Source organism: Gigantopelta aegis, chromosome 6 (assembly GCF_016097555.1).
Source record: "Gigantopelta aegis isolate Gae_Host chromosome 6, Gae_host_genome, whole genome shotgun sequence".
In the NCBI taxonomy this organism is placed as follows: Eukaryota; Metazoa; Mollusca; class Gastropoda; order Neomphalida; family Peltospiridae; genus Gigantopelta; species Gigantopelta aegis.
In genome coordinates, this window is record NC_054704.1 from 12,399,205 (window position 1) to 12,543,383 (window position 144,179).

The following is a 144,179-nucleotide window of genomic DNA, read 5'->3' on the forward strand; positions in this document are numbered from 1 at the left end:
GTCTGGGAATGGCAGTCCTCTATCTGGTCTGGGAATGACAGTCCTCTATCTGGTCTGGGAATGGCAGTCCTGTATCTGGTCTGGGAATGACAGTCCTCTACCTGGTCTGGGAATGACAGTCCTCTATCTGGTCTGGGAATGACAATCCTCTATCTGATCTGGGAATGGCCGTCCTCTACCTGGTCTGGAAATGACAGTTCTCTATCTGGTCTGGGAATGACAGTCTTCTATCTGGTCTGGGAATGACAGTCTTCTACCTGGTCTGGGAATGACAGTCCTCTACCTGGTCTGGGAATGGCTGTCGTCTATCTGGTCTGGGAATGGCAGTCCTCTATCTGGTCTGGGAATGACAGTCCTCTACCTGGTCTGGAAATGGCTGTCCTCTATCTGCTCTGGGAATGACAGTCCTCTACCTGGTCTGGGAATGACAGTCCTCTAGCTGGTCTGGGAATGGCAGTCCTCTACCTGGTTTGGAAATGTCTGTCCTCTATCTGGTCTGGGAATGACAGTCCTCTATCTGGTCTGGGAATGACAGTCCTCTATCTGATCTGGGAATGGCTGTCCTCTATCTGGTCTGGAAATGACAGTCCTCTATCTGATCTGGGAATGACAGTCCTCTATCTGGTCTGGGAATGGCAGTCCTCTATCTGGTCTGGGAATGGCAGTCCTCTACCTGGTTTGGAAATGTCTGTCCTCTATCTGGTCTGGGAATGGCAGTCCTCTATCTGGTCTGGGAATGACAGTCCTCTATCTGATCTGGGAATGGCTGTCCTCTATCTGGTCTGGAAATGACAGTCCTCTATCTGATCTGGGAATGACAGTCCTCTATCTGGTCTGGGAATGGCTGTCCTCTATCTGGTCTGGGAATGGCTGTCCTCTATCTGGTCTGGGAAAGACAGTCCTCTATCTGATCTGGGAATGTCTGTCCTCTATCTGGTCTGGGAATGGCAGTCCTCTACCTGGTCTGGGAATGGCAGTCCTCTATCTGGCGGTCAAGAAGGACTCCAGTCCAGTGAAGGTTCTCCTCGGGAGTGGCTTTCCTCTAATAGATGAGACACTAGATGGAGATCCATGGAATCAAGCACTATATTGTAAACTGCCCATTCAACTTTGTATTGTTCAGATATACGGTCTTGTTCGCGGTTAACGTTTTTGTCGATCAGATTCATCCTAATACAATAGCATTAGTTTGTACCGAGCGGTAATAAGTCAAAATTAATTGTTTCAATTATTCTGGAGTAAATCGAATCTATAAATATTCTTTGATTAAATTATTAAAACTATATAGGATCGTGTGTCAACTATGTGGCAAATAACATTCACAATTATAAAATATTAAAACACATGCACATCCATTTAAAAATGAAGTTATTCAGCCTTGTTTAGATAAAATGTGTCTAATATTCCACTGTGTTTTTATTCAGAATATATTCAGGAGGTTTGTGTAGTTTGTCAAATCAACCTTTCAATCAAACTTCCATCTCTTTCAATAAAGAAAGCTAGGCGTGATACTATAACTATGTTGAAGCAGACATAGGCGTCATATTTAATATGAATATAGATAGATATAGATAGATCTATATATGTATACACATACATACATACATACATACATACATACATACATACATACATACATACATGATGCCTCAATAACTCAGAGCGCATCGTGGTTAGTCTGCAATTTGCGGACGATTCGGTGCTATAGGTTCGAGTCCCAGCAACGGCATGGGACAATATGTGAGGCCAGAAAGGATTTAATTATCCCCTGCGCCAGTGCGTTAATATCTCTATATGTAACAGTCAACCTCGACATACATACAATATATAGATATTCATACACCAATACATACATACATAATACACACATACATAATAGCCTACATACATAGATAAACAATTTCTGTCAAACCTGCTTCCTTGCACGGATAAGTCTATTACATATCGAAATAAGGGAAATCGGTGGACATGCTTTTACAAAAAAAATCAGCGTAAAACATTTAAAACAATTTTATTAATTTTTAAATCAGTGGTTTGCTGGCCCTTACAAATAACATTTCAATTCATTGCATATAATCAAACGACAATCAATCCCATCTTTTAAAACCATAGCATTTAAACTATGATATTCCAGGCTGGTATAACAAAAGAAAACAAATCAACACTAGTCCATGTTTAACACTATATTGAACGTCCACCCCAGGGGGAAACCAATCGATACTTAGGCTTGGTCGTGTGCACAGCGTTTACACAACCCCGCCTTAGAACAAAGCGACTCGGTTGTTTTCATATTGATTACTTTATAAAATGGTGACATGCTGCGCAGTTTTCAGTGTACGGCATTGCTTACTGTTCTAGTTTAATTACTGGACTAATCAACACATGCAATAGTGCACAAAGTCTGCCTATCCTTCATATACATGGCTGACCTGTGTCATCATGCATTGATTTGCATCTGTATATTAATAAGTTATTATGCATATTAATGAGACTCCTGCCAGTGGCCTGGATTCACTTTGGACCAAGTCACTGGCCATACCAGATGCAGGGTACATGGGTACATGCATGAACCTGAACAGAAGGATGCGGACATGTTAAAACAGTTTGGACGGCCTCGGTGGCGTAGTGGTTAAGCCATCGGACTACAGGCTGGTAGGTACAGGTTCGCAGCCCGGTACCGGCTCCAACCCAGAGCGAGTTCTTAAGGGCTCAATGGGTAGGTGTAAGGCCACTACACCCTCTGCTCTCTCACTAACTACTAACCAACTAACAATTAACCTACTGTCCTGGACAGACAGCCCAGATAGCTGAGGTGTGTGCCCAGGACAGCGTGCTTAATTGGATATAAGCACGAAAATAAGTTGAAGAAGAAGGACGGTGGAGTGGCCTGCTTACCTATCGCTTTGTCACGCTGAATGACCACCGATGTTAAACAACCATGTCAACATTCTCTCAATCAAAGGATATTTAATGATTTTATATTGATTTGATTGAGTATAATAGAGATAACCATCGTATGTAAACGCCAAACGTCAGTTAACAGCGACACAGATAGTTAGCGTACCTCTACTTAACTGGGAAGTATGATGCGCCTGTTGTTCTGCGTTTTGGCTTTCTGCCGATTTTCGTTATCTGCCCTGCAGCACCTACCTCACCGAGATTCACCCAGAGCACTACGCACGTTACTGTTGGATTCCTACTACAAATTCGACCAACCTTACAAGAAGAACGCGACAGACTTTCATGTCAACGCCCTCTTTACTTTGGTGTCTCTGATCGACCTGGACCAGAGGAAGGAGATATTCTCTTTCACTGGACATTTAGGATTTCAGTGGCTTGACCCCGACTTGTCCTGGAAACACACCGAGTATGCGGCTAACGTTTCCATCATGAACTTTGAAGCAGACGACGTCTGGACGCCGCAAATTCAGATCGGCAATGGAGTCGGCACGCTAGTGCTCAACCCATCATCGTTTCGAGTGAGAGTTGAGCCTTCTGGTTTAGTAACCATGACAACTTTCAACGAGTTTCAGACAAAATGCACAGTGGATATGACATCCTACCCATTCGACACTCAGCTGTGTTCTTTAGCCATCATTCTGGTACCCAAATCAGCTTAAGTAAAAATGTATGTCCACCAGAAAACCCTGATGAACTCTGTCCCATCCAACTCCGAATGGACACTGGAAGGCGTGTTTGTCACATCGATTAACATGACTACATATAGCTTCGTAATCAACTCAGTCAGTTTTTCTATGAGAAGAAAATCCACGTTTTACGTCATGAACGTCATCTTCCCAATGCTGCTGCTGTCGGTTTTGAACGCATGCGCATTCTTACTTCCAACGGAGTCTGGCGAAAAGATTTCGTTCCTGATCTCGATTCTCGTGTCGTATGCCGTGTTCCTTAACTACATCACTGAGGTGATGCCGAAGTCTGAAATGCCGTCCAGAATGGCCATCTACTTAGTCCTGGTTCTCACTCAGAGTTGTCTGGCTATTGTTGTAACACTAGGGGTCCTGAATGTCCACCATTATGGAGCACCATGTCAAAGGGTGACCCGTGTTCCAAACAAAACATCCGTTGACCCAGACAACCCAGTGAAAGACAAGACCGCTGATGACTTCACAACCCAAAAGGTCCGATCTGTCGACAGGAAAATGTTTCTGGTGTTCCTAGTGTTGGCAGTGTTGTCTGTCTCGATATTCTGGTTTTGAAACAACTATTCTGAAAACCTTTCTTTACATTCAATGTTTGTATCATTAATATTAACATTCAAGATCACACAGTAGGCTCTACACGCCAGGCCTGAACACTGCATATTGGTTTGAGCAACATGAACTTAACTGATGGACCTAACTGATGGACACGTGTAGCTTATGTATGGACGTAATTACTTGCATTCAACTGATTACGCTTTCCCCATCGAGGCTCAAACTTGTAATGACATTTTAAAATATGTTTACAATTGTTTTTTTGTACCTTCCAAAATTTGTACTACGAAATTATGCTTGTAGAATTTGCTCATCTCATATTTTACCTGTAGAAAATGCTCATCTATTTTCTAAAATGATCCGGAATAGCATAGACTGCCTCTCGACTCCCTAATTTGGTATACCCGGATGTTTCGCCATCATTCACTAAGGACTGAGTAGCCCCTGGTACATAACTATTAAGTAGGATTCACTTTGTCTCATTAGCGTAACTTTACCTGCTGATGACAGATACTCGCTCAAAGAATGGGTCCACTGAAGGGTTTCGATCCTACGACCAAAGTACTTCAGGTGAGCGCTCAGTAATAACTGCAACAGACTGCAGTCATGGATTTTGCCAATACATCGTTCCTCACTATAGTGATCGTTCGGGGCTTCTAGATTATGATAGCACCACTCCCATAGCTAGTGATATTTAATGTTGGGCTAGTAAATAACTACTATTGCTATGCCCGACGGCTAGTAAAAAAAGTTGTCAAATTCTGCATTTAAGTTTATTTTGTAAATATGATATCCTGCCCCTACCCCCATCCCTCAATCTTAGTATTTCTAAGCTCTATCTCCTTCTTTAGGTGACATTATTACTATTAGTAAAATTGTATTAACTTAAAGTAAAGTAAAGTAGGGCTTGTGAATGTTTAATTGTGGCTAGTAAATATTAAAAATTACTGATGCCATGGCTAGTGGATTTTATAAAAATCCTAGAAGCCCTGTCGTTTAACCGACTTTTGCAATTCATAAATTATGCTTGTGTAATGTAAACAAAAACAATTCAGCATGTTTGATCTTCCGAAAATTCGCGGGCGTGGCATACTCACAGACCACACTAAGAGAACTGGGGCAATTCACACCAACTTGAAGCAGAAAGTTCCATGTCAAAGTTCGGTCGTAAAATATTTACTGGGTAAAAACAGCTGCGGCTGTAATTGGTAACTTACTGATAAGTGACATTGATTATTATTTGTGCAAATACTCATTATTCATTGGCAGTAAATAAATACACTTTTAATCAGTATACAGTTGTTATACAATATGAAACCAGTGCATGTTACCCCACTGGCTCGCGTGTACTCTAGCCCTACCACGTTTATGTTTTCCTCGACAACAGGGGAGGGCTAGAGGACACTCGAGCTAGGTACCACCCAAAAATGGAACAGTAATTTTAGCAAATGTCTTAAATGGTCTGTGGCTCCCTCCCCCATCCCCATTTTCTTGACGGTAGATTAAAGGTGAGGTGCCACGTTTTTTTTATTGGTGTACTGCCTGGGTGTGTTACATTATCGGCAATTCATTTGGTACAATGCAATGTTCAGCACATTGTACTGACTGAATATGATTGCATTACCACATAGTATTCCAAACAGATTTCTATTTGTTTTCAGTTAGGGAAAAGCCCAAGCTCACAGACAAAAGTATTTAAAAGTATTTATTAAACACTTCTCATTTTAAACAGTAATAAATCGGGGAAAATTATTATTACAAACATGTTCTAAAACCATAGTTTAACTAAAATAACAAATGACAATTTTAGAAAAGCAATAAAAAAAATTCACATGTACACACAGATTAGAAATTGAACGAGGGAGGATATATTGTGCAAAATATGTAATTGTGGTGTAGAAGACGAATTACATTTTATAACTAATTAAATGTCATGCTTACGAAAAACATAGACACTTACTATATCAAAAAATAGTCAACAATGTCCATTATTTAAAACTCTTAATTCATTATGCAAATTGTTTTTCAATTCCGACTGTAGAGAGACAGTTTTGCACGGGAATATTTAATAAAATACTTAACATCAACCCTCTTACAGATGGACTTATAAAATGTCCATTCATAAAGCACAATAATCCTGATTAATATTGAAATTTATCTATATATAATTACTATGTACATGTACTCTTTGATTACAAAACATTTGCATATATAATTTCACAAATTGTGATTACTATCATTGTAATATTTTGATTGTTCGTAGCACAACTCGTTTACACTATTCGTGTATTTATGAATAAACTGATTTGATTTGATTTCATTTCATTTGTAATATAACAGTTATCAGACAAAGCGAATGAATGAATGAATGAATGAATGATTAACGACACAGCAGCACCAAAACAAATATATCGGCCAAAGCGAAGTTACAAATAACACAGAAAAAAGGATTTTTAAAAGTCTAGGTCAAGCACGAATTAAAGTCTACTCTCACGTGACGTCTGTAACATTAATTTTGTTTGGGTTTTTTTTTTAGGTGGGGTGGGGAGATGGGTCAGGGGCAACTACATAAACTAAATATTAAAATATATCAATTATACAAATATTTACTCCCCGTTATACTATTACCAAAACATTTTTGTCTTATTTTTATTGAAATTATGTGGGCAAGTTTGAGTTAGTTGTTAAATGAGTCAAGGTCCCAAAAGGGTGCGAGAACCATAGGGGGTTCGGGGGCATGATTTCCAGACATTTTAGGACGAAATGATCCGAGAAGAAGCGAATCGGGCGAACTGGTGGTACCAAGGGCAAAACGTCCCGTGCGTTACTAGGTCAGGTCAAAGGGTTATACGTGCACATTCAGAACAAACTGTTGTAGCGCACGCCTTCATGGGCACAGGTGCCAGCCTTGACCGGCTCCTCTGTCCAGGACAGGAAAGGGGTTGGGGTGGATGGGAGAGGGGACCGCCCGCACTGGCAAGTGCAAGAAAGTACCAGCTCAGTCTAACTGGCATCGGTAGCGGACGGGAGGGTAGTTTTGATGCTATGGAATTTTACAAATCCCGTAGAATTAAACCAAAGACAAAGATTGCGCAGTTTTAATGAAGGAATTGGGTTCGCCGTAAAATATAGAGGAGCTACGTATTATTTTGAACTTAGTATGCCGAGAGTAGACCTAGCTTGTTATTGGAACCTAGCTTATTGATAGCTGTTGTTGTTTGTCTCCTTAGGTTGTCCCAGTGGTGGCCCTTAAAAGAGCCTGGTCTGTTCAAATCATGGCAAGGCAACCCATGGGACACTTTTTTTTGCAATTTAACGACCCGTTACCATCTGGATCCGAGCAATGTTCATTGACCATTTCAAAAGCCTGACGAATGGATAAATTGTTCGTTGGAGTTTTGTTCGCTTGTTTTACAGCTGCTAGGATTGTTCGCTAGAAATATTTCAGTCGGGATAACTCTGTAGTGGCAGAAAAAGAAATTCGTCAGTGTTGTGATTTCAGCACTTTTTGTTGTGACAGTACATCTTAGAACAATAAAGGATACAGCAACTTGCAGTTATGACAGAGGTAACATCAGCTGTGTCTGAAGAATATCCAAACGAACATGTGTAGAGGGCTAGATGGACATTTGGACATAGGCCTATTCAGCCCTACATAAAAATAAAATATTCAAAAAGAGTCAAATTAAATTACTACTTACTTTATAAGAGTAGGCAAATATGTAGCACATAATAATACTCTTTGCCGTAGCCTGTCGATAACTCACCAAACGTATCCTTCAAATTAAAAATGGAATAAGTAATCTGTAACTGTTTTGGTTTAATTATGAAATTAAATCCAAATTCATCCAAAACAGCATTAGCCAACTCTTCCATGTTGTAACGTCGCCCCTGTAACTTTGTGTAAGGCGGAGTCGCCAAGTGGACGATCAGCGAGCTTTCTAATTCTTGCATTGGAATGTCACAAAGTTTAGCTGAATGTGGGTGCTGTCGGATTTCTTTTTGTAGTGTGTGTATTAATGATTAATATGATAATATGTAATGTGTGGATTTTTTTTAATTGAGCAACTTGAAAATGATCGATGTAAAGGTATTTGACGTCAAACATAGGATTGTTGTGGTATTAGAATTGGAATCTTTGATTACCATGTGATGGGCAGCGATTGCCCGATAGCTTGGTTTCTGACTGTAGGGTTGAATATGTCCAAATGTCCATCTAGCCCTCTACAGTCAGAGTACTCGGGCTAGTTTTAATAGCTTGAGTCACCTCCATACCAAACCCTTATTGATATTGATATGTGGGGTAAGGCAAGAGGAAAGTCTATGTAATGCTTTGGCAATTGTCGACAACCAAATGGTTGCAAGCTAATGTGTCTAAAATACACATTGTTTCTTAAATCTGATGCCACTGAGCTTTAGTTTGATTATTCTCAAGTCTAGTCATGACATTAAACTTACATGTTGTTAACCAGTACCAACGCTATAGATACAAAGAAACCATTGATATCAGTAATTTTAAGGAATAAACAAAAGCAACTCAGTAAAAGTAATGGTTTTGGGGGTTTGTAAAGTTTGGTATTTATATACATGCTTGTTTGAACTTCATTTTTGATGGAAATGTTCTTGAACTGTGAAAAAACCCTCACAAATGAACGACAAGCAGGTGACAACAAATCGGATATAGATTGCTCAAACAGTGCACAAGAAAACAAACCCAGCAGAGTGTGAAGCATTATCACGTAAGAGATAAGAGATACAAACATTTGTTGGTCCCGGTAGGGGACTTGTATTGCTTCTGCAAATTTGCAGTGCTCTCAGAATGCTTGTTTTTTTAAATTTTAAATTACACTCCAACAGGTCTCAGTCTGGTATGTGTTATTTACAATGTATTTAACAGTGTAATTATGTTTTTAGGAAGTTCAGAAGCATTCTGTGCACACACTTGTGTTCCGATCTCTGAAGAGAACTCATGACATGTTTATATCAGAGCAAGGAAACCCTCCAATTCGAGATGACAAGAGGTTCGTAGATATTTCATAACTCACCATGTCTTTTTATTTCCAGTGCATAATCATTGCAATTTGTTTATAATTTCCAAATATTTTGCTTCTTATACAAATATCAGTATCTCGACTTTTGTCATTATCTCATTAGCGAAGTCCTATTAGCCCAGGATATTTCGAGGTAAAAAAGTGTAGTTTTACCTAAAACTACTATGTCTTTGTCGAACTGTTATCTCAAGCTGTTTTGTTCAGGGGCCAATTTCAGAAAACAACGTAAATTTACATCTACGACCAGCAGTTATTAAGTGGTTGAGTTATACTGGTCATACGTTTACATGTGTTTGACATCTATTTGATGCAGAAAATTACATCATTACGGAAGATATTGCTTCTATGCATTTTAAGGGCAAAAGGAAATGAACTATGTGTACTTCTAGCTATATTTGTTGTACTGTAATAGTAATAAGAATTGTAGATTAGTCGTAGATTTATGTTTACGTGCAAAACTAGGCTTACAATGTTTTGTGAAATTCAATAAACAATAACAATGACTATTTATTACATACATGCAAAATACATTTACATGTATGCATATTGAAATTATAAGTACATCTAAAAGGATGATATTCTAATGTGTATGAATTAGACTTCCCAGTTAAAGGCTATTTCCAGTAATTTCTACTATTTTGTCTACATCCATTTTTACAGCTAGCTTTACATACATGTAATTGTGAATCCATAATTGTTTAAGCTGGTTGCATTCTCTGCCATTCCATATTCTCTAACATTTCACATTCCAATGGGCCTGTCAGTGGGGATCGATCCTATACAGACTGCTATTCAACAGCTTTACCACAGGGCTACATCCCACCCCTGGCTACTGACAAATGCTAACTTATATGTACTACTCTGTCTGGCTAGTGCTTAAATGAAATTAAAACAAAACTTTCAGAGCTTCGCTATTAATTCATGTACACACCAGTGCAATTTTGTTGAACTTGAAGTCTAATTTAAACAATTGAACATGTTTTTGTTTCTTTTACCAAAACAACCATGTGCAAAGTGCCTCCACTTAACTGGTACCCAACTGATTCCTTATTGTAAGTTATACATGTACAGTATAAGCATAATGAAACCAGTCACCAGTCTGTTACGGTTTCACACCATGAGCTTATTTTGTTTAATCTAGATACTCTATTGTTTTTATACATAGGCATTTAGCTAGTAGAATTTTAGAAAATATCAAACACTGAGATTTTAATTTAGATTTTGTCTACACCAAATTACTTCCATACACATAGACAGTATTATGTGTTTGTACTAAATATTTGGGGTTTGTGTTTTGATTTCAGTGATACCCTTTGGAGGAAGTTGAAGTTAATTGATGAGTATGGGCCTGTGAAAGATTTACCCAAGGATGATGGAGTGAAGAAACAACAGACGAATGATGTTATCAGACCGTATGGTGAAAGCACATGGCCGGGTATGATGTTTTGTTAAAAATCATAGTGATAAATGTTCTGATGTTAATAATGAAGTCATAGTTTTTTGTTTGTTTTCTAAAACGCCACAGTCATTTAATGTTCACCGAGACAAAGACATTATTTTTTTTGGACATTACAAACAGGGTGAGGTGAATGGTGAAGCCGCAGTATTTTCATTTCGGTATAAGACTACTTGACAGGTCCACGCTTGCTGTCAGTTGAGCTATCTCGGTATCACCCGAGCTCGGGATACACGGAACGTGCTGTGCATGCCGGGTAATCATCCCCCATACACTTGGGAGACACGCCATAATCTGCTGAGAAAAAATATTACCTACTAAAAATAAGACGTGGTGAAGGAAAGGTTTGGGATAGTGTGTGGAAAACCTCCAAAATGTATTTTAGAGCATTACAGAATTACAAGCTAAGTAGCAGATGAGATAATCCTACATACATGTTCATCTGTCTCTTGAAAAAATGACCTGTGATTTTTTTGGGGTATTTTTTTATATTTCACCTGGTAGGTCTAAAAAATTAAATGCTTTTTGCTTTTCACAGGCTGCTATTTCGAGCCCTGAGGTGGGAGTTTCATGTGGATAGGATATACTCTACATGTATTCAGTGTACTAGTTTAATCAACACAATAAACTTAAATTGGTGAAAACATTTTAAAACAATTTTACTTGGATAATTATTGCATTTTGTAAATGCTTGATCATTACTGTTGTTTTATACAAATTTTTATCATGTCTAATTTAATTTAAAAAACCCCAAACTTTACTTTTTTAATTTTCAGAGAATCCAGAAATCTCAGTTCAAGGGACACATCCATTCCCAAGTGGCCCAGGTAAGCATAGGGAATTACGGTAGGTAACAAAATATAAGCTCTGTTTTTGTTGAGATACAATTATTATACGTTTTTGTTTTTTAAAGAATTGTAAGTTTATGTCGCTAAAAAACCAACTGATTGTTATCTTTTAATAAAATACAGAAAATGATGTAATTATGGTATGGAAAGGATTAAAGAATAATAAAAATATCTGTATAATTAATTTTAAAATAAATGTTCATGTATTTGGCAAAATGTCTGGGTCATTCCATTTAATTTAGTAGCCCTTGGCACAAAACTCAACCAATAATGGAACTGGGTTGTAAATTTTTTCTCAAAGTTGAGTCCGTTTGTAAATGTTTTAAAAGTGCTGAGTGTAATTCCCCCACAAACACCAACGAGAGTGGTCAGTTTATTCTTAGAGTTGGAGTCCCATCTTTAAATGTTTTAAAAGTGTTGTCTTATTTTTGTTTCCAGGTGTTCAGCTGACCGATACGACAGGCAAACAGGCTGATCCCAGCTCATCAGGCAGCATGGAGATGATGCTGTACGAACAGAACAGGTAAACATCCCAGATCTTTCTGTTATTAGTGGAATACTTGACATGGATCACTATCTTTTATTATTACCCATATGGTTAAAAATATCTTGATACATATCAAAGAGTTAGGTCCCACTAGAACGTCAAGTTAGACGTCACACAATGATGTCGTACGACTGGCACACTTCGACCTTACTGGAACGTTAATCAAACAAGTTTGCTGATATAAATTGAAATTGATTAATGGGTAATAAATAGGATATTAAACTCACTACCATTTCATATCATGTGTATTTTCCTCGTAAAATAATTTTCATTATCACTCATGACAATTGAAAATTATTTCACTCGGGACATAAACATGATATGGAATCTTGTATATAGTGGTATATGAACAGAATAGGTAGAGATACCATCTCTTTCTGTTATTAGTCAAATACTGAAATGCATCAGTAAGCTGGGTAGTGAAGTGTGTTTTGGGTCAGTATTTACCTCCGTCGGTAGAGTGCTCGCCTGTGATGCTTGGGTAGGAGAATTAAAATCCCTCAGTGGACCCATTCTGTGATTGGGTTTTTCCCATACCAACCAGTGCTCCATAGCAGCTATATCAAAGGTATGTGCTGTCCTATCTCGGAAAGTGCATGTAATGGAAGAATGCAGCAGGTTTCCTCTGAAGACAACGTGAGAATTACCACTTGTTTGACATCTTATAGCCGATGATTCATTAATCAATGTGCTCTAGTGGTGTTGTTAAACAGAACAAAATTTGTAGTGTGCTTGATATAGCATTACAAGTATGTGCAGGCAGGATGTAGCCCAATGGTAAAGCGCCTGCCTGATGTGCTGTCGATTTGGGATTGATACCCATCGATGGGCACATTGGGCTATTTCTCATTCAAGTCAGTGCACCACGACTGGTATACCAAAGGCTGTTGGATGGTGAGTATAAAACATCCCTTGCTACTAATGGAAAAATGTAGCAAATTTCTTCTCTTAGACTTGGCCAAAATTACCAAGTGTTTGACATTCAATGGCCAATGATTAATAAATCAGTGTGCTCTAGTTGTGTCATGAAACAAAAAAAACTTTTTTTTTTTTTTTTACAAGTATGTGTTTCGTTTAGTTTTTATAGTTCAAAGTTTTAGGTTCTGTTTATTGTTTAGCACAGTAATGGTCCTCAGAGCTTGTGTTTGGTGAATACTCATTACTGGACATGGATCTCATTTTATTTCTTTGTGGACACGTCTGTCTTCTCACAGAGTTACAGGGCTCAAACTTAATGATGGCAGCGATGGCAATTGCCGTCATTGAGATATAAATTGCCGTAGGTACAGAGCACCACCGACGTCACTTTTGTCCCATCGGTAAAGCTCTTCAACAATAGTAAAATGTATACACCTGGTGTACATTATCTGCCATTATTTAAAAATTTTACGTTTCAATTATGTCTACATACAGCAGAATAACTTTTCGGTCATGTTTATTTGCTACAAATGTCACTTTAAAAAAATTGCCGTATGTGGACCGTTTCAAAAAATTGCTGTAGAAGACAAATTATTAAGTTAAGAGCACAGAGTTATTGCTCTTTTATATGATTTACATATGGCTAAATTAATGTCATATTTTTTATGTATAGACTTAATCTTAGAACTGGTGAATGGTCATTAAACTACAAGTATTATTTGAAGAAAGTTACTGTTTTGTTTAATTGTTTATTATTCAGACAGACAAATATTCCTTCTGGCGCCAGTGTCCACGAGATCAGACAAAATGCTGGGCACACCGAGAGGACTGACCCAGTGTCTAAAGTGAGTGTTTGGTGATTTAATTTCTTTTGTTATCATTTGAATAATCAGTAATGTATCTTTTCTTTTTAATAATGCGTTTTAATGTTTTGTATTTGTGTTGTTTTTATTTTTATACCTTAAATAGAGGACATAATCATTCTATAATATGTGAAGCCTGGGTTTGCATTAAAACAAAGTTTGTTTTTCCCAAAAATCAGAAACTCCACAATTTCCTTAATTTTCCCATTTTTGAGAATAACTGTTCATTCTTGTTAACAATACAGTAATCTTAGTTCAAAACTGCTTTCTGTTGTGCGCTAAGGATGTTATTTTTCTTGAAAACCAGAACATTTATATTGATAAGATTCTTTTCACTGCAAGAAATATATATTGTTTGTTTCTTAATACATAACCTTTATTTAAATGTACAAGTAAATGTTCTAGCTTATTACAATAGGATCATGGATATATGATTAATTTTATATCTTGCTTTTTTAAAGAGTGAGATTAGAGGAACATATTTTCTGGACATGGGTGTGGCTTTCCCTATGGTTACAGTTCAGGGCCCCATTTTACAAAGTGATCTTAGTGCTAAAATCACTTTAAGTACACTACTACATTATGCACTTACGGTCATTTTAGCACTACGGTCACTTTGAAAAATGGGGCCCAGGACAAAAATGGAATTGGAACTGTAGTAACTTGACTTCAAAATTATTGTGAGGCTAGACAGTTTGCATGGTCATTCTCTTGTTTTTGTGTTTCTAGTCGATGGTATCTGTAACTGTGGGTCAGCAGCAGATGCTGGTTCCAAGAAAAGCTCCAACAATGCCAAAGCCACAGTGGCATCCTCCATGGAAATTATACAGGGTAAGTTTCATCTACAAGACTGAAAACATTCTCATATGATCAATACAACACCTGCCTAACTGTGATCAACACCGGCCTAACTATGATGAACTGTTATACAACAGATAGCTGCTTTTAAGCAGATAAAAATGACAATATTTCATAATTTGAGTAAGATACATGAAGATCAAATACCTGAATGTGTCAATTATAACATTGTCTCATAATTTTGGTATGCACTATTGAATCTTGAAGCCTTTAGCTGTTATAAGGGATGTGATTTTTCTGCTTTTTATCTTATGTTAGCTTTTGTTTGTTTTGCAAAAGATCATATCGGCCTTTATTGTTGAATGAGCATCCATCCCAGTGTTATTTATGAACTGTTATTAACGTATATGTTTTCTGTAACACAGATTCTATTACTGATGTGTGGTATAGGAACTATAGTTAACTAATATTGACATTACAGGTTATTAGTGGTCATCTTGGCTGGGTGCGGTGTATTGCGGTGGAACCAGGAAATGAGTGGTTCGTCACAGGAGCTGGAGACCGAGTCATAAAGGTAACGGACTCTTATTATTGCCATCATATTTATAGGGCGGGACTTAGCCCAGTGATAAAGTGCTCGCTTGATGCGCGGTCAGTCTGGGATCCATCCCTGTTGGTGGGCCCATTGGGCTATTTCTTGTTCAAGCTAGTGCACCATGACTGGTATATCAAAGACTGGTGTGTGCTATCCTGTCAGTGGGATGGTGCATATAAAAGATCTATTGCTACTAATGGAAAAATGTAGCAGGTTTCCTCTCAAATACTGCATGTCAAAATTACCAAATGCTTGACATCCAGTAGCTGATGATTAACAAATCGACATGCTCTAGTGGTGTTGTTAAACAAAAGAAACTTTCACTTTCATATTTACATCTCTGTACAAGAGAGAGAACAAGGGATATTTGCCAAGCTTGTATTGCTCCTGTAATATCCAGTTCAGGTCAAGTAAAATATACTAAACTTGTACCCAGTGTCTGTGTGTGTTTGTATGTTTCTCCCTATGTGTGTCTACACACCTCCAATAAGAAAACCCCCCAGAATGTTTTAAAGTACTGTAATGACTTTTGCTACTGATAGTGTGCTTTTTCAAAAAGTGCATATATACTCATTTAATGCTCAACAACTCCAGTATATCAAAGGCGTCCATCTAATTCTCTACAACTCCCAGTATTTCAAGGGCTATGGTGCATGTATTTAGCACATTGTTACAAATACTATACTACTTGTGTTTACATTTTAATTGTTCAGATCTGGGACCTGGCAACGGGAACCCTGAAGCTGTCACTGACTGGTCACATCAGCACAGTTCGCGGTGTTGCGGTCAGCCCCAGACAGCCGTATTTGTTTTCCTGTGGTGAGGACAAACAAGTAAAGTGTTGGGATCTGGAGTACAACAAGGTTGGTTTAGGTTTTATACTTAACACTGTACCCATATATACCAGTCTACAATTATGTCTTTTGAATGTTTGTTTAAGAAATTGCAATTATGATGATTATTATTTTTTCCCATTATTTACAATATATGATGCATAGATAACCAAGCAGTTTTTGGGTACTATTTGTTAAAAATGGTCAGAATTTACAGGCATCGTGCATGTATTTAAGTCTTAAACCCCGAAGAATATGACTAAACACCTATTATATATTATTATATAAGTACCCCCTGTTCATTCAGATTACTCATGACTTAGGATAAATGATGAAAGAAGTAAGGGATCACAGAAAGATTGACAACAGAGAATGACTCCAAATTATACCCTCACCTACGATGTGAGGAAGTTAACCATGTCACTCACAATCCTGCATTACTGACGTTCAATCACAAAATACATCTTTATATATACAGACATTACTAAGCTGGTAGTAAATTAAATTTGCTCTACAATACCAAGTATTATCTTATACTTTTGATAAGCTGGGCCCATTATCTTTAACATGATGCCAATGAATGTTACCTGTTTATTTATTTCAGACAATCCGACATTACCATGGGCACTTGAGTGCGGTATACTCCTTAGACATTCATCCAACTATTGATGTTCTTTTGACATGTGGCAGAGATGCAACAGTCAGGGTAAGTATACATACATTTATCACCATTAACAGTCTCTAATAACATGCAACTCACATGGTTTCCATTTTGCTTCCGTTCTAGGCTTTCTGCCAGAGGGTATGGAGGGTAACATTAATTACCCTAAAATTTATGAAATTAATTGATGTATTTTTATAATTTTAAAGATAGATTATAGTAAGAGAAATGTGGTATAAAATTTGTCAAATGCATGAAATTCAGTGTCCAGTTTGATAACATTTCAAACCCATAACCACCTAATAGGGACACTTATGGTATCTTCAAATTATTATGTGGCAGAAAGCCTGGGTTCATGTATTCATTACCTTTAAGTTAACAGTTTCTAGAAACACATTTAACTCTTCATATTTTTGCAGTGTTGGGATATGAGGACCAAGGCCTGCGTTCATACGATGGTTGGCCATCAAAACACGGTTGCCGTGGTGAAATGTCAGGCTTCAGAGCCCCAAGTAATCTCGGGAAGTCACGACTGTACGATCAGGTTGTGGGATTTAGCGGCCGGAAGATCAAAGGTTACTCTGACCAATCACAAGAAGAGTGTCAGAGCAGTAGCATTGCATCCTACACAGTAAGTAATACAATATTTCAGTTTAAAGTAGTTTCAATGTCCTCTAGTATTATCCTCTATATATGTGAGGTGACGGCTAGAGTGCATTCTATTTAACAGGTTATCAATTTTTGACAACCACATGGTCGTCACATACTGTGACTAAAATACATACCCGTATTTGACCGGAAATAAGCCCAGGGGGCCAAGACAACTCATTGTGAGCTTGGCATGGGGTGGGCTTATTCCCAGACAAGGGGCCAGTTTTGTTGAAATTTTTTTTAATAATAATAATTAAAATAAATAACAATATTTAAATGAACTAGGAAAAAAACAAAAAACGTTCAGTAGCACATCTATTAATTAGTGTTCCATTTGTTATTAATAAATAATAATTGTTTATTAATTAAATTGGTTTTTTTTTTACTAGTATCTAATTATCAGAAACACATCTTCTATGTTACAATTACTTACCAGTGCTGTTTATTTACATCCAAAATTTAATGCTGAGAAGACTTAAAACAACAGCAATTAACAACAAACTCAATAGCCTATACACACGTTTCTGACACGGGCAGCTAGCTTACACTGCAAAGAATTGTCAATCTAAGGTCATTGTTCTTAGCCAATCAGAATACGGTATTTGCTTAATTAGCATTAACTGCGGACCCAGTGTGGTGGTAAAAATAGACACTGGTTTTTAGTTCATACTTGGCTTGGATACTTCAGAGAAATACTGCAGGCATGAAATTGAAAACATTGTTACACACTGTTATTGTTAGACTGCTAAATCTCACTGGTGGTAAAATATTGTGTTACATTTGTGTTTAATTATCTGCAGGAGGTATGACCTTTTAAATGAACTTTGAGCAAACTCGCAATTTCATGTTATTTATAAGGTGACGAAGTTGGGGGTGGGCTTATTTACGAATGAGGGCCTAATTTCTTAAATGCTATCAAAACGGAGGTGGGCTTATTCAAAGACATGGGCTTATTTCCGGTCAAATACGGTACATTTATTGAGCTCTGTGGTCTAGTGGATAAGCTGCTGGACAATCAAGCTGACGACAGTCTTGCACAAGAGACAAGCACCTGTTGCGGTAAGGAGAGACAAGGACTGGGATGTGGACAGTGAAAGAAGTTGAAAGATAGGAGTTAACAGATCAGGAAGAAATGAGATGGAATTCAAAGGAGTAAAAAGGAAAGGGGGCAGTGGAATTAAAAAAAAAAAAAATACATACACTTTTCTAAATCTCATGCCATTGATCTTTAGTTTGATCATTTACACATGTAGTAGTACAAACGTTACAAGAAGAAACCAGACACTTATCCCAAACTGTTGACTACATGTTGGATAGGAGTTTCTGGGTTTCTGCTTGTAGCATATATATACTCATCACTAACTTGTAAATTTAATATCATGAATTAACTCATAAAGTAGCAAACAATATATTTTAATTTTCAATTAAAATAATTTAGCATTTAGATCCATGTCGAGGTTTTATATTTAGGTTTGAACGTATTTGTGAGCGACACCAAATAATAGTTTTTTGAGTAGACGACATGTTTAATTCCATTGAATTCTTCTTTTTTTTTGTGTTTTAATTGATTGACAGTTGATCTTAGATCATGAATCTTAAATAACTGTAACTTATTTTATCAACTACATCTTTCTTGACAAGTTGCTAAACAAGGATGTTAACGTTTGTCTTTTCAGGTACACATTTGGTTCAGCATCACCAGACAACATAAAACAGTGGAAGTTTCCCGATGGTAACTTCATACAGAATTTGTCTGGCCACAATGCAATCATCAACTGTCTGGGTCTCAACTCTGACAACGTACTCGTTTCAGCAGGTATGCTAGTCCTAAAAGTACTTCACTCACTTTATTACACGCCAGTGTACGATAATGCTCATGTCATAAGAATCACTCAATATCTAACAAGTGTAATATTGGCGTGGCATGAATGTAACGTAGATCACTTGCTGACCCAATTCACACAAAAAACATAATGGTTAGATCTCGACATCTGCTTGCTTCTGCATTGCAGTTGGTTTGTAATAAATAAAATACTTAACTAGCTTGCCTGTCATACTATTTTTATTTAACTCATCAGATACCAAAACTCTTCACTTTTCATAAAAATGGTATGCCAGGCAAGCTCGTTTAGTATTCTATATTTATCGTATAATATCTTACATTTTCAGTGCAATCAAAGTATGTGATATTTTTAAGAATTTGATAACTTTGCAATTAGATGTAAATTAATCGAGGTCACGGCACTAGGTTTACTGATATTTAAGCAAACGTACTTGTGTGACACTCCATAACTGACGTATGCATTCATAGTCATCAAATAAAAACATTTCAATGGCAATTTGACACTGAAAGCTGTCCAGCATTCAGAAAACAAAAAAACGTTAAGCCCTAGTTTGTTTTGATGTAAGGACATCCAAAATGACGTCATTCGAGCTTGACATCATTTCCATTCAAAAATACACTGCGCCATATATTCTTACTTCATTTGAATATCTAGTAATGGCGGACTAGAATTAAAGTTGTACAGTTTACAAAAACACGCTGTATTAAGCTTGAGATTATATGATAAAGAGATACCCTTGTGTATTTCGGTATCGTCAATATCATATATTAGGAATAAAAATAATGTATTATGCTTGCATAATACAATTTTTATTCCTAATATATGATACTGACGATACCGAAAATCACTGGTAATAACCTCTATGTATTACAGGGTGAAATAAAAAAATATTTAATATTTATTATTTTTTAAATTATTCATTTTCTCAAAAAATCTTTTGTTTTTGGCTCATTTTAAATCTTTACCAATATTTTTTTTCCATTATACTTGTAGGTACCATATTTCCTGTGTTTTTTAAAAAGATGAAATATATAATAATTTGTTAGTACTATGTAACTTAATTTAACAAAAAATGTTGCAGTGACTAAAAATATTAGCATATTTCCAGTGTATAACTAGTAATGGCCTGTAATGGTATTCACAAACACAGGTGACTTTGATGTCTGTTATTGACTTGTTTCTTCTTAGCTGACAATGGCACCATGCATTTCTGGGACTGGAGAACAGGATACAATTACCAGCGACTACAGGCAGCCGCACAGCCAGGATCCATCGACTCGGAGGCAGGAATATTTGCAGTGGAGTTTGACCACAGCGGAACTCGATTGATCACGGCAGAGGCCGACAAGACGATAAAAATATACAAAGAGGACGACTCTGCAGTAAGTACATTTGTGAGGAATCTAGAAACGTTTACACAAACAATAGTGATATCTTTTTACCAACAAGTCAAATACATGTTAAGTATGACACCCACTCCCCTACCCTTGTTTTAAGGGTCGGAAGTAGCTCAGCAGTACAGCATTCATGTGATGTGCAATTAGTCACAGTATTCATATCACTCGGAGCCTCAAACAGATTTTCCCCTCATCTCAAACTAGTCTCGTGACTGATACTAAAGATTGTAGTATGGGAAGGTATATATCATGTCATGTGTTAATCAGTCTGATCCCAGAGCTAAAAAATTACACAATTTCATGTTAACTTAAATATTAACTTTATACCCGGCAACAATTTAATAAAACGTTGGTGGCAAATTGCCAACTGCCTCATATTAATAATATTCCTGGTTCCCGCACCCATATATTTTTGTGCTGGGTTATGGTGGTTGTTAAACATTAATTTATTCAAATTGAATATATATTCTAATCGACATACTGATATGTAGGGAAAAGGTTCTAATTTAGGCTTTAACCTTTTGACCTATCAGTCATAAAAAGATGAAATAAATATTGTTTAAAACAAATAGAACAGCACTAACCACATCACATTTTATTTTGCAGACCGAAGATTCGCATCCTATTAACTGGCGTCCCGATATTCTCAAGAAGAAACGATACTAAATGTGGGTTTTAATGACAGCTTTCTCGAATGTGGGACGGAGTACCATTTGGACCATCTATTTTCTATGGATCATTCGGTTTCTGAAAGTTTTGATGACACTGAAGAAACCTCATTGTGTAACATTACAAATAGATGTGGTTTAGAATATGTCATAAATCCAGTATGCTGATGCACATTTCACTACCTGTCACCAGTGTGACCAACATTTTCAGTTGTTATGGGTCACAACGGACTCAGTTTTTTAACATGACATTTTACAAAGCCTTTGATTCATGATTCATACCAAAATAAAATCATACAAAAAGCGTCCAAATGTTGACTTGATTTTTTACAAAATAAGGAACTTAGTACATTGCTAGGTTTTATTTCACTTTGCTCAAAACTAGGTATCGGTGCATTTTGATGCCATCAAGGTTGACATACATTTCTCGATAAAAGCGAATTGGTCTTATACTGGAGTATTTTCACTATAAAGTACTGGTAACAAAAAAATATTCAGATCTCTAAAATATTGGTGTGTTCCAAACAATCTCAAGATAATGTTTTGAGTTAGTATAGACATCGGCACAAAAACATCAATAGCACACTGGATGTACAGAGATTAATACTTTAACAGTAGAAACTATGTTTCAACCAGAAGTACCAGATAATGTCATTGGTTGTTTTTTGTTTTTTTCACTTTTAGAGGCCATCTACAGTACCTTTAAGCAATAATCTTGTTATATTGCAATTAATTTTTATTATTTTAATTATTGTGATAAATGTTTATTACTTTTTACTATTTCAATTATAAACCAGTCCACAGTCCTTATACAGACACAACGTTACTATTTCTTGTTTTTTTAAACGGTAAATAACTAGGTTTTGCCACAGATGCCTGCATCATGCAAGGTGCTCGTGTGAATAATCAGACATATATTCATGTATTTAAGAAAAACAAGACACATTTGTAAACAAAATGCACTCTATTTTTAATCATCATCTTACAGCTCTATAAATACCAGAATGAGTCTTCCTTATGTACAACACGGCCATTGGCATAATTTGTCCAGCTGATAAATACATCACATAGTAAATATTAGGTTCCACTACTTGAGTCTCAAAGTAAACACACATGCTGACAATGCAGGTATCTGGTCATCGTTTAGCTAGTGTTTCAATTGCTTTTGTCACCTGATCTGCCGACATATCTGATAATGACAGACTCGATTCTTTACCAAACTCTGGAAAAAACGTTAAAAATAATCAATTGCCAGAACATAAATGTTTCCAAAGTGAAAAAAATAGTTTGTTTTATTTAACAACACCACTGGAGCACATTGATTAATTAATCATCGGCTATTGGATGTCAAACATATAGTTATTCTGACTTGTAGTCATCAGGGGAAACCCACTACATTTTTCCTAATGTAGCAAGGGATCTTTTATATGCATTTTCCCACAGACAGGAAATCACATATCACAGCCTTTATCCAGTTGTGGTGCACTAGTTGGAATGAGATTTTTTTTTTAGTTGAATGGGTCCACTGAGGTGGTATGATACTGCGATGCAAGCACCTCAAGCGAGCACTCAACCGCCCCCTATTTCCAAACTGAAGTCACACAAAGAATACCATTGAGCATCAATGTCCGTGCCTGTGCACCTACAGCGTACAGCTTTCAACCAGAATGACCTCATAATGTAACTAATCACATTGTAATTCACCCCAAGACCAAAATGCTTGCCTGAATATATTTACTTTTTTGACACAATTTATGTCGTATAATGTCATGTATCTACAGGAAACAAACATTTTATGAAGTGAAAATTTTACAAGCACTTTACAAGCTTATTATGTTATAATATGATAATACAAAATGAAATGCCAAATACACATATTGGTATTTACATACATGTAGCACTAAATGCTCACCATATCTAGCATACAGTTTAGGTTGTACTCCACTGCATTCCCGGATTAGTATTGGAAACTTGGGATTGTTCTTCTTCAGATTCACATAGTGCTTCTCAATGAAATCCCTGTTTTGGAAAAAACAAATGTAAAAATTTGCTTTAATTTAAATTACATCTAGAGTTCAAAACATATCTTCAGCCTCTTGGTATACAGTAATTGCCCAAATTATTGTTAGAGAAGTTGAGAAAACCCCCACAAAACTCCCAGATTTTTTTTATACAAACAGAAAATAATTCTTTAAAAATTGTTTAACAAGAACAAGAAGACCAGATTTTGTTTGTGATGTGTTTGTTAAAATAATTTTAAAAGAATAAATTTTTGTTTGCATAAATTTTTTTTTTTTTTACATTTATCTTAGAACCTCTAAACATTGGTTGATGACAATTATGCTAAGAGACTGACAATATGAAAAATGTAAATGTACAGCCCTTGAAAAAACACAAAAGCTAAAAAAAAGAAGAAAAAAAGGGGTAAAGCTTGGTTACCATGTATTGTGTTGTGTTGATAAATTTTGTGGAAAGACCTACCACTTATTTTGCCCCTCAGTATCTTGTAAAAAGAAGTTGGTACGATGTACAAGCTGACTCATCTTTTTATTATGTGGTTTAGGTACCGTTAGTTGAGCCAGAGATATTGTCAGTCTGACATTCACGGGCATTCGTTTTGCTGAACAGATCAAAGTTTTAATATTAGTTTAATACAGATTTCAAGATCTTTTAAAAATAATAAAGATTTTTTTAAAAGTGATTCCCTAATATAGGATATAACGTGTTTCTGTTCTTTTTATTTTCATCTTCTTGAATGAATCGATCGCATTGATATCGCCAGCTGATAAAAGTAGTTTTGTTTTTTTGTAAAGGCAGTGTATATATACACTCATGTCATCTTGGTCTGTGCGGCACAAAAGTCTGCACATGTTAATGATGTTACATTATGTCTTGAAACAAGTTTTGGGGTATGTTTGTAAACAAACAACGTTAATTTAATTCATAAAACAATGCTTAAAACAACACATCTTCATTGTGAATATATGTATAAAACTGATAGATAATAATTTGATTGAAAAACCCCCACGTGGTTTTGGCCTTTTGTGGAAATGGACATAAAAGATAATTGGTTTGGGTTCTATGGATAAAAGCATAAATAAATGATTGGTTTGAATGAGACATTGTGAAATGATAGTACACATTCCCATGATGCTGACAAGGAGATTAACTAATTTTTGCGTAATTCACCATATAATGGGTTCTGGCATTAACCCCTCGATATGTACATAGATAAACTTTTTTTTTCAAATGTGCATGTTAGTCTGGCTTATGTTTTTGGTTGTGCGTGTGGGCTTGTTTTGTAGGCTATTGTTTATTTGGGGACAGATTTCTTCTTGTTACTAGGTTTTTTGTGGGTTTTTTGGAAATAACAAAATTGTTGAGGGGGGTATTTTTAAAATATTAGGTGTTTTATTTGCCTGCCACTTACACTTATAATCATGTAACATTTAACCATAAATAATCGGCACGCAAGACTAACAAATATGTTTACACAGATATTTTGATGTAAACAAAACAAGTACTGTTACTATAGGTAGATGCTTTTAGGTTAAACTATATATTTAGCTGTTATTACAGCAAAATCAATTTACAGCAAACAAAATATTTAGTCAAATAGGCGCATGTGCAGGAAATTGTGTAGAGGAAGTCTAGACTGGCTAGTGGTGTTTTTAGATAGCAGCTTTGATTCTGATGAAACAAACAAACAAAAAAATTCCATGCAAAAAAAAAAAAACAATCAGGGTGTGTGACAGCTCTCTAGATTCATCTCCTATGTTTAACACATGGTCAGTTATAACAAAACACAATTTCATCAACTTAATTTTTACCTGTATCATTCTTTATTTTTAAAGTGAGGACATTTATGATGCCAGGGATTGGCATGTATAAATCTCAGCTGAAGATTTACAAACAACTGTGGCCATCAGCTATTTCCGAAGTAACCAGAACACGCCGGAAGTGGTTAGTGGTTAGGGGACATAACTCTGCCTATTTTTTCTCGCAAATTTCTAATAGAGGTTATAACAGGATGAGTTTGTTGTTTAGAACTTACAAAAAGTCGGATCCATTATTTGTTGCTGTTTCTGTAAACATTAGTGACAGAAGTGGTTGTTTTAATCTTTTCTGCGAAGACTTATGTGCCATCATGTAGGCCAGTAAATACAGGGGGCTCCCACTAAAAACGCGCTCATTACTGACTTTAAAAAACATTATACTTAAAATAACTTTCAGTAGTAACACGTTTATTGTTCCACTGTACTGTGGCGGTGAAACAAATATTTTTAAAGAAATATTAATTTTTAACTTTAAAATAGAACACATGCTTAGGTGCGCAGACGTTGGTGCCACCGGTGTATTATTTGACACCCATTGAGATAAATGCTTGTAATAATGAACACTACCACTTCTGTTGTTTTTATAAGCAGTGATATCCCTAAGAAAATGAACTGTTTCCAATATTTTATTAGGAATTACTAACTAAACAAATGAGTAAGTAAAAATCATAATTTATGACCAATTAAATCTGCAGTTGTGAGTTGGTGGGTTTTTTAGTTGGAGGTTGCCGAAAAGATATAAAAAAAAAAATTCATTGCTCAAAGAAAATATAACTATGTATATAAAACATACAAATGGATACCAGCTATATAGAGGGGAAAGAGTTTGACCCGGACTCGTACGCCTTTCAAACACACGATATACTAATTATTAGTATTCACTATAACTTAAGAATTTCAGAGTTTAAAAGAGTATCTTTATATAAAAAAACACACAAAATAACAACCAAGACTCATTTTTATGTCTTAAAAGGTCTTCGAAAGGCGTATGAGTCCGATGTTTAGAATGTTGCCATGTGTGTCAGCTGAAATTGTCTGCCAGCATAATTGTCTGCTAGGAAGTGGCTGCCAGAATCCGCTCGGTAAAGTCGGACTTTTTTCCTTTAATTCAAAGTGAAGATTGTTTCAAAGTAAGTATTTCTTGGTCTCAGTGAGCTCGAAATAGATCACAATATACGATTAGGGTGTGGAAATGTGATGGTAATCGTTATTTTGATTCGAGCAAAATTCCTCGGAACCTTTGTCCGAAGCTGCTAATGGCGGAATGCCTAGACAAGATAAACCTCGCACGCAAGGTTTATCTTGGTGAACTAGGGGTAGGGCCTACCGGTCGAACTCATGCCGATACAATGTTAGTACTCCCAAGTAATTTATGTAAACATTATGCTCTGGATTGAATAATTTGGAGGTTATTTATCACAAATAAATATAAAACTAGGGAAATATGAGACTTGTATCTAATATATAGCAACTTTAAAACAAAATCGTGATGCCCGTCATCGTCGACCTTTAACTTTTATTAACCCCAAAAGTGCCTCTTAACATATATGAATCGGAATAGTGTTGACAACTTGTTTTTACTAGATATAACATTTTATGCTTCAAATGCATAAAGAGAATACCTAACGCCTTTACTGGGTCCAGATTTCTGGCACAAATGTATTCTAAGTTCCTTAAGATGTTGACCAAGTCGAATTGTCGCTGCCATCTTATTTTGGGTTCATTTAAAAGTTTATCACTCAAAACGAACGAAAATAGATATTTTATTCTAATAGAAAATAGTTTTAAAGTTGACATTACATAATAATATTGATTCTATATTAATGTTGATATTTATTACATTTGATTAAACTACAAGCTAAGTTTGTTTTTATGTATTTATTTAATATTCAAGCGTTTCGTTCCGTGTATTATTGTTATAAATATTTCTTTTTGTATTTCAGCATAATAATATTATCTAGTTAACTAATGCGTAATAATAAAAACAATAAAATAGTTATATTAATTAACAATAACACCTTAAATTAAAATATAACTCTTCCTTTTTTTATTGATTAATTGAAGGCATATAATATGTTTTTTTTAATAATATTCAAAAATACAAACATATTGAAAACATTATTATAACTACATTTTAGAAAGTAGTGCAACAAATAGTTTACATTGGATTCATGAGGAAGTGTTATGAGAAACTAACAATGGTTATTCAACTTATTGTGTGATATATAGGCATGATGTTAACTTTTGAAACAAACATTTTGCTCAAAGTAAAGTACACTGCATCTAAGATTGGATTTTGGCACTTGCTATTTTCAGAATTAACTACAGGTTATTGACAATAGACTGACAGTAACACTACTGGCCCTGGGATTGACTTCACTAACCCAACTTGGTTGACATCAGCTTTACAAAGAGAACCTTTTGTATCCTTAATCTTGGAAATGGATAAGTATACCACAATTAAGAAGATTGGAGAAGGGGCATTTGGCAAAGCATTATTAGTCAAGTCTAAGGACACTGGAAACCAGTTTGTAATAAAGGAAATCAACATGACCAGGGCAAGTTAATTTATAAATCCTTTGATTAAATAATTCATACCATTCTGCAATAGTAGTGCTGCAACGATAAACCGGTATAGCGCGATAATTGATCAGCTCGATACGAACCGCAGTATACTTTTGCGTATCGTAATTTTTACACACTATTTTTTCCTTGTATCATATTTGACTTGAAATAGGCAAACAAACAAACAAACAAACAAACAAAAAACCCATCATTTTATTAATTGGTGATGACAGGAAATGTAACAATCAGTCAAGTGTAGTGGGTTTACTTGTTGGCATACGAAGTGATAGGTCGGTTATACTTGGTTCTAAACTTCTAAACAAAATGTGTTAAAAGTCCGATAAAAATAACCAGTTGACGATAATTACAAATAAATGTTTTGTTACTTGCACATTATTATACATTGTTCATTTACGTTGGAATATGGCTACGGATATCATCTTCAAAGAAATAAACCAACAAGTGAGAATCGCACTTCGCTATTTTTCCCTGAACTCGGAATACTTCGGCCGATTGTTCAAAACACCTCGGCTAAATAACCTCTGGTTCTGTAAATCTGCCTAAACATTGTGACGTACTTTCCGTGTCAAGCGAGCAGCAACGGAAAAAAGCCTGATAGTAAGGATTTCCGAATGTGACTATTTATAAATAATTTGAGACCGTTACACCGGTGTTCTAGTAGACTAGTATTGTGTTAAAAAATAAATATGACCAAGAAGAACATTATGCTACTAATAAATGTTGTGGTTTATATAATCATTTAGGTCTATTTGATGGAATGAATATTACAAATATTTCAATTTATATATATATACTTAGATTATGCCTTCTCCTTTCATTAAAAAACCAACATAAATATTAAATTTAAATAATATCAACTATATTGCAATACATATTGCAATACGGTTTTTTATATTGCCGTATATCACAATACGGTTTTTACCGTATTGTTGCACCCCTATGCAGTAGGCAGGGTATATGGTTTGGTTTCATATATGGACACGTTTTCCACATTTCTCCCATTAATGGTAATATTGGAACTTTAGGTTATTGATTTAAATTACTTGCTAAAAATTACAGCTGTAAACCTTAAAAAGCTATTTAATTCAATTTATTATACAATTATCATGGGTGGACCAGTTTCGGTGAGCATAAGCATTCGATTTTAAATCATATCAATATTTATACACAGACAGTTGTTATTCAAATAGCTACCTTTTTATTAGTATTTCTACGCTTCAAATGAACATTAAACTGGCCGCTATGTAACAAAGATCACTGCACGTGCGTCAAAAACTATAACATGCTTCAGCAGTAAATATTCTTAACTACATGTACATCACCTGTTTCGGTGAGTAAAATGTTTAGTGGTATAGCTTATAGCCAAAACTTTCCAACACAAAACGTTTCAGTGTTTTACCAAAACGTGTGTTGTTCAACAAAACATGTACTTATAATAATTTATAAAAAAATATTTTAAATATTTTAAGACAAATTACAAAATGGAGTCCCCGAGAATCAATGTTAACAGGGTATGGGTTTTGAAGCGGTTTAAAAATGAAATTTGATGTTTTTCTTGTTATTATTGACAGAGACATAACCTAATGAATATATATATCATTAAAATATAAACATTTAATTCAATATATAGTGCAATTTTTATTTGTCATGAGTTCGACCTGTACCCCCTTTCAATGGTTAGGGTTAGTTTTAAGGTTAGGCTTAGGGTTAATCTTAGAGACTTTGATATAGAGGGTACGGGTCAAACTCTTTCCGTATATTTTTATTTTATTTTGTGTACATACATACTGTAATATTCTAACTTTTTGGATGCGGTATAGGTTTTGAAGTGCAACATCCAGATAACTTCTGAATGACCAATATTATTCAAGAAAAATAACTCCAAACAACGGGAAATGATGTGTGGTGGTCCATAAATTCCATAATAATAATACACATGTATCATAAATATTAAATAACTATTAAAATAAATTTTAACCCCATTTTTACATGTAAATCATATAGCCCAGTAGCAACATATTCACTATCTGGACATTGAAAGGGTGGCAGTAAATTTGACAGCCCTTTGAGTTCTTTTGTTTGTTAATTATTATTGCTATTATTTAAGAAAATGTCCACCACACATTTCATGTTGAATAGATATTTTTTTATGATGCAATATGCACTTGAACGTTGTTTAATCCTGACCCAATATAATTGTATGCAGTGCATGTAAAATAAGGACAGGTGACTCATTTGGACATCCAAATAGATTGACGTAGGGGAGGTCTAATTGACTTGTGTTGATTTCACAAATAGCAGACATGTCTTGTGCAGCAGGTGAATAAAATTCATTTAAAATATTTGGAGATACATGTTAAAAAAGTGCCTTACGGAAAATAATTTTTTTTTAGTTGCATGTTAATACTTACCGCAAATTGGGAAATTGTAAACAATGCTTTATGTTTATCAATAAAAAATATCAACAAAAAACGTCTGCATTTGACATCATACTTCATAGCTTTTCTTTGATGACGCACAATTGCTATTTAAAGATAGCGCTTTAAAATCCATACTGTGCCATAATACATATCGAGAAGATATATGTATATTGTTTTATTTTGAAAGTTACTAGTTGTTAAATGTAGGTACATGTTAGGGGCCACCCATACAGTACATATATATAGACACAATCTGGGATTTTTTAACTCTTCCCTTTATACATTACAATAATATCCCTTAAGCCAAAAATAAATGACGTCACTGTGCTGTAAAAGTTGCACATGAGAAAATCGGTCATGGTATCGCAATGTGGAAAAGTGACTGTGATATATATGCACTATATTGCTAAACTTGTCCAGTGGAAATGTGCTCTAAATCGTGTTAATGGAAAGCGGAAATTACACAAATTATTGTTATCACATATAATGAACTTTAAAAATACATGTATTTCAGTTACAAGTCTCAAACACAGAAGGGTTAAACTTGGTTGGTATTCCCTGTATCTATATATTGGAAAGCAAAATGAATGTACATTTTTTTAAAACTACCTGTTTGGCTACATGTATGTTGTGTGTAACATATTTATTATATTACGGAACCTTTAGCACTATGTATGTTCAATAGAAATCATTATATATATATTTCTTGTTTTGTCAATTATAGATGCCTGCAAAGGAAAGAGAATCATCAAGAAAAGAGGTATATAAAATAAATATATATATATATATATGTGTGTATTTACCGCATTTTGAACTACATACGTGTACATGTATATTATTCATCTATTAGAATTTAATGATAAAATATCATTGGTGGGCTGTAATACATACATATATGTAATTTGAGACTGTCTTGTTTTAACTGCTATAGTAATTTGTTCCAGATTAAAAGAACGTTTAAAATTCACCATTTTAAAATATTAATATAATTATAATAATAATTATTTAAAAAAAAAATTTAAATTTGAGCTACCGGTAGGCTACTACAAATATAGAATAACTTGAAACATACTGGGATATATTAACACTGATATGCTAAACAAAATTATGCTACATGTACATGCTTTAGCTTAAAAATGAGAAACAGGGCACCGTAAACAAATATCCCCCCACCCATCTCTGGTAAAGTGCTGACCAATGTGTGTGTGTCTGTGTGTGTATGTGGAGAGATGTGTTAGAGTTTTGAAACAACCCCTTTATCAAAACAGTTATATTTGTTTAAGTACGGTACCACATGAGAAACTGCATGTCTGTGGAAAACAAATAAATTTCTGAGGGAGCCTGCTAACTGATGAAAGATGACCTACAGACCATTAGATAAATGAGCATAAAAAAAAAAATCATAGGTGTCAAAAAGATTGGGGTGATTTGTTCTAAATTATGCTTAAATAATTATTATGAGTATAGATGGCAGGTAAGGTTGTTTAGGACCACTTAAATAGCCAGGAGTTTATATTGGAAGGGCCACCCACATTGGGGGCCCCCTCCCAGCTATGCATATGTTTAGGATGTTCTTTTGTTTACTGAACTTTGTATTACGAGTAGAGGACTTAAACTTTTAAGTACAAAGAAGCCAACATGTAATTCTATTTGACTATTGTATTGATATAATTATTTTTTAACAGGTGTTGGTTCTAGCACAGCTGAAACATCCACATATTGTTGCATACAGGGAGTCATTTGAAGGTAATGTATGTTAAATGAGCTATTTCTACTCATAGTTTTGTTTTTATATATATATATTAAAGGTACTGACTAATTATTAAGTAGTGTAATTTTAATTAATATATATTTGGCTATGACAGCTTTTCAAAAATAATTACCTGTAGAATGTAAGCATTTTCGAAACAATAATTAATAGTTTAGAATAGAAATTTTCTTAGTCTTTCTATGAAAACAAAACATTAACCTGACTGAATGAAACTTTAAGTGGAGAAAAATGTGCCCAATCTGAATCCAAATAGTATGACAAAATTTATAACATAATTTTAGAAGTGATCTAAAACATTTTATGGAGTTGATGCTATTTTGTGTTTTCATTTTTCAATATTTTCACATATTTTATATATTTTATAAAAAGGTATGTGATTATCAATAATTTATTTTAAAATATAATTCTTTTAATGTTTATAATTGTTGCCAATTTACTCACAATAAGGATAAATACATATTTTTGTACATTTATAAATATCACTGCATATGTTTACTTTTGATTTAATTTGTTTTATTTTTATTTCAGAGCATGGAACTCTATACATAGTAATGGACTATTGTTCTGGAGGTAAATTGTGATATTCATGTGGTACTACTAATTATAATAAGTTAGTATGATTTACTTGCAAGTTCCAGCAAAACTTATCTTCAATAAATAAATAAAAACTCATTTTACTTTAAACATACATTTAGATGTGACTTTGGAAACATTTTAAACAGCTAGTTTTAGCAAAGAATTAACAATGGTGTGTGGGTTATTTTTATGATTATTTAATTATAATTAAATAGCTGGTTGAATTAAGTGTGTTGGAGGATAACGACATATTTTGTAGAGCCATTTATTAGGTCAGCTGGGGTATGACCCTGACATTATCCCTTTCTAGTCTGAATTTATTTCAAGTATTTTTTTTAAATGTGCCAGTATTTTTAAAGTATATTTTTAAGCAATCTGAGAGCCCATTTAACACACTGATACTGTTACAAATAAACATTGCCAATAGTGATTGCCGTGATAACAAAAATAAACTAAATGGCCAACAAAATTTCAAAAAGAAAGGTAAAGGCAATATAAAGCTACGTTTGTGTTATATTGGGTAGAGAGATAGCCTTATAAATAGAATAGTCAACCCCCCCTCTTGAAACAAACCTTCATCTCTGGCTAATGTATTATTATGATGTTTTTTTTTTTGTTTTTTTATCCCACTACTCCATTTCCTTTTACACCTTTGAATTTCATCTCATTTCTTCCCAATCTGGCAACTCCTATTTTTCAACTTCTTTTGCTGTCCACCTCCATATCCCAGATCTTGTCTTTCCAACCATGACAAGTGCTTGTCTCTTGTGGCTATCCATGCCACACACCTGTCATTCCCCATCAGCTTTTAGCTATAGGCTTAGTCTGACCACTTCGGAGAGTATTCAGTAGTTACTTCTGGCATTGTTTAGAGGCAATTGTAACCACTTACTATGCTCCCCTACTACCAGCAGTCATTAGTTAATGCTGTGAGTCAGACCATCTTTATTAGCGACAAAGGACGAGAATGCCAGGTTGGTGCAGGGTGCAATAGCAGTGTTTTCTGACACAAACACATTTTTATACTGCCTTTAGCTTTCTGATACATAATACTGTAACTGTTGTTGTGGTTTCTCGCTCCAGCCAGTGCACCATGACTGATACATTAAAGTCTGTGGTATGTGCCATCCTGTTTATGGGATGGTGCATATAAAAGATCCCATGCTGCTAATTAAAAAGAGTAGCCCATGAAGTGGTGACCACGTTTTTCCTCCCTCAATATCTGTGTGGTCGTTAACCATATGTCTGATGCCATATAACCGTAAATAAAATGTGTTGAGTGCGTCGTTAAATAAACCATTTCCTTCCTTCCTGTTGTTGCATATCTTTGTAATGCTTTGTTTATCATGCTGCTGACATTAGCCAGTTTGTTATTTTGACACATTGCAGGTGACCTATACACAAAAATAAATTCACAGAGAGGAGCCTATTTTCAAGAGGAGCGGGTATGTTTATTATCAACCTTAAATGATATTAGCATATTTTAAACTTGTTGACCCAACAGTTATTAAAACACCAGTTGCATGTTCAAGAGGGTGTACACTCACACTCGATTCAGAATGCTTGCTTGTTTAAAACCTTGTGGATACTAAATTTAATTCACAGCATAATTTATTTGATGTGAATGGCTCTTCTGTTTTACAATTCTGAAAGGAATTGAAAGAAAACAACACTTCAATACATTTCAAACTACAGCTATATGGTGTCTAACATGATTTCAATTCTGATTAGCTGTAATATAATCATTGCTGGTTTCAAAATAGACTGAACAGCAAAAGAAACACGAGATTCAAAATCAAAATGGAATTGTGTGCAATTGCGGAGTTATAATTTTAGAATGTTATATCAACTATCAATTCACACACAGTGACAAATTACTCCATTTAGTGAATTTAAACTAACAGCCATTTAAAAGAATAAGGTTTTTTTTTTAGAATTTCATATAGGTAATTATTTGCATAGATTAAAAAAATTCATGTTTCTTTTGCTGTTCATTATATGTGTCATTCTTCATGCAAGGGATAATGAGTCTGATATATTTACTCAATTTGATAATTTGGTGTTGATGTGTTTTTCAGGTATGGACCTGGTTTGTCCAAATTTGTTTGGCAATAAAACACATCCACGACCGGAAGATCCTTCACCGGGACATCAAGTCACAGGTATTTATTGCTGTCCTTGTCTTCTCCAAGGTGAAATTTTCCATATTAAAGCTCAGGGATTAAATACGGGAAGTCGTGGGAGTGGGTAGCTTAATGGTAGAGTACTTGTCTGGATTGAGATGGGTCATAAGACTAATCAGTGGACTTGAGTTATCTCCCATCTTAAAGGTTAACTTGTTTATAATAAAGTTAACACCAGATACAAAAATGTTTTGCCAAGTTTCAGTTGTATAATTTTTTTTATTGAAAATCCTGCATTAAAATGGACCAAGAGTTATTCTCTTGGATATTGACGTAGTTCATATGATGTTTTCTTGAATAGTGGCGTAATTTGTTTGATTTATGTATAGTGTACGTACTGAAAACATTAAAATGATGTCATATATAGAGCGTCTTTGTTTTTTTGGATAAAGTTTGGAAGGTTTAGCATAGGCTGTGCAACACTTCTGTGAAAGCAAATGTTAAATAACCATTTTTACTTGTTACTGGGAATACAAGATATACAGTAAAACAAGATTTAAACCATACAGCTCACAGCTGATAACTTTATTATAAAGTTAACCTTTAACCAGTACCACACATCTGGTACATTGCTATATTTTTTACAAATTTGTTTTAACTGTTTGGGTGGTGGTGGGGGGTGGGGGGGGGGTGGATGGGTGTTTTGTTACATTCTTTGTCTAGTGTATAATTATGTGTGGAATGTTTATTTTCTTATAACTAGTTACTTACCATTTTTAATTTCAGAATATTTTTATATGTGGTAATGGCACCGTGCAGATTGGAGACTTTGGCATTGCTAAGGTTTTGAATAGGTTAGTGTTGGTCTGCATTATTATTCTTATATTTTAACTAAGTATAATTTTCAGGCTAGGTTATTTTCTTGATATTTTATTGAAGATAACAGGAAACCAATCCCAGGGTTGATTTTTGGTCAAACCAAATAGAACACATTCTAAGTTTTTGTCCCATACAAAATTATATTTCAGTTGATTCAATATTAGATGATTATCTTTGAATATAAAACAATTATTTTGAATATAAAAGATATCTTTATCGTAGCAATGTATACATGAATATATATATATATATATATATATATATATATATATAAAGGAGCATAAACTACAATTTTGCTATGCCATAATTGATTTTTGTGTCAAGAATTAAAAAAAATTACTGACTGCTTATTTCAGCACGGTGGAGTTAGCTAGAACCTGCATTGGTACACCTTACTACTTGTCTCCAGAACTTGTAGAGAACAAACCATACAACAATAAAAGGTTTGACAGTCATTATGTTACTCAGCATTTCAGTGTTTTGCAATATCATAGAAGTCTTATAATAGCTACCTGTGTCAAAGTGTTCAAATGTCAGTTGATCAAGATTTTCTGCATTTATCTGAAATTCCAGATTTTTAATCATCTGTACAGTATTTTGGCCTTTTCTTCCACTTCTTGTCAAAAAAAAATCTTATTCTCCATCTAAAACTTACAATATGGTTTCAGCTGATACTATGCGTACATTCTGAATATGGGTCACCATTTTAGACCATTGTGCAACCCTTAACCTTGGGCCAATCTCGGTACCCGACCATCGATATTAAAATTGCCTGATTTTGCTTTTCATCTCGTTAGTTAACCTAACAAGAAGTTATTATTAAATACAAATAACTTTTGGGAAAATATTTTCTTTGGCCTTTGTTTTACTGTAAACAATAAAAGTGTTGATATTTTAATGTTGCTCAATACATATTTTCATTTTGTCATTTCAGTGATATTATCCAATGGTTGTTTTACAGCATATCATATATTGTTTTACAGCATATCATATATTGTTTTACAGCATATCATATATTGTTTTACAGCATATCATATATTGTTTTACAATATTACTTTCAGTGATATTTGGTCTTTGGGGTGTGTCCTCTATGAGTTAACAACTCTCAAGCATGCTGTGAGTGTTTTCATTCAAATATCCTGACCTACAATCTTATTATAATATTAAGCACAATTTCATTACCGTATTTAATATATGGACAATGTAGATTTAAGACATGATAACAATTACACTTTTGTATGTTAGTTGTTTTATACAAGAAATAGCACTTACTCTTTAAGCCTACCTCAGGGATTAATAAATATGTGTGGTATTGATGGCTGATGTTAAAACATATCTGCTAATTAAGGAATTATTGAAGTGTTATGAAAAAAAAGTTAGTTATCATATTTAAAAAAAATGAGCTTTCGTTCACTCTAACAGTGAACATTGTGTTATGTACAGCTTCTCTATGTGAACAATTTGAATTGTTGAAATCTTATACCAGCTACAACAGCTAACATTTTAATTCTTTTTTTCCCCCCAGTTTGAAGCAGGAAACATGAAAAATTTGGTGCTAAAGATAATCAGGTAAGCACTGTAATAAAAATGCCCTTGTTGTTATGAGGAGGACATAGTCTGTGTCAGTAGCAGTGTTTGAATCAGATATAAAAATCCCCCCCACCCAAATGTTTTTTAGCATTAACTGTTCTTGTCCTTGGTCTTTGGAGAAAACCTCACAGTAACATAGCTCAGCTTTTGTTGACCCTCAAATGTGCTGCAGATTCCCACTCATTACAATGCAACCTTTAACCATGTCTCCTAAACTATTTATACAAGTCAAACAATTTCTGCTGTTTTTATTAATTGGCATTCTCATCTTTGTTACAAAAACCTCTGCAATTATTTTTATTATTTTACATCATCATGACAAACATGATGTTTTATAGTTAAAATTTGATGTCTTTAAGAATATAATTTACAGAAGCGAACTGTTAGATAAGAGGATATACATTTACATATTTAAATTCCTGTACTGATTGATTCAACCGACATTTGTTGGAGGTGGTGATTGGGATGGATGTGCTTGAACACTCGGTGGATATGGACACATAACTAGAGTTTTGGTTTGTTTGGATATTTAAATTTGAATACTGTGTGTAATGAATTAATTGTTCTTCTTCCAGGGGATCGTATCCACCCATTCCAGCACAGTACAGCTACGAGTTGCGTGGTTTGATAGCACAACTCTTCAAGAGATCTCCAAGGTGGGTACACTTTTCTCCATTAAGTAATCCTGATAATACCTGTTGTCATATGTGTTTGCTTGTATGAAGCTTTGAGGTGCCCGATTCATGTTATTTTGCAAAGTAGTGTTGGATTTAATGTGTGTTGAAAAACAATATTATAAGTTGTAGAAGCATCACGAGGGGTATATGGCTTTTTATGTACCCTCTGTGTGCTCTTTTACCCCGAGCCGAAGGCGAGGGGGTAAAAGAACACACAGAGGGTACATAAAAAGCCATATACCCCGAGAGATGCTTCTACAACGAATTTATCTTGCCGACATGTTAAACCATATAGCCAAATAATCAAAATAACGCCAGACAATAATTGTTAACAATTTATTAACGGAGCCGTACCACGCGGACGCGAACGAAACCACTTGCCAGTGACGAAAAATAGTTCCATCGATAAACGAGTTTTTAACTTCAAATGTTTTAATACGAAATTGTCTGATACAGATATTAATAAAAATTAAAAAAACAAACTTTTTTTTATATCAGAAATGTATATAGTAAAAAAAAAAATATATTAAAAACAAAAAAACAAAAAACAACTGTTGCTAATCGCGCATTAATACAATAGCACCACGACCGTAATTAGGTGGCCGAGTTCAACATTGCAGCTTTTAAAAGTATTGAAATAGTGTATTGTATACTAAAAATAAAATTAATTATGTATACTTGATTGATTATCAATGTTATTTATAATCTAATTATTGCTTTAGCATTAACTGGGGCGGCTGGAAACTGTTGGAAATTACAGACGGGGTATAAGAGAATTTGGCTCCGCCCACAGGGGGATACGGGATTTGTCCAACGGCAAACAACCAATGAGATTAAAGAATTTTACATGAAGGCGAGATAATAATTTTTGTCCTGTCATGATGAAGTCCTTGAAATACGAAGAGATGAATTTCAATTAAGTCCACTTTTGAAATATCAAGAGAAGAATTGGTGATAAAGGTTTATATTAGTTGACTTGTTGTAATTTTTACTTTCAGAGACCGTCCATCCATCAACTCCATACTAAAGAAAAACTTCATGCTGCCAAGAGTGCGAAAAGTGTTATCAGAGGAAGTAAGTTACTAAGTAAAATGTTTTATTTTTATGTGTATACATATTATAAGATGATGACACACAGATACATTTTTATCACATGGAATCCACTGCACATGCTTTAATAATTTAAAATCTTGATTTAAGACTTTTGCAAAATATCCTTATTTTAACTACATGCCGTTTTATGGGAACAAAATTTTATTTAAAGCCTTGAGTCTAGACATTACACAGTTTATATTCATTCCCTGCAGTTCATTTTAGGATTCAGCAATATCAGTGAAGAAGTTGAAATAAAATTGATTAACATCAGCATATGTTTTGTCAATGCATGTTATTGTGAGAAGACTGAATGGTATAAGCATTTAAAATAAATGGCTTTAGCAAAGTGTATATTAACTGAAGCAAACCAAGTTTACTTCAGCATTTGAAACTGTAATAACTGTATGTTTCATCGAACTGTTCTTGACAACCGAGTTGTTTTTCTATTCTGATTTAAATGTTGTTTTGCAGGAAATGGAAGCCGAGTTCAGCCACACTGTAATGCACGGACACAAAATAGGCCGGGCTCTCCCTCCAGCACCGCGACCGTCCAGTGGTAACAATTCTGTATTGTGTACACTGCTATTGTTGTACTAGTCATGGTGCAAATTGTTGAAATGAATAGTTAAAGTTTGTTTTGTTTAATGACACCACAAGAGCACATTGATTTATTCATCACTGACTATTCAATGTCAAACATTTGGTAATTTTGACATATAGTCTTAGAGAGGAAACCTGCAACATTATTCCATTTGTTGCAAGGTTTTTTTTATTATGCACTATTCCTCAGATAGGATAGCACATACCACAGTCTTTAATATACTAATCATGGTGCACTGGTTTGAACGTGAAATAGCCCAATGATCCCACTGACGGGGATCAATCCCAAACCGACCATATACCAAGCCAGTGCTATACCACTAGGCTACAGCCCTCCCAGTGTTGAAATGAATTATAGTTTCACTGTGAGCATCATTCTAGTACTCACACCTCAGTGAGTGATCTACCATCATGTTGCATCCCATTTTTCACTGATTAACAATTACAAAATATCTTATGTCTATATCCTATATTTGTTCACCATTTAGTCTTATTTATGATGCAAGCATTTTTTTTATTTAAAAAAGAAATTCTTTGAAAGGAATACATTAACATAATCATGAGCTAAATTTATTAGTTATTTCATATTAATATTTAATTAATCAACTAATATTTAAAAAAAAATTTTTTTAGCAGCAGCGAAGAGACCAGCTCCCCAGGCCAGGCCTTCATCGGCTCACGGTCGCTACAACCCAGCAGCAGTTTATGGACAGCCCGTCGTGAAGAAGTCAAAGGAATTCAGGTATGCTTCCTTATATCTGTAGGGTCATGTAGGGATGTCTGTTTTTAGCCCTTTATCTAATTACAGCAAAATCTTCATATATTAGACTGGATTTGATCGGAAATACATAAAAAAGAGTTGTGATCGGTGTTGTTTCTTCAACAAATAATTTTTATAAAATAGATTGGATATGATCTGAAAATGCATAAAAATTACCTTTATTTAAGCATGGTATAGAATTTTCAGCTATTAAAAGATGTTTTCAGGTTATATATTTAAATGGGAATTACATCCTTAAGTACATGAAATAGACAAAATGATGTCTTTTATTCAACTCATTCATTCCACATCTTTACTGTTCAGCAGAACAATTCAGATATATGTACCTGCTTTTACCATTTAAATTTTGTAATAATGCCTGATGTTTACACAAAATTGACTGTGATACATGTTTAAAATAATGTTTGACCCAAAATATTTTGATCAGAATGATCTGCTTAACCCACTGTTGGAATACACATAACAGTCTAATCTTTTAGTTATGTTAATTTGATAATCTGGTATGAAAGCCTATTACAGTGTACTCAGTAGCTAACTGGAAAATGGGTGACAGAAAATAAAGAGTATGACTATTGGTGAATGCTAATACATTGTGGTTAAACAAACTGAACATTATATACTTTTTGAATATATAACATTGTCCACATAGTATATTCAGCCATTCTGTAGTGAAGTAAAACATATTAATTTTCATTTAATGTTTAGGCCTGATGTGAAAAAGAGACCAGGAAGTGCTGGTAGAATTATACCTGGGCAGCAGGTACGTTTTACACATTGTTTTCAACAATAAAGGCAAGTGAAATCATTACTGTAACAGTTTTATTGTTATATATTTTGATATTCTATCACATCAACTGTAGATTTGAATCTAAAAGTTTGTTAGAGTTTGGTAACTCACTGGTTACACTAATATAATTCATGTAAAAATATAATCTGTTACATAGACAGACTTTTCAGTTAACCAAGATTTTCAAATATTGTCCCCTTGTGATATTACAATGGTAAATATTTTATCCCTTTGAAGTTGAGGGATTTTTGTACAGTTTTATTTTATTCTTCCAGATTAATATGACAATGCCAAAATTCTAGCATGTAACATATTGCTGGTTCGCATAAAGTTAAAATTACATAACCAAACAACAGTGTGTTTTAAAATATTGAGCTGTGTAGCATCACGTATAGAGACACACATTGGCTAGATTTCTTACATGGCCTAGTTGTTAGGTTTTGTCACTAGTAGCTCTTTATTTAGAACCATTATTTCATCATGATAATTTGATAAATACTCTGTAAAATGACACACTGTGTATAAATGTTGCCATGGAGACTCGTCAGTGTTACAAAACCCCAAACACGACAAAGGAGAGACATATTAAAACAGAAAACAAAGGGTTAATAGAAGTCTTTGCTTTTTTCACAGTAATGCAATTATTATAGTATTCTTATTGAAGTGTATATATTTATGATTTAAGAGTGTATTTTTGTGATTTATGCAGGACTGGGAAAAGAAAAAGCAAAATTTGGTATTCAAAGAAAGAAAAAGAAGGGATGAACAACAAAAGAAGGTATTTTTAAATAGTTATCTAATAAAATACATTTCCAAAGCTGCTGTCTTGATTATATGTTATGTATTTAAACATTTAGAATTAGTCGCCCAATTTGCATCTATCCCTATATGTGGAATGATGTGGGATTCTTCATTTTATTTTGGCTGTCACCTCCAGTCCTATAAAGAAAACACAATTTAACTGTGTTGGATCTTATTTACAACTTTGACATCATAGTCATTTCAAACAGCTTAGGTTTTCTGTGTTCCATTATCACATTGCAACCACAGATATAATGACTATTAAATTGACCACTATATGGGGATAATTAAAAAAACACACATGATAAAAACACAGGTTAGTCATTCTAAATATTTAAAGATTGTATTAATAATAATAATAAGACTTGCTTGTTGAATCAAGAAGGTTCATAATAGTGAGAGCTAAAATACTCAAGTTTAGTAGAATTGTTGTGTTTGCATTTTGCATTAGGAGACAAAAACACTCATAAGTTCAGTAAAACTGTAGTAACTGTTTGTATTTTGCATTGGAAAACAATGTTATACTGTACAGTAAGAAAGTTAATACAGTAAGCACAAAAACACTCGAGTTTAGTTGTGTTTGTATTTTGCATTAGCAAAGAATTTTTCATTTTAGGATCAGCAAGATTTGTTTGAAAAGCAACACAAAGAATTTATTGAAAAACAAAAGGTATAACGATAAACATGGGATGCATTTATTTATTTATATGGGATGGTTAGTAAATGTAATCTTGCAGGCAGAAAATCTTGAAAGCTTTTACACTTGTATAGATAACACCTCAGCTGAATGTGAGGAAGATATTATTTATTTCAGAGTTTATCTTAATGATAGTTTAGTTGAGTGTTAGGGTTGTTATCTATTATCTCTTAATAAAAACAACATATAATCGTTATGAATTATGGTTTTGACACATTTTAAAATGGCTGTTCTGAAAAAGGATCCACCCACATTCTTCATGTTCTGTAATATATTTGGAAAAACATGGAAACTAGCTAATTTTATGATTCAAAATGTTTTCAATGCTAACTTAATTGTGTTCACATTTTATCTTAAGCCATGAAAAATTGGAGGGTGGTGCTTGAAAAGAGCTTGCATTTAAGAATGGTATTTGAAAAGTCCTTAAATTTGGGGGGTTGTGCTTGAATTTCAGGATGGTGAATGTGAATTAATATGTATCTTACAGGTGGATTGAGTTTCTGCAAGCCATTTCTTCAGATTAGTCTAAAATATGTTTGACTGGGATTTGTAGCTTGGAACATTAAAAAAAAAAGATTCTACAGTTAAAATATTGTGTTTGCAGATTGCTCGAATAAACCATTCCCGAGAGGAAGGCTGGAAATGTGTGATGGACTCTATGAATTCTGATAGTGGCGATGTGAGTTTCTGTGCTAAAAATAATGATGTATTTTACGACTGGAAATGTGTTAATCCTAATCATTTTCAAACTAATAATAATTGACATAAAATTGTTACAGTAAATACCACATAAAACATCACTGAAAAGGTTTTTATCAATTAATCTTAGAATGTCAACTTAAAACATCAAAATCATGTTTGAAAACCCCCACCTATCCCTCTCTTGTTTGCCTCAAATTGTGGCAATAACTGTTACAGTAGTCATGATTATGTCTGTAATTGCATTAAACTGTTAAAGTAGTCATTATTATGTCTGTAATTGCATTAAACTGTTACAGTAGTCATGATGATGTCTGTAATTGCATTATAATAATGAAACCCCCAAAACTCCGACACTAAGCTTTTGTAATGAAGACGATGTCAACGTAAATAAGACCTGACACTGAAATTGTGTTTTTTACAGGACAAAGTTTCACCCAGAGAGGGAAACCAGCAAGCACTTGCTGCACCAAGGGTAAGACTGGAGTGTATGAGTTGTGTATGTTATTGATTAATAATGAAACAATAGAGTACTGACTATTCTCCCATCCCTAGCCATGCAAGACAGACTCATTCCATGAAGTCAGCCCATATGGAATAAATCTGTCTTGTATAGGCTATGATGTCATTACATTTAACAATGGGAGTAGTATGTCGTTGGTAATATATGACGTCATATTAATGCGAGTTGGTTAGTTTAGATCAGTATTTTGTTATTAAAATCTTTATAAAATATGTCTTGTTAATTTGTAGTGTTTAATTTTATTTAATACATGAAACAGATGAAGCAAATTTGGTTTGCTCGTGTAAAATAATGGTTTATTTATTGAATGAATGGAAGAAAAAGACTCCATCAGGCCTTGTCCCGGGTCAAACTTTCCATCACCTCAGGTGTACTTTTTCTATCCCACATGACCACATATGATGGAGTCTTATTATTCTCTCATCCTCGGGTATATGGGACAGAGCTGTCCCATGAAAGAAAGCTATGGAAGATATTTCTATCTTACATGGGATATCACATACTTGTGCTTGATATGACATCATTGGTAATACAAATGTATATGATGTCATATTAATGCAAGATGGTGATGTGAGGTCATCAGACAACAGTTTTAAATAAATGTTTTGTTATTAAAACCTTCATTATAAAAGCTATCTTGTTAATTTGTAGTGTTAAATTATATTTTACGCCTGAAAAAGGTAAATACAATAATGTAGTTTATTTATGATAAAATGGTCAAATAAAGAAGACTCCATCATATGCGGTCATGTGAGATAGAAAAAGTACACCCTCGGTGGTGAAAATGTCAAACTTGGGACTTGGCAAGCCTTGTCCCAAATAGAAATTTTCACCATCTCGGGTGTACTTTTTTTTAGCCCACATGACCACATATTATATTACATACTTATATTATTATAGTATAGAATTTGTGCAATATATAAGAAGTGACAAGCCTACTTATCTTTCCTCTGTTCCAGTCATCATGTGTATAGATAAATACACAGAACGTCATGTTGTTTATCCCTTCTATACCTGCAGATAGTCATTCATTGTAAATTAAAATATATAACTGCAAACATCTACGGTATCAGTGTGCTATCAATATATGTGTAGTCATTTAAAACATTAACACAGTATAAACATTCTAGAAAGGATATTTTTGGATTAAAAGGTTTTAGCGAGATGTTAATCACATAAAAATCTTTTACTTTTTAGACAAGAATTATGTTTGTCATAAAATTAGTTGTTTCTCATTCTTATATTTCAAATACATGTATAAGACTAAATATTTAGTATAGAATATGACACCAGATTTTAAATTTCTTTTCAATAATTAAGAAACCTTGCTACCAATTTTCAAAATGTGTTGACCATTCATTTCAACTACTTCCAGAAAGTTACTGCACTAAATATGTTTTGCTTCATTGCTTTTTAACTATGACTTGAGGATAGGTTCATATTACTAAAGTATATACAGGGCTCACGCGACCGGGCGAAGTGAACCAAAACTTCGCTCTGACCAGCCTGACTTCGCCGTGCCAGTCACCATAAGGCGAAATCTGTGTCACCTTTTAAAAAATAGTCGTCACTTGCAATGTACACATAACGGATGAATGGTGAAGAACTTGAGGAACACCTATTCATAGATAATAATTAAGTGTGAAGTGTCTGAGAGTTTGAAAAGAGACTGGTGCCACAAAATCATGCGACAGGCTCACAAAAACTGGTACACTGTCTAGCTCAGAAAACATCCATGTCTGGCACTAATAGTTGGCCTAAATGTGCTACTGACTGTTGAAGCGTATTGTCAGGCGAATGTGCTGGAAACTACAAGGGTGAGGATTTAGACTAAACTGGATCCCCAAGTCGCTAAAGTGCCCGTGTTAAGTGACCACTGTAAATTCTTTATTTGTGTTTTTTTATGTTAAACAACAGTGACAAGGTGCAGCAGATAAACAATGTACACACCTTCACGGATACTAGTACCCATTCCGTCTGACGACTCCACAGTGTATCAGTTAAGAAACTGTGACCATTGAACGCATTTAATTGCCTCTGGGTAATCTAAGCTTGACCTTGGTAAATTAATCTACTAGAACAATACTCTGCATGGAGTAGTTATTAAATGAAATGAGAAACGGTTAAATTAGTACTGTTCAATTACATGTCATTATTTCTAAAGAAGATGACATGTAGAAAAGTGATTTAAAAAAACAACAACTATAGAGCACATATCCATCAATTAGCAGTACATACGGTAAACAAAACAAAAAATAAAATAATAAAAATTAAAATACATATTGTAGAAGTTGCACCTGTATTAAGATAACTTCATTTTGCATATTTTATTTTTTGGATTAAAAATTCAAGTCTCCCTGTTGTTAAAAACTTTGCCCTCTCTAAAGTTTGAGAGAGAAGTGACTTCGCTCTATGATTTTGACCTCGCGTAAGGCCTGTATATAATACTGCACTGTATTTGTTGTGATTACAATCATTATGATACAATGTTTTTATTGTGTTTAGCAACCAGCTAACCAGAATAACCAGCAAGCAGGGCCGAGGGAGAAAGGCAAATATGACAAGTATCATGCCTATCTAGACAAAATACAGCAAGATCGAGGTGCAGCGAGAGTTCCGGACATACCGCAACCCGTGAACAAGAAACCAGGTGATTTTCATAGACCGCATCTTGAAATTTCTCTATATTAAAGAGAGCGTGATGAAGCTGTTGGTTAGAATGTTTGCCTGACATTGATTCGTCTTGCCAGCTCCCCCCACCCATAGTAAACCAATTATCCTATTCCAACCAGTGATCGGTTATTATAAGACTTGTTTGTATTATGTATTTCACAAAATTAGTAGAAAAGAGTAGCTTATGTGGAGATAGTGGATTTTGTCTTTTCTTTGTGACCTACTGGGGCCATAAGGTGCATCCTCCACTTTTTATGTTTACAAAATTTGTGTATATTACCTTGTGGCTGGCATTATTTAAATATTAACCATAGTACATTTTTCTAAAGTGTATAAAATATACACAGAGTAAGCTCACAACAGATAATTTAATATGAGATAGAATAGCACCAATACAAGGAGTCATCGCGGTATTTGGGGGGGCGCCAGGTGGGGGGGGGGGGGGGCGGCGCCTGGGGTGCTTATGTTGCAGGATCGAACCACATCAGTGGATCTATTCAACTGATTGGCTTTTCTTATTCCAACCAGTGCACCACAACTGGACAACGGTCGAGGTATGTGCTTTCATGTCTGTGGGAAAGTGCATATAAAAGATCTCTTGCTGCTAATGGAAAACTGTAGCAGGTTTTCTCTGATGACTATGAGTCAGAATTACCAAATGTTTGACATCCAGTAACTGATGATTAATTAATCAGTGTGCTCTAGTGGTGTCATTAAACAAATAAAAACAAACTAATGTTTTAACTCTGTGTTCCGGACAAAAATCGAGATGGCACCTTTTGGCTGTAATAGTTTGGCCACACTATTGTTTTTTTAATAACCACTGATTTAGCTTTTTTTCATTTTGTACATTATTTTCTTTTTCTCTCAGTAAGGCACCATCTTTAGTACTGAATTTAGGTACATATTATACAAGTTTAAATACTGTAGTACAGAAGTATTTTTATGTGTACCAGGTACATATTACGCAGGTATAAATACTGTATTACACAGGTATTGTAAACTGACTGCAAGTGTTTTTCCGGGATCAAATGGACAGTAACACCCGGAAAGCTAATGACGTCATTACAAAATGACGTCATTAGCAATTGGAACAGGTGAAGTTGACGATTCAAGGGTCTACAGTTAGATTGTAGCCAGGTATTTTTTTAAAGAAATACTAAATATACAGTTAGTTCCGAAGGAATACGATTCAGTTTAGAATGGACATAACCATATGGAATTTTAGATTTGCGGGTGTTACTGTCTATTTGATGACCGCAAATGTTTCATTTTTTACCTCAGGCTAATGCCTTCGGTCAAAAATGACATTTGCAGGATCAGATAGATAATAACACCTGCAAATCTAAAAACTCCACATGGTTATCTCCTAATTGAACAAGTATAAATTGATAGATTTGTTTCCAGGAGACTACATGCAGGCACCACCAGAAGCTGCCCGTGTTAATGAAGTGAAACCAGACAGAGATTTCATTAACCGGGCAATAAACCAACAACCTGCCGCAACACCTGTTGTCTTCAACCATGTTCAAGAAGCTGAAAGAAACAGGTAGAACATTTTTAGTATTGAAACACATGACTTTATTAATACTAGTCGAGATTTGAGATTTAACTAATGTATAATTGTAAATTCATGATCTGTCAGTTTAGATTGAGTTATGCAGATGTTAATTCTTAAATAATATTAAATGAATAAAAAGGTGATATTTGTTGTGTGTTGGTAATATTTAAGAAATTAATTTACAGAAGGTATGCAGCTGAAGCTGCAGAAAGGGCGAAGGTATTGGAAGACTTTATGCAGAGAAAACGAGAAGCTGCAATCAATAAACAGAGAGGGTTGAATGATGTGTATGGAGTAAGTTATTGCAATACGTGATAAAACATCTTACTTATTATATACTATAAGTATAACATAAAATAATTTAATATGCAAATTTCGGATATATGAAGTAAGTTATTGCAATACACGATAAAATCATATTAATCAAGTAATATAACAGTTAAATTTCAGATACTTGTAATAAACTACTACTAGCTTATTTAGCATCTCTCTTGAAAAATGAAAAAAGCTGAAAAATTAAAATGGATCATACAAGTTGATTTTATTGCATCTGGACATGCACATTTGTCTGTTTGCACTTGGCACACACTTTAGGGACCAAAGCGGTGAACAGTTTTTATGTTGTCACTGATTAGAGCATGTTGTAATTCCTTTTGTCTGTAAAACATGTGGTTCAGTATCTTTATTAGCAGATTCAGTGGAATTGCAGCCTAATATGATTACACGCTTGTTATATTTTTGTTTTTTCAGGCTCGACCTGGGTCTGCCCCTTCACAGCGACCACAACAACCAAGTAAGTGTATGGAGTATTCTGGTAGTGACACAGTTATAAATATTAAAACTTATTTAACCAGACCTTGCCTTTTAAGGTGTGCGTGTGCTATCGCGCTTGTACAGCGCACATAATTTCAATCTGGCGAGTGTGAAAAATAATGCACGTTACACTTAACAAATAGTGCATGTAAAATAATTTTGTATATTGATGTAGCTGATAGAAAGATCCGTTTAATAATACCAGAAAAAAAAGAGAAATGTTAGTGTCCATACAAGATTTTAATATATCACTGGTACTTATTTTTGCTATACAAATTGGAAAACTCAGGTTGAATAGACATCTTCGAAGTCGTACCAATCCGATCTTAAAAGGTCATTCCATATCGACTAACAGAGACTTTTTATTGACTAATTACATATCAAATATATTTTTCTGCATAAATTATTAGCGGTTGTATATTAAACATATTTCTGATCATTCTAATATTAGGTTAAATTTCATTTTATTTCATAAAAATGTTTTCCGTATGTACAAAATTATTTAAAGACAAAATCCAGTTTGGGCTTCTTACAAATATTAAGATGACCAGAAACACATTGAATATACAGACACTGATATTCTAAACAAGAAAATATATTTAATATGTAAGTTTAATTGTAGAAATATTTTATTAGTCGGAAACATCTTACAATATAGCAAACTCAGGAATGTCCCTTTAACTTCTTTGCCTATTTAATTTATTATTAATTAGAAACAGTCCACTTTTATAAGGTAATAGATCACAATGTCTCATAAGGATAACTCATTTATACTGTTCATATAGTTATGACAAAAAGAGAAAAGGGATTAAATTAAATAATGGCTTCTGTAGCCTACACAGATGAACTCGTTACAGAAATCAGCGAAGTCGGTCAAATTGTCTTGATTAGTTCATAACTGTTAGCCTACAAAACTTACATGAGGTCCCAAAAATGGCAATCGTGTAATTTTATACTTTTTAAAAAAAGAAGTGAAATTTAGACGGAATAATAAAAAGAAGGAAAAGAAATGATAATAGGTATGTAGGAATAAGCCAAGGTATTTTTTTTACGTCTATTATTTTTCTTTTTTATCTTTAAAAAAAAGCAAATAAAACTTTATTTAAATATTTGTATTTCAGCCAGAGGTTAATGAATGTACATGTTATTTATATATAGTAACAGTAATCAATGATCATTGCCGACTATTTAATTTTTGTTTTGTTTGTTAGAAAGTCACAGACCATGTGACTGGAACATGATATTGACCAATCAGAGCTATCGGGGTCAGATGATTTTTACTCTTGGCATTCTGCATGCACACGCTGGTCTACTTGACAACTTATTACACATTGATGATGGTGTCTAAAATTATGGGTTTTTTATTATCTTTATTATGGCATCCCACATTCAGAATAAAATCCTTTGTAATGACAGATTTTGTCAGAGTTTGTATATTTTTTTATCAACAACATTGGGGCCGTTTTAGGTCAATGAAGCGGTAGGTCAAATGACGTGTTACAAAATGCCACGTGAATGTCAATGTCCCAACCAACACTATCAATTGAAGTAATTGTAGGCCTACGTTTCACGAGTTATTTAATAATATGTTTTAATAATATGAGTCGGTAGTGCACACCTGAGATGCTTGGGTCATAGTTCATGAACCACATCCTCGGAACCAGTAGGTTTTCCCATCCCAACTATCCTAATCATGTTCGTTGTACATAATAATGAAAAAATTCAAGACATGTTGATTCCTATATACACATGTATGTTTAGTTGCACGTTCGTCAAACCATCGAACACTGAAAAGGTATATATATAATTGTTTGCATCAAATTATCTGAATAGTACATATTGTAATTAAAAAACCAAATTGTCTGCATCAGTGTATGCATGTCATAATTATATTTCTATAGTAGTACTCATGAAACTTTTTAATAAATTATAACTCCATTCCTGAAAGGGAAAAGAAGTCAGATTATACTAATGAACCAAACGACATAAAATTAGAAGAAAACATTGGTTTATTGGTTAATTTTTGCAACATATATGTCTCTGCATTTACATGTACCAATTACTTCATAAATTAATAATGATTGGTTTTCGCTCACCTTAGCATTTTGATGAGTACGACTTTTCACTCGACTAAGCGTTTTGAGTTGTGTGATTTTTCACTCGCCTTTGTTTTTCAAAAGCCAAAGACTGTTTAATGAAACAGGGAAGAAGAATCTATTAGTAAAGTCTATGTATACTTTTGGACAGTGAAAAATTAAACTATTCAGTGAAAGGGGATGTTTGGTGTTCCAAAATAAGAATAATGTTTTATTATAACTATGTTATAAAAAGTTTTATTAACTGACCTGTAATTGAATTATTAAGTGAAATATAAACAATGCTATTTTCTCTTAATTTTGAATGATTTTAAATTGATGTTATCTTAAACAGGACGTGCAGCTGGTAACAGAGCAGTAAATCAGCCAGCTACTCCAGGCAGAAACCGCGAAGAACAGGTGATCATGTTTCTTTCAGTTTTGTTGGAAATGTGCACAATAATTTGTATTTGTGGAATCGTAACAGCTACCAGTATTTAATATATGTTCATATTTCATGATCATTGGGTGAATATGATGATTTTCTTTGATGTCACATGTTTTTGTGTTGGTTGTGGATTCATACTAATCTAAATCGGCTGTGCTGTGAACTTAGTAAGACCATCTTTGGTAATCGGTTCTTACTGCATTTACTGATTTCAGTTTGTTTAACTTTTCCTGTATCATACTACCGAAATACGTCACTCTGATGTATATTTCACTCTCAATTTACCTACATCGGCATCTGAATAATTTTACCATTTAAAAGAAAAACTTCTCAATAAACAAAATCTAAAATTTAATTTGCATGAATACCTGTTCTATCTTTTGTCATTTTTGCAGTAAATACATCACAATGGCTACTCCTTGACTTTTACTCAGACAGATCATTATTCTATTTTATCGAACAAATTAAATATCTTTCAGGAGTATTTACAAAAACTTAGGCAAATCCGTGAACAAAATATGAAGGAGAGACGTATGTTACAGAACAAGATGAAGGTATGTTTGAATTTTTTTTTTTTTTTTTAAAACATTTAATTTCTGCTCCTAGTTTGTCTCTTTATCAAACTGTTTTCTGCCATTTCTTTTTGTCGCAGAATTAGAGATAACAAACTAATATCTTCGTTTTTTTTTTTTTTTTTTAACTGAATTAGAGATATAAAATATCTGTTTTGTTACCACACTTGAAATCTGTCATAGTGCTTAGACATACATTCCATTAGTATCAGGGTGCTGCCTACAAATTTATGAGTGGTGGTAATAATAAGCTGAAGGTGTGGAATTCATGATTATGCTACACTGACATAATATTATAAGTGTTGGTTGGAACTTTAAAATGCTGACCAAGCCCAGGTGGTGCCAGCCATTGTAGGCAGAACCCTGAGCATTATAAAGACAAATCATTGCTAAACATTAATTCTGACATACCTGTCTTAAATATTGTCTCTCCTTCTTTTTCTTCCTTTGTTTTTGCGCCTTTTAATGTGTTTGTGGTGATCACTTATTTATTTTATTGTCACATTTTAACCTATCTCTGATTTACTTTACTTACTGTCGTATTTGATTTTGTGTATCGTACATGTTGATGTTCTGTTAAGTTAAAATAGCTGTACACTTGCTTTTATGAAATATTAACAGCCTCAACACAATTCCAAGAAAGAAGCTGAAGAAAGGAGAAAAAAAATCCAAGCCCTTAGGGTATGTCCATGTAATCCCTGTTTACTTCTAACATGCATCCAAGCCAGTAGGGTATGTCCATGCAATCCCTGTTTACTTCTAACATGCATCCAAGCCAGTAGGGTATGTCCATGCAATCCCTGTTTACTTCTAACATGCATCCAAGCCAGTAGGGTATGTCCATGCAATCCCTGTTTACTTCTAACATGCATCCAAGCCAGTAGGGTATGTCCATGCAGTCCCGGTTTACTTCTAACATGCATCCAAGCCAGTAGGGTATGTCCATGCAGTCCCTGTTTACTTCTAACATGCATCCAAGCCAGTAGGGTATGTCCATGCAATCCCTGTTTACTTCTAACATGCATCCAAGCCAGTAGGGTATGTCCATGCAATCCCGGTTTACTTCTAACATGCATCCAAGCCAGTAGGGTATGTCCATGCAATCCCTGTTTACTTCTAACATGCATCCAAGCCAGTAGGGTATGTCCATGCAATCCCGGTTTACTTCTAACATGCATCCAAGCCAGTAGGGTATGTCCATGCAATCCCTGTTTACTTCTAACATGCATCCAAGCCAGTAGGGTATGTCCATGCAATCCCTGTTTACTTCTAACATGCATCCAAGCCAGTAGGGTATGTCCATGCAGTCCCGGTTTACTTCTAACATGCATCCAAGCCAGTAGGGTATGTCCATGCAGTCCCGGTTTACTTCTAACATGCATCCAAGCCAGTAGGGTATGTCCATGCAGTCCCGGTTTACTTCTAACATGCATCCAAGCCAGTAGGGTATGTCCATGCAGTCCCTGTTTACTTCTAACATGCATCCAAGCCAGTAGGGTATGTCCATGCAGTCCCTGTTTACTTCTAACATGCATCCAAGCCAGTAGGGTATGTCCACGCAGTCCCAGTTTACTTCTAACATGCATCCAAGCCAGTAGGGTATGTCCACGCAGTCCCAGTTTACTTCTAACATGCATCCAAGCCAGTAGGGTATGTCCACGCAGTCCCTGTTTACTTCTAACATGCATCCAAGCCAGTAGGGTATGTCCATGCAGTCCCTGTTTACTTCTAACATGCATCCAAGCCAGTAGGGTATGTCCATGCAGTCCCTGCTTACTTCTAACATGCATCCAAGCCAGTAGGGTATGTCCATGCAGTCCCTGTTTACTTCTAACATGCATCCAAGCCAGTAGGGTATGTCCATGCAGTCCCTGTTTACTTCTAACATGCATCCAAGCCAGTAGGGTATGTCCATGCAGTCCCGGTTTACTTCTAACATGCATCCAAGCCAGTAGGGTATGTCCATGCAGTCCCTGCTTACTTCTAACATGCATCCAAGCCAGTAGGGTATGTCCATGCAGTCCCTGTTTACTTCTAACATGCATCCAAGCCAGTAGGGTATGTCCATGCAATCCCTGTTTACTTCTAACATGCATCCAAGCCAATAGGGTATGTCCATGCAGTCCCTGCTTACTTAGTGTCCTCACATGCATCCAAGCCCTTGGGGTATGTCCATGAAATGCCTGTTTACTTCTAACATGCATCCAAGCCAGTAGGGTATGTCCATGCAATCCCCGTTTACTCCTAACATGCATCCAAGACAGGGTATGTCCATGCAATCCTTGTTTACTCCTAACATGCATCCAAGCCAGTAGGGTATGTCCATGCAGTCCCTGTTTACTTCTAACATGCATCCAAGCCAGTAGGGTATGTCCATGCAATCCCTGTTTACTTCTAACATGCATCCAAGCCAATAGGGTATGTCCATGCAGTCCCTGCTTACTTAGTGTCCTCACATGCATCCAAGCCCTTGGGGTATGTCCATGAAATGCCTGTTTACTTCTAACATGCATCCAAGCCAGTAGGGTATGTCCATGCAATCCCCGTTTACTCCTAACATGCATCCAAGACAGGGTATGTCCATGCAATCCTTGTTTACTCCTAACATGCATCCAAGCCAGTAGGGTATGTCCATGCAATCCCCGTTTACTCCTAACATGCATCCAAGACAGGGTATGTCCATGCAATCCTTGTTTACTACTAACATTCATCCAAGCCAGTAGGGTATGTCCATGCAGTCCTTGTTTACTTCTAACATGCATCCAAGCCAGTAGGGTATGTCCATGCAGTCCCTGTTTACTCCTAACATGCATCCAAGCCAGTAGGGTATGTCCATGCAATCCCTGTTTACGTCTAACATGCATCCAAGCCAGTAGGGTATGTCCATGCAGTCCCTGTTTACTTCTAACATGCATCCAAGCCAGTAGGGTATGTCCATGCAGTCCCTGTTTACTCCTAACATGCATCCAAGCCAGTAGGGTATGTCCATGCAGTCCCTGTTTACTCCTAACATGCATCCAAGCCAGTAGGGTATGTCCATGCAATCCTTGTTTACTTCTAACATGCATCCAAGCCAGTAGGGTATGTCCATGCAATCCCTGTTTACTTCTAACATGCATCCAAGCCAGTAGGGTATGTCCATGCAGTCCCTGTTTACTTCTAACATGCATCCAAGCCAGTAGGGTATGTCCATGTAATCCCTGTTCACTTAAAAGTTAAAGCTATTGTTTAATAAAATAAATGATCAATCTACAAAAACTGGGAAAACAAATCAGTTATCAATTTTGGGAAAACATTTATCTAATGCCTTTTAAAATAACAAAATTGCAATCATTTCAATATAAAATCATTAAATCTAATATATTTTACCAACAGCAAATTAATTGAAAACAAAATTATGTACATTTTGTTGTGAAACTAAAGAAATGATTATCATATATTTGGGAATGTTATTATGTTTGACCTATTTGGTATTGTTTTCTTGATGAATTAAAATCAAAATGTAGTATCCTGATACTTGACAGAATTGATATATTTTTCTTTACTCTTTTTGAGGATAATGCAAATATTGGTTATATTAATTTGAATTTATTTCTGACCACCAAATGTTATTTCATGCGTAGAACTTATAAGATGCTATAAACAAATTGAATCATACTCACTATTTATAACCTCAACAAAAATAAGAATTGAAAAAAATAGGAATGATTAGAAAATGCACTTTCATTCATTGTAAAATCATATTATTTAATAAACAATTTACAAACAAAATTTTATTTATGTAAAATTTAATGTGTTATATTGTGCATTTGAAAGTTTTTTTAATAAAAAAATATTAATTGAAAAAAAAAAAACTTAACTTTAATAGCCTTAAATGCAAGCAAATCTTAAGTGTATGGTATGTACATACACTCCCAGTTTACACAGTGTTTTGTCTACTTTATCGAGACTAGATGTGATTGTTCTATACCATTGGTGCTTAAATGAACTCTCCACTCCCCAATTCCCTGATCTGTAACTCTGTAATCCCATCCTATTTTTTTGTATAGGTACATGTACAGTACATATACAGAACTTCACACACGTTGTTTTCACTTCCTATTTATTGCACAAGTTTATTTTGTGCAAGAATATATACCACAAGACTGCAAAATAAACAAGTGCAATAAATAGGAAGCAAAAACAACGTATGTGAAGTTCCGTATTTACTACATACCTTCTTTTATGTTTTACAAAAATTGGTTTTTAATTTAACGTCATAACAACACTTTGTTCATCTATGATCAGAACTCCTATCATGGATTTACTTAACGTTAAGAATCTTACTCTGCGGCAGCCTTGTGTAATGTTTCAAATACGATGTGACGTAATTTGCAAATCATCTATGACGTCAGTAAATAAAGGCACTAACTGCAGTAAAAAGAAAAAGGGAATCCCCCGTTTAAAAGTTCTGGTTTATATCCCAAATATGTGCGATACAAAATAAATTTATCACACGGTTTCAAAATGTCTTTATCACTATAGTAAGTTTGAATAGGTATGTAATAAAATACAATACAAAATGTGGTATTAACATGCTTACATTGATGTATACATATAATTATTAATATTATATACATATAAATACAGTCTGGTGACCCAGCAATAATAAAGCTAATGATAAGAATAATGAACGACTAAATATATACATTACACAAATTTTTCCTCAGAAATAATAACCCACATTTTAACAACAGCTACATACAGATAAACTGATATAACATGGGCAGAATGTGAATAGGCAATTTCTGGTTTAAGTGTCAACTGAAGACTAATCTAGGAGTTAGCATTATAACTGTATGTACATGCTGCATTTGATGAAGTCTGTACACAATGTAAGTTTGAATTCAGACTTACATACAGTGTCTGTCTGTCTTCAGAAGATGGGGTATTGTTGTAAAGAGCATGGGATTTTGTTGTTTTGTTTTAACTTCATTGTATTCTTTTCAAGAATCTCACATTTTGCTTGACACGTTGTCAGTATGTCATGATCTTTTCACTTTTATGTGTTTAATGCATCCACACAATATATGTTAGTATTAAATGAAATATTTTTAATATTTATGCTGTTGGTATATACTGGTAGCTAGATTTAAATTATTAGAATTGTATTTGTTACCACAGCAACAGGCTGATGAATGGGCTCAGAAAAAGAAAGATCAGCTGGAAAAAGAGAAGAAGGAGATAATTGACAGAATGAAAGCGAGAGAACAATATGTAAGAAGTGCTGTCATGTCTTGTTGCAAACGTGTTGACTATTGTGGGGTTTTTTAATGCTCTGAAAGGCATAATGAAGAGAGAACACTGTGTTATACTTCTTGCCATTTATTTTGTAAGTTCTAAAATGCAATGGGAAAATGTATGGATAGAAAGAAAGCTAAATAAGTGTCTTACGTCTTATCTTAAACATGTTACCAATTATTTCTTCACATTGAGACACTTCTGAAGGCAATTAAGCAACTTTAGACTTGATAAGTACTTGGGTTGATAATGGTCATGGAATATTAACTTTTGATCCACAACTGATATATTAAAAACCCTAGTCTATGCTAACCTGTCTGTGGGATGTCCATATACAAATCTTTGTGCTAGTAGAATTTGTGATAAAAGCAGGTCTTAACTCATTAACCTGACAGACCATCCATGCAGCCAAATTCATGCAAAGGACAGCAATGGACTTACTTGAAATTTAGCTGAATATAAGCATGAATAAAAATGAATTAGATTTTCAAAAAAATATATTGTGGTTTAAATATGTATTTTTACATTCAGACCTGAAGCATCTGTGTATGGTCAAATGTAAGGATCCAGTATGTCATAACTTGATAAAACTTAAAATCTTAAAGCATCTCACCATTAGGAGTATTGATATAATTATAGTTTTCTTAATGCTTATTTTGTGTTTTCAGATGAAACAGAGGGAAGCAGAAGCCAAGCAACAGAAGCAGGCACAATCAAGGTGCATGTCAGCCATTTTTATTGTGTATTTCATAACTCAGTTCATGTTATATTTGTATAAATACAAAGAAAGGAAAGGAATACATGTTTAATAACGCCTCAGTAAGAGATCATTTATATGCACTTCCCCATAGTCTTTCATGTGCCAGTCATTGGGATGAGAAACATCAAGTCTTGAGCACATTAGTTAATTAATTGGATGTCAAACATTTGGTAACTGACATAGAGTCTTAGATAGGAAACCCGCTACATTTTTCCATTAGCAGCAGGAGATCTTTTATATGTACTTTCCCACAGACAGGAAAGCACATACCACGGCCTTTGACCAGTGGTGGTGCACTGGTCGGAATGAGAAAAAACCCCAGTCATATGAATGCATCCACTGAGGTGGTTTGATCCTGCATTGCAAATACCTCAGGCGAGTGCTCAACCGACTGAGCTAAATCTCGCCCCCTCCATCAAGAGCGATCGATCCTTTGATTCATACCTCAAGCAACTGAATCACACGAGTGCTCCATGACTGGCATATCAAAGGCCATGGTATGTGCTGTCCTTTCTGTGAGAAAGTGTATATAAAATATCCTTTGCTGCAAAAGGAAATATGTAGTGAGTTTCCTCTAAAGACTACATAAAGATTATATGTGAGAATTAGAAACTGACATCCAATAGCCGATGATTGAGTAATAAGTGCTCTGTTAGTGATGTTCAAGAAAACAAACGTTAACTTTTCTACTGCTGAGCTATATTCTGACCCTAAAGATGAAGAATGCACTTTGCTTATTCCATGTACAATACATCTTTGATGTATACATGCTGTAAAGCTTCACTAACAAATACTTTATTTACATAATTATGTATTTTTTGCAAAATAAAGTGCCTTCTGTTTGATACATTAGTAGGCCTATTAACCCCCTTTTCAATGTCTTTAACAGAAAAAATCTGTTCTTTTAATGCATGAATGCATGCAACAAACATACATGCAAATGTGTTTCCCTATGTACTATATGTATGTATACACAAAAACAGGCACATACATACGTGTTGCCATTAAGATTGTCAGTGTATTACTAATGATAATCAATCTTCGCCAGGAAAGGCAAATAATCACTGTTGCTCCCCTCCACACCTGCCTGGAAAGTTTTAAAAGAGCAGCAAATTGATCACCTTGCAATTTGAAACTTCATGTGATTGCTTGCCTGGCATAATTTAAAGAGATTGATTTCCAGCTTGCCTTGATTTTGCTCATGGCAAAGACTGGTAATTGTTTGGTCACTGTTTCAGACCAGAGACACCTCGACAGGTTGTCATGAAGCCTGCACCCGCTGTGCCCATCACAGGAGCATTACACGCCATCGGAGCCGGAGGAGGAAAAGAAGAAAAGTAACAAGTTTATTTCATGTGTTTTTTGTTGTTGTTGTTGTTTTTATAAACATTGATCCCAGCACAGCCTGAGCATGTCATGTTTATTTGAAATATTACATCCAGTTTGAAACTGTGTGACAACTGTAGTGTATTACATACAGTGAAAAATCACAGTTACATTACATGTATTGAAAAATCACATCTATTACATGTAGTGAGAAAATACAGTTATGTTTCATGCAGTGAGAAACCAGTTAGATTGCAGAATTCACAGTTACATTACAAACAATGAGAAATCAGTTTCATTACAAACAATGAGAAATCAGTTACATTACAAACAATGAGAAATCAGTTACATTACAAACAATGAGAATTCATAGTTACATTACAAACAATGAGAAATCAGTTACATTACAAACAATGAGAAATCAGTTACATTACAAACAATGAGAATTCACAATTACATTACAAACAATGAGAAATCGGTTACATTACAAACAATGAGAAATCAGTTACATTACAAACAATGAGAAATCAGTTTCAACATGTCAATATAGAGCATGAAATGCTCACTAGCCTAGGTTATTTGCTTTACTTTAAACCAAATAACCACATTGGGAACCAGTCAAATGGTTTGTGAATGCTGTCCTTAATTTAAGTGAAAAGTATGCTGAGTTTTAACCTAGATGATTGAATAATTCACAATTGGTCTTTGCAATAGAAAATTAGATTTACTGACTGAAAACATATTGGCAAGACAATTGAAATTTTGACACCTTATTAAATTTAATTCATTCTGTTGATAAAAATCACTAAAGGATTGTACTGAAATAACCTTTTATAAAACGTTCAACACTAAAAAGACAGCCACTTAATGCAAAATTATTAACCTATGCGACATTCTTTTCTATATATAGTTGATTATAGTCAGTGCCGACATGGTCATAGTCACTAGTTACAAAGAATTGTGTACCCAGTAACATGATATGCTACAACAATGAGTGATATTTTCTCAGTGCACTCACTTCTTATTAATGTTTCTGGTTTTTATTTTGCAGAAGTCCATTGCAACAAAAGAAGAATGAAATTCTGAAAAAGTTAAATGAAAAAGTAGGTTTTTCTATAGATTGTTTTTCTTCATTTCTAACATCCATGGTTATCAGTATTTGAAAACTTGTTTTTTAAAAATTGAATGTGAAAACCACTTTTGTATGCATGTGTGTGTGTGCAGGAAATAGAAGAAGTTAAATTCTCACACTATCCCATATATATATATATATACTCTTCAAAAAAAGTAGGGGAACCTACTTATAATATTAATGTTACTATCAACTATTAGACTGAACATACGTTTTGACTACATCCTAGTAAAGAAGGTTCAGGTCTGTTTATCAACACACCGAAACACATTCCACAGTTTGCATGTGCATCACGCAGTTGCCCCGTACGTGTGTGGGGTGTCATTCTCGATGTTGACAATTTTCAGGAAGGTCGGTTAATCACTGTGGAACATTATATCTGTTGATCATACAGTTGTTATTGTTTTGTTTTTAGTAATTTTTATTGTTTGAAATTGTTTCAAATTTCACTTCTGACTTCTGACTATAATACTGATCTACCAGTTGTAATGTTTGCCCAATTAATTCACTATTATCATATAACCATTCCCCACAGCTAATATACCTTACAATTTTGGCAATTGTAAATTCTTATTAGAGTTCCGCTACTTTTTTTGAAGAGTATATATATAGTTTGTGATACACTGTAACAGTTATAACTAAATTAAGTTTCATTTTGTTATGATTATGTCATGTGTTCAAGTTACTGTAAACAAAATGCTTTGTAATATGTAATATCAGCAACATATCAGTTTCACACAATTGAGCCACTGAGTTTTTTCCATCAGACCGAAATTTGATTTCCTGTTCAAGTAAACGTGCATATAAGAGAAACCTGTCTGACCTCTTGGTTTCTTCTCACATACACAAGACAATTCGCAGATTTTTCATACTTTTAGTGGCTGATTAAGCAATATTCTGTTGTCATTGATGATGAATAAATCAGTGTGCTCTAGTGGTATCATTAAACAGAACAAAATTTAATGTTTTTGCATGAATTCACATTGCTTCTTCTTTCCTTCCTTGTTAGCAGTCTGATGCAACAGACAATTGTTAATTGAAAGGAATAGCATATGTGACAACAGTGGGGGTTTTCTCACACAGTTTAGACAAGCAGCACATTTATTAAACTGCAGATTGAAGAGTTTTCTTGTGTGATTAAATCAAACTGTTTCTCTCTTTCCCTTGAACAGCCCCCCGGTGCTAGAGGCAAGTGGGGGTCTCCAGCAAGTCCCTTGGCACTGACTGATGAAGATGAGGACGAAACACCAGTGTCTGCCAGACCCAAGTGGGGTGAAGCTGGAGGTCAGAACCTGGCTGAACTACCCTTGGAAGCAACTGCTTCACAGATGGAAGGTAAGTACAGCAGGGAGTCAGAACCTGGCGGAACTACCCTTGGAAGCAACTGCTTCACAGATGGAAGGTAAGTAAAGAAGGGGGTCAGAACCTAGCTGAACTACCCTTGGAAGCAACTGCTTCACAGATGGAAGGTAAGAACAGCAGGGAGTCGGAACCTGGCGGAACTACTCTTGGAAGCAACTGCTTCACAGATGGAAGGTAAGTACAGCAGGGTGTCAGAACTGCTTCACAGATGGAAGGTAAGTACAGCAGGGTGTCAGAACCTGGCGGAACTACTCTTGGAAGCAACTGCTTCACAGATGGAAGGTAAGTAAAGCAGGGTGTCAGAACCTGGCTGAACTACTCTTGACAGCAACAGCTTCACAGATGGAAGGTAAGTACAGCAGGGTGTCAGAACCTGGCAGAACTACTCTTGGAAGCAACTGCTTCACAGATGGAAGGTAAGTACAGCAGGGTGTCAGAACTGCTTCACAGATGGAAGGTAAGTAAAGCAGGGTGTCAGAACCTGGCTGAACTACTCTTGACAGCAACAGCTTCACAGATGGAAGGTAAGTAAAGCAGGGTGTCAGAACCTGGCTGAACTACTCTTGACAGCAATTGCTTCACAGATGGAAGGTAAGTACAGCAGGGTGTCAGAACCTGGCTGAACTACTCTTGACAGCAACAGCTTCACAGATGGAAGGTAAGTACAGCAGGGTGTCAGAACCTGGCTGAACTACTCTTGACAGCAACAGCTTCACAGATGGAAGGTAAGTAAAGCAGGGTGTCAGAACCTGGCTGAACTACTCTTGACAGCAACAGCTTCACAGATGGAAGGTAAGTACAGCAGGGTGTCAGAACCTGGCTGAACTACTCTTGACAGCAACAGCTTCACAGATGGAAGGTAAGTACAGCAGGGTGTCAGAACCTGGCTGAACTACTCTTGAAAGCAATTGCTTCACAGATGGAAGGTCAGTAAAGCAGGGGATCAGAACCATGGGTGAAGAAAAGCCCTTTTTTCCCCGGTCTGGAAGCCAATCTCAATCTCTGAGACCAGTATTATTATTTTAAAAACGTATGTTTACCAGTCCCACTTCTGTCATTCTTGTCGGTCTGAAGCATATGTCCGTTTTTATTATTGGAAAAAATCTTACTTTTTGGCTGTGCATCTGCACATGTTTATTTGTCTACATCAATAAACTGATATACATTTTGATTCTCAGGACTTGAACCGGTCCCAAATTTAATAAAAAGCGGTCACTTGCATGACCCACTCCACTAGGCTAGACATTCGTTCAAAGCTGCCAAGTTAGTCACAAGATTAAACAGTCGTTAACAATAAGACCATTCTTGGTGAGAAAGCTATCAAGGCATTACACTTCAAATGACAATTAAAATAAAGGACCCAGAGTTTGCAACTGGTTACAATCATTGTCCTGTTTCAATGGAAGTTTGGTTGCAATTAACACCTGTGTGCAGAGCCCTGTAAGATGAACACTGCTTTAAAATAACATAAAATGTACTGAAATAATCTGTAAATGTATTTATTATGGATTGTTCAATGTAGTGTATCTAATAATTATAAAGGTCTTGAAAATTATAAATGGTTTCAACCTTTTTTTGTTGTTGTTATGAGCACCGGTTGCTACTTGAGCTACTAGAGATCAGGTGATTGGTCATCCAATCAGCGACGTCGTTAGTAATCGTTTATTTAAACATGTGCTAGCAATATCAAGCTGTCAAAAGCCCGAATGGTGTCATACCTGCTCCTTGAGTGTTTTGTACAATAAATTGAATTGAAATTACTGAATACTCTTACTTTATATACATATATGGTTAAAATTCATAACTTATATTAATTTTTATTTATTTATTCCATTGGGCTAAATGTACACAATTGGATTTTTTGTTTTCTTTGTAATGTGATCAAACGATTTTTTCTTTTCTTCATGTTTTGATGTTTTTCCATTCATGATTCAAAATAAAAACATACAAACGGCGAGAGTCCACCGTGATAATCATTTCTTTGACACTATTTGACAAATATCACCTTTTAAGTAGGTGCAATATATGTATATGTATACATATTATTTATTTAAAAACAAATTTATTCCTTTTTTAAATTTAGTTTGATTAATTTTCAGTAACCAGTGCAAGAGACCAGGTTATTAAAGGGGGAGCGACTCCACGGAACCAGTGGGGGAAACCTGGTGGAACAGTTCTCAATGTTCTTGAAGGTCTGCCTATCTGTGAGGAAACTGTCAACATGGATACCAATGTTTCAGGTACATGTCTGTACTTCATTATTTAAGAATTGACCGCAATTATTTTTTGGTTCATGCAAGTATGAACCGAAAAAATTATGTATGACTCCGCGTATTGTTATAAAAAAGTGTGCACATCGTTTTTTCGTTTCATACTTGCATGAACCAAAAAATAATTGCGGTCAAATCTTAAAATTAAATTTATATGCATACTTTAACAATACATAACTGAATTTATTTTGTTTAGCTTTAAATACGCCTGTAGTATTGTTTGTGTAAAGTTCATTGATACTTATGTCGCGTAAGAATGCAAACGTTCATTCACTATTATTTGAATCAGGTGATGTTTTGTGACGTCATTTCCTCTAGCTGCTGTGCATTTTTACGGATCAGTTAGTTAAATTGGAAGGAATGGTCCTATTCGTGTTTAGTTTATATTTTATGAAAGTGAATAAAGGGAACGTGGCTATCATTTATGCTGTTGGTGGACCCGTTTAATTTTAGCCAACAGCTGTAGAACATCGCTTACAAGTAAGTTACAGGCGTGAAGTTTCCTACATGATTTCTTTGGCCACCGACAAAGTCTCATTTCATGATTAGTGAAGGTTTTTTTGTTTTGTTTTAAATCGATGCGTATAGATCTACATGTCTACTCTGCCATAGCATTTTCCATTAATTTATTGTATACATTTTTTTATTGCTTTTGTAGCTTTCACGTGTGTTTTCTTCAAAATATCTAAATATGGTTGCCTGAATAATCCGGCTTGTTGCACAAAAGTAGTGCAAGTCAGTGGGGGGGGGGGGGGGGGGGTAGTAGGCGTGGCTTAATTTTTTTCCAGTTCATAGAGATATGAACGAAAAAAGGTAAGCATCTCTAGAACAATCAGATTGCTGTAAAGTGTATGGACGCAAAACATTTTTTAATTATAAGAAGTATAACATGAAAACGTATTGTACAACATCTATACTTCATTGTTTATAACTAAATTGTGATTGGTTTAAACGATCACTCACTAAGTTAAATCAGTTCTTTTTTCTTTAAACTGCCCCAACTCAGTTGTTTTCCAGAGATAATGTTGTGTTTTACCGAAACAGTTGGAATGTAAAATATGAATGTTACTTCACCTTTTTCATACAGATCTACATTAAGTTTTGTAATGGACTCATTTCTCATGAACTATAAGTCCTAGTTGTACCTGTGGATACGTATGTTTAAATAATTAATTAATATATAATTTTAAACTGAATAATCATGATTTTGTGTCACAAATAAAGTATAGAATGAAAATCAGTTTAATGGTGACACTAGTTGGATTCTGTCCGACACCCGGTCCCTGGCTATGCCAAAGACTGGGCAGGGATGGACGTGCCTGAACCTCTTGGATTATAGGCATGTTAATAAAGTTAAAAAGTAAAGTAAAGTAAATTTGGATTAAAATATATCAAGTTTACTTTTAAAAGTTATAGAATTTTTATTGCATAAACAAGAATGTAAACTAAAGAATGTAAAATGTTTATGGTACTAGTGTGATTACAATTAGTGAACAAAAAATACAAAAAATACACTTCATTTACAGGTGGATCTAATGAAGATAAAAAATCCCCAACCCCTATTCCTGCTGGTTCTGTTCCAGGGGTAGGGGAGACGATCACTATCTCCAAAACACCTGTCAGTAAGGGAACCATTGTAATTAAAGGGGCAGACCAGACTGAAGATGTATCAAAAACAGAAGACAAGTCAAAAACAGATGACAAGTCAAAAACAGATGATACAAAGATGGAAGGTAGGTCTCATGCCTCTGTTTTGCATGCAAACATACACAGAAATGTGTGTTTTAGAAGTTATCAGATGCACATAGACTTATCACTTAGAAGTGGATTGCATTTTCCTGAATAATGTATAAGCTATTGTTATTATTTTATTTTATAAACTTGATTTTAGAAAACATGGTTTGATTTAAACATAAAATGTGTATTATTATTAGTCCCCTACCGGTCTAACCGGAGGGGACTATAGGTTTCATCATCGTCCTTCTGTCTGTCCGTCCGTCTATCTGTCTGCCTGTCGATCTGTCTGTCGATCTGTCTGTCCCACATATAGTTTTCCAGATGGGTTTTTTTTTCACAAAACCTTGAGATATTCATCTGAAATTTTTGTGTATAGCTTTATCATGTACTGTTACAGATCAAGTTTGACTTTTATGGTGATTTTCCCACTTTTCACAGAAGTATGGCACTTGAATTTAGGAGATAAGAAAAACATTAGTTCGGTAGGGGACATGTATTGCTTTAGCAGTACTCTCATAATGCTTGTTTTATTAATAAATAAATAACATTTGGTTATAAATAAAATGCAGACATGTATACATTGTGTTTCAGTATTTATGTGTGAAGTGTCATTCTAAACTTGAAAATAGCAAGAATATTTAAATTACTATAATTATAATTGAAGTTTATTTTCGTAAATTTAATTTAGTATCACATGAACACTGCTTATTTTTTGCATTCTTGTAACTTTGCAGCAATACTTTCAGTGGCATGTAATATGAGCACTGTCTCTTTTTTTCCGTCTTTTAAAAAAAAAAAGGTTTTGTTAGTGGTGTATTTATGTCACTTGTGTGGTAGTAATATATTTCCTCTTTGTGTGGTTTGATCTGTCATTTCATTCACTCCTCTGCTATGTTTTTCCTGCCTACCAAACTGTTTTTATACTGAATTTGTTTCTCCTTCATTATCCTGTAGTCCATTTGTGTTTATTTGCTTCCTTGCTTTAGTTGCCACCATGGATGTATCTTCAAATGCAGCACTTCCTGTAGATTCACAGATACTGAAAGGAACATTTGTGATTAGTGAAGCAAAACAATTTATAGCTAATCATAAACCTGAAATGATAGCAGAATGTTGTGAAGATACGTTCTTTACTGAATCTGAAGACATTAATGAGTCTGATGTATCGGAACTAAATCAGATCCATTTAGAAGAAATGAATGAAGATAGCAAAGATCCAGAAAAGCCAGAATTACATCAGAATATGACAGATGTGAATCAACTAACTGAGAAACCAGACAAAACACAGAAGGACCAAGCCATGGATGAAAGTAATGACGTTCAGACAGAGTCTGCATATGTAGTGCCTTTGAAGTATTTGATGGCGGACCAAGAACAAACTATGCAAACAAACATCACAGACGAGAGTTCGCCGGAAAAAGATGTGCAGATTGTAACTGTTCAGGCCAAGAAACCTGCCATTCTGTTTCCGAAACCAGTCTTACTTCCTAAGCCTGACTTACCAGAGGAGTATTTTGGTTAGAATCTGTTACACACAGTCAAACTTTGTTATCTTGATCTTGAGAATCAAGGATATTTCATGACATTGTTCTATGACGTATTTTTCTCCTGCCTCTGTTATGCTTATGTTAAATGACTGATATTTTAACATCAACTGAGCCTTTATAGGCCAAATTCAAAAGCTCTTTTAAGGGTTTATACATTACTAAGATCGAACCAATCAGATCAGCTAACTAATAACATCTACCGCAGTGCGACATTTACATTTGACCGAAACATTCCAAATTCTGAGCCAAATCATCTCAAGGAAATTCTGCACACCATTTTATTTTATTCCAAATTCTGCTCGTCTGGTCCTCGGATCAGGCTGCTTATGTTCCCTTTCACTTGCTGGGTTTAATTGTGCGAACCGGCTTTATTCCCCGCTTTATTCCCTCCACAACTTTCCTCTTGTCTTCTCTGCCAGAACTTGCGCCACAAGACAGACGTGCACTACAACAGCTTGCACTGAACTTGTACGTTAAATTATTTCCACCAAGTCTTAAGTCAGTCCTCTCAATATCACAGTAACAAAGTATGACTGTATTTTGCCTGTTGGATTGATATTTTGATATATTGAACTGGATGTTGCTCTTAAGCTGTTTAGAGTCTCAACTTAAGCTCATGGTTAGTCTAGATTCCAGAATCATTCCAAGAGAGTGCAGATTAGACGTACACTCAGATTGTAAACATGTTAAAATGCCTGGTTAAAATAAGGGAGAGAAAAAAAAAAATTAACTATTGTCTAAGATACAACTAATCCATTATGGAGAATGTTACAGGCTTTTCTATTCAGGGTGTTCAAGCACATCTATTAAGAACTGTGTTTAAACAGAGTAACCCAGCTAGAATAATAGATGCCATTTTTAATGTAAGATATGCAACAAATTATCATACGCTGAAACAAAAGAATTTACTTGTGCTATCCATTCTTTTACAAACCTGAAACAAGTTTAATATATTTGATGTTTGACTTATTTTATTCTTTATTTGAATTAATTATGAAGGTGTTTTAAACATAGCGTCCAAAATATGTTAACAATGTGTCTGTTTTTGTTGTGTTATAGTAGTAGTGCTACTGCTTTTCATGTTCTATTTGTTGTGTCCACACTTCCACTTTCATATTCTCACTGCAATTTCTTTCAGTAATGCTGTGACATTAATAGGTCTAAATAGTAATGAAGCATAAGAATATATAACGATGTATTTTTGGGATATTTTTTATTGTTTTTGTACTTTTTCAAGGTGTTTTCCAAATTATTAGTTCAAAGAAAGTATCTACCATGTTTTCTTTTGGTTGATTTAGCATTATAGGAAAACCGTTTGGATAAATTATTTTTAATATAAGGGCAAAAACGCCGACATTGTTAACTTTAAAAAAAATATGATTCGACAGCATTTCTCTCGAATGCATTGACATAATGATTTATTTTTTCACGGTGATTTTACAGAAAAATTACAGACAATTCAGAAGATCTGTTGTTATCATAGGTACAATAAATATTTTCGAAGTTCTGACCCGTCAAATGTCATTTTTTGATGTCGCCAACAAAATGTTCAAATTTTGATGTGTTACTCCTACACGTGACACAATATATCAACTTTGACTGCACTAAATTGAAGCGTGGTATACCTGCTTTGCTTTGGCTATTTACATTTGTCTTCAACAATAAATGAATTTAAAAATAAAAGTATTTTCTGCATGTTGCCAGGACTTAATTTATTAATCACCTTTAAAATATTTATTAACCCTGCACTATGCATGTTTAAATGCAATATTATTAAATTTTGCCAAGTATATTCAAAAACATTCGGTATGATCTAAGCAAATTTCAAACCCAGGAATTGATTTTTAGAAAACAAAATATGTTACGCTATTTTGACCTATTTATAGAATAGAAAGACAAATGCAGATGTTTGTTATAAATATAACTGCTAGGCGGTCATCTCCAAACCAATGCAAAATAGAGTGCGGTCTGTAAACAATTATCTGAGTTATGTGAGAATATAGTTGTGTGCACAGAATCTGTTACACCAAAATCTGTTATGCAAAAAGCGTTACTATTTGTAAAAATCACTTAAATAATGAGAAGAAGGCCGTTAAAAGGAACATAGCAATGGTACCAATCTATGCCAGTATTCACAGACATTCCAAAAGCAGATGAGTGCAATTTTCTTTGTTTCGGTCCCAAAAATTCAATTTATTCATAAATGCCACATTTAAATCGACTGGAACAAGTCAAATTGAATAACAATAAACATTTTAAAAATTACCTTTTGTTAATAGTTGCTATTTAAATATTATTATTGTAATTATCACGTAAATTTATTGAAATTATTTTGAGAATTAATTTACAATTGGAAACAAAATACCTTACTTTCTACATCTGTATTTGTTTTATATACTTTTGTTTTATAACAAGGACACATCAATGAGGCTGCATGAGAAACAATTGATCACTAGATCAGTTTTAGTACGTGTGTAAACACCCAGAACCTGATTTCGCCAAGACAATGTTGATATTTATGAAATAAAATATGATCTTTATTTCTATAATGTTAGAACCAAACATGTATACCTTATTAAATATGTGTAAAAGTAGCTTTTGATACTATGTTTATTTTGCTGTGAGTTTTTAAATTCTAGCAAACACATGTATGTAATTGTTTTTAAGGTACAGTAATAAACAAAATACGTTACGCAACCAATTCTTTGAAAAAGTGTCTGCAGATGAGATGAAAATATAAACTTGAAAACAACCAAAAACAAAACACAAACAATTATGAATAATAATAACATTATTTTATTCAACTTGTTGAATATCCCAATGTAAAAACGTCAAATGTGATTAAAATATCATATTCTTGCTAAATATATTGGAAAACTGAACCTGTGATCATACATTACCAAACAATGGACATTTTATTAAAAGTAACATATTTTGCTCTAAAAAATAACCGGTTCACTAAAATAACCATAATTGTTGTTGGTATATATACTTGGTATCTCACAATGTTTGATAAAGGACCTTCAGTGTATACACAACTAAATGAACATAATTTGGAATAATTTCTGAGAAGTACATTTTTCAAAATTTCTCTTGTCAAAACTTAACAATGTTGGCATTTTTGTCCATAAGCATCTTTAATACTAATTATTAGTACCAGTATGCATACATGTAGTTAATGGAATGTCTGTTTAAAGTTAAAATATTTCTGCTTTGAATATCTTTTAGCATGTTTTATTAAAACTATTTACACTAAAATGAAATTAATTATAAATATTTTATTTAGCAATTTTTAACTACCTTAAAAATAGATATACACATGTATTTAGTTTATTGTAAAAGCTGTTTTTCTGAATATTTACATGTAGTGAGGGGTCCAGAAATTGTGAGAAGTGAGGGAGCTGGCAGCTTGTTTGATAAAGTTCAACTTGAGGAGGACGAAGATGAAGATATGAAATCTGAAAAAGAAACAAACGTTGAACAGTTAAACAAAAGGTAAAAATCAGAACTGAACAAACTGCTACTAATTTGTACTGGTTTACAATATGGTCGTCTTTAAACTAGAATAATCACTGTTAGGGAATTAAATTTGTCTTCAGATCATATACTAAATAAATACATCCTGTTTTACAAATTAGTTCATAGGGTGTTATTTATTTTCAAATTATTAAAGCCATGATTGCATTTTGATTTGCTTACCCTTATATTATAATTTCAAAGGTATGATGGTATTCAAAAACATTTTTATATCAAGTTGTGGAATATACAGTTTTTTCTCCCTTCTTTTTACAGTGTTGAAGTAGAAAAGTTTGTTTGTCAAGCTATTACTACAGGAAAGTTTGATCTGAAAGATATTCAGGTATGTTTGATAATGGACAATATGTGGAATATTTTAAAGTAACTTACTTTTATTTCTCTAATTGTGAATTTGTGCGGAGAATAAAATGTATTCATGTCATATTCATATGATACTCTACATAAAGATTGACTACAAATGTTCTAAAAATGCTACATGAACAGTAAACTACATTAACTAGATGTGCTGTTCTCTGTCTGAGAAAGTGTCCATAAAAGATCCCTTGCTGCTAATTTATAAGATTAGAAAGTGTGCAAGCTGCATGCTTCTTCTAAAACTAACTTTATTACAAGCCCAGTCAGTCATGCTGCATTCCCAATACAGTGTGCTTGAATATAAGTGAAATATAAGCTTGAAAACAAATGATTGGCAACAGCATAAGTTTATGACTAACAAAATAATGCCTTTATTATAGGTGCAGACACTAGTTTTAACACATGAAAATGGACGTTAACTTTGGTTGATCTACAAACCTGTAACACATCTGGATTAAGTTCTAACAGAGTGAACAAGAGTCTGTTCAGTTGAAATGGGGACAATAGACTAGAGCTCTTCTCTATAACTGTTACTTCTCAGAGGTACATGCATTTTTAGAATAATGAAAAATGCATTTCGTATTATTACAAGCACCAGGATGACTAGAAACACTTCTGATGTATGGAAATGGATAATCTAAACAATAAAATCTAAGTAATGTCTGATATCAATTATCAACAACAGCTGTAATAGTGAACAATTATGCCTTGATGTTTAAAACTAGGGTCTGTCACTTTTAACTCATTTTGGTTCACCTGAAAGTAATACTGAATTTATCTTTCTTTACTAAATATTTCAGTAATGTATGTTGATTTTTTTATAATTTCACATTTAGTTGATGAGAACAGCCTCTGAACCAGATCTGTCCAGGATGAATGAATCTGAAATTAAGAAGCCTTTTGCAAATCTACTGTCCAGGCACATAAGTTTGGATGAGATGAACGATGAAGTAAGTTCATGTAGACTATCATTGCCTGTTATCAGGTCGTAGATAAAATAAACCTTTTATTTGAGTATGCATTTATTTATTTTCTTCATATTTTACATAAAATATTCAAAGATTTCAAGTATTATATAAGTTGTCCTCTTTCCCATGGAGGCATATAATGGTCACACTGAGATGGACAGATGAATGGATGAATAGACGGATAGATGGAACTAAGACACTTTTCATAAGGATAAGAATAAATGAGGTACATTATTTGGAGCATACATGTATGTTTTTTGTTTTATTTTATAGGCAGTTGAAACGTCTAACCAAGATGATGAACTGTCATTGTCACCAAGGTCAAACCCATCTCCAAGGTCAGTTTCATCTACAAAGTTGGACACACAACCAGAGCCCAATGATTCACCAAGGTCAAATACATCACCTAATTCTGGGGTCTCCCCAAGATCCGATACATCTTCGAAGTCAACTGAATTGTCAAAATCAGTTGAATTGTCAAAATCAACTGAATTGTCAAAATCACCTGAATTGTCAAAATCAGCTGCATTGTCAAAACAGAAAGAGAAGGAAGGCATATCTAGCAATGATAGCAATCACAACAACTCAGAACAGTAAGTTAATGATAGAATTGGTAAAGAATTTAGGCAAACCCAATCATGAAACAATATCATTGTCCTTTTATTAAGATGGTATAATTAACACAAGCAATTTTTTAACACTTATTAGTTGTATGAGACTACGAATATGAAATAGTGAAGGAACATGATTATGATACAGGGTTTTGTTTTTAAAGGTCAAAGCAGAAAATTCAGTTAAAATAGATATTAAAATAGAGAAAAAAGAAGTAAAAGTGACATCCGGGATGTCACATAAGATGATGTCATTTTATATTGGTAGTTTGTATTATTAAGCATTATCATTCTAAAACCAAAAAATAATTCAAAACAAAATATGATTTTGTTTGTTTCATTAATGAAAAGATCTGTTTCAAATTTAATAAAAGGATTGTCTGTTATTTTGTTTTAGGTTCATCTAGGCATGAAAAAAAAAGTATGGCAAACTTTGCTGTGAATAGCTTCGCAGATTTACACAAGCTTTTTTGTTGTTGTTCACACCCCTATAAACCTAAAAGAAATAAGAGACAGTCCTTAATTGTCCATCTGGTATGCAATAAATACACCTTGAAATGAGATAAAGAACTTTGCTAACCGATGTCAATAGTTGCTGGTATCTGACTTAAACTCAGGAATTCTATAGATAACCAGTGCTCTAATTATACATCACATGTTTCTTATATACTGACTACTCTTCTGTTTTTTCAACCGGTCCTAGAACTTAAGCCTGGTGGTACTGGGTTTGGTTCTCAGTACCGGCTCAAACCCAGAGCGAGTTTAATGACTTACTGGGTATCTGTAAGGCTGCCACTAAACTGACTTCTTTCTCACTAACAACTAACCATTGTGCTGGTAGCAGGCGCTCAAACCACACCCAACTCCAAGTGAAATCACGGATATACCAGTGGATCCCCCTCTCACCATTGTTGTATTTATATATCAAGTAGACAGGGATCGAATTTTAAGCTCAGCTTATCAGTTAAAAGCTTCCTAGATAACCATTCACACAGATTTGCCAGTAATACTAAAGAAAGCCAGGGGAAAATTAGCATCTATTGTTTATAAGATGACACAAGAAAAACACATATTGATGAGAATCCGTGTAATGGATACAACAGTTGTTCTAGAAATACGATGTTAAAGTCATAGTAAATTCCTTTATAATTTAGAAAACACAGCATATTGCAGTAAGAATAAATATGAGAAATTTATTAAGAAATGGAAACTTTGGAATCATATTTTTCAGCAGACCCAAACATGATGGGCTTTCGTTTTAAATCTGAACTAGGTAAAAACAGAAAATGATTTGGTGTGTTGACATTTTTTATAAACAAGAAAAAATAATAACATTAAAAACTGAAAAGAAAATATTTTATATATAGTAACCTTTTGTATAACAAGTTTAGTTTATTGTGAAAAATTAAGTGTTTGTGGATGGTGGTGTGTATTGGCTTATATCTTTCCTACTGTGCATTGTATAAGTGTTTGTGGGTGGTGGTGTGTATTGGCTTATATCTTTCATACTGTGCATTGTATTAGTGTTTGTGGGTGGTGGTGTGTATTGGCTTATGTCTTTCATACTGTGCATTGTATAAGTGTTTGTGGGTGGTGGTGTGTATTGGCTTATGTCTTTCCTACTGTGCATTGTATTAGTGTTTGTGGGTGGTGGTGTGTATTGGCTTATATCTTTCATACTGTGCATTGTATAAGTGTTTGTGGGTGGTGGTGTGTATTGGCTTATATCTTTCCTACTGTGCATTGTATTAGTGTTTGTGGGTGGTGGTGTGTATTGGCTTATATCTTTCCTACTGTGCATTGTATTAGTGTTTGTGGGTGGTGGTGTGTATTGGCTTATATCTTTCCTACTGTGCATTGTATAAGTGTTTGTGGGTGGTGGTGTGTATTGGCTTATGTCTTTCCTACTGTGCATTGTATAAGTGTTTGTGGGTGGTGGTGTGTATTGGCTTATGTCTTTCCTACTGTGCATTGTATTAGTGTTTGTGGGTGGTGGTGTGTATTGGCTTATATCTTTCATACTGTGCATTGTATAAGTGTTTGTGGGTGGTGGTGTGTATTGGCTTATATCTTTCATACTGTGCATTGTATAAGTGTTTGTGGGTGGTGGTGTGTATTGGCTTATATCTTTCATACTGTGCATTGTATAAGTGTTTGTGGGTGGTGGTGTGTATTGGCTTATATCTTTCATACTGTGCATTGTATAAGTGTTTGTGGGTGGTGGTGTGTATTGGCTTATATCTTTCCTACTGTGCATTGTGTTTGTGGGTGGTGGTGTGTATTGGCTTATATCTTTCCTACTGTGCATTGTATAAGTGTTTGTGGGTGGTGGTGTGTATTGGCTTATATCTTTCCTACTGTGCATTGTATAAGTGTTTGTGGGTGGTGGTGTGTATTGGCTTATATCTTTCCTACTGTGCATTGTATAAGTGTTTGTGGGTGGTGGTGTGTATTGGCTTATATATTTCCTACTGTGCATTGTATAAGTGTTTGTGGGTGGTGGTGTGTATTGGCTTATATCTTTCATACTGTGCATTGTATTAGTGTTTGTGGGTGGTGGTGTGTATTGGCTTATATCTTTCATACTGTGCATTGTATTAGTGTTTGTGGGTGGTGGTGTGTATTGGCTTATATCTTTCATACTGTGCATTGTATAAGTGTTTGTGGGTGGTGGTGTGTATTGGCTTATATCTTTCATACTGTGCATTGTATAAGTGTTTGTGGGTGGTGGTGTGTATTGGCTTATATCTTTCATACTGTGCATTGTATTAGTGTTTGTGGGTGGTGGTGTGTATTGGCTTATATCTTTCCTACTGTGCATTGTATTAGTGTTTGTGGGTGGTGGTGTGTATTGGCTTATATATGTCCTACTGTGCATTGTATTAGTGTTTGTGGGTGGTGGTGTGTATTGGCTTATATCTTTCCTACTGTGCATTGTATAAGTGTTTGTGGGTGGTGGTGTGTATTGGCTTATATCTTTCCTACTGTGCATTGTATAAGTGTTTGTGGGTGGTGGTGTGTATTGGCTTATATCTTTCCTACTGTGCATTGTATAAGTGTTTGTGGGTGGTGGTGTGTATTGGCTTATATCTTTCCTACTGTGCATTGTATAAGTGTTTGTGGGTGGTGGTGTGTATTGGCTTATATCTTTCCTACTGTGCATTGTATAAGTGTTTGTGGGTGGTGGTGTGTATTGGCTTATATCTTTCCTACTGTGCATTGTATTAGTGTTTGTGGGTGGTGGTGTGTATTGGCTTATATCTTTCCTACTGTGCATTGTATAAGTGTTTGTGGGTGGTGGTGTGTATTGGCTTATATCTTTCCTACTGTGCATTGTATTAGTGTTTGTGGGTGGTGGTGTGTATTGGCTTATATATTTCATACTGTGCATTGTATAAGTGTTTGTGGGTGGTGGTGTGTATTGGCTTATATCTTTCCTACTGTGCATTGTATTAGTGTTTGTGGGTGGTGGTGTGTATTGGCTTATATCTTTCCTACTGTGCATTGTATAAGTGTTTGTGGGTGGTGGTGTGTATTGGCTTATATCTTTCCTACTGTGCATTGTATTAGTGTTTGTGGGTGGTGGTGTGTATTGGCTTATATCTTTCCTACTGTGCATTGTATTAGTGTTTGTGGGTGGTGGTGTGTATTGGCTTATATATTTCCTACTGTGCATTGTATTAGTGTTTGTGGGTGGTGGTGTGTATTGGCTTATATCTTTCCTACTGTGCATTGTATAAGTGTTTGTGGGTGGTGGTGTGTATTGGCTTATATCTTTCCTACTGTGCATTGTATTAGTGTTTGTGGGTGGTGGTGTGTATTGGCTTATATCTTTCCTACTGTGCATTGTATAAGTGTTTGTGGGTGGTGGTGTGTATTGGCTTATATCTTTCCTACTGTGCATTGTATTAGTGTTTGTGGGTGGTGGTGTGTATTGGCTTATATCTTTCCTACTGTGCATTGTATAAGTGTTTGTGGGTGGTGGTGTGTATTGGCTTATATATTTCCTACTGTGCATTGTATTAGTGTTTGTGGGTGGTGGTGTGTATTGGCTTATATCTTTCCTACTGTGCATTGTATTAGTGTTTGTGGGTGGTGGTGTGTATTGGCTTATATCTTTCCTACTGTGCATTGTATAAGTGTTTGTGGGTGGTGGTGTGTATTGGCTTATATCTTTCATACTGTGCATTGTATTAGTGTTTGTGGGTGGTGGTGTGTATTGGCTTATATATTTCCTACTGTGCATTGTATAAGTGTTTGTGGGTGGTGGTGTGTATTGGCTTATATCTTTCCTACTGTGCATTGTATTAGTGTTTGTGGGTGGTGGTGTGTATTGGCCTATATCTTTCCTACTGTGCATTGTATTAGTGTTTGTGGGTGGTGGTGTGTATTGGCCTATATCTTTCCTACTGTGCATTGTATAAGTGTTTGTGGGTGGTGGTGTGTATTGGCTTATAACTTTCATACTGTGCATTGTATTAGTGTTTCTTACACACCCATTGGTGAGAACACCATGCATTATTTATGATAACACATACTTGTTTACACACGTACATGTGTTACCAATTTCAAGTCATACGACTGGCTGCTCCTAGGTGATGTCCAGGTCACCAATGCCAGCACTGTGGAAATTGATTACACTGTGACGTATAGTTAACCTGACAATCATGTGTCTGTGAAGCGTAAGTCAGCTACAAGTTCAGTGGTTGTAAATAACTTTTAGTCGAAAAAGATGTTAACATTTGCTTTAAACCTTTTTTTTTTTTGAGGATATATAAGAATAGAATAATGCATTCGTGTCCGTTAGATACCATTTATCTCGCAACCCGTTTAAAAACGTATCAAACTCACTTTTGCTTGTTTGATACATTTTAAAACAACTCGTTTGTATATTGTGAAAATGGTGGAGAGGGGTGGGGTGGATGCAACCCCCCCCCAAAAAAAAACCCTGTCCTGGACAGAGAGCCCAGATAGCTGAGGTCTTTACCCAGGATAGCATGCTTGAACCTTAATTGGATATAAGCACGGAAATATGTATAAATAAAAAATAAATGTATTTTCAATATTCAGGAATTATACATCAGGAAAGTCGGAGGATAAGATGGAGGAGAATCGTGATGATGACGTGGAGAATGATGAAGAAGAAGAAGATGATGATGATGACCTGATAAATGTTCGAGCAACAATGCAGAGTTTGTTAATAGATGATGATGATGGTGGTGATGACAGTGGTAAATATTAAATCTTTTTGTTCACTAAAAACAACTTGGTTTGCATAAATATATTGTGACTTTCTATATTGAAATATGTTTAGACATAATGCATAACCATTATATGATTGTGTAATTGTTTCATTTTATTAGTAATTTGTTTGAAACACTAATTTTAACAGGAAAGAGTAACATGAAGAAAATACCAAGAGGTAAAATAAATGTTATAACAAATGCATTTCATAAAATTAAAAATTAAAATTAAAGGGACAAACCTTAGTTTTTAAACACTAAGGCATATTGCTTACTATTAGAGCTGTTTTTGATAACTGAAATCATACTGTACTTGGATTTTATTGTTTAGATTATTCATTTCCGTACATTCGAAGTGTTTTTGGTCATCCTGGCATTTTTAATATCACAAAATGCATTTCTCATATTTTTAAAAACGCACGTGTGTCTGAGAAGTAACAGTTATGGAGTCGAGTTTTAGTATATTTTTAGAGGGTATTTCACCATGTCAGAGTCACAGACTTATGTTTCACTCAATTGCAACTTTATACAAATGTCTTACAGGTTTGTAGATTAACTAAACTTAGTGATAATTTTCACGGGTTGAAACTAGGGTATGTCCCTTTAAACAAATGACAGTTAAAATGTTATGTTGTGTCTATATGTAAGAACTTAAACAGTTATGTTGTGTCTATATGTAAGAACTTAAACAGTTATGTTGTGTCTATATGTAAGAACTTAAACAGTTATGTTGTGTCTATATGTAAGAACTTAAACTCTCTGTACACAGTCAGTCATTTACCAGAGACATTTGAAAATTATATATAGGGCTTTAACTAATGTTTTACCCATAACAAATATTAATAGGATGTCAAAAAAGCCTCTTTTAATAATGACATTGTTTAAATAAAAGACTTTAAGAAGAGAAAGAAAGAAAGAAATGTTTTATTTAACAGTGCACTCAACACATTTTAATTACGGTTATATGGCATCAGACATATGGTTAAAGACCACACAGATATTGAGAGAGGAAATCTGCTGTCGCCACTTCATGGGCTACTCTTTCTGATTAGTAGCAAGGGATCTTTTATATGCACCATCCCACAGACAGGATAGCACATACCACGGCCTTTGATATACCAGTCGTGGTGCACTAGCTGTGACGAGAAATAGCCCAATGGGTCCACCAACGGGGATCGATCCCAAACCGACCGCACATCGAGCGAGCGCTGTACCACAGAGCTATGTTCTGCCCCACTTTAGGAAGAGAGGGTGATTGAACTCCCTGTCCAATATGTCTATGATACTGCAATAATTGTCATTACAATGGGTTGTAACACTAACTTTAATTTAATTCCAAAGTGTCTATTTACACAAATGTCATATAAATATAATCTATAGTCCATCCCGTGTTTTTTGTAAATAATTTCAGTTTTTGTTTGGAAGTTTTCCTTTGACTTTCTACTAAACCTTATTGGTGAAAATAGCATATTTTGGGATTGAATTAATTTAATGAGCTCTTCAAATATTCCCTTTCTTTCAGCTTCAGACGAGGCCAACATGGATGTTGCTGCCAGTACTGAAGACAAGTGTAGGACTGATGAGGCTTCACAGGGTGAGGAGAAACAGGAGATGTTGGAACACGGTGAGGGTGTGGGGAATGATGAGCAGAAAGGAGATGACGAAAGTGAGTCAAGGAAGGATTCCGTGTCCGAGTCTGTGGAAAGTGAAGAACCTTTTGCTGATGGAGATGACTTGTTTGGTGAGTACATCACTTGGATGATATGTTTTTTGGTGAGTGCATAATTTGGATGACTTGTTTGGTGAGTACATCACTTGGATGATATGTTGTTTGGTGAGTGCATAACTTGGATGACTTGTTTGGTGAGTACATCACTTGGATGATATGTTGTTTGGTGAGTGCATAACTTGGATGACTTGTTTGGTGAGTACATCACTTGGATGCTATGTTGTTTGGTGAGTGCATAACTTGGATGACTTGTTTGGTGAGTACATCACTTGGATGCTATGTTGTTTGGTGAGTGAATAACTTGGATGACTTGTTTGGTGAGTACATCACTTGGATGATATGTTGTTTGGTGAGTGCATAACTTGGATGACTTGTTTGGTGATTACATGACTTGGATGATTTATTTGGTAATTAAATGACTTGGATGACTTGTTTGAGTGCATAATTTGGATGACTTATTTGGAGAGTATATGACTGATGACTTGTGTGGTGAGTACATGGCATGGATGAATTATTGGCGAGTACATGGTTTGGATGATTTGTTTGGTGAGTACATGACTTGGATAATTTGTTAAGTATACAACTTGGATGACTTGTTTGGTGGGCACATGGCTTATATGACATCTTTAGTGAGTACATGACTTGGATGACTTGTTTAGCAAGTACATGACTTGGATGACTTGTTTGGTGAGTGAGTGTATGACTTGGATGATTTAGGAGATAAGCATATGGATTTTTAGATTTGTGTGTGTTATTGTCTTATTTGATGTCTGCAGATATCATTAACACATCTAAAAATTCCCTACAGTTATGTCCATTGAAAACTGAAGCGGATTTTCCACATTTCGTATTTCTTGAATGAAATACCTGGCTTCAGGCCCAACTGTAGATCCTTGAACAGTTAACTCATAATAGCATCTCCACTTTTTAATGACACCACTAGATTTATAGGTGTTATTGTCTGTTTGATGTCAGCAAAACAATGTTTATTAACCAACCTCATGCTAGGAAACATACTCATCGTCCGTTTACATATGTTTTTATTACAATGCAGTGGAAGAGACACTCGGCTCATATTTCTCTATGTTATCCTATCTGTGTTAAGGTGGAGTTTAACTGTGCTAGACAATTTGTAGTACATTGAGTGTATGCTTGTGTTTACAAAAAAATGGAAGAGAAATTAAGTTTTGAGTCGGTGAACTCACAGAAACCAGTATTGTTTAAAAATTAAGGACCATTAGTAGTGCTAAAGGTACATCCTTTTTATGTTTCATGTAAAACAATTTTTAGTTATGTGTAAGTTAATAATAAAAAACCTGTAACAACTGTTTTTTCCACTTTCTAAAAACTAGTGTGAATGGCTTTAATGATCGCTTAACACATTTTCTTTTCAGATGACAGTGATGCCGAAACTCAGTTTGGAGATGATGATGATGAAGATTATGATCTCTTTAGTCGACTTGAGCAGACGCGGATGGAGCTTGAAGAAGCTCTAGGATTTGAAAAATTCATTGAAGTCTACAAAGCAGTTGAGGTTTGTAATTTAATCAATTCTTTTCTTTTTTATATGTTACTCTTTAAAGTCCACCATTGGCATTTTTCCTTCAGTTGTAACAATTTCGACTATGGTCTACTTCCTGTCATCAAGTTTCAAATTCCAGCCCTACTCTTAACACCCATAATAAAGTGTTTGTATCTTGTGACATTACCTGATTGAGTACCAGTTGCTGGGGGTGGGGTGAGGTTATGCAAGCATTTAAATAACATGGGAAAACAAATTAGGAAACATTAGCAGGTTGTTGAAAAGATTGGGGTTTTATCTAAGAAACAGGAACAGTGTTTAAGTGTCTCCAAAACTAACAATTCGCAAAACATCCAAAGGTGTTTTAACTCTTGTTGCAAGCTACTAAGTTTTAGGGTTATATTTAGCTTCTTTGTTTGTTCACTGCTTCTAGTGGTTTATAGAATTTTTTAGTTCTCTACCAGTCCAACCAGGGGTGGGGGAATGATAGGTTTTGTTTCCTGTATGACTGTCCATACATCCATCTGTCTGTGTGTCGGGGCGGGACGTAGCCCAGTGGAAAGGCACTTGCTCGATGATTGTTCGGTGTGGGATCGATCCCTGTCAGTGGGCCTATTGGGCTGTTTCTCGTTCCAACCAGTGCACCACGACTGGTATATCAAAGGCCTGGTATGTACTACCCTCTCGGTGGGATGGTGTATATAAAAGATCCTTTGCTGCTAATCCAAAAGAGTAGCCCATGAAGTGGCTACTGCGGGTTTCCCCTCTCAATATTTGTGTGGTTCTTAACCATATGTCTGACACCATATAACCGTAAATAAAATGTGTTGAGTGCGTTGTTAAATAAAACATTTCTTTCTTTCTTTCTTTCTGTCTGTCAGTCCCACATACAGTTTTCTGGACTTTATTTTTGCAGTGCCTTATGATATTAAGCTGAAATTTTGAATATAGCTTTACAGTTACAGATCAAAGACTTACATGGTGATCTACCCATTTTTAAAAGAGATATGAAAATGTGTTGGGGCCCAGTAGGGGACACGTATTGCATTAGCAGTACTCTGGGAATGCATGTTATTACAGTGTATTATTATCCATATGGTTCAACATAACTGAGTTAATAATAATCATATGAACCAGATGTAATTTTGGGAAGCGACGTCATAACATTACATTGCTTCTCCAGTCCTAGCTGACTGTGCATTTGAAATATGACATAATTTTGTCGTCTCCTTCTAGTTGTGGCTGAAACATTTTGAGTTGGGTCTTGTTATTCATAAAGAAAACAACATTATTAATATGGATAATAAAGAAATTATTACACTCGAGTGTGAGTCGTACTGATTTTATGAAAATCGTGTCAGGATTCATGTATTACCCTTGCTCTCGCTCGGGCAATACAAAAATCCTGACACTCGTTTCGTAAAATCAGTACGACACACAAGCTCATATAATAATCTCTATTTGTATTTGAGGATTTTGTTTTTCCCTTGCAGGCACTGCAGGAAGACGAAGACGAGAATGTTCAGGAGGGAGCCCGCATTGTCATTGAGATGCTCGGGAAGGAAAAGGAGCATCTGTACCCGAAAATCTTTCAGTTGGTTATAGCGGACACTGCTTTTACTGATGGTAAGCTAGGCAGAGAACATTTTTTTCAGTATTGTATTGCGATTTGCTACACAAATTTCAGAGATCACTAACCAATTCTAAAACATTTAATAGTAGTTGCTACTCAATTTTCAACTGATCACCAACTGTAACTAATCAAAATTTTAAAAACAAAATGTTCCCTGCTAGGTAGCATTTTCATGGTCATAATACAAAAGAGGGATTTGTTTTTAGAAATAACATAGAGAACAAATTGGTTTTGGTAGTTACATTATAAACTTGCTGATGTTATTTATACAATAATAGAGAACTTACGTTTACTGAGAGGTTGGGACATAGCTCAGTGGTAAAGCACTCGCCTGATGCGTGGTTGATCTAGGATCGACCCCCGTCGGTGGGTCCATTGGGTTATTTCTTATCCCAGCCAGTGCACCACGACTGGTATATATCAAAGGCTGTGGTACATGTATGGGATGTATGTGTGGGATGGTGCATATAAAAGATTCCTTGCTACTAATGGAAAAATGTAGCAGGTTTCCTCCCTAAAACTATGTCTAAATTACCAAATGTTTGACATCCAATAGCTGATGATTAATAAATCAATGAGCTCTAGTAATGTCGTTAGCAAAACAAACTTTATACTTTTACTTTTTACTGAATTAAAGTAAACACTGTTTTGATCAAGGTGTGTGTGTGTGGGGGGGGGGGGGGGTGCATGTGTAAAATTTGAGTATTTTATATATAGATATTTGTTTATGATGTGATAATTCTGACAAGTCAAATGTAATCTTTTTATTATTTTCTTTTCTTACACACCCGTTGGTGAGAACACCATGTGTTATTTTTGTTAACACATAGTTGTTTACACACATACATGTGTTAACAATTTCAAGACATCTGACTGAATGCTCCTAGGTGATGACCAGGTCACCAATGCCATACGTCCAATAATAAAAACAATCGTGTCTGTGACGCGTAAGTCAGCTACAAGTGCAACGGCTGTAAATAAATTTTAGTCAAAAAAGATGTTAAAATTTGCTTAAAACCTGGTTTTTGAAGATATGTAAAAATAAAATAATTCATTTATGTCCGTTAGATACCATTTATCTCACAACTCGTTTAAATTTTTTAAAACAACTTGTGAGATAAATGGTATGTTAATGGCCACTCATGTATTATTCTCTATATAGTAGTGAATTTCAATAAGTTTTTTTACCTCACGACATAGACTAGTCAGATTCCTGTTAATATCTTGTAACAATGTCCAATCAAATTCAGTATTTTCACACACTTGCTTTATTTATGACTGTTTTTTATTTCAGACAATGCATGAACAAGAATACCTGCTGCTGAGCTTTGGTGATATGACTGTATTATAACATTTGAAAATCGTAAAGAGTGCAATTATGTCTTGTTTATCACTGCTTGTGCAGGGATGTGTACCGTGTTGTCATAGTTCAACCAGCCGTATGTCACGTGTTTATGTTTTCCATGTTTTGAGCAATTTCTATTAGCCTAAAGAGTTAAAAGTCTGCTATAATTTTGTGTTCCAACCATGTATTGGAAAAGAGATTATAGTTACGAGTTCTCATCCATGTTTTTGAAAATGGACTATAATTATTCCCCTCAGTTTGTTTAGGATTACATATATTTTTGACAATTGAAAAAGTTTGATTTTAGTGCAGGTATTGCTTAGACTTTACTGACCATGTGCCAGTGTGTGAAGAAGGTTCGATGACTGATTCATTGATGTTCACATTGATGACCATGACTAGGTGGTCTAGGAAGAGATCAGCTGGGCTTGTAATATTAAATTCCAATGCCATGCTCCAGAGCAGCGTCAGGGTTAGCGTCAGGGTTAAGGTTAACATTGATGAACATGACTATTATGGTGGTAGGTCAGTAATAGTCTAGGAAGAGATCAGCTGGGCTTGTAATACTAATCTCCATGTCATGCTCAGGACTTTAGCCTGCATCAAAGTGGAGGCAATATATAATGTGCCCAAAATACTAGGGCCTCCAGGAGTACAAAATATTGGACTTGAGTACTCGAGAGTCAAACTTGACCCATACCCGACACTTACACTAGATGATGATTGAAACATATTCTATTGCTTTTTAAAGAACAAATAGATCAGGCACAAATTACACAACATACCAGGCCTTCTCCATAATAGATACATGTCACAACAGTAATATATTTTAGCAATTTAAACATGAATAGAAAAAAACAATTGCCCCGGTACTGAAAAAGAGAAGAAAAAAAAAAGTATAAAGGAAAGAAAAAAGATCCAGTAAAGTTTTCTGTGTTCGACAATTAGACAGCAGCTTTGCTAAAGGAAAACAAAACACAAACAAGGCATCGCAATGATTATGTAATGTCTACAAAAATATTAATAGCATTAGTAATAATTTTTAAAATCCATACTTTAGTTACTAATTAAGGGAAACGTTTTGTTTCATTTATGTACTTATGTACATGAAAAAATATTTCTTTATTGTCTTCTTCGCTTAGAGCACTTTTACCATTTAAAACCAGTTGTAAATCTATTGGCTGAAATCTTTGCAATGAATTCCAGAGAGTGTGTCTTTGCCTTTCATATAAAATGCATTCACAGAAAAAATTATAATTGTTTTTGAAATTATATCCACAACTACACTAGGAATCATGCTAAGACGAACTCGATATAAGTCTGCTTTTTTAATGATCAGATTAAAGAATAAAGTAAAATAGAATTATGCATCTTGATTCCTGCACTAAACATGGATGCCAAATCCAGCCATTGTATTGCACTTAGAAACTGGTTGATATGTTCAGTGTTGCGACGGACAGATGGCCAGTTTAAAACGATACTTATTCTGCAACTTATATCGTTGATTATCTAGTCCTGAAATTATTGTCCTACATTGTTTTTTGTATTATAGCTGATCATTGTATTCCACCTTGTATGGGTACTCGAGTCCTGTGAATGGACTTGAGTTTTGCTAGACTCTGCCTGTGCTCGAATAATCATGGATACCCTACAGAATACATAATTATGTCCAAAATAATCATTCAAAAATTAACTACAAACATACTGACCTCAAAATATTTCACCTCAAAACCACTGAAATGTTGAGTTCAATTGTATTAAAACAACCTGAAATACATTTGTGAATACGGACAGCTTTCCAGCAGCTGTTAATGACAGTACTGAACTAAAAGAACCTTCCTGCACTCAGACAAGATAAAACGTCTGCGTTGTGCCCATAAATTAGTGAAATCTAAAGCCCTGTGCTCAGAAGAAGATTGACATGTCCATCAGACAGATTAAATATTGGATTCTTACATTTAAGCTAAGATTCCATTAACGTGGTAAGCGGATGCAGAATGCATTATGTGGCAAAAATGGAAATGCATGTAGACGCACGAGAGTGATTCCATATGTCCGGCTGTGGATGCAATTTGTCACGTGGCTGCGAATGGCTGCGATTACGGAAAACTGAATTACTCCATGTAACGATTCATGTGGCAACTGATTACAAAATCGGATGAGGTAATCCAAAATATGACATCAGGGATGGGTCAAACAGGCATCAGGGAAAGTATTGTTGGAACTTCACCCATCAAACTGTAACTCCTTCCCCAGATTATACTATGCTCCTTGTTGAATTCGGTTCCAGCGGTGTTTTCTTTTGCTGTTATTACGCTTTTTTAATTGCATAAATGTATATGCCACAGCAATTATTAACAAGTTATGTTCCTCCATTTCCAATAAAGAATGCTGCTATTCTGACTGATTAACCATGTTCTTGGCAAGAAAATCTTCAGCAAAAGAGACTGAAAATGCATGGGAAATGTTTATATAGAATCTTACAAATCGCATACGCATACTGCATAACGCATCACGCATGCTGCATCCGCTTACCGTGTTAATGGAATCTAAGCTTTAGCCAGACAGTTGCTATACATCTTGGTTTCTTCCTTTGTCTTTCTGAGTGCAGGAAGGTTGTTTTAGTTCAGTACTATCATTGAAGGGACATACCCTAGTTTTAACCTGTGAAAATTAACACTAACTTTAGTTTATATACAAACCTGTAACACATTTGGATAACGTTACAATTGAGTGAAACGTGAGTCTGTAACTTTGAAATGGTGAAATACCCTCTAAAAATAGACTAAAACTCGACTCCATAACTGTTACTTCTCAGACGCACATGCATTTTTAAAAATATGAGAAATACATTTTGTGATATTAAAAAGACCAGGATGACCAAAAACACTTCGAATGTGCGGAAATTGATAATCTAAACAACAAAATCCAAGTACAGTATGATTTCAGTTACCAAAAACAGCTCTAATAGTAAACAATATGCCTTAGTGTTTAAAAACTAAGGTTTGTCCCTTTAATTTTAATTTTTAATTTTATGAAATGCATTTGTTATAACATTTATTTTACCTCTTGATATTTTCTTCATGTTACTCTTTCCTGTAAAGTATGATTTAAGTCATCAAAAACGGTTATAAAAATATGCGTTAGTGTTTAAAAACTAGGGTATGTCCCTTTAACAGTTGCTAGAGAGTTCATGAACATCACTGCATATTTACATAATGCTAAGATTATCGGTGACAGTGCAGGTCTCGACCTGTCTGTTGCCAAATTAGCCATTGGCTTATTTTACAAAAAATGGCTAACATTTTGGCTACGCCATTTTATATCTTCTGATGTGAACAAATGGTTACATAATCTATCCGACATCTCTGACATAATAATACTACCAAATATTCAATTGGCATACACCAGCAATCTCGCGACTGGTAACGAGAAACAGCGTCATTCAGAATAGGCTACTGTGTAATGATGTTTGCTTATTTCAATAATCACGGTTATTCATTTCAACGGCATGTGTTCAACAGGTATGAAAGAAAAGTCTGAAAGATCTGTAGCTTGTTATTCTAACTTTGTAAAGTCTTTAAACAAAATTAATCAAAGAAACGGACCGATAATGTGTGTCAGTTTGAATATACATGTATGCTAGTTCAGGGCTCAATCACAAGTAGGCTATCTTTGACCGAGTTCAGCCAGACTGAGCAAAAGCAAAACAAAGCATCCGCTAGACTGGTTTATGCGCTTCACATTAAACCAAATGGCCACGTCGGGAACCAATCAAATAGCTTGTGAATGTTAGGAACATGTTCGTTGGCTGAACTTAGGGCTACTGTCAGTCAGCCGAGACTGCACATGTCAAGAGACATCATTTTGGACATTAAACAGTACGATTACACGCAAGTAAATCTTGATGTAAATTTGTTAAAAAACCCCAATAGCTGTTTGTAGGGTTTCCACAAGTACTCGGGCACGGGCCGAGTCCAGCAAGACTCGAGTCCATTTACAAGAGTCGAGTACCCGTGCAAGGAAGATCACCCGTATTTAATTATATTTATTTTACATCATTTTACCATATGCTTTCAGCCATTTAGCCTATATTATAGGACTATGAGACATGGAGGGAAAACAAAAGTCGAATGGCATGGTTTGGCATCCATGTTCAGTGCTGGAATTACGATGGATAGTGCTATTTTACTTTATTCCTTAGTCTCAATAATTATCATCAAGTATAAGTGTCGGGTTCTCGGGTCCGGGTCGATTTTGACCCTTGAGTACTCAAGTCCAATATTTTGGACTCATGGAGGAACAGCTTGTTCGCTTCAATGAATACGTTTATTTCCTTTGTTTTTTTAATTTCGCACCCATGTAATGGTCGAGACCACACATGCAGATCGCGGGAAATGAACATACAGTATTAATACAAATTGTGGTTAAACGTCCACTGATTAAAATTAGTTTACAATATTCATGACATTTGTCAGATAAAATATATAATTTTGTAAGACTGAGATGACATCTCGAAAGTTAGCTCGATTTTAAAATGCGTAAGTTTCAATTTCATTATCTTTTTTAATTAAAAACTGACTGGAATAGTAATAATGCGAAGTCGGCATTCTTAATGTATGTATTTTAACGTATGTATGTAAACAAGCATTTATCATGATGCTGAAATCAACAACATTGCGCAAATTACGAAATTGTTGGGGTGGGGATATACATGTATATAATTTTTTTTTAAAGCTAAAGATTGTTATTTTAAAGAAATAATGAGCTTTACTTGAAAAAAAAAGTATTAATTCTCAAACTTCATTTGGAAAAAAAGGAAGAAGAGAGGAAAGAAAAACAATACCCTCCATAACCCCCCCCCCCCCCCCCCCCCCCATATTTCTGTATATTTGTTGATTTAATGTCGTATACCTTAGAAGTGGGAATGGGTGCTTACAGGGGTCACTGGCTTTGTTCTCTACAGATTGTGCATATTTCCCCCACCCTGATGCTAAAAAATCAAAGTAATATATTAACTGCATGCCCCAACCCCTATTGCTGTCTTTGATTTTTATCAGGAAATAGGGTTTTGTCATACGGATTTATTCCAGTTTGTACACAATTAGCTGAAAAAGATGCATTTTCATATTCATATATAAATACTCTATACAGTACAGTACATATTTGATTACAGAAAATAATTTTCATGAGTCCACTGATTCGTAAGCCTTGTAGCATTTATTTTCATTTCAACTTATTGTTATGCTTATTTCCAATTAAAGTTCAAGCGCACTGTCCTGAGCACACACCTCTGCTAACTGTGCTAACTGTACCAGGACAGTGGGTTAGTGGTTAGTGGTTAGTGAGAGAGAAGAGGCTGTAGTGGTCTTAGACCTACCCACTGGGTTGTTAAAACCTTCTGTGGGTGGGAACCGGTACCGGGCTGTGAATGTCTCATGGTTTAACAAGGACACCACCAAGGTTGGGAACCTTGTACCAGATTTTCCCTCTCTTTATGGATGGTTTCTTGCAATTCATTAACGTCTTGCACATTTGTGTTACTTCGTGATTAATGTCGTCAAACATTAATCAAAGACAATCTTGAATCCATGATCCTTAGCAAACTTTGAGGGGTATATGTACTCCATCCTATGAAAAAGGTTTAAATGTACTTCATCCGCATAACTCTGATTCACTAAAACTTCAGCAATTTTCTGTTAATTTTCTTTCATGGATCCCTTTCTTATAATATCTGAAATAACCCAAAGGAGGTTTGAATTTGCTTTTATGGATTGTATGGTTTAAAACAAAGCCTATAAATGAATATCATTTCCCCCACTTACTCTGTTTTGTAAATGACAAGACATTTCAAATAACATTTAAGATAATAGTATTATTATGAAAAGGTCAAATTTGACATTTTGATGGAAACTTAATTTTTGAAACTTTTCAAATGTGTTATTTCCCCCATGTACTAGTATATTGAAAGCTTTGCCAAAAGTATACCATTATCAAGATTATGGAAGTATGAAAGTATGTTGTTTTTTTGTTTTTTTTAAATCGGTCATGTGGTATTAATTTTAATCAAAGCATTTATTATAAAGTCATATAATATTAATAATATTGTAGTTTAAACTGAATTTGATATAAACAGACAGACAGACATTACAACAGAATTTTAAAATGCAACATATACATACAACTTACAAAAATAACAATATATTACCTATTACGCATGTATTATAATCAGTGGTGTAGTGGTTAAGCCATCGTACATAAGACTGGTAGGTTTTGGGTTTGAATCCTGGTACCAGCTCCTGACCAGAGCAAGTTTATTGACAAAAACAAAAACGGGACAATGACGATGGATCACACTTGACAAAAGACAAAACGTACGACACGACAAAAAACTGAAAGTTACAACATGATTTAAGTGTTTGTTTTATTTTACTGTTATACTCATAAATGTGTAATGTTACAAAAATTATATAAAAATCCAGTTATAATTGATCAAGAATTTGGGCTAGTGCTTTATCTTGGTGGGCTAGTGGTTTTCACAAACCCACTAGCCCTGTGGCTAGTGACTTTTCAAAATATTTGTCATACTCTGATAGTGGCCTAATGTACAATTACGTTTTGGCCCCATTTCTGATAAGTAGGTAATGAAAACACAGTTAACTTGAGTTGCTCTATTTATGTATGAATGCATATGTGTAACAACTGAACCTAACATGATAATTTGGGTTAAGTTATTTAAAAGAGAATGGTGAAAAAAACCCCATGAACTTTATTATCTGATGTGCCAATTACCGTGATGTATGTATGTGAAGTCGTCTTTTAAACAAAATTATGTTCTGTAATCCAGTTGACAAACAAAATTAGTCCCATCTTATAATTTGTCTTCAAAATTATTTTCCTTTTTTGCCATTTATTACGACATAATATACAAAAAATACATAATAAGTAATAAAAATAAAATGCCTTTAGATTGTCTGACAGCTAAAACTATGAGGTGTTTTTTTTAAAGAATATATGTTTGTTCAACTTGTTTAAAACCATATTGAATGACTGACACCCCAGCATTCATTATTATTATTATTATTATTATTTAAATCTGACACTAGTTTTTTGTCTATTTCAACTTCTTTTTTTCTACCAAAAACTTACACATTCCTTTTGCTTAAATTATTCACTTTGGCAAAGTCAATATGTTTCTTGTTTCCTGGTGTTTGTAGAAGTATAAAAAATATTTTTATGCCAAACTAAAAAAGAATGTATGTGAGAAACTCAAGCCAGTGACTTTAATGGAGTTGATTACTCTCTATTATTATTATGATTATGATTATGATTATGATTATTATGGAAGCCTGTTTCATTTTAATTATTATTATTTTAGTGTGAATGATTAACATATTATTTCAAGTCGAATGAGATGTAAATATGTGATTTATGAAGTTGTTTTATCTTGTCAAAGTGAAAGTGCTTGAATTGTCAATATAACATGCCTGAACCTCATGAATATAGGCACGTTAATAAAGTAACAGTCAATATAAATGTGAAAACAATATTGAAATGATGATGAAAGGATGTTAATTTTTTGGTAATTTATTTAAAATTAAATGATTTCAGAAATTGAGAAATAGTATTTAAAATGTTGAATCAGCATCCACATTACATCCATCCTAACTGTCCCTGTTCCGACAAAAATTGTCTCTTGATTATAACAGTGTTTTAATTTACCTTTTGTTCACCTGATTTTCAAGTAGTCAAATATTACAGGCCTTGGTGGTGCAGTGGTTAAGCTATCGGACTACAGGCTGGTAGGTGCAGGGTTCGCAGCCCGGTACCGGCTCAAACCGAGAGCGAGTTCTTAAGGGCTCAATAGGTAGGCGTAAGGCCACTACACCCTCTTCTCTCTCACTAACCACTAACCAAGTAACAACTAACCTGTCCTGGACAGACAGCCCAGATAGCTGAGGTGTGTGCCCAGGACAGCATGCTTGAACTTTAATTGGATATAAGCACGAAAATAAATTGAAAAGAAAGAAAGTTAAATATTTAAATGCTAAAGCAAGCATGCGATTGTTACTCCCAAGTGGAAATCATTTGTTAAATCGGGTCGGGTCGGGTACACTATTTACATGCTCATATGCCACTAGAACTTCGAGCATGTCTGTCCCGGGCCGATCTCTGGATAGCCAGGAATCTGCTCCGGGACAAAAATTTGTTAAATGGGTCAGTTTGAACTCTTAACTGATGAAGGTCAAATTGAGACAATGTACGTTCAGTTTTTGCTTGTGGTTGGCAAGGGCAGTTGCCTGTCAGGAAAATATGAAAATAAAAACATTACCTTTATGTCCAGAATGCCCTTGTTTAGCTGAAATATACTTCATATTACTGAGACCCATATGTGAACTGGTAGGAACACACACCCCAGATGTGTGTGTGTGTGTGTGTGTGTGTGTGTGTGTGTGTGTGTGTACACAAGCAAAAAGCAAAAAGTCCCCATCTCAAACCAAGTTTTTAAATGGTTGAAATTTGTGATTCGTGTGGACACATCTCAATTTTGCAAATCATCTTATAATGAATAATTTCTTGAAATTTATTTAATTTTTTTTCTTCATTACCTTTAAAGGCATACTGTCACAGATTTAAGGACCTTATTTCTCTAACAATGGATAATAAATAAAAATTACAGTAATTGTTGAAAACCAAATCTAGCTATGCATCACCTTAACTGAACCATGATGGAATGAAATACATTTCATCCCTCTCAGCAATTTTAGTTTTTGAATTATGGACTATTGCCATAATTCAATTATTTTTACAAAATGTCATTAATAAATGGAGTATGGCGGTTATGAAGATGGTTGAATAAAGTACATTTAGGGACAAATCAAATTGTATTTGTTCAGATAATACTTTGTTAGACCATTAAATAGGTCAGTAGTCTGTGACAATATGCCTTTAAACCTATAACTTTTCCCACAATTTATATATATATTAGGATCACAAATTTAAAGAAAATGTGGAGGGGCACATGACTCCAACCCTCCCTTTATTCAGTTGCCACGATTCTGTTTTTCTCTGCACCTCCAAGTTATTATGGACTAAGTATGGCCCTGTTTAAGCATTGAAAGTAATCGGATATGCATATCATTCATTGAACTAGTTTCCACCTGCAGCTGCTCTTATTTGTTAATATTGCTTATGCCGTCCAATTTATTGTTTGTTATATTTACTAAGCTTGGAAGTCACTCTTCTGTGATACCGTGACATCATATTATAAAAAGACTGTTTTGAATTTGCTGCCATTTTTAATGACTAAAATAATACTATATATTAAATATAATTTCTTGTTGAGAATATCAATGTGTTTCTGGCCGTCCCAATTAATATTTGTGTAGGTGCTAAAATTTCATTTTATTTCCAAATACATGTACCTTATATTTTTTGTATGTACGGAATTATTTAGAGGTAAATTCCACTTTAGGCTACTGCAAACATTAGGGGTGACGGGAAACACATTGTATTTACATACACTGAGATTCTAAACAGGAAAGTGAATATAATATGTAATTTTAGTTGTTAAAAAGGCTCTGTCAGTCTGAAACGTATTACAATGGCAGCATGGGCTATTAGTGACAGTCTTTTAATATGAATCATAAACATAATATAATATATATATAAACACTTTAACACAAGTCATCAAGTTTTGTTATTTTATTTATTTATTTATTGTCAACCATGGTCATATATATTCATTAAAAGTTGGAATTTCTTCGAGAACGTACCAGCAAGGCGTAGTAAGATAACGAGTGTGGGGGGGGGGGGGGGGGGGGTTTATTTTCAGAGATGGGGGCAGTGATATGCCCCAGGAGCATACGTTTCATAGGCCCCATAAAATTGCTTCGGATACAAGAGATAATTTTCACTTTGTGGAACAGAATTATATATTGTTAGTTTTAATATTATATATGGTCCTGGGTTATACAGAGAATACAACATGAGTGGCCGTTAGATACCATTTGTCTTACAATGCGTTGTTTTCAAATGTATCTAACAAGCGAAAGCGAGTTGGCTACGTTTTTAAACAACAAAGATGAATATTTTTATTATGACAGCCGTAATTACCGGTAATTAAATATTATTGGTAGTAAATCTTTAAAGCAGAGATGAATTTTACTTGTAGAAAAAAGGAAATTGCATTTCATGATATCTTGTTTTCAAAGTTTTATGGGGGAGCATATCCCCCGAGCCCCCTAGAAACTTTGCTTTGTTCCTCGATCCCATTCAGACCCCCGACTATCTACTTGCTTCCGCCGTGCCTAGTATAGGTAGCATTTCTCTTAAAACATTTCCGTAAAACATTTTGAACGACCTCTTTAATTTGTATAATATATTATGCCATGGGTTGGATGTACTGTGATCTAAATCTGAATGACAAAACTGTAATACGTGATCAAGATTGTATCTCTGCACAATGCAAAGTCGAATGGAGATTTGGCAAAATAGTGGTTGATTTCCAAAATCTCTAATGCCTCGTCTATAGGAGGACAGTCACTCTAGAGGATATCATTTACTAGAGATATCCTTGCACCGCCACAAAAAGGACTGCCACTCAGACTAATTTACTAAGAATAAAGTAGAATTTAACACCTATCGGTCTTACAAATGTTTATTTACTGTAACATCGACATAGGCGTACGGGCTCCCATTTTTGTAGGCTGGTTTTTGTCCGAATTAAACGAAAATGTCCGAATTTCGATTACAATATTTTTATCATATGGTTCACTATATGCATTTTTACATGGATTGCAACTAATTTTGACGTTAGAATATTTTGCCCTAATATCACTATCGTTTTTTTTGTTACTTTTTTGCCCGAATTTCTCTGAGGCAGTTCAAGGCTAATCAGATAACATTGAAGACTTGAATTTATCTCTTTATATATCTATGATCTATCTGTGCTATGCCGCCGACTTCAGGCACGAAGCACGATGTCATATGGGGAGACCTCTGTTCTCATAACTGCTGAGGGAACGGAGTTTGGGGGCATTCTCCACTGGAACTTTGTAAAAAAAACTTGATGTCCTGAAATACAGTTTCTTGCATTCTACTAGAAAACCGGCCTCGGTGGCGTCATGGTTAGGCCATCGGTCTACAGGCTGGTAGGTACTGGGTTCGGATCCCAGTCGAGGCATGGGATTTTTAATCCAGATACCGACTCCAAACCCTGAGTGAGTGCTCCGCAAGGCTCAATGGGTAGGTGTAAACCACTTGCACCGACCAGTGATTCATAACTGGTTCAACAAAGGCCATGGTTTGTGCTATCCTGCCTGTGGGAAGCGCAAATAAAAGATCCCTTGCTGCTAATCGGAAAGAGTAGCCTATGTAGTGGCGACAGCGGGTTTCCTCTCAAAATCTGTGTGGTCCTTAACCATATGTCTGACGCCATATAACCGTAAATAAAATGTGTTGAGTGCGTCGTTAAATAAAACATTTCTTTCTTTCTTTCTTTCTTTCTACTAGCTCAAGTTATCTCTAGCCCTCCCCTCAATAAGAAGAGGGCTAGAGGTGACTCGAGCTAGCATTCTACAAATCAAGTTAAACTTTATTTTGTTTAACAACACCGCTAGAGCACACTGATTTATTAATCATCGGCTATTGGATGTCAATAATTTGGTAATTTAGACATATGTCTCAGAGACGAAACTCGCTACATTTTTCCATTAGTAGCGGTGGATCCTTTATATGCTCAAACAGAAGAGTACATTGATATACCAATCGTGGTGCACTTGCTGGGAGGAAAAATTATATAGCTCAATGGGGCTATCGACGGGGATCGATCCTTGACCGACCGCGCATCAGGCGAACGCTTTACCTGTGAGCTACATCCAGCCCCTTCTGCAAGTAAAATCCATAATGACAAAAAAAAGGTTTTATTTTCTTATTAATCATCGGCTATTGGACGTCAAACATTTGATAATTGTGACATGTAATCTTAGAAAGGAAACCCGCTACATTTCTCCATTAGTAGCTTGCGATCTTTTATATGCACCATCCCGCAGACAGGATAGCATATACGACGGCCTTTGATATACCAGTCGTGGTGCACTGGCTGGGATGATAAATAGCCAAATGGGGCCCACCGACAGGGAACGATTCAAGACCGACCGCACATCAGCAGTGCCGGATTTATAAGGGGGTAAAGGGGGCAATTGCCCCCCCCCCCCTGCCAGAGGGGCCTCCAGACTAAGACTTCCTTTATATATATAAACAAATGTAATAATCATAAAATTATTTCATTTTGTTAATATGTCATGTAATTTAATTTCTATATTGAGGGGTCCCCGAACTTGAAGTGCCCCGGGCCCCCAAGGTCTAAATCCGGCCCTGCACATCAGGCGAGCGCTTTACCAGTGAGCTACGTCCCGCCCGTTCTACAAATGAAATCCTTCACGACAAATGCTGGTTAATGCTACAGTCTAAGTGTATTTTTATATGTGATGAATAGTTCATGTTTATATGGTATCATTTCATTCAGGTCATCTAAACTAACAGAATTGATAGACTTTTAAACATAACTTTTATTAGTGACTCAAATATAATTTCCGGTTATAGATCAGACCACTGTTTCATAAGCTTAAAATTGAACTTGACAAACCAACCAAAAACAAATACATATTGGAAATTTAATAACTGCCGTTTGCGTGACATGGAATATGTTAAAGCTGTAAAAGAAGTGTTTTAAAGGTTATCCAACAATACTCTGCTAAAGGCTTTGAACCAATATCACCAGAAGATATACCTCATGAAATAAAAGTCAAGATTAATGATCAGCTTTTTATGAAATCGCTTCTTATGGAGATTCAGGGTAAAACAATTTCTTGTGCCTCATTTGAGAATAAAGAAAGCAAGAAACTAGAAGAAGTGTTAAATAGGGAAATAAATAACTTGGAAAATAACATAGACAATATTGACTTTGATCGCTTAGAAGCAAAGAAACTGGAACTAGAACACATAAGAAGAAAAAGATGGAAGGCATTCGTATTCGCTCTAGAGCTAACTGGATTAATGAGGGTGAAAAAAAAACACTTTTGTAATTTAGAAAACAGGAATTTTACTAGCAAGTCAATGACAAAAATTCAGTCGGAAGATGGTACTATTTTAACACGCATACATGATATTTATTTGGAAGCTAAGACATTTTATGAAAATCTGTTTGTATCAAAAGAACATTTAATTGCTAAATATGAACTTAATTCCATGTTTTCTCAAAATACTACAATGAATAAGTTAAATGAAGATGAGGCTAAATCTCTTGGAGGCGATGAATTACTAAACGTCTTAAAATATACACATTTTTCTGGAACGATATTGGCATTTATTTATTAAGATCAATAAACGAAGGCTTTGAAAAAGGAGAACTTTCTGTTATCCAAAAGCAAAGAATTATAACATGTATCCCTAAAGGTGACATGCCGAAACAATTTTTGAAAAACTGGTAGACTTTGAAAAGGCCTTTGACTCCGTATCTTGGTCCTTCATTGATAATACCATTTAATTTTTTGGTTTTGAAAAACAAATAAGAAGATGAGTTCCAATATTTCATTAAAATATTAAATCTTGTTTAATAATTAATGGCACTTTATCTCCATGGTTTGAAATTCAAAGAGGCTGTAGACAAGGCGACCCTACTTATCCCTATATATTTTTTATTATGCGCAGACATTTTAGCTCTTATGGTTAAACACAATCCAAATATCAAAGGCATTTACATCAGTAATGCACATCTCCTTATGACACAATACGTAGATGACAATTAGTTTCTTTTTAATGGGAGTAAAAAATATTTTGAAACTACAGTTACAGTGTTGAACGAATTTGCTGATATGTCTGGATTAAATATTAATTATGACAAATCAGAAGTGATCTGGATCGGAGCTAATAAAAATAATAAAGACACATATTTACCAAACTTAAAAACTAGAATGAAACCCCAAAATGTTCCAAATTCTTGGAATCACGTTTATACCTCTCGGCAAACTTGCAATTATTAAGTCTACTTATTTCTAAATTTAATTACTTTATCTTGACTCTTCCAAATCCACCTGGAATAATAAACCTGATAGAATCAAGAGAACAATAGTTTGTCGTCCTGTTAGTGAAGGTGATATATATGCGTATGTAAAAGCCCTTAAATGTATATGGATGAGAATTTTTTTTGATGTAACAAAGGATTATAAATGGAAGAACCAACTTTTATCGACAGTTCTTTTTATCTATACAAATATTAGAGTTATAAAATATCGGTTTTGTCAAAAATTCATCAAAAGTTGATGGCAAAATGCATTGAAGGCATTCCAACAATCTTTCCAAAATATGTTATTTACTTTGCTTGCCAAGACTTTTGAGTAGGAATTTTCCAAACAAGCTATATTGTTAAAAATCTGGAACTATCTCTCGATGCCAAATTAATTATACTAGGAGAAAATAATATTACAACAGCTGACGAAATTTGTGATTTGTTTCTATTACTTGCTAAATTCTTTATCTATAAATGTAAAGTAACAGACATCTTACCAAATATGAACTATTTTAAACATATTCTGAAATATAGATATCTAACAGAAAGAAGTATTTATCATAGTAAAACTTTACACAACAAATTTCAAACTGAATAAGGTATATATCATAATCTGTTTAAAACAGGGATGAGTGTATAAGTAGATACAATATAATCGAAACTGTCTCGCAGAACCCATTTTGTATTGTTAATTTGTATTTAATTAAGTTACATGTCTAGTCCAAAATTATAAGTTATGAGAACTTAGGTTACACAATATACACTCGTGTTTCTATCTGTATCATTAATATTCATACATACATGTATAACTTCTTGATAATAACTATTGTAATTACTGAATGAAAATTTCGATCTGTATACCAAAATGGTAATGTATAATTTTGTATTGTAACTCTGTCACAAATGTAAACAGGGGTTCTGTGAATAAATAGTTAAAAAAAAAAAATATTATTATTAAACCCCCCCCCCCAAAAAAAAAACCCAACAAAACAAAACACATAAAAAAAACCCAAGTGAAAGGGCTGTAAATAACTAGTAAAAAAAAGATGTTAAATGTTTTGCTTTAAACCTGGTCTTTGAGGATATGTAAGAAATATAATAATACATTCGTATCCATTTGATACCATTTATCTTACAACTCGTTGTTTAAAAACGTATCAAACTCGTTTTCGCTCGTTAAATACATTTTAAAATAACTCGTAGTAAGATAAATGGTATCTAACGGCCACTCATGTATTATTCTCTATGACATGGATCATAATAATACATTGGAAATTGACGTCAATATACTTGCTACAATAGCTGCAAGCTTGCGGTGGTCGCGGCTATGATATTGACATCATTCGTCGTCACTGAAATTGATATCGCTGAATGTTATTAACATTGTTGAATGTTATTAACATCGATTGTGAAACGATTACAATGATCCTATTTAACGTTTGTTATAAATCAGTTTGTGGATAATAAATAAATGATACCAGTCTCGTTCGGTTAATAAAACAATTCCCAAACTTGTTTCATAAATTCCGTATGGCACTCCGCTCGTGCAATGATCTATATTTATTGTAGGAAGTGTGTGTGTGTGTGGGGGGGGGGGGGGGGGGGGAGATTGTCCCCACAACTTTGAAAATAATATATCGCCCCTCCCCCCCCCCACCTCCAGTTGAAAATCAAATTAATATGCATGTATATATAGCGCCCTGTAGTGCCCTGAATTGTAATACCTGCCTTGAACTGTAATAAAAACTGCCCTGAATTGTAATAAACTAGCTGACTTGAATTGTAATAAGATACCGACTTGAACTGTAATAACACAACAATGGAAAGGAACGTGTGCTTAACGACACAGCACCGCATTTCTTCAATTTGAGGCTGTTGAGTTTATTGTATTTAAGACGATCATTACTGCCACATAGGCTTCTCCTTTCGACTATCAGCAAATAGGTTTGTGGACCCACTGGGCTATTTGTCATTCCAGCCAGTGCTCCACAACTGGCATGGTGTGTATTATCATGTCTATATGATGGTGCATATAAAAGATCCCTTGCTGTTAATCGCTCAGGGTAGCACAAGAAGTAGTATCTTTGTTGCCCTTAACTATGTCGGGGGCGGGATCTAGCTCAGTCGATAGAGCTCTCGGCTGAGGTGCGTTGGTCACAGGATCAAATCCGCTTGGTGAAACAATTCTCTCATATTGGGCTTTTTGCCGTCCCAGCCAGAGTCCCACGATTGGTATACCAAAGGCCGTGGTATGTACTGTCCTGTCTATGGATATTACATGCTACTAATGGACAAATGTAGCGGGTTTCCTCTGACTACGTGTCACAATGACCAAATGTTTAACATTTAATAGCCAATAATTAATAAATCAATGTGCTCTAGTGGTGTCGTTAAATAAAACAAACTTTCTTTCTTTCCCACACTCGCCAATTCCAAGTATGACAGCCATAATTTAGGCCTAGATACCCAGTACTATACAAAGTATAATTTATGGGTTGTTATTATGTATATGTATGGGTATGTCTGTGTGTGTGCGTGTGTGTGTGTGTGTGTATGCGTGCGTGTGTGTGTGTTTAATTATGTATAGTCAAACATGTATTAGTCAGCCACCCAAAAGAAGTAAAAATGTGTCCTTTTAAGACAAGTGGCTGCTTCATACAGGTCAGTTTGTTCTATATTAGACGATTTGGGAGTACAATGAGGTAGCCATTCAGGATTTAACAAAGGTTTAACTCTCTAGGTTGTGCTGGACAGAGAATCCCTTACCAACTATTCATCCGTTACAACTCGGCACCTTTGGACATTTTCCCCGCAACTAATTTTGTAACTACATACCATTGGTAGATCGATGGGATAGGACTATAGCACCAATCACCCACTACATATTAATTAGCCATGTTGTCTTACTCTTAAACATTGTCTTAAAATATATATATTTTAAAAATTATTTATTCAGTTAATAATAGCATAACAGAAAGTATGTTTTACACCACTAGATAACATAAAATAAAATATGCGTGTCATTTATTGTAGTGTATACAAGGGCCATTTTGAATTAAATTTGGTATCTTCCCTTATATATTAGCATGTTATCGGGATTAGTTTGTTGGAATTTATGTGTGTGTGTGTGTGTGTGTGTGTGTGTGTGTGTGTGTGTGTGTGTGTGTGCCCCATGCATATAGCCGAGTTAAAGAGCATCCTTTTATGGATGTCTCAATAGCTCAGAAGGTATCGTAGCAAGTCTGCAATTTGCGGGCGATTCAGTGCCATAGGTTTGGGTCCCAGCAACGGCATGGGACAATTTGTGAGGCTAGAAAGGATTTAATTATCCCCTGCGCCAATGCGTTAATATCTATGTTTGTAATCGTCAACCTCGATATACATACAATATATATGTCACGGGGATCCTATAATACCCGTAACTGAATGAAACACGATTATCCAAATATCTCTCCTAACTGTATATCTATTAGATCTCTCTGTAACGGGCAGTTCAAAACCCCGCGTGGCTCGTCTAGGTATGATCAGAGATAAGATCTTATATAAAGTATATATTATTATAGCACGTTTAGTTCACTAGAAAACACAACAAAAACACAATACACTTTGGAATCTGTATTAATACTACGCTGACAAATGTACTGCCGCAGTAGTTAATTAACAACAACAAATAATAACAACCCAGAACTGATTACTTAATTAGTTAATCTCTAGGTGTCTAGTTTACACAATATTGTAATCACTTCACCGTGACACAACAACCACACGTGTGATAATTGAGAAACGCTTCCAGGGGAGCTTAGTTAATAAAGGAATACAACTCTATTCCTAACTGGTTAATTAACCCTTACTACTCGTTCAATAACGTGTGATAATTGAGAAACGCTAACACACACACGTGTGATAATGGAGAAACGCTTCCAGGGGAACTTAATTAATAAAGGAATTACAACTCTATTCCTAACTGGTTAATTTTTAATTAACCCTTAACTACTCATTCAGTAACCTTGTAATACAGAATTAATACTGGTACCTATCACAATAAAGACAATAACCTACAGTTTACCTAGATCCTCTAGGATGACTGGTTAAGCTTTATATATATTAGTGAGCCTACAGTTTACTGCGTCAGATTACCGGCAGCACCGTCTAAATAATATTGGTATAATACAGTATTAAAATATTTAAAGTCACATCAATCACATCAAGGTTATACACAGAGCAGAAATAAAATATTTACCAGTCCGGACGGACAACGATCCCGTGGAGCCTTCCTTTTGTTTCTCCCTGATATCTCCAAAACCCTAGCTATTTATTATAAAACCGAATATCGCCTGGGGGTACAACGCGGTCCTCCCCTATCAAGTGATATTTCCACAGAGACCAAGCCGGCATATTTTTCTTAGAAGCCTAGACTGGTCGTCACCTAGTTCGCCAGCAATACCCCGATCGTACCGAACTAGCGGAGGTATTACGTAACTACTGGCCACATGGCCTCCGCACCTGGTCTGGGTGTGTATTAGAAAGAGCTCGACGACCGTCGCGCAGAGGTGTTACGTAACAAAGTGCCCATCTGGGCTTAAGTGCATATTGAGACTGCACACGGCCCTCTAAAACAATTAATATCGCCACAGGCGAAAAGAAATTAAGAGCATGTTCCGTCACAATATAGATATTCATGCATCAATACATACATGCACACAGTCACACATACACACACATACACACACATACGACTATAATTCAATCAGTTAATACTTTAAGAAGAAGAAAAAATGCTATATTTAAAGATGCACTTACAGTAACATGGCGTCGGACATATAATTAAGAACCGCAAAGATAATGAGAGAAGAAATCTGATGCCGCCACTTTATAGGCTACTCCTACTGAATAAGCAATAAGTGTTCTTTTATATGCACTTACTCGCAGACGGGGCACTACATACCACGCCCTTTAGTATATACCAGTCGTTTTGCACAGGTTGGAACGAAAAATGGCTAGTGGTAGCCAGCTCCATCGAGTCGGTTCGATCCTGGGACCTAAACACCTCAGGCGAGAACTCTATCAATTGAGGTTAAATCCCGCGACTGTATGTATTTTAATAATCCGATTTTCGTCAAACTATTCATTAATAAACTATTATCTGGCTTATTACACGGGTTTTTCATACATATTTACATTTTTGTCAACTGCGACATAGATATTCAGGCTTTCTGGCAGAAAATAAATTGAGGGTATATACTAAAAACATCACAGACCATAAGCTGCCGTACTAGAGGGATTGGGTTTGGAAATATTTAAAAATTAAACACTGCATTGTGTCCACTTTGACACATTTTAAATAGCAGTTTCCTTACCACGATTTATACAAAATTACAATGTCACACATACTATACATATATATTAATTGGCAAGATTTAAGGGTACGTAATGTTACCCTCAGTACCCTGTGTTAAAACCCCTGATATTGCCCCCCTCCAACCCCATTACAAAAGAGGAAAAGGCACTGCAAATATTCCAGACTTTCTGCAAGGTCAAACGACTTCAGCAGCGTCATGGCGTGTAGATATAGCGACACGAGATGTATTTCGACTTTTTAAAATTACGAGAAGCTGTCATTCTGTAATTGTTTGTTTTACAACACCTGAGCATATTTTAAATTACGGCTGTTTGGCGTCTAACATATGGTTGTGACACTTGATCTAGATAGTGAGGGAAGAAATCTGCTCCCACTGTATTAGCTATTTCTACTGGAAAACAGCAAATAATCTTTATATGCACAGACATAATATCAACTAGCACGGTATTTATATATATATATATATATATATATATATATATATATATATATATATATATATATATATATATATACATACATACATACATACATACATACATATATATATATATATATATATATATATATATATATATATATATATATATATATATATAACAAGCCTGGTTACTGGTTTGGACGAGAAAAACCCAATGAGTCCACCGAGGAGGCTCAATGACATGACCCAAAAGCACCTCGATTGATCGCTCTACGGCTAGGCTAGATATAACCCATAAAACACCTGAGGCTATTCTCAAATGGTCTATTTCGCTATTGTGTGCTCCACAGCTGGTATATCAAATGTAGTGGTATACGCTATTTATGAGTGCGAGTAACAAACCCATTTGCTGATCGTCGAAAGGAGAAGCCTATGTGGCAGTAATAATTGTTTTAAATACAATAAACACAACAGCCTCAAATTGAAGAACTGCAGTACGCTGTTTCCATTCTTGTTAATGAAAACATTCTTCAGAGTATAGTGACATTAAATACTAACTTACAAGCTGTGGCTGTAAAAGTCACGGCTCATAAAACTATTACTCTATGTTCAGTTTATTTACCTCCTCGTAATCATTTTAATTTTAATCCAAGGGATCTTCAAGATTTTATTATTATGGGAAATTTTAATGGTCACCGCACTTTGTAAACAATTGGAAGACTTAATTCTCAAGAATGACTTGCTTTTATTTAATGATAAAAGTCATACATATTTTCATTCTGCAAATGTTTCTTTCACTTCTACAGACTTAACACCTTGTAGTCCTTCACTTTTTCTTGATTTCTCCTGGAAAGTTGGTTCAGACCCTTGTGGTAGTGACCACTTTCCCATTATTTTGGAGAATGCTGGACCTCCATCGCATGAAAGAGTTCAAAGATGGAAGTTGGCGAAGGCAAATTGGGGTGAGTTTCAGCATCTATGCAACAATCGTCTGCAACAATTTGCCATTACTGATGCTGATGATCCCATGTCTTTGTTCACTTCCATCTTGAAGGATATTGCAGATGAAACTATTCCTAAGACTTCGGGAGAACCAAAGCGTTTCAATAAACCATGGTTTAATGATGCATGCAAGGATGCATTCAAAGAGCGAAACAGGTTACTTTAGCGGTTCAAACGTGAACCTATAGCGGGTAACCTGGATGCATTTCGTATTGCTACGGCTAAGGCTCTTGGATGAACTCTTTTGTCTCCAAGTTAAATTCACAAACATCAGTGAAATCTGTCTGGAATAGGATCCGTAAAATCAAAGGTAAAGAATCCAATAATACAGTTCATCATTTGTCTGTCAATGATTCATGTTGCTTCTCATCGTGACATTGCCAATGCATTGGCAGACAATTGTTCTCATAATCCATCTTCTGCTTTCAGTACAGATGCTTTTACATGTGTCAGAACTAAAGCTCAAAAGCAGAGCATTAATGTTTCATCCGAAAATGCTGAAGTATACAATAGGCATTTCTCTATGGAGGAATTGCAAGATGCTGTTCGTAGAGCCCATGATACTTCAGTAGGACTGGATGAAATTCATTATCAGTTATTGAAACATTTACCTTCTGATTGTAGGAAAGCAATTATTATTCCTATTCCCAAGCCTGGTAAGGATCCAACTAATCCTACTAGTTATCGCCCTATCACTTTGACAAGTTGCATTTGTAAAACCATGGAACGAATGATCAATCGTAGACTTGTCTGGTATCTTGAATCTCACAAATTGCTTACTAAGGTGCAATGTGGGTTCAGATCTAGATGTAGCACAATTGATCATCTTGTTAGATTTGAAACGTTTTGTAGGGAAGCTTTCATCCATAATCAGCACTTGTTTTTTGATTTGGAGAAAGCTTACGATACCACGTGGAAGTGTGGGATTTTAAACGACCTCCATGGCATGGGCCTTAGAGGTCGACTTCCTGTTTTTAGTTCTCAATTTTTAAAAGATAGACCTTTTAAAGTTCGGGTGGGGTCGACTTTGTTCGACATTCACCCACAGGAGATGGGTGTGCCTCAAGGTAGTATCCTGTCTGTAACTTTATTTTCTGTGAAAATTAACAGTATCACCCAGTGTTTAACACCTGGTGTGGATTGCTCGTTATATGTCAATGATTTTCACATTTGCTATAGATCGTCCAATATGAGTATCATGGAACGTACGTTGCAGCTTTGTTTGAATAAACTTCATCAATGGGTAACTTACAATGGCTTTAGATTCTCAAAGGCTGTGACAGTACATGCTCTTAATTTTGTTTTCGCCTGTGATATTAATTGTTTTAGAGGGCCGTGTGCAGTTCCAAATGCACTTAGCCCAGATGGGCAACTTGTTACGTGATACCTTTGCGCGACGGTCATCGAGCTGTACTTCTAATACACACCCATCCCAGGTGCGGAGCCATGTGGTCAGTAGTTACCTAATACCTCCGCGAGTGCGGTTTTTACAACCGTGATTTGGCGACTTGGCGTCATTGAGTCTGACGATCATAGAAAAATATACCGACTCTGGGAGAGGTAGAATATCACATGATACGTGAGGTGCCGCGATGTACCCCCAGGCGATATTCGCTGTCTCTGAGAGTTTTGAATAAATAGCTAGGGTTTTAGAGATATCGAGGAGAACCAAAAAGGAAGGCTTCCCGGGAACGTTAGTCCGTTTGGACTTTGGTAAATATATATTTTCTGCTCTGTGTATAACCTTGATGTGATTGATGTGACTTTAAATATTTTAATACTGTATTATACCAATATTATTTAGACGGTGCTGCCGGTCATCTGACGCAGTATTCTGTAGGCTCACTGTTCTGATATATATATATATATATAGCTTAGCCAGTCATCCTAGAGGACCTAGGTAAACTGTAGGTTATTGGCTTTATTGTGATAGGTACCAGTATTAATTCTGTATTACAAGGTTATTGAATGAGTAGTTAGGGTTAATAAAAAATTAACCAGTTAGGAATAGAGTTGTAATTCCTTTATTAATTAAGTTCCCCTGGAAGCGTTTCTCCATTATCACACGTGTGTGTGTTAGCGTTTCTCAATTATCACACGTTATTGAACGAGTAGTAAGGGTTAATTAAAAATTAACCAGTTAGGAATAGAGTTGTATTCCTTTATTAACTAAGCTCCCCTGGAAGCGTTTCTCCATTATCGCACGTGTTTGTGTTAGCGTTTCTCAATTATTACACGTGTGGGTGTTGTGTCACGGTGAAGTGATTAACATATTGTGTAAACTAGACACCTAGAGATTAACTAATTAAGTGATCAGTTCTGGGTTGTTATTATTGTTGTTATTAATTAACTACTGCGGCAGTACATTTGTCAGCGTAGGTTAATACAGATTCCAAAGTGTATTGTGTTTTTGTTGTGTTTTCTAGTGAACTAAACGTGCTATAATAATATATACTTTATATAAGATCTTATCTCTGATCATACCTAGACGAGCCACAGCGGGTATAACTGCTCGATACAGAGAGATCTAATAGATATACAGTTAGGAGAGATATCTGGACAATCGTGTTTTATTCAGTTACGGGTATTATAGAATCCCCGTGACAAAGGCAAAAACGGTTTGTATGCATATCTTTCAGAAAAGAGGTTTCCACTTAGATCCACAGTTGTTTTTGGATAAAAATCCTATTCCTGTTGTGGAAGAGACCACATTTCTGGGGATTATATATGACAGGAAGCTATCTTAAATATGTTAAAAAGAAGGGCTTAAAAGCTCTCAATATTTTAAAAGTTACTGGTAATACTGACCGTCTGTATCGATCTCTCGTGAGGTCAAAACTTGACTATGGATGCATTGTGTATGGGTTGGCACGCAAGTCTTACTTGCAGATGCTAGATCCTATACAGAACCAGGGACTTAGGCTTTGTCTTGGTTGTAAAAATCTAAATATTTAAAATAGTAGAAGAATATATATTTTAAAATATTATAGAACTAATCATAGCGTGTTTAAAATGTTGGTTTTGTTTTGTGTAATGTACTGTCATTGAAAAACCTTACCTTATTTATTTTTTAAAAGCCCCACATCTTGATGTTTCTCCTTCGCACATTTGAACTATTTTGATTACATACTCGGTGTTCATTGCTAACTATAGATATTCTGTGTTGAAGAGTGTTCTTGTCAAGTCTTTATATTGTCTTTTTGTTACATATTGTAATGTTAAAGTTATAGTTTGTTTTGTTTTGTGTCCGAAGCATATTAAATAAATCCACCGGAATCAGCAGTTTAAAGTCGGCAGTTTAAAGTTTGTTTGTTTTATTTAACGACACCACTAGAGCACATTGCTTTATTAATCATCGGCTATTGAATGTCAAACATTTGGTAATTTTTACTTATAGTCTTAGAGAGGAAATCCGCTACATTTTAAAATTAGTAGCAAGAGATATTTTATATGCACTATCCCACAGACAGGATAGCACATACCACGCCCTTTGACATATCATTCGTAGTGTACTGGCTGGAACGATTTATAGCTCAATGGGCTACGTCCCTCCCTCGGCAGTTTAATACGCGTCTCGAAATCGTTCAGAGCTGAAGCTGCTGAGAAGTCAGAATGTTATATTTTCTAGCGAAAAAAAACAAAAAAACGCCCACCACCCCAAAAACCCATTGACCAAAATAACAAAAGAAACCTACAAAAACATGCGGTTTCTACGGTGGCTGGGAAAGGACATCACATCAAATTATTTTTCTCGATCGATCGATTTAATGTCTCGATTGATCGACTTACTATCGGATCAATCGACTTACTATCTCAATCGATCAGCTTACTATCTCGATCGATCAACTTACTATGTCGATCCATCTACTTAATATCTCGATCGATCGACTTTCGAACTCGAGGCTTTCCATCAAGATAGGCGACTGGGATACCGTAATAGGTTATACTATGCCATATAAAATCCCATAAGCAACAAAGTTAATGTTTGTGGTTAAAAACATGCAATATATTAACAAAACTATAACATTCATCTATCACATAAAGGGGCGGGACGTAGCCCAGTGGTAAAACGTTCGCTTGGTGTGCAGTCGGTCTGGGATCGATCCCCTTCGGTGGGCCCATTGGGCTATTTCTCGCTCCAGCCAGTGCACCACGACTGGTATATCAAAGGCTGTGGGACATCTTGGGCCAAGAGATGCCATATACTTTTGTTACATTTGCTTAAATTATTCAAATTGTTTTTTGTTTAACGACACCTCTAGAGCACACCAATGAATTAATAATCGGCTATTGGATGTCAAACAATTGGCAATTCTGACATGTAGTCTTGAGAGGAAACCTGTCACATTTTGCCATTAGCAGTAAAGGGTCTTTTATATGCACTTTCCCAAAGAAAGGACGGCACATACAACATATTTTGATATACCAGACGTGGGTCTCTGGTTACACCATTTAAAGGCATGTGGACATTTTGAAGCTGTGCCTGCCCAAAGAAGTGGGATTTTCGCTCGATTGCAATCTGTTCGTTTGAAATGGACTACGATGAAGGGTCGATTATCTGGGTAAAGCTATTGAGTTTTCCTCTTCCAACCAGTGATTCATGAACGGCATATCATAGGAAATAGTATGAAATATGCTGTATAACATGTATATACTTTGTATGTACATGTATGTGTGTGCGTGTATCTATTATATGCATATGTATATGCATGTATGTATGGATGAATGGATGTAGGCAGGTAGGTGGTTGGTTGGTACGTAGTTGCGTACGTACGTATGGATGGATCGATGGATGGTTAAAAGTTTGTTTTGTTTAACGACACCACAAGAACATATTAATTGATTTATTAATCATCGGCTAGAGTTTTAGAGAGGAAACCCGCTACAATTTCCCCACAGTAGCAAGGGATCTTTTGTATGCACTATCCCACAGACTGGATAGCACATACCATGGTCTTTGATATACAACTCGTGTCGCACTGGCTGGAACGATAAATAGTCCGATGGGGATAAATCCTAGGCAGACCGCGTATCAGGCGAACTATTTACCACTGGGCTACGTCCTGTCTCGGATGGATGGATGCAACCATGCATGCATGTATGTTTGTGTGTTCATGCGTGCTTGTATATGTATCTGGTTATGTAAATGTGTTTGCGTGTGAATATTTAGCTATGTCCGAATTATGGTGATACATTATATTTATAAGTCGTACTTGTCTAGCATCACCGTGGTGCAGGGGTGTAACATTCTCTTTGAGAATACAGCACAAATCCCCTTTTGGTGCACCTTGTTGGCCGTGAAGTGCATCTCGTAATGCTGGATGATGGGATCCTGGTGGTTGAGTTGGGGGCATATCTACGGGTATGTTTTCTGGCAACACACCACTTTGGCCTGGAGTTCAGCCAGACAGGTGGTCAGGGCGGCCCGACCTGATCAATCGGCTGGTCACGCCAAGCTCGAGAGCAAAAAACCTTTGTTTTGTTTATTTTAGTCAAGAACAAACATTGTTTTATTTACCTTTTGTATTTGTTGCTCTTGGGGCGGTGGCTAGGGTCAATTGGGTGATTTATTTTTTGTTTATTGCCCAAGTATATCAACCATGTATCCCTGGAATGGATGTCTGCTGGTTATACGCAGCACCATGTCCCCTTGTTGGACTCTGTGGTGGGTGGGGGACATGGTTGATGAATTAACACTCCATACTAACATTGATATTAACAAATCTCCAACATTTGATGGGACTCTGAAGAGAGTCCGCACCGAGGTTTCGGATTCCTCGTCCTCTGATGACGAATCCACGTTGTCTAGTTTGACTGTGAAGAAATCAGAAGTTATTTCTTCTGATATTTGGCCAAGGTTCCTCGTTATAGAATCTTCAAACGATGGAGCCTTGCAAAAATTATCACCTTTTGCAGTTGAGAAGGGACTCCAAGGCTTGGCTGGTGAGCCGAAGTGTCAAAAAGTTAAAGAATGTTTCTCTGTTGGTAGAATGTTCCACGGAGAGTCATTCCAAATGTCTTCTCAAATCCAAAGTGCTATGTAATATATCCATCAAAGTCAGTGTGCACAAGTCCCTTAATTCATCAAAGGGAGTGATTCGATCACGAGATTTGGAAGGAGTGAGAGAAGATGAGATATGTGAAAATCTCTCTTCACAAGGTGTTTCGTTTGTTAAACAGATACGTGTTCGTCGGAACAATGAATTGGTTCCAACTAACACATTTATTATAACTTTTTTTTTTTTTAATTGTCCCCAGAAACATAAGTAAGGTCAAGGTTGGGGCCTTGAATCATTGCTGTACATGGTATTATTGTATATACATAAACGATACATAATTAAAGCTATACTCTCGTATATAAAGCACTTATTTAAACAATATGTGTATACATATGCATGTGCGTGTGTGTGTGTGTGAGAGAGAGAGAGAGAGAGAGAGAGAGAGAGAGAGAGAGAGAGAGAGAGAGAGAGAGAGAGAGGGGGGGGGGGGAGACAGATAGACAGACAGACACGGACGTGTGGAGTAACAGGGATGAAGCCGAAGATAGACGAAAGGGAACACAAACGGCGCGAGCCGTATGCACACATACATAGTATTCAATATTAAGATGAAACAGATAGGCTTAACATGATATTGTAAAACAGGATATTAGCAATGCAAAAGCCTTACATAACTGAAGAGCAAATATTCTGGAGACTAGGAAGAAGAGTACTAGAAATAGAAACAAAGAATGAGAGAAGAAGAAGAAGAAGAAAAAAACACAAAAAACCCCACTTTCTTGAAAGATAAATAAAATCAATGCGATCTTAAAAAGAAAAGAAATTATAGAAAGTCGAGATACGTTTTCCGAACTGGCAATATTTTGCATAAAAATATGTTTATTAGCTTATTCGTATATTTTGTTATTAATAAGTTTATACATGAATTTATACAATTTGTTTGAGGAACTGCTGCCAAGGTTCCCACTGATCATCAAAGTCTTTATACAGGCAATTTTTATAAAATATATATTTTTCAATCTGTATTTTATCAATAATGAATCTTAACATTGCGTTTTTATTTAATCTGATCTTTTGTAATTTCGTTCTATATATATAATACTTAATATTAATAATGAACCAATTAATAAAACAATGCTTTTTTTGTTATGATACCAAATAAAACCATGTTTTTATCCAACTGAAATTGTTCACCTTTTTTTAATGCCCACTCTTCTACTGCTTTCCATAGGACAGTAAACTTAGAGCACTCATAAAATAAGTGTTCCAGTGTTTCTGGCATAAGATGGCAAAAATCGCAAATATTAAAATCAACTTATTTTATTTTATTTAAAAATATATTTGTAGCTGTTATCCTGTGTAAAATTTTATACTGAAACCATAATAAAGATGGGTCTTTAATAGTTTTGAATGGTAGAACATAATACTTTCCCCATACTTGTGAAGTGAAGTCAAACCCCAATACTGAATATCTTTTTTGGGACGTAGGAACTATTGTAGTGCGATTTAATATTGCGTATATCTGTTTGTATCTTTTAAAAATAGTTTTATTTTAAACGGAAGAATCGGGTTGTAAACAGTGTTAAAACTTTGGTTGTTTGATTTTGTTGTTTTACAAATATGTAATTTAATGGCTCTGGTTAAAGAAGCATATTCTAAAAAAATGGATTGTACTTGATATTTTGTTATGAAAGTATTGTAATTCATTAATGTCCCATTTTCGTCTATTAGATCTTGAATAAATATTATGCCTTTTTGCAAATACTTCGTATGAATAAAAGGTTTGCCGGTTGTTTTTTTAATTTTGCTATTGTACCAAATGTTTAGGCTCATTACATCTTCATTATTATCAGGCGTTTCTTTCTGTTGAATGGTAAGCCAGCTTTGTAACACATCTTTCCAAAAATTATTTTTAATTGTTGTTATTTTTAGCTGATGCCTCCATTTACATAGTCTTGCATTAATACTTCTCTTTTGACTTTTTCTGGTTTGTTTTGCCAAATAAAATTAAAAAACATTTTAGTTATTTGTTTTGTTACTTGATCTGGTACATTTGGTAATGCAATTAATAAATGTGTTATTTTTGAAATTATTACGGTTTTAATAACAATGACGCGACCCAGTGGAATTAATTGTCTAGTGGACCATTGTTTTAACAGTCTTTTCATCTCCATTAACTTCGGTTCAAAGTTAGTTTGAATCATTTCTTCAATATTAACTGAAAAATATACTCCTAGTAAGAAAAAGGTTTCTGCACCCCATTCTAACTTCCATTTTGGATGATGAAAAAATATCTTTTGAATATTTTTTACTGCCTATCCAGATGATTTTTGATTTTGAGTAGTTTATGTTTAATCCAGATACATTGGCATACAGGTCTAATATTTTTAGAGTGCTATCCAGGGATTTGTGGGTTCCATCTAAAATGAAGGAGGTGTCATCAGCATACAACGATATTAAATATATTCTTGCCCGTTTACAGTTATACCTTTGATATCCTTTGAATTTCTTATTAATATAGCTAGTATCTCGGCGCAAATTATGAAAATATAGGGAGAAAGTGGATTGCCTTGTCTACAACCTCTTTCTAGTTTAAAACTTTCAGACAAAAATCCATTTTGTAAAATCCTTCATTCTGAGTTATTATAAAATGTTTTAATCCATGATTTAATTGACATTTTAAAATTGAAAAACTTAAGTGCTTGTTCAACGAACGACCAAGAGACAGAGTCAAAAGCCTTTTCAAAATCTACCAGGAACAATAAGCCTGGAATTGTATTAACTTCTGTATATTGCATTATATCGTATATTAGTCTTATATTTTCAGCTAAAAATCGACCTTTAATGAACCTAGTTTGATCTTTTGAAATTATTTTATCTAGCACTTTTTAAATTCTGTTAGCAATGCAGCCAGAGGCAATTTTGTATATACAGTTTAATAGTGTAATTGGTCGCCAGTTTTTTAAAAAGTGTTTAGGTTTATTAGGTTTAGATATGCATGTAATAATCCCTAATTTTTGTGTGTTGGACATTTCGTTTATATTGTAGCTGTAATTAATGGATCTAACAATAAAATGCCCGAGATCCTTCCAAAACATTTTTAAAAACTCCGCAGAAAATCCATCAGACCCTGCGCTTTTATCGTTTTTCATAGTTTTAAGGAACGTTAATGCTTCTGAATATGTTATAAGTTTTAAGAAACTGAAAATAGAGCATCTGGGGGTGTTTCCATTCTTGTTAATGAAAACATTCCTCAGAGTTCAGTAACTTTAACTACCAATTTACAAGCTGTGGCTGTAAAGGTTACAGCTGATAAAAAACTATTACTCTATGTTCAGTTTACTTGCCACCTCGTAATCATTTTACTTTTAATCCTAGGGACTTTCAATGTCTTATTGATCAGCTCCCTACTCCCTTTATTATTATGGGAGATTTTAATGGTCACCACACTTTGTGGGGATGCGAGGATCTTAATATTAGAGGTAAACTAGAATTAGAATTAGAAGACTTAATTCTAAAAAAATGACTTACTTTTATTCAGTGATAAAAGTCATACATATTTTCATTCTGCAAGTGGATCTTTCACTTCCATAGATTTAACTCTTTGTCCATCACTGTTTGTTGCTTTCTCATGGAAAGTTGGTTCAAACCTTTTTGGTAGTGACCACTTTCCCATTATTTTGGAGAATGATGGACCACCATCGCTTGAAAGGGTTCAGAGGTGGAAGTTGGCAAAGGCAAATTGGGGTCAGTTTCAACATCTGTGCAGCATTCGTCTGCAACAGTTTGCCATTACTGATGCTGATGATCCCATGTCTTTGTTCACTTCCATCTTGAAGGACATTGCAGATGAAACTATTCCTAAGACTTCGGCAGTGCCAAAGCGTTTCAATAAACCATGGTTTAATGATACCTGCAAGAATGCATTCAAAGAGCGAAACAGGCTACCTACTGGGGATAAGCTGGATGCATTTCGTATTGCTAGGGCTAAGGCTCGAAGAGAGATTAGACAGACTAAGAAATCATCTTGGAGAACTTTTGTCTCCAAGTTGAATTCACAAACATCAGTGAAATCTGTCTGGAATAGGATCCGTAAAATCAAAGGTAAAGAATCCAGTAATACAGTTCATCATTTGTCTGTCAATGACACGGATGTCACGTCTCACCGTGACATTGCCAATGCCTTGGCAGACAACTTTTCTCACAATTCATCTTCTGCTTTCAATACAGATGCTTTTACATCAGTCCATTAATTTTTCATCCGAAAATGCTGAAGTATACAACAGGCATTTATCTCTGGAGGAATTGCAGGATGCTCTTCGCAGAGCCCATGATACTTCAGTAGGACCGAATGAAATTCATTATCAGTTATTAAAACATTTACCTGAATCATCTTTGATGGTTCTTTTGAATATTTTTAATAACATCTGGCTTTCTGGTGACTTTCCTTCCGATTGGAGGAAAGCAATTATTATTCCTATTCCCAAGCCTGGTAAGGATCCATCTAATCCTACTAGTTATCGCCCTATCGCTTTGACAAGTTGCATTTGTAAAACCATGGAACGAATGATCAATCGTAGACTTGTCTGGTATCTTGAATCCCACAAATTGCTTAATAACGTGCAATGTGGGTTCAGATCAAGACGTAGCACAGTTGATCATCTTGTTCGATTTGAAACGTTTTGTACGGAGGCTTTTATCCATAATCAGCACTTGGTTTCAGTGTTTTTTTTATTTGGAGAAAGCCCACGATACCACGTGGAAGTATGGGATTTTAAACGACCTCCATGGCATGGGCCTTAAAGTCAACTTCCCGTTTTTATATCTCAATTTTTAAGAGATAGATATTTTAAAGTCCAGGTGGGTCGACTTTGACATTCACCTACAGGAGACGGGTGTGCGTCAAGGTAGTATCCTGTCTGTAACTCTATTTTCTGTGAAAATTAACAGCATCACCCAATGTTTATCATCTGGTGTGGATTGCTCGTTATATGTCAATGATTTTCAGATTTGTTACAGATCGTCCAATATGAGTATCATTGAACGTAAGTTGCAGCTTTGTTTGAATAAACTGACAATGGGCAACTGACAATGGCTTTCGATTCTCAAAGGCAAAAACGGTTTGTATGCATATCTGCCAGAAAAAAGGTCTCCACTTAGATCCACAATTGTTTCTGGACAAAAATCCAATTCCAGTTGTGGAGGAGTGTCACAGAAAAGATTAGTTTTATGTATTTTATGATGTTAGAGGGGGTTTATATAATAAATGCCCAATATTTTGTTATATCTGGAAGAGCATGAGCATACTGGGTAAATTATGAAAACGTTGTGTCATAACTTTTTTTTTGAGCAGTATATTGAGTTTCTTCAGTGGGAAATTAAGCTGCAGGTAAAAAGCATGTAGACTGTGGGAAAGGTAAATGTCACCTGTCTGTTCATCAGTGCATTTGCCAAGAAGGTTTCCAGCAGGCAAGTTGACTGGAAAATGGCTCTTAGGAGGTATGTGGTTTAGTCTTTTGAACAGATAGTTTGACTATATTTTTTCTCAAGACTCAAATACAGGGCAATTTAGTTAATTGTAATTTGTTTGTGGTGATTATTAATAGAGTTGTTTATTTTGTTGTATTTAGATATATATGTAAGTGTTATTGTATATTAGTGCATAATATCAGGTGCTATAATTTGGGCAGTTTTACTTTGTTATAGGATATTTGGGTGTGTGTATGGGTGTATGTTTTCGGTTGTGTAACTGACTGTATTAGAGGGTTAAGCGTAATTTGTGTTGTTGTGCGCCAGGAGTAAATATGGTAAAAAAACACGGGATTAAGGTTAATTTGTTTTATTGTGTTACAATAGTTTTTATAAGTGTCAGACGGGCTTGATAATGAGGTGGTAGTTTATTGCCATAATTATATTAAGTGAGCCTATTTGTAGACATTTTTGTTTCAGCCTTTTGGGTTTGAGCGTGAGCCAGAACCATGAGTTATGTCAGCTACGATAGCTAGGTTAGCTATGTGAGCTATAATTCGGTGTGAGGGATGACACAGATGTAACCAGCGGAACTGTAGGAGAACCATCTGCAAGATATGTCTGCAGACTAGCGTGGTGGCGGACTGTGATTAGGATATCTGCAAGAGATGTCAACAGCCAACTAACCAAGATGTGCTAGTGTCTGGTCGTCATCAAGGTACTGATAGTATTCGCAATGACTGTGAATTTCAGATGGGTTTATACTGATACAAATTGAACTGGTTCAAAATGATTATTTAACTAAGGCTCGAACATTGACTAGAAGCTAGTTGGCTCAGACTGGCTTACCATGGACACCCGAATAGTTTTTTTTGGGTTTTAATTTAAGGTTGGGGTAGTGATATGTTTGGAGTGATATCGAAATTTTGTATATTTATATTTTGTATATAAATTTGTTAAAACGTTTTGTTGTTTGACTTGTTTCTTGGACAATATGTCTTACTGATAGTCAATCTCTCGTCCATCTGTGACAATTTGGTGTCAGAAGTGGGATAGGCTGTCAGTGAGATAAACGGCCAGGAGACTAGTCGTGTAATATATATATATATATATATATATATATATATATATATATATATATATATATATATATACTCTTCAAAAGAAGAAACGCAAAACCACATTGTCGTAACATTTGGAGAATTGATTTAATTATTGAATGGTGAGTCCGATAATTACCAAATGTTGCAGGATTGTTCACAATTCACTCTAGTCCATTGTGAGTAAGTGATAGGACACACCACCAAGGTCAAGGTCATCTGGAGTCAATACCGGGTGTGGCCTCCGCGTGTGTTGACAACTGCCTGGCACCGCCTGCCCATTGAAGCAACCAGAGTACGGATGACGCCCCGGGGGATGGTGGCCCACTCGGCCTACAAGGCTGCTGCCAGCTCGGGCAGGGTCTGGGGCTGTGGTTGTCGCTGTCGGAGGCGTCGGTCCAACTCGTCCCATAGATGCTCAATTGGGTTCAAATCCGGTGATGTCGATGGCCAAGGAAGGACATTAATGTTGTTGTTCTGTAGGAAAGCCGTTGTGAGACGTGCTGTGTGAGGCCTGGCGTTGTCATGTTGGAACACTGCGTTGGCGTTGGCCATAACTGGAACGATGTGTGGCCGGAGGATCTGGTCAATGTAGCCCTGTGCATTCAGGTTGCCCTGCACGTGGACCAGGTCAGTTCTGCCAGTGTGTGAGATGGCTGCCCACACCATGACACTACCCCCGCCGAATCTGTCCACTTCCTGCACGCAGTTTGCCGCATAACGTTCACCACGACGCCTATACACGCGACATCTTCCATCATGACGTCGGAGCAGAAATTAGGACTCGTCACTGAACCACACCTGTCTCCATCGCAGTTGAGGCCATTGTCGATGAATCTGGCACCACTGCAGTCGGAGTCGACGGTGTTGTGGTGTTAAGATGACACCTCGAACTGGACGTCTGGCACGAATTCCTACCTCACGTAGGCGGTTCCGTACGGTCTGGTCGGATATCCTGCGCAAACCTGGTATTGCTGCGGCTGTGGAGGTGGCAGTAGTCAATCGTTCCCGAAGGTGGCGTACCCGGATGTAGCGGTCCTGCCCGGGGGTAGTGACCCGTGGTCGACCGGATCTAGGGAGGTCACGTGTTGATCCATGTTGCTGGTAACGGTCCCACAGTCTGGAGATGGTGCTTGGGGACGCATGGAATGCCCTGGCAACGGCCGTTCTGGATTCGCCTGCGTCTAGTCGGCCGATGGCATTGTTTCTCTGCGGTTCACTGAGACGTGGCATGTCCTGGATTGTCAACTGTCGGCCAGATACAGAGGCCAGGCAAGCGAACACCCTACACTTTTATACTGTCGGTGTTCATGTTGCACGTGCAGACAACGCACGTGCAGTGGTGACATGGTTTGCACGTGGCTGCGTTTTTGCGAATATTCACATTTTGGAACTTTATTGTACAGTAGCTGCGTTTTATCGAATGTAACCGTGGGAATGTGTTTGGGACATGCAATGACCTTATATTCACAAAGCATGAACCGGTAGGAAACATAAAATCGGAGTTATAACCCATTTGTACCCTTTTGCGTTTCTTTTTTTGAAGAGTATATATATAATATATATATATATATATATATATATATATATATATATATATATATATATATATATATATGTAGTTAGGATTTTATGTAACCAGTATTTGATGGGATACGTTTCTTTGTAGGCAGACTGTCTGGTCATAAGGTGTTCCACCTACCTCCATTGTATTTGTCCAGAAGTTGAGGTAAGTTAACAATTTCTAATTGGATAGTATTGGTTGTAGTTGGATAGAAGTTAGTACTTAATTCAGGTAGGTAAACCTTTAGCCCAGTGTGTGCATTCTCTAGCCTCGTCCCAACTTTTAAAGTTAAGTTTTTTTTATCTGATTTGGGTATAGAGGAGTTAGGTTGATATGATAGACATGGAGTCCTTACAACATTTGAAGCAATTAGGTACTGATTTGGGTTATGAGGGTGAAGAGTTAAGAGAGTTAGTTAGATACCAACAAGAAAACGAGAGGGAAGAGCGTAGAATGAAAAGGGAGGAAAAAAGAGAAAAGGAGAGGGAGAAGTTGGAATTTGAATATAAAATGAAAAAAATGGAAATGACAAAAGAAACTAAGGAACGTGAGTTTAATAGAAAAAGAAAGGCTACTTGTGAGACATGAAGAAGCAGAGTACAAACATAAGATGGTATTATTGGAGACTCAAGCTAGACTTGGTGTAGGTATTTATGAATCTGAACATGAACGTCATAACCATTTTGAATCAAAGGGTCCATAACTACCCTATTTTGAAGAAGGTAAGGATGACATGGATGCTTGCTTACAAAGGTTTGAACGCTATGCTAAAGCTCAACAGTAGAGTAGAGATAAATGGGCTATGCATTTAAGTGCCTTATTAAAAGGGAAAGCATTAGAGGTGTACTCAAGATTACCCCCAGATCAAGCTTTTGAGTATGACGTATTAAAGACTGCTTTGTTGAGGAGATTTGATTTAACTTCAGATGGATTCAAAAAACGGTTCCGTTCTAGCAGACCTCAGCTTGGAGAAACATTTAGTCAGTTTTCAGTTAGATTGGAAAACTATGTTACTAGATGGCTGGAGTTGTCAAATACTGTCAAAACATTCGAAGGGCTGTTAGACCTTATTTTAAGGGAACAACTGATTCAGGTGTGTGGTCATGATCTAACATTATTCTTAAGGGAACGTGTTCCAAAATCAGTTGAGGAGATGGCAGATTTAGCTGATCAGTTTAGAGACGCTAGAGGAGGAGATATTATTCCGGTGCTAAGTCGTACAAACATGGTGAGATCAATATCCAAAGATCATTCAACAGATTTTCAGTGCAGAGCTAATTTATCATCAGGGCGACCCAATTTGAAGGGAAATGGAAATAGAGGGGGAAAACATGGTAATCAACCAATGAGGACTAGTGTTCGCTGCTTTTTGTGTAATAAACCAGGTCACTATGTCAATATTGTTTCAGCAAGAATTCCCCAAAGTCTGCATTTGTTGAAGCTGCAGGTAATGAGTATCAGAGAGGTGCAGGACAAGTGCCATTTGCAGATCTAAGGTATCAAAACACGGGTTTTAGAGGAAGAGGATATAGCCACGGAAAAGGAAAGGGTCAAGGTCAAAATGTCCTTGCTTGTGATAGACGTGTGGTAAGTATTGATGGTACAAGATATAGCGAACCGACATTGAGCTCAGCTTGTAATCAACAGGTTACAAATCGACACAGAATGCCAGTACTTGGAGGTAAGATTGGTACTCAGCATGTGTCTGTTTTGAGGGACACTGGTTGCAGTGGAGTTGTCATTAGGAGGAGTTTAGTACCTGATGACCAACTTAGCGGTAAGATTCAAATTTGTCTTTTAGCGGATGGTACAGAAGTAGAAGCTCCTATGGCAGAGTTGTCTATTGATACACCTTTTTTCACTGGTAAAGTACAGGCTTGGTATATGAACAATCCAGTATTTGATGTAATACTAGGTAACATTTCAGGAGTAAGACCACCAGATGATCCTGATCCTAACTGGGAAGCTCGTATACAGGCTGTTCAAACGAGGGTACAAATGGTGAAAGAAGCTAAGCGGTATCAGAAATTGAGAGTTCCAGAAGCTTTACAGATTGAAGCAACTCCTGCAGAAATACAGCAAGCCCAACAAGAGGATCAACGTTTAAGGAAATGCAGGGAATTTGTACAGGCAGGAGCAGAAAAAGTAACCAAAGGTGGAGGTAAAGTGTCTTTTACAACACGGAAGGGAAAATTGTATAGGGTATTTCAAGCACCAAAGAGAACTGGAGGACAAAGGTCTACCCAATTAGTCGTTCCTAAGCAGCTAAGGAATACAGTTCTGGGGATCGCTCATGAATCACTGATGGCAGGTCATTTTTCTACACAGATAACAAAGGAGCGTGTATTGGCAGAATTTTGGTGGCCAGGTATTCAGTCAGAGATAGCTCGTTTTTGTCGTTCATGTGATATTTGCCAGAGGACAGTTCCAAAAGGTAAGATAATAAGAGCACCTTTAGGAGATATGCCACTCATAGAACTAACTTTTCAACAAAAGTGGATCTGGTCGGTCCATTAGAACCTGTCACTGACAGGAAAAACAGGTACATTCTCACAGTTGTCGACTATGCTACGAGGTACCCAGAGGCAGTTGCGTTACCTGGCATCGACACCGAGAGAGTTGCTGAGGCACTGGTGGACATCTTTAGTAGAGTTGGTGTACCTAGAGAAATGCTTATTGACATGGGTTCTCATCTGAATACATCTGAACTAATGGCAGAGGTGAGTAGACTTTTATCGATTCACCAGCTTACCACCACTTCCTACCATCCAATATGCAATGGACTGGTGGAGAAGTTCAATGGAACACTGAAGTCGATGCTCAAGAAAATTTGCTCAGAACATCCAAAGGACTGGGATAAGTATATAAATGCACTGCTGTTTGCATATCAAGAGGTTCCTCAGGAAAGTTTGGGTTTTTCTCCTTTTGAACTACTATATGGTCGCAGTGTACGAGGTCCTATAGCAATTTTGAAAGAACTTTGGACAAAAGAGGTTCCAGACCCTGATGTTAAAACTACCTACAGGTATGTGTTTGAGTTGTATGAGAGACTTAACAAAACTTGTCAACTAGCTCATATCAACTTGAGAAAAGCATCACAGAGATATCTTAAGTACTACAACAAAAGGACTAGAGACAGACAGCTAAAGGTGGGTGACAAAGCTTTGGTACTCCTTCCTACCAGTAACAATAAATTACTGATGCAATGGAAAGGTCCATTTGTAATTACTGAAAAGGTAGATACTTTGGATTACAGAGTAGATATTAATGGAAAGAGCAAACTGTTTCATATCAACCTTTTGAAGTCTTACTTTGAAAGAACTGATGTTCAAGGTGCAGATGCAGGTGTGCTTTCCATTGTCAATTTCCGATGCAAACAGAAAATGTTAATGATGTTAAGGTAAGTGTGGAACTGTTAGACGATCAACGTCAGGAGATTAACCAGGTTTTAAAGCACTTCTCTGACACGTTGACAGATGTTCCAGGTTACACAGATCTAATACATCATGATATCAAGCTTACTTCAAACGAACCGGTAAGAATTAAGCAATATCCTATGCCGTTTAGTATGAAGGATGCAGTAAAGGAGGAAATAGCAAAAATGCTACAGATGGGTATAACTGAGAGGTCAGAATCACCTATTGTTCACCTATAGTCATGGTAAAGAAAAAGGATGGCACAAATAGATTTTGTGTTGATTTCCGCCATCTGAAAAAAAATAACCTTGTTTGATGCAGAGCCAATGCCAAATGCTGAGGAAATGTTTTCGAAGTTGTCAGGGTACAGGTGTTTTTCAAAACTTGATTTATGTAAAGGTTATTGGCAGCTTCCAATCAAAGAGGATTGTTGGGAGAAAACGGCATTTTCCACAGCACAAGGTTTGTTTCAGTTTAGAGTATTACCATTTGGCTTGGTGACAGCGCCAGCAGTATTCAGTAGATTGATGAGGAAATTGTTAGATGGAATTGAGAATGTGGATAACTTCATTGATGACATCTTGATTTTCACTATGACATGGAAAGAGCATTTATCAGTTACGGTGAAAGTGTTTAAGCAACTCCAGGAAGCAAATCTGACAGCAAAACCATCTAAGTGTTACATAGGATTTCACAACTTGGAATGTTTGGGTCATTTGATTGGTTAAGATAGATTACGGCCACTTCCAGACACAGTCAGAGCTATTAAAGAGGCAGCGCGACCCAAAACAAAGAAACAGGAGAAATCATTCTTAGGCATGGTTGGATTCTACAGGAAGTTCATTCCGAATTTCTCTATGATTGCTATTCCACTTACTGATCTAACGAGGAAAGGAAATCCAAACTATGTGGGTTGGACAGAAGCCCATGAACATGCATTTCAGTCACTGAAGAAAGCAATGATTTGCAGTTCTATTCTAAAACTTCCTGATCTTGAGAGACCATTTATTCTGAGGACTGATGCTTCGGATCGAGGAGTTGGTGCTATATTGCTGCAGGGGGAGAATGGGGAAAAACTTCTAGTGGCTTATGCAAGTAGGAAATTGTTACCCCGTGAACAGTCTATGCTACTATTGAGAAGGAATGTTTAGCTTTGGTGTGGGGTGTTCAAAAGATGCAGAGGTATCTTTATGGCAAGTCATTTGTCGTGGAAACTGATCATCATCCCCTAACATACTTGAACAAGGCCAAAATGGCTAATGCTAGGTTGATGATATGGGCGTTACTGCTGTAACCCTACAGAATTCGCACAGAAGCAATCAAAGGGAAGGAGAATGTTGGAGCAGATTATCTAAGTAGATTAGAATCAGATTAGAATGCCAGTTGTGTTGATTTCAAAGAGCTATACAATATACAGACATACTGAGGATGTAGTGTTTTAGATGTTATATATGATTTTAATGTGGTATGGTATTTGATAGTGAATGTATGTAGAGTTTGAGGAAAGTAGTGTATTATGTTGAATTTTAATCTTTCCTGTAAAAAAAAAAAATATATATATATTGTTTGTTTTTTTCCCTAAGGGGAAGGGTATTGTCACAGAAAAGATTAGTTTTATGTATTTTATGATGTTAGAGGGGGTTTATATATTAAATGCCCAATATTTTGTTATATCTGGTAGAGCATGAGCATACTGGGTAAATTGTGAAAACGTTGTGTCGTAACTTTTTATGAGCAGTATATTGAGTTTCTTCAGTGGGAAATTAAGCTGCAGGTAAAAAGCATGCAGGCTGTGGGAAAAGTAAACGTCACCTGTCTGTTCATCGGTGCATTTGCCAAGGTTTCCAGCAGGCAAGTTGACTGGAAAATGGCTCTTAGTCTTTTGAACAGATAGTTTGACTATATTTTTTCCCAAGACTCAAATACAGGGCAATTTAGTTAATTGTAATTTGTTTGTGGTGATTATTAATAGAGTTGTTTATTTTGTTGTATTTAGATATATATGTAAGTGGTATTGTATATTAGTGCATAATATCAGGTGCTATAACTTGGGTAGTTTTACTTTGTTATAGGATATTTGGGTGTGTGTATAGTGTATGTTTTCGGTTGTGTAACTGACTGTATTAGAGGGTTAAGCGTAATTTGTGTTGTTGTGCGCCAGGAGTAAATATGATACAAATCAAGGGGTTAAGGTTAATTTGTTTTATTGTGTTACAATAGTTTTTATAAGTGTCAGACAGGCTTGATAATGAGGTGGTAGTTTATTGCCATAATTATATTAAGTGAGCCTATTTGTAGACATTTTTGTTTCAGCCTTTTGGGTTTGAGCGTGAGCCAGAACCATGAGTTATGTCAGCTACGATAGCTAGGTTAGCTATGTGAGCTATAATTCGGTGTGAGGGATGACACAGATGTAACCAGCGGAACTGTAGGAGAACCATCTGCAAGAGATGTCTACAGACTAGCGTGGTGACGGACTGTGATTAGGATATCTGCAAGAGATGTCAACAGCCAACTAACCAAGATGTGCTAGTGTCTGGTCGTCATCAAGGTACTGATAGTATTCGCAATGACAGTGAATTTCAGATGAGTTTATACTGATACAAATTGAACTGGTTCAAAATGATTATTTAACTAAGGCTCGAACATTGACTAGAAGCTAGTTGGCTCAGACTGGCTTACCATGGACACCAGAATAGTTTTTTGGGGGGTTTAATTTAAGGTTGGGGTAGTGATATGTTTGGAGTGATATCGTCATTTTGTATATTTATATTTTGTATATAAATTTGTTAAAACGTTTTGTTGTTTGACTTGTTTCTTGGACAATATGTATTACTGATAGTCAATCTCTCGTCCATCTGTGACAAGGAGACTAAATTTCTGGGGGTTATATTTGACAGAAAGCTATCTTTTGTGCCCATCTTAAATATGTTAAAAAGAAGGGCTTGAAATCTCTTAATATTTTAAAAGTTATTGGTAATACGGAATGGGGAGCAGACCGAAAGGTTATGCTTCGTCTGTATAGATCTTTAGTTAGATCAAAACTAGATTATGAATGCATTGTGTATGGGTCGGCACGCAAATCTTACTTGCAGATGCTAGATCCTATACACAATCAGGGACTTAGGCTTTGTCTTGGTGCGTTTGAAACATCTCCTGTAGAGAGCTTGTACGTTGATGCACATAATGCGGTGTTTGATAACAAATATATGAGGTTGTTTGATGCAAGGCCAAATGCTATTAGTACATTTGGTCTTCGCATTAAGTGCTTTTTGTCACTTTCCAACATTGGTTTAACTGACACTTTGGAAACTCCTTCATATTTTGTTTTACCACCTTCGTGTATTACACCACCTAAAATTGTGTTAGATCTGGTGCATCTGAAGAAAGATCGCAGATGCTGCTGTGTATAAGCAATTTTTCATGGAAATTCAAGACAAGTACCGTGATTACATTCCTGTGTATACAGATGGATCACGGGATGGGAATGTTGTGGCTTGTGCTACAGTCTTTCCATTAGACACTATCATTTCCATGCGACTGCCTGACTCGACATCTATCTTTAGTGCTGAAGTTTGGGAAGTCGTTAAAGCCTTAGAAGAAATCAAAGATTCAGTAGCATCCAAGTTTATTATTTTTACTGACTCACTTTCGTGTCTCCAAGCTTTGCGCAATATGAAGCTGGACCATCCCTTAAAGGGACATTCCTGAGTGTGCTTCACTTTTTAAGATGTTATCGACTAACAGAGACTTTTTAACGAATGTAATTACATAGCAAATATATTTTTCTGCATAAAATATTAAACGTGTTTCTGATCGTTCTAATATTTGTACTAGGTTAAATTTAATTTTATTTAATAAAATATATTTTTTTCGTACGAAATTATTTGAAGACAAAATCTAGTTTGGGCTTCTTACATATATTAAGATGACCTGAAACACATTGATTATACAGACACTGATATTCTAAACAAGAAAATATATTTAATATGTAAATTTAATCGTAGAAATATTTTATTAGTCGGAAACATCTTACAATGCAGCAAAGTCAGGAATGTCCATTTAATTGAGATGGTGATACGAAAGTGTCTTTTTATCTATTGCCACCGGCCTCGGTGGCGTCGTGGTAGGCCATTGGTCTACAGGCTGGTAGGTACTGGGTTCGGATCCCAGTCAGGGCATGGGATTTTTATTCCAGATACCGACTCCAAACCCTGAGTGAGTGCTCCGCAAGGCTCAATGGGTAGGTGTAAACCACTTGCACCGACCAGTGATCCATAACTGGTTCAACAAAGACCATGGTTTGTGCTATCCTGTCTGTGGGAAGTGCAAATAAAAGATCCCTTGCTGCTAATCGGAAGAGTAGCCCATGTAGTGGCGACAGCGGGTTTCCTCTCAAAATCTGTGTGGTCATTAACCATACGTCTGACGCCATATAACCGTAAATAAAATGTGTTGAGTGCGTCATTAAATAAAACATTTCTTTCTTTTATCTATTGCGAATAAAGATGTTGTATTTTGTTAGATGCCCAGCCATGTTGGTATCAGGGGTAATCAAAAAGCAGATTTTGCTGCCAAGTCTGCTTTGGATTTGCCTCATGCCAGGGTTGGTGTACCTTATACTGATTTTAAATATGGTATCAATCAAATTTATCTTTTCGACTTGGCAACGTGATTGGGACTGAGCATTTTTTGTTTTAGGATTATGAATGCATACGTCAGTTCTGTAGTGTCGCCATAGCACGTTTAGTTACATGACTGTTACATACATAGATATTAACGCACTGACGCAGGGGGTAATTAAATCCTTTCTGGCCTCACAAATTGTCCCATGCCGTTGCTGGGACTCGAACCTGTGGCATCGAATCGCAAGCAAATTGCAGATTAACCACAATGCGTTTTGATGAGCTATCCAGACATCAATGTATGTAGGTATGTATGTATCTATCTATCTATATATATATTCCCCCACATTTTTTTCATTCAATCCCACATTACAACTTGGTATGAAATACAGACATTACTACGCTAGTTGTGAATTAAATTTGGTCTGCAATTTGATGTGTTCCCTTATTTCTTTCCATCAGTATATTTGTCATGTACTGTCGACATTTAAGGCTTAGCCCAATAACCGTTCACACACCCGTTTTCAAATGTCTGTTTTCGTCACAGGTGTGTTGGTAACCTAATATAACTACTTTGTATAAACCAGGATGTTGCCTGACAGGCTAGGTAGCTGTGACAAGCGATACGGCTGAAGGAAAATTACAGCCGGGAGTCCAATGAGCACTCAGTTTCCATCTACATTTATTCGTATCAATATCTTGTTCATCTATTTTTGGTGACTCCACTGTCCAAAGGAAACCAAGCGAGACCTAACTGAAGGAAAGAAGAACTGTTTTCTTTGAGGACGCACGCAACACATTCTAATGGAAAGAAAACCTACCCTGATCAGTTAAAATAATAGATTAAGCCATCACATTCATATTGAATTGTCATGTCTACATTAGAAGGTGTTTACGTAGCTGCAATATACATTAGCCAACATATGTGTAATGTAATATAACATATTAAAAGAAAACTACTCTCGGTGGATGATATCCATGTACCCTCGGTAGTTAGGTATGATAAAATCCACGACTTTGGAAATTTCAAGAGTCTCCTTTTCTGAAAACCACTCTTGACATGGATAGTAAATATGCAGTAAGATTATTGACATCTTTTTACAAAAACAAAAATCAATAAAAAAAAAATTAAAAATCAAACTTTCACACATGGAAAGAATATTTACCCTGATCAGTTAAATAATAGATTAAGCCATCACATTCATATTGAATTGTCATGTCTACATTAGAAGGTGTTGACATAGCTGAAATATACATTAGCCAACATATGTGTAATGTAATATAGTGTGACATTACCAGTAGTGTATTTTATAAATAATATCTGCATTATTGTTGACGTTCGTATTAGAAGATAATGCACCTTTAATAGAATCAAACAATAATGTTTGTTTACATTCTTGTTGACACTTATTTCAATGGCAATTGAATTATTCACAATTCATACGACATATCATTAGATTTGTTTAGCATTAATGGAGGTATTTACTAGCGTATGACAGATGTTATCAGTTTCCAAGTGGAAATAAGATCGAAGATTAGCAACAGTAGCTCGTAACATGTAACGGTAAAGTGCTATTTGTAGCTGATTATGTATTTATGTGTTTTTAAAGAACGAGAAATGTCTTATAAAAGTTATAAACTATGTAAAATTAAGTATAGTTAGCTAAAATAATATATTTATTATTTTAAAGAGTTAATTTTAGCGTTATTGGCAATTTATTCAATAAAGGGCAGAATAATTCTGCCGTTCCAACCATTGATGGGATCGGCGGAATTGTACAGTGTAAATTTCGCAAGCGGCTGGAAATCCAGCAATAGCAGAATTACGCCAGACGTAGAATGTGGCAGGGGTATAAATAGCAATCCAGCCAATGTTTGTTAGTCTGGTCAATCGCGTCATATAGTGTGGTCATAATCACGTTATAGTGTAATCAGTTGGGTTGTTGTCAGTATTTCGTCCCATTAGGTGGATTGGTGTAGTAATTGACAATAAAGATTTAGAAGATGTTTTAGTGTAACAAATAAGGACCAGACTCGTTTTTAGGCTATGAAACGAAACTTGTTAAGATATAGAAATAGGTTTTGACTATGCAATAATTAAGTTAGGGAATAGAGTAAGCAATATCCAGCACATAAAGGTGTAGGTCCCGGGTATTGTAGATATTTATGTGACAATTTCAATTACAAGAATAGAGTGTGCACACGTGAGGCTTGTGCATGTACACTGATTAGGCAAACGATTGGATATTGTCTGTATTGTTTTGTACCAGTGAAGTAAGTGCGAGTGCACTAGTATTTGGACATAAACAACTTGAGATATTGTTTGTATACTATAATATTTTTCTAGTGAAGCATTGAAGGATTTTTTAGTACAAAATCCATTATCTGTATTTTTTAGACTCAGTCTGTTGAGTTCGTAATTAATTGGTTAAAGTCAGGGCCGTAGCTAGCGGGGGGTGGGCAATTGCCCCCCCCCCCCCCCCCGCCCCAGAAAAAATCCGGAAAGCATTATAGAAACTTAAAGAAAATTCTCTTCTTAACTGTTTAAGGAGTTTTAGACTATTAAGTACTCAGTTGCACCCCCCCCCCCCCCCCCGACCCCCCCCCCCCCCCGCCAAAGAAAAAATCCTAGCTACGGCCCTGAAAGTATTAGTACATTATTTTATCATATAATATCTTACATTTTCAGTGCAATCAAAATATGTGATATATTTTAGATCACATACTTTAATAATTTGATAACTTTGCAAATTAGATGTAAATTAGACGGGTCACGGCACTATTTTTTTTTCTATTTTTTTTTTTTTTTCAAAATTTATTTCCATGAAATGCCACATTTACATCTGTGTTATATACCTACGTGGCTTGGGTATACTACACACACATATGCATAATAAATATTATACAGCTTATTAGAAGAAATAACATCGCAAAATACTAATAATGAAAAATAGCTATGTACATCTAATACGTAATAGGGATTGGCAAAGTCATGGAGGACAGTTATATTAGTAAGAAAATTAAGGAAATGTTTTATCTCCAGCTAAAAGAATGTTTCCATTAGCGTAAAAATAAACTAAGTGGAATTGATAGACTTATTATTATTCTTATTTAAAGTATTAATTTTAAGAAGGTAAAATGCCCCATTTTTCTGTGAAGCGGCCTAAAATATATTTTTCTATTGTTCGATAATATTTTATAAAACTAAGAGCTTCCTTAAATTTTTGTAGTTTTTCTTTATGTTTACAACTATATATGTATCTTTTCAGTATAACAATTAGATGATTTATTAAAATGCTTTGACTAGGGATATCCAGCAAAACATCTTGAATATTTAATTTAATAACTGATCCTATCTTTGTTTCGAGCCAAATTTGAAATGTTTTCCATATTTGATTAGAGTGAGGGCAATAGAAAAATATATGTTCCAAAGATTCTGGTTCGTTAGCACAAAAGCTGCATTTATTATCCGCCTGTATGCCACACATACAGAGATAGGTATTTGTTGTTAAAATACGATGTATAAGCTTGAATTGAAAGTTTTGATAAATAACCTTCAGTAATATTTGTATTAAGTTTTTGTGACCATTTATTCGCAATATGTAATGTAGAAAACACTTTTGATTTTATATATAAATAGTAAATAAATGTACAGCTTTTCGATTTTTGCATTCTTTTTAAAATACTGTCATTATCTGGGGTTTCCAAAGTTAACATATGTCCTTTTATTTTTCGTAACCAATATTTTAGGATATATGAAAGTATTTTAAAGTATAGTAAATAATTACCATTTAGGTTATATTCATTTTTAACTTATGAATCGCTTTATCATGCCATTCGGTGTAAATAAATTACATACCGATTTTAGACCCTTTTCATACCATGTAGGAAATGTTTTATTAATTTAGGTGGAATAAAATTTAGTAGTGAGGTTAGTATAAATTGGTTTTCATTTTGAAATTTATTTTCTGTAGTAATGCATAATTAATGATTACATCTTTCCAAAATAAATTTTGGACACATTTTGATATCTTAAGTAATTGTTTTTTCTGAAATGAAAAAAGATCTAAACTTCCAAAGTCAAGTAATATTGTCTTTTTCAACTTTTGCCACAAACCATCTGATGTTATTAGTCTGTTTACCCATGTTACCTCTAAGTACCTGCAAAATGACAAAGGATCAATCATTTTAAGTCCTCCATGTTTATACTCATTCATTAGTAAATTCCTCTTAATTTTGTCTTTTTTACCATTCCAGATAAATTTGTATAATAATGTATTGAATCGTTTGAAAAATAAATTATCTGGGTTTGGAAGAGCAATAAATAAATGTGTGAAAAGTGGAAGAATTTGTGATTTTTTATAATTATTATTTTACCATTAATAGTTAATATTCTGTTTGACCACGAAAATATAATCCTTCTCGCTTTACATAATTGTTTTTCAAAGTTAAGTGAACACATTTTCTGGAGGTCCGTTGAAAATATTATGCCAAGAATTTTAAAAGGTTCTTTAGACCATTTTAGTGGAATGTGAGGGCATAACTGCTCATTAGCGTTTATTTTTGAACCAAACCATGTTGCCGTACACTTATCTATGTTTATCTTAAGGCCTGAACAAGAAGCAAAATCATCTAATATTTTCATAACTTCAGTTAAGCTTTTTTCTGATCCATCTAAGGTAAATTTAGTGTCATCTGCATACTGAAAATACAGTATTCTTGATTACTGATGTTTATTCCCTTAATTTCCGTATTACGCTTGACAGCAGCAGACAGCAACTCGACACATATGATGAATAAATATGGTGAAAGTGGGTCACCTTGCCTACAGCCTCGTTCACATTTAAAGAAATCTGAAAGATAGCCGAGATTTAAAACCGCACTATTGCTATTATACAAACATAATTTAATCAATTTTCTAAAGGACTGTCCAAAGTTAAATGCTTCTAATGTTTTGTCTATAAATTCCCATTCAACAGTATCAAATGCTTTTTCAAAATCAATTGTAAGCAGTAAACCTAGAATTTTATTTATGTCACAATAGTTCAATAAATCATATATAACCCTAGTATTTTCACCAAAAATCTCCCTTTTAAAAATCCTGTTTGAGACTCACTTATTATATTTGACAAAACAGTTTTCATTCTAAAGGCTATAACGCTGGAAGCAATTTTACGATCTACATTTAATAATGGTATAGTGGGGTTTTTTTATAATGCCTTGTTTCTGAAAATCAGAAAAGTTACAACACTGATAAGCGTAATTGATTGAGCGCCAAACATATATACCAATATCTTTCCAAAAATACTTATAGAATTGTACTGTAAAGCCGTCTGAACCTGGACTTTTACCATTTTTCATAATTTTCAACACTTTAGTACATTCGTCAAAAGACATAGGACCTTCACAACTTTTTTGGTCGATATCTGATAATTTTGTGTCAACATTAATAAAATTATTTAACTTTTTCTTAGAATTTTGATTATAATTACTGGAGTATAATTTCCTATAAAAAGCTGAACAAACTTTCAAAATATCTACATTATCCGTTTGTAATACATTTTCATCATTAAATATTTCCACCATATTCTTGCTTATATAGTTTCTTTTTTCCAAATTTTGAAAATACTGTGTATTTTTTTCACCTTCTTCATACCATTTTGCTTTACACCTGAAAATAATGTCTTTTATTTTCTCAATACGTAAATTTTATAATTCTAGTTTTCTGTCCTGTAACAGTTTAACTTTATTATCCGATAGCGATCCAGATACTGATTCCAATTTTAATATTTCTTTTTCTAGATATTTTCCTGCTTTATTCTTTCTTGTTTTCGTTTAGTTGCATATGATATGGTTAAACTTCTAATTTTCACCTTTAAAATTTCAAACAGAAGTTGGTCATTGATGGAGAAGGTCATGTCTTGTCCATCGTCACCTGATGTACGGTATTCTTCTATTATTTCAGAAATAGTATCTTTGACCAGTCGGGTATATTCGCTATCATAAAGCAGACTTGAATTAAATTTCCAATAACCCGGTCCACGTTTTATTTGATTAAGGGATATTTCTAGCTAATACCAATATTACATGTTTTAACCATTGCAAGAATATCTTCAGATACTAAAAAATAATCCAGTTTACTCTGTTTGCTCTGATTTTTTAATCTCCAGGTATACTGGTGTCTATCTGGGTTTAAAATGCTCCAAGGATCATTTAGATCAAGATATGCTTTTAATTCTAAAATACAGTTACGGGATTGTTTATTATTGTCTTTTTTGTAGTTATAAGTATCTAGGGAATAATCCTGAACTACATCCCAGTCGCCAGCCATAATAACAGAACCTGGGAGACTTTCTAAATGTTTTTTAAGATTGTCAAAACAATCTGGGGAATCTGAGTTTGTGCCATATAAATTTAATAAGGATATCCTGAAATCTTCAATTAATATATCTAAAATAATATAACGACCATTTTTATCACTTATTACTTGATTAACATTATACTCAAAATTATTTTTAATTAGTATCGCTACGCCTGCACTATTACTAGTTCCATGAGAAAAATTAATTTTATATCCCCATTCGGCTTACCATTGTTTCTCCTCTTTAACAAAACTATGTGTCTCTTGCAGTAAAATTATGGAAGACCTTTTACTCCGTAAAAAATTGAAGACATCCCGTCTTTTAATATTGTTTGATTGAAGACCATTCACATTTAGGGACAGAATATTTATATTACTCATGGATTTTGTAATTTGTCCTTGAAACATACCCTGTGCTGGAGTGGAGTAGAACAAAGTAAAGCTGACAAAGAAGAGAAAGGTCACGATTAAAAACAGGTCGGGTGATTTAGGTCAAACGAGACCCAAACCCCCAAAAACCTTTTCTTAAATATACAAGTCAGTATCTATATATAATTAATAATAACATATTTTGTTAATATCAAATCTTGGGTGTATAAATTGCTTATCTTCTAGATGAGGATTTAACATATGTATACTAAATGTCATATGGACTAACAGTTGAATTCCACACTGTATATATGGGAATATAAACATATCAGTGGTAGTATACGTAAACATGCCCAGCCATACCAATTTAGGGTCCAGGTCTTTTGGCCCCCCGGACATTTGCCCCTAGGACATTTGCCACCCCGGACATTTGCCCTTTTGCTTAATGAAAATCCGGTCATTTGCCCCCCCCCCCCATCTTAAATTTTTTTTTATTGTGTAAATTATTCAATATTTTTCTTAAATATCGCAACTGAGATACATGAAGGCATGAATATGTATGTGGCTTCCTTCCATTTATTATGGAAATAAATTAACGAATTACGAAAAATATTTCTAGAATCACACACACGCACCTATCATTGCCAGTGAGCTTTGTTTACAATAACATCAAATATCTGAAAATCATCTAATCTACTTGATAGTCATGGCCTCCAAAATTATAGGCAGAATAGGATGCATTTAATAATCTCACATCTGATTAATCTATGATTACAAAATTCCCTATAGAACTTTGGAGTCCCAGTCAAATATTAAAAAAAGCTCACTAATCTCTTCAACTTAGAATCACACACACACACACACACACACACACACACACACACACACACACATATTAATACCAGTGAGCTTTGTATATAATAACATCAAATATCTGTTTTCTTAATTACCACTGATGTTAATTAACAGTTCCGATCGGTATCGGACTTGATGACGTGACAAGATGGCGGTTTGGACAACAAAAATTCGGTGGTGCAAAATACTTCATTTGTTATGATAAATTAAAACGTAAGTCAGCTATTTACATATTGAGAAAGCAGAAACAGTTTGTGTATGCCTCTGTATTATCGTGGATGCAACATACTATGCGAAGAGGTAGTAAACCAGGGAAGCAATCAGGTAGCCGACGATCGTCCGCAGTGTCAACAATGGCGGCCGCGACACAGAACAAAGACCCCACCCAACGTATGACTGGGTTGGCACAGGTAAATACAATGCACATGAATCTTCCAGCCAGCACATTGACTACCGGACAAATAACTAACCCTTCGTGCACATTTCAAACACAACAACCACAACAGCCACCTTCGCTATGTTAATTTTCTGGAATTACATCCACCGGCGAAATGTCAACAGGACTGACACAACAAACATCTGCGTCACCACCACCTTGGGTTCTAAACCTGTACGACCAAATTGCACGCCTTACATCAACCACAACTGAGATATACAGACGAACTGATAAGCTCGAAGCAATGAATTCCAAAATATGCACAATAGAAAGCTCTTTGGAAAGTATTAGAAACAGTCTGGTTGCTACAAACGAACGAGTTAATAAAGTCGAACAAAGCTGTCAATTCATAAGCAACTCATTTGATACAATCACTAGCGAAAGCAATGAATTAAAACAATCAGTTAACGAATTAAAAACCACACTTAAAACTGCTAGTAGTGATATTTTCTACTTATCCCAAGACCTTTACGACACACAGTCTGAAAATCATCGCCTTTCTGATGAGATTCTTTACCTGCAAACAAGGTCTATGCGCTTTAACCTGATATTCTCCGGAATCCCTGATCAAGGTCATACAGAAAATACTGAAGAAGTTCTGCAGGAATTTTTAAAGAAAGAACTTGATATTCCTGATGCAATTCCCATCCAAGTCACACACAGACTCGGGCCATATCGTGAATCCCATGGAAAACCACGATCAATTGTTGCACATTTTCAACACCTCAAAGACAAGGATAAAATTAAAAATGCAGCCCAAAAAACTAGCAGGTAAACCCTATGGTATCAATGACCAGTACCCACGAGAAATTGCGGAAAGGCGTAAAGAATTGTACCCTGTATACAGGGAAGCCAGGAGAAATAACAAAAAAGCTTTCCTGAAAGTGGATAGACTCTTTATAGAAGCGAGAGAATACTTCCCAGAAGATGGCTACACCCAACCCTCTGAACACCATAATTACCCAAGACACCAAGTTCCAAACAGAAGCAGCAACAGCAGTGGCCCTTCCAGAAAAAGATACAGAATAACAACTCCCACCCATGTTCCAGTGTTTGAGGATATGAACAGATTTGCCCCTCTGAATGCTATGTCTTCCAGTTAGGGATGTCATGGAGCCATAAACTGTGTCCCCCATCTCAAAACTGTCTCAAATATCACCCCCAGCCAACACTGTATAAGCAATGGACCAAACCATTCCATATCAGGAAACACTAACTCCAATGAAATGTACAGAGATATATATAATAAAAATATTTTCCATGACAGGACATTACCTTTATGTATATGTGGTAAAACACATTCTACTGGTTCACTTTGTGATGTTACCAACCCTACACAAGCTAGTAATATTATAAGTAATATTAACTCACCTTGTTTCAATTTTGGCAACACAGACTTAAAAGACAATACATGTTTGACTTAAGTAGTAATACTGACTTGCTGTCAGATGACATACATGTAAGTACAAATGATACACCAAGTTTTAGTGGTTTTTACAATGTTGGTTCATTTGACAGAAATACCTACCTACAAGGTAAGAATGGCACTAGCAGTAATACAATCTTACCACATGATACTATATTGACATGTGATATACATGCACCATATTCCAATAGCTTCTACAATGTTTGTTTACATGATAGAAATCCTGATCTACATAATGGTATAATTGGTATTAGAAACATAGACTCTCTATATGAAAATATAAATATATGTACACATGACATACCAATATTACCTTGTCTGAAAGATTTTGACAATGTTGATTTATATGATATGAATTCTGACCAATATGAGGTTACTACATGTAAAAGTAATACAGATTTACCATGTAGCAGCATATGTACACATGACATACCATGTTTCAATACTTTTAGCTATGATTTATGTGATAGAAGCACTAACTTAACAGGTGAGCATGTTCACAGTCCCACAATACCTTATGATATATTATCTAATATTGATGTAGCCTGTGACAGTGGTAATTTAAGTAATGTTGCTATAGCAAATAACTTACCTTGTGATTCACCTGATAGCATGAGCCATGTTACTGCTGATAGTATTAGTACAGTTGAGACACCTCTCAAAAAAGTTCACAATACTAACCCACCCAGTAATTGTAATAGTAGCAACAACCCACTCTGTGATAATAATTCAAATGAATATGTTGAACAACCCTATATTTCAAGTGTATATTTACCCTCGGCTGATACTCTGTCTACAAATATTAGCTCACCTTGTGGTGGTACTACAAATGTATACTTACCTCCTGCTAGTACTACAGATGTTAGCATACCTTGTGATAATATTTCAAATGTACATCCACCTGCAGTTAATGATATGTTAACACATGTTGACCCACTCTGTGATAGTATCTCAAATGTATACTTAACTGCAATGAATAATTTGCTTACAAATTATATTAGCTCATCTTGTTGTAGTACTACAAATGTATATTTATCTCCTGTTAGAACCAAACATGTTGATATACCTTGTGATAGTACATCAAATACTGATCCACATTATGATAATACTACTACAAATGTACATATAGTTCCTATTAGCACCACAGATGTTAGCCCACCCTACTATTCAAATGTATATTTACATGTAAATCCATTTAATAATATACCTATAAATGTCAACCCACCGTGTGTCAGTACTACAAATGTATATTTACCTTCTGTTATTACCCCAAATGCTGATATGTTTTGTGATAGTATATCAAATATTGACCCATGTTATATCAATACCATAAATGTACATACGGTTCCTATTAGCACCACAAATGTTAACCCACCCTGTATGAGCACCGTCAAAACTGATCAACCTTATGTAGCTGGGGAAATATACCAAAACAAGCCCAATCCACTGACTTCTTGTGACAGTTGTGAAAATACTCAATTATCTGTTATTAGTATTAATGTGTGTGGTCTGAGAAGTAAACTAAAAATCCCTGAATTTGTAGAATTTATATCTAAGTATGATATCCTTTGTTTTACTGAAACAAAAACAGATCAAACAGACTGCATGTCAACATTATTACCTGGCTATACCTTCCTTCTGAATAACAGGGAAAAAAGATTAAATTCATCAGGTGGAATAGCCATTGGTATAAAAAATGAATTGTCTTCTACTATAGATTTCAATATCACAAATAATTCTGAATATGTGTCTTGGTTTAGCATTCCCACGGAAATTACAGGTCTTCACGGAAAACTAACCATCGGTGTTGTATACATTCCTCCTATTGGATCCCCATACTATAAAGAAAATATTTTTGACATTATTGAAAGTGAACTTATTGAACACATAGAAGAACATAGCCCACTTTTACTACTAGGTGATTTTAATGCTAGAACAAATTGTTTCCCAGATTACACTGTAATTGATACTGACATTGACATACTAAACAACATGGAAAATTATATGTTAGATTTTTTTAATGACATATACAAATTAGAATCATATAATATTCCCATAGAAAGAGCAAGTCAAGATATTGGCAAAGTAAACAGTCATGGTATTAAACTATTAAATATATGTAAGTCACACAATTTATATATAATAAATGGCAGATTAGGACATGATAAAAACATAGGAAAATTGACTTGTAAAGATAGCAGTGTTGTTGATTATGCCATTGGCAACCATCATTTATTAAAAATAGCTAAACATTTTGATGTATGTGAGTTTGACCCACTTTTTTCAGATGTACATTGTGCTTTAATACTTAGCTTAAATGTTGATAAACATGCTAACGATAACGATACTTCTAATTGTATGACATATTCAGCTAACAAAAAGCCAAGTAAATGGAAACCTGAAAAATCAACAGAATTTAAAAATAAAATTAACCAGGACTCACTCGAAATCATATCCACAATGCTTGATAATCAGTCTGTTGACATTCAAACACGTGTCGATACTGCAACACAGGCTATGAAAAAACTATTTTTAGATGCGGCTGAATCGACTCTAGGTCATGCACGATCTTGCACGATCAAGCGACGTGTAAAACTCAAAGGTAACCAATCGCTGTTCGGTAAGACACACAGTTGTCGAATTCTACGCGGAAAATATCATGAGGCCAAACAAACGTATAACTCAAGAATAACTTTAGAAAATAAACAAAGATTAATTAATGCAAGTAAAACGTATAAAAAGTCCTTGCTGAAAGAACATTCCGTCCAAAGATTTAATATTGAAAAACAAATGCGACAATTGAGGACAAACGACCCAAAAGCTTTTTACAAACTACTTAAACGACCTAACGAAGATAATAACTTACCACCGTTAGATGTTTTCTATCATTTTTTCCAAACTCTAAACAAAGGCGAATCGGACGATAACGAAACAAAAATAAACTTTAATAACATAGACTCAGATAGTGAAAATGTTTTAAACAGTAGAATTGAAGAAAATGAAATATTAAATGCTATAAAACAACTGAAAAACGGTAAGGCACCTGGAATCGACAATATCATTAATGAATACATTAAAACAACTGCCGGCATAATACTACCAATCTATATTAAACTGTTTAACATAATCTTCGACAATAGTGTTTTTCCCAATGAATGGTTGACTGGATTAATTAAACCCATTTTTAAAAATAAAGGAAATCGTTCGTTACCAGAAAATTATAGACCAATAACATTGCTCTGTTGCATCTCTAAACTGTTCACCACAATTTTAAATAACCGATTAAATGCTTTTATTGAAGAAAATAATATACTGAATGAATCTCAGACTGCTTTCCGAAAAGGCTACTCTACTACCGACCATCTATTTAATATACATTCTCTGATAGAAATTTTAAAGACAAGAAAAAGGAAATTATTTTGTGCTTTTGTAGATTTCCAAAAAGCTTTTGATCTTATTTCTAGAACTTGCCTATGGCAGAAACTGTTAGAAAATAATATTAATGGAAAATTCTTTAAAATAATTTATCAAATGTATCAAGGAATAAAGTCATGTATTTGTACAAAAACCGAAACCTCTGAGCTATTTCCATGCAACATCGGTGTCCGACAAGGAGAAAATTTGTCGCCTGTCCTGTTTTCCCTGTATTTAAATGATCTAGATAATTACTTAAAAAGCCAAAATTGTACTGGGGTATCCCTGGATAGAGATGAAACGTTCGATAAAACAGCTCTTTACTTTTTATGTTTATTATATGCTGACGATACTGCGCTTCTCGCATCAAACGCCTCTGACTTACAACAATCCCTAAATGTCTTTTCACAATATTGCAATAAATGGAAACTCAAAGTAAATGCAAGTAAAACTAAAATAATCATTTTCAATGGCACCAGTAATGATTACAAGAAAGTTTTTATACTTGGACATGATGTGCTTGAAAACGTAAAAGAATATAAATACTTAGGTCTTACTTTTACCAAACTAAATAAATTTAATACAAGCAAAAAACTACTAACTCAAAAGGCAACAAAAGCAATGTACTTTGTTCTGTCTAAATCCAAAGACAATAACTTTTCAATAGAATGCAAATTAAAACTATTTGATTCCATTGTACTCCCGATTCTCTTATACGGGTGCGAAATATGGGGTTATGAAAACATCGATATCATTGAAACTATTCATATAAAATTCCTAAGACACATCTTACCAGTTAAAAAAGGCACCCCGCTATTCATGTTATATGGAGAACTAGGAAGAAGACCCCTTAAACTAATTATTCAACAAAGAATTATAATTTTTTGGGCCCGTATCGTATCTGGTAAACAAACAAAATCATCGTTTTTACTGCATGAATTAATGTTACACGACTCTTCTGTTAATGGATATAGTTATAAATGGATAAAAATGGTCGAAGATATATTTAACCAGCTAGGCATGACAAATGTTTGTATGTCACGGAACTTTTCATCCGTAAAAATACTTCTTAATCAAGTAAAATTAAGACAAAACGACCAGTATTTACAACAATGGAATACAAACATAACTTTATCATCAAAAGGTAAAACGTACACTATATTTAAGGAAAACCTTAGATTAGAAAAATATCTTATTATATTACCACAAACATGTTGGACTATATTACTCAAATTTAGAACATCTAATCACTACTTACCAATCGAAACAGGACGCTGGAACAACACCCCAGTGGAAGATCGAACGTGCACATTATGTAACAATAATGATATTGGAGACGAATTTCACTATTTATTCACATGTACTTATTTCACTAACTACCGTAAAAATTTGCTTAAGCCATATTATTATAATAAACCAAGTACGCTGAAATTTAAACAACTAATGACGAATAGCAAAATAAGTGTTCTCAAGAAATTATGTAAATTAATAAAAGAAATTATTAATAAATGCAGTAAACCCTAAAATATATGTATATGAATTATGTACAATGTCTTATTACTACCCAAGTATACATGTATATATGTGTGCGCATGTCTGATTAGCACATTTGGTAGGAATTACAATAATGTGACATTACATTACTTTATTCTAATTGTATTATATTATTCCTTATTATTCTATTGCATTTGTATTATACTATTGTCTCTATTACTTTATTGCATTTGTATTAATACTATTGTACTATTGTCTCCTGTAAACCCTATCTTGTCACTACAGTTTATATATCATGTTCCTCATATGCCGTTGTGTAACGGCCTGCGCCTGAGTGTAATAAAGTTCTGTTCTGTTCTGTTCTGTCAAGTGAAAATCATTTAATCTACTTGATAGTCATGGCCTCCAAAACTACAGCTTTGATCAAAAGACTAAATGTGGCATTGTGTATATAGGCAGAATAGGATTAGGTGTGATTAATAAGCATGAAAGGATGCATTTAATAATCTGATTAATCTAGGATGACAAAATTCCCTATATAACTTGGGGTCCCAGTCAGATATTAAAAAATCACTAATCTCTTCAACATGGAAATGATAACTAGTAATAGAGGTTGTCCAAAGCTTTGCTATGAAGGACATTCTTACACCAAGAAAGGAACCAACAAGACCACTCTTCGCTGGGAGTGTAGCCAGCGCCGAACACGTTCATGCAAGGGAGCAGTTGTCACTGATCTGCAGGTAAATATCATGACTTCTTTCCAAATAATGTATATTTGGATTGAACATAAGGTAAATACATTTGTTTTTGGGTGTGTATTTTACCACTGAATCTTATATTCTTTTCTGCTATTTCAGGTTGAGAATGTGCTCTGTGTGACCAACCACAGCCATGATGCCGATGTTGCCAGTGTTCAAGCTAACAAGCTTAAGGAGAACCTCAAGGCTAAGGCAGCCACTCTAATTGAATGTCTGCGCAAGGACTTTTCCACTGTAGAGGGAACACTGCGACTGAGTGATATTGGCCAGCCCCCCAAGAAGAGAGTACGTCGCAACACCAAACAGCTACAGGAGCGGTTGGTCACCATGTGTAACCAGTATGTTGCTGGTGATAAGTGTCTGCAAACCACACTGAAGGGCATAGGCCATTGTATCAGACTGAAGTGAAAACCACCCTGAAGGGCATAGGCCATTGTGAAAAAGTGCTTTGTAATTATGTCATGTAGTATTGTTTTATTGAATATGTTTTAATGTTGTTTCGTATTAAAAGGGGCAAATGTCCAGGGGGGGGGGGGGGCAAATGTCCGGGGAGGCAAATGTCCGGGGGAGGGGGGCAAATGTCCTAGGGGCAAATGTCCGGGGGGGGGGGGGCAAATGACCGCAAGCCACCAACTTACTAATGAGTCACTCTATGACGATGATGTTGATGTTAATAATAATAATAATAATAATAATGTTAATAATAATAATAATAATAATAATAATAATAATAATAATAATAATAATAATAATAATAATAATAGTAGTAATAATAATAATAATAATAGTGATGATAATAATAATGATGATGATGATGATAATGATGATAATACTATGAATCTACAGAACCTTCCAGTGATAACACGATTCTGGAAGCAGAATTCTATATGCACGCAAGTATAATTAAACTAGAATAATAATGTATAAATAAATATAAATACATAGATAAATATTTGATATGTTAACATTATTGACAGAAATGATATTGATGAAATGTTGTAACTTTACTGCAGTTGTTAAAACAAACTTACTAACCATATTAATGAATCATCCTATATGAAAGCCACAGGTACTTTATATTTGATGTAAATGTTTACCTCATTGTAAACATTTTATAAAGGATAAAAGTGTATTTTAATGTACAACAATCTTATGTTATTTTGACCACGTTGCTCTTTGAATAACAGATTTCGTTTGAAAATGAGTAGCTTCCTCCTAGAAACTGAATAAATATAATACTTCACATGTAATCTGCGTGCGTATGGTTTGTATATCTGTTTATACTGAGCCATATAATAGTAATAGTAGTAATAATAATAATAATAATAATAATAATAATAATGTTTATAGGTAAATATAGTAATAATTAGACATTAAACTTTTGGATTTTAGTTATATTATAAAATGTCACTACAATATGAATTAAATATACTTAAACATATATACATAACTGTCTATTGTAACAGTCCTAATGAGTTTAAGCTCCCTAATGTCACTACGCAGCTTGTTAGTATTATTTTCTAATGCGGTTATTGAACATCTCTCATACTGAGCACTTTTGTGATTCTGCCGTTAGCTTTTAGCTTGGCAAACATAAAACCGTCACGTGTCCAAGCTAACTCGACATTCGGATGGTCTTTCACTTTAATCAAATGCATATAGTTGTCTTTTGTCAAGTCTTCGGTGATCACTGTTCGTGTACCTTTTGGCACTAGGTTTATTGACATTTAAGCAAACGTACTTGGGTGACACTCCAT

The 144,179-nt window shown here is 35.2% G+C and overlaps 5 protein-coding genes across 5 annotated transcripts; 4 read left to right on the plus strand and 1 right to left on the minus strand.

Moving 5' to 3' along the window:
• Positions 1 to 3,083: 3,083 nt before the first annotated feature.
• On the plus strand, positions 3,084 to 3,620 carry LOC121374373 (neuronal acetylcholine receptor subunit beta-3-like). The gene has a single exon (XM_041501475.1). The coding sequence runs from the start codon at positions 3,084 to 3,086 to the stop codon at positions 3,618 to 3,620; it is 537 nt and encodes a 178-aa protein (XP_041357409.1).
• Positions 3,621 to 3,626: 6 nt separating this feature from the next.
• On the plus strand, positions 3,627 to 4,217 carry LOC121374374 (neuronal acetylcholine receptor subunit alpha-9-like). The gene has a single exon (XM_041501476.1). It carries the CDS (start codon positions 3,627 to 3,629, stop codon positions 4,215 to 4,217), a length of 591 nt encoding a protein of 196 aa, XP_041357410.1.
• Positions 4,218 to 7,651: 3,434 nt separating this feature from the next.
• LOC121375466 (pleiotropic regulator 1-like) lies at positions 7,652 to 21,650 on the plus strand. Its single transcript, XM_041502933.1, has 14 exons — positions 7,652 to 7,782; positions 9,129 to 9,235; positions 10,570 to 10,700; positions 11,498 to 11,548; positions 12,008 to 12,092; positions 13,795 to 13,879; positions 14,627 to 14,728; positions 15,177 to 15,269; positions 16,004 to 16,153; positions 16,728 to 16,829; positions 17,204 to 17,415; positions 19,112 to 19,251; positions 20,468 to 20,661; positions 21,283 to 21,650. Exons 1-14 carry the CDS (start codon positions 7,774 to 7,776, stop codon positions 21,340 to 21,342), a joined length of 1,521 nt encoding a protein of 506 aa, XP_041358867.1. The 5' UTR covers positions 7,652 to 7,773; the 3' UTR covers positions 21,343 to 21,650.
• Positions 21,651 to 22,293: 643 nt separating this feature from the next.
• On the minus strand, positions 22,294 to 26,914 carry LOC121375467 (NADH dehydrogenase [ubiquinone] 1 alpha subcomplex subunit 2-like). The gene is made up of 3 exons (XM_041502934.1): positions 26,803 to 26,914; positions 23,257 to 23,363; positions 22,294 to 22,566 (listed from the first exon to the last, which is right to left on the minus strand). Exons 1-3 carry the CDS (start codon positions 26,886 to 26,888, stop codon positions 22,481 to 22,483), a joined length of 279 nt encoding a protein of 92 aa, XP_041358868.1. The 5' UTR covers positions 26,889 to 26,914; the 3' UTR covers positions 22,294 to 22,480.
• Positions 26,915 to 30,910: 3,996 nt separating this feature from the next.
• On the plus strand, positions 30,911 to 84,301 carry LOC121374376 (serine/threonine-protein kinase Nek1-like). Its single transcript, XM_041501477.1, has 42 exons — positions 30,911 to 30,946; positions 31,872 to 31,932; positions 32,486 to 32,527; positions 33,923 to 33,978; positions 34,612 to 34,695; positions 35,443 to 35,510; positions 35,892 to 35,978; positions 36,597 to 36,651; positions 37,061 to 37,104; positions 37,701 to 37,781; positions 38,801 to 38,876; positions 39,369 to 39,453; positions 40,131 to 40,239; positions 40,984 to 41,038; positions 41,775 to 41,843; positions 42,483 to 42,536; positions 43,168 to 43,242; positions 43,687 to 43,737; positions 46,291 to 46,435; positions 47,866 to 48,007; positions 48,205 to 48,313; positions 48,770 to 48,812; positions 51,263 to 51,327; positions 51,835 to 51,909; positions 52,549 to 52,608; positions 57,091 to 57,183; positions 57,876 to 57,925; positions 59,206 to 59,304; positions 60,345 to 60,396; positions 61,598 to 61,760; positions 63,887 to 64,027; positions 65,584 to 65,790; positions 66,781 to 67,311; positions 70,710 to 70,836; positions 71,134 to 71,200; positions 72,069 to 72,182; positions 72,474 to 72,793; positions 77,882 to 78,042; positions 79,577 to 79,795; positions 81,178 to 81,317; positions 82,799 to 82,931; positions 84,233 to 84,301. The coding sequence occupies exons 1-42, from the start codon at positions 30,911 to 30,913 to the stop codon at positions 84,241 to 84,243; spliced, it is 4,455 nt and encodes a 1,484-aa protein (XP_041357411.1). The 3' UTR covers positions 84,244 to 84,301.
• Positions 84,302 to 144,179: the final 59,878 nt, after the last annotated feature.

Coding starts and splice junctions, on each gene's coding strand:
- LOC121374373 (XM_041501475.1), top strand. CDS start 3,084: ATGATGCGCCTGTTGTTCTGCGTTTTGGCTTTCTGCCGATTTTCGTTA.
- LOC121374374 (XM_041501476.1), top strand. CDS start 3,627: ATGTATGTCCACCAGAAAACCCTGATGAACTCTGTCCCATCCAACTCC.
- LOC121375466 (XM_041502933.1), top strand. Junction 10,701..11,497: donor TGGTGAAAGCACATGGCCGG/GTATGATGTTTT, acceptor TTTAATTTTCAG/AGAATCCAGAAATCTCAGTT. Junction 12,093..13,794: donor ATGCTGTACGAACAGAACAG/GTAAACATCCCA, acceptor TTTATTATTCAG/ACAGACAAATATTCCTTCTG.
- LOC121375467 (XM_041502934.1), bottom strand. CDS start 26,888: ATGGCAGCGACAATTCGACTTGGTCAACATCTTAAGGAACTTAGAATA. Junction 23,364..26,802: donor GGACCCAGTAAAGGCGTTAG/GTATTCTCTTTA, acceptor TTTCCAAAACAG/GGATTTCATTGAGAAGCACT. Junction 22,567..23,256: donor TAAACTGTATGCTAGATATG/GTGAGCATTTAG, acceptor CGTTTTTTCCAG/AGTTTGGTAAAGAATCGAGT.
- LOC121374376 (XM_041501477.1), top strand. CDS start 30,911: ATGCCTGCAAAGGAAAGAGAATCATCAAGAAAAGAG. Junction 31,933..32,485: donor ATACAGGGAGTCATTTGAAG/GTAATGTATGTT, acceptor TTTTTATTTCAG/AGCATGGAACTCTATACATA. Junction 51,328..51,834: donor GCAGAAACCGCGAAGAACAG/GTGATCATGTTT, acceptor AATATCTTTCAG/GAGTATTTACAAAAACTTAG.